Source organism: Solea senegalensis, linkage group LG15 (genome assembly GCF_019176455.1).
Source record: "Solea senegalensis isolate Sse05_10M linkage group LG15, IFAPA_SoseM_1, whole genome shotgun sequence".
In the NCBI taxonomy this organism is placed as follows: domain Eukaryota; kingdom Metazoa; phylum Chordata; class Actinopteri; order Pleuronectiformes; family Soleidae; genus Solea; species Solea senegalensis.
The window spans coordinates 21,446,014-21,590,192 of NC_058035.1; the positions used below are offsets into that span (position 1 = coordinate 21,446,014).

The window sequence follows — 144,179 nt, forward strand, 5'->3', positions numbered from 1 at the left end:
GATGAGGAAGCAGCATCTGGGGACTCAGGGGTGGGCCTTGGAGATTTTAATTTTAGGTCATTTTGCCCAAACCTACAGTATGTTGAATTCCTTATCACATAAATTAAGATATTGTTTTTACGAACAATATGTTAATTGTCTTGTAAAAAAACTTTGATTTGCATATATTACATAATTATACTATAAACATACAGTATACATACTCATACGCACTGTAATATATCTTTTTTATTCCGCACTTCATGCAGGTACTGTATATATGCAGCATCATTCTTTTCCAAGTTGTCACAATAAAAAGGAGAGAAAATTCAGCATCCTATAGAGCTTTTAGTGTGATCACACCCACAAAGGGGAATGTTAGCTTGAAGCAGATAATTTGTAATTTTCATAAAATGACTCCAAATAAACAATTACAGGTGAGAACTCATATATATATATATATGTATGTATATATGTATATATATATATATATATATATATATATATAGTTAGTTTTATTAAGTAACATTTTGTATTGGAATAGGAACTGTAATTGGTCCAGTCTGTCTTCCTCTGGTACCTGGGACGTCCCATCTTTCCTGTTACAGTTCAACAGTGTTGCTGTTGGAGTGATAATGTATATATTTTTAATATAGATAATATACATTTTCAGTAATTTTCTTTATTCCCATGTGCCAGTTTCTCTCTGCGTCTCACAATACATTCCCCAGCATTGGTTCCTACTCATTACAGTAACAATATACAATGTTATTTAATAAAACTAATATCAAATATATGCTTCAATATAAGTTCTCATCTGTGTAATTGTTTATTTGGAGTCAAAGCCATTTTATGAACATTACACGTTCATTGCTTCATTATAACATTCCTCTTGTCTTATAGTGATTGCTGTCAATCAAATACAAGAAGAGGGGAGTGCGCGTAAAGCAGAGGCAGTGTGTGTGTGTGGTGGCTGCCCCACACACACATAGCTAAGTCGTTTCCCACTCGTGCTGTATTTAAAAAAAAAAAAAGCAGAAACTTTGCACCTTTGAAGCAAGACGGCTGCAAACCGAATTTGACTGAAAACACAAAGAAGTGGCCACGAAAAGTATTAGAAGTGAATTATAATTACAAACCCAGCAGTTAAATAGGATAAATGCTTCTTGTCCCAACCCACCCCAGCTCTACTGCTGTGTACACACAAAGGCTCCCTCAGTCAGGTCTGGTAGTATTGCTTGACAGATCTTTCAGCAGAAATATCAGTATATAATTTCTGTTCATGAAAGCCAAACATAGGCTGAATAATATTTCACATGAAAACATCATAGTCTGAATGTAGCCTCTACTACATCAGAGCAATGTAACCTGTCATGTCAATCACATTATAGTTTTAGGGGTTCAGTTTTTGAATTGTTGCCCTTAAATGCTTTGATCTAATGAACACTGCAGCAACAAAGCAATTTAGCATTGTTCCTTCACACTAACACTGGTCTAATAGCAGCGCAGGGTTATAATAGCCCTTACAGCCTCGAAGGCTGCGTTAATGTTAATACCATGACTGGCTTTTGCTCAGCAGGTACTCTCAAGTAGCAGATGTGTTCGAGCTTCTAAAACAAGAGGCCCACAGGCTTTTTGTCAGCCCTGTCCCATGTGACAAACAGCTTGTCAGCAACTTTCTATGGTGCCACATCTGGAAATGTTATTCCCCATCTCCTCCGAGCTATCCCTCAACTCTGCCACTGAGCCGACTGAAGGTTTGGGCAGAGAGGATCATCTTACCGTCACCACAGTGACCAAAGAATAATGATGTGTGCAGTCACAGCAGGGATTTCTAGCACTTCAACGAGTTCTCAGTCGCAGAGAATCATCACTATCGTTAAATGTTAGAGGAGTGGTTCTCAAAATTTTTTTGCAAAGTACCACCTGAGAAAATATTGAGCTCTCTGAGTGACACCATTATCACCAATGTTAAACTACAGTTGTCTGAATAGGCTGATCAAAGTCAGCTATAGACTTTTCCTCAATAAGATAATTTGCTCTCTCGTCATCATCCTCTTCCTCACATTATACTTCAGACACTGGTATAGTGAAATTACATTAAGATGGATTGAGCGATTTTTTTGTTATTCATCATTTTCTACGCACTCCGGTCAAAAGTCCTCAGCTCCACTTTGTATATATAGTACAACAGTTTATCTTATTTTTTCAGAGGAAGCTTGCGTACCAATAGTGGTACATGAACCACAGTTTAAAAACCAAGGTGTTAGAAAATTGTAGCTGAGAACATGTGAAAAAATGACTTGTCTTTTCAAAAAAATGTTGGCGTGTCTAAAAATATGGCTTCATGACACACAGTAGCCACAGTTAGCTCAACTCCTCCACAAACACGATTACTACTGCCTGGTTTGCTAGCTAGCTAAGATGTCTTTGTCCTGCAAATGTGTCTAAAGCCCCGCCCCACACTAGAGGATAACTGATCTGGTCCTTTCGACAATCGTGGGTGCCTTCCGTTTTTAGACTAATTTAAACAGATTATCTGGCCAAATTATGAGGGATTAACATTTTATATCATTGGACGCATCTTCCAGTTTTTCAAATCATAAGTATTGAACATGTTTAATATTTACGACTGAACGGCGATTGGGCCGTGAGCAGAACCCAGCAATATCCAATGAGCGTGAGTTGATCTTGAAATGGATATTGCATATTTTTTTTAGAACTTTAACTTGTATAAGACAAGTTGATTCCATCTTCTCAGAACAAAACATTGCACACACAACAGCTATTAACTGACAACCTCCATTTCTGTTTATTTTCTGGTTATGTTAAATCAAAGAGTTAAGGTGAGTAAAAACACACAGAAAAGCTCTGATACTCTAAAATGAAGTAGAGAACAGATTTGAACACTCAAATTTGGTAAGGTGGTTACCAACATATTTTGCGTGACAGCACATTGTTTTAGTTTTGAAGTTGAACTCTTCAGTCCACAGTGACATCAGGGAACCACATTTATCAAACTGCACTGTAAAAATGACGCTCTCATACTTTATAGCAATGGTTAATTGACTTCAGCAATGGTAAAGAAAAGAAACAATATCATAGTACACGGTGTCCATTCTTGACTGCTGGTACCATAACCTAGCTTGGCTCAACCTGAAATCACCATGTTTTTTTTGGCCCTGGCACACGAGACATGCTGATGACAGAGAAGCAATGTTGAGTTTTTGTATATGTCTAACAATGGTGGCCACCAAAGAGCTGATGCCTTTCAATTTGGCTGTTGCTTCCATTTTAAGCGACTTTACTAGATAGCCATCGCTCTTAGAAAATTAGAAGACAGCACGTTTGTTGACAAGTTTTCTGATGCTCTGCATATATCATCTGTATCATTGGTCTGATTGGTTGTAGGTCATCCAATTGTGTATGGAGGCATTTTCATATATGTGCTTCCCAGAGAGTTTCAAATTAAAGTCAGATGCAGTCTGGCATTAGCTAGGCTAAGAATGTTTGCTTATTCTCCCAAATATCTGTATGTTACATTTAAATTTCTGCCAAATCTGTAATCTGGATCAGATCCAGATGAAATTGAGCCCATGTTTAGATTGCAGTCCTAATCGGATTTGTAAGCATATCCAACTGTTCGCATTATATATTGCAAGTGATCAGATCAGATCTGCGTGTCCATATTGACGTTGTCTACTCTAGTCTTCCACATGGATTTATATAGGTGTAGGCCACGCCCTGGAAAAACTAGTGATCTGAACAAAATGGACGACGGACATCTGTGCCAGTTTGTCCCATTATTGTCGATTATTTAACGGGCCCCCAATTAACTTCTGTCTGTCCCAATCTACATCATTGTCGTTGTTGTTGTTTTTTGAGTAACCTTGCGTGTGATGCAGAAGACATTTTGAAATCCTATGTGAGCAACCCAGACCCAGATTCAAATGGATCTGTAATGTTTGTAGGTCTATCCATTTGTGCCAGGCTAAGAATTACTGCTTACTCACCAATATCAAATCCACTTGAAGGTGTCTCGCTGCCTAAACCTTTTCAGCTCCTTGATTAGTTGTAGTTAATGGTCAAGATGGGCAGCAGTGTAGAAAATTACTTCTTCTTCGTCATCTAAGTCAATCCTGACATCAATCTCTCTCCTGCCACTCTTGTCCTCTGAGGCCTCTTTTATTGCTTGCCTGAAAGAAAGAAATAACCCCTATGACTGCACTCTCCAGCCTCTCTGCAGTCTCACCCTGAACATTTTGCTCCTTCAGGTTGATTGATGTCTGTGTTGTGTCTGCGATGCACTGACTCCCTTTCCATATGCTCGACACAACCAAGGACCTCTGCCAGCAACATGTGCACGGAGGCATAGAGGTGAATTCAGAGGAGGAGAGGGGGTGTTTAGAGGATTAAGAGAATGTTTAATCATTGCTCTTAATCACCAGGAGCCTCTCAGAGCTTTGACAAAAGTATAAATGGATTATTGTGTTTATTAAATGATTGTGTGGAACATTCAATATAGAGAAACAAACCCTTATACACATTTAACAATTTAACATTATAGGTTGCAACTTTTCTTTTACAACTATGTGCACAAGTCTAACTAACCATACATTTTTGGCCATTGAGCCAAACACATAAAATGCGCTTTGTTCTCTTTTACCAAATGAGACGCCTGGGGTTTAGTGCTGTGTTCCATTAGTAGTCAGAACTTGGAATTTCTGAGGTCACGGGGTTAAGTTCAGTGGGAGTGATCTCGTAACGTAGCTTTCTCCACCATCATCCCGCTCTAAATCTTCTCATCTTCATCCAGGTAACTTCCACCCTTTAGTTTATTAATTAAATAATTAAAAACATGTTTTGAATTAAAATATTGATATTTGCTCTGGCATATTGATTATTGTATTGAACAAGGAATGGCAACGATATATAACCAAATCGATATTTTGTCCCAACCCTATGAGCAACTTACTGATGTATTCAAGGAATCTTGTAAAATTTCATCCCGTTTTGCAGACACATGCACAGTCCACTAACTAAATGCCTGCTACTGCTACATTGGTGGTAATTTATGCATTTCTCAACCTTCATTTATTTATTGTATTAACTGTTTAGTTTCATACGCTACACAACAACCATCAGCTACTTCTAAACTTGTGACACTGATCGACCCTTCTCTGTCTCTCCAGTGCAAAGCAGAGCAACAGCACAGACACACACCCTGAACAACATGGTGTGTGTCTATATGTCCTTGCAATTCGGCCGTGTGGCTCGTCTGTGCTTCGGTCATTTTGAGAATTATTTCTATGTCTATGAAATGTGCGGTGACTGTCACATATGACTCCGTGGCAACTCTGTCACTGATGGCTAAGAGCCGTGTACCTTGGCTCAGGCTCTTGGAGGAAATCTTTGAGACCGAACCCCTGCGAGATGTTTCCTGTCTTTGCAAATAAATCGTAACAGTTTGTCCGTAATAGCATTCTGACGAGCATCTGTAAACCCCGCGATGTGGAGGGAGGCAAAGAAAGATGTAATTCTTGTCTGCTCGGGCTTAAAAAGTGGTGATCTCCGTGGGTGTTTTTTTGCCGTCAGCCATTTCTGACTGAACGTGAGATTGTTGTAATTCAGAAAACTTTATTGTTCTGCGAGGGTCGTACGTGAGCAAAGCATTTTGTTTTTTTACACATAAATAGGGCCAGGCCTCCATCTCCATGTTTAACATATATAAAAAAACACATTTTAACCCTTAGATGCAAAAATGACCCCATGGGTTGTTATTCTTCAAAATCTTTAAAATGAAAAGTTGTAATATATTCATATTCCAGGTATTCCTCACAAAACATGTTTGTGACATGAAGGCATTTGCATTTTTATTTATTTTTTCATTAATTTTAAGAAATTGCAGTTTTTGTATCACTACACCACTCTTCCACAAGTGGGGTCAAAAGTGACCCCAAGCAGTTTCTATGGAATCTTCTATGAACCTTTAATTCTTAGCAACTCTGACTGTCCCACTTACACATCTGATGTCAGCAGTCTCACAGACAGGGGAAAAGAGTGGAAAAATGTAACCAAACATGAGCTCATGGCCTTCATTGGATTGACCATTCTTGCACGAAGTGAAAAGAACTGGGATGTACCAGTCTGTGTGTTTTTTGGGAGTCCTCTGCATAACCCATTGTACAAGGCCAATGTGTCAATTCGAAGTTTTGAAGATATTCGCCATTTCTTGCGCTTTGATGACAAGAGGACCAGAGACTGAAAATAGACCATATGGCAGCTTTCTGCTACATATGGGACCTGTTCCTGGTCAACAGGCAGAAATTCATCCCCAGTGATTGTGTTACAGTGGATGAACACACTAATAACCTTTCAGAGGGATGACCCGGCTTCTGCAGTATATGCCGAGCAAGCCCGCCAAGTATGGCATGAAGATCTTCTGGGTTTGTGATGAACGCATCCCATATGCACCTAGGGAGACCACCAGGGGAAGACACTCAGAAGAATCTGGGGGAACACATTGTCCGTCAGTTGTGCAGTGGATTCAGACACTCAGGTCGCAACATCACCACTGACAACTTCTTCACCAGTGTGCCTCTTGCGGAGCATCTCCTGGAGAAGGGTCTGACTATTGTGGGAACTTTGCGACAGAACAAGCCAGACATTCCTCCAGTCATGAAGGCTTCCAGGTCCAGAGAGGTCCACAGCACTGAATTTGGGTTCAATGGCAGCATGACCATGATCAGCTATGTGAGAAAAAAAGGCTGCTTAGCACAATGCACCACAGCAAGATGGTGGATGAAAACAGCCCAATGATCCTCTTCTACAACCAGACCAAAGGAGGAGTAGATACTATGGACCAGATGGTTGGCAACTACCTGCAAACAACAGACGCAGAGGTTGGCCCATGGTGCTTTGGTACAACATGATTCATTTTTCAGGGCTCAGCACCCTGAATTTTCACCCTGAAATCACTTAAAATTAATGAAAAAATTAATAAAAATGCAAATGGCCTCATGTCACAAACATGTTTTATGAGGAATACCTGGAATATGAAAATATTACAACTCTTCGTTTTAAAGATTTTGAAGAATAACAACCCAGTTTATTGCAAAAACGTATTGATTTTAATTGGGGTCATTTTTGACCCCACTCGTGGAAGAGTGTAGGTATTGGTAGGTTGTGCATCCAAGGGTTAATAGTAATTACAGCATTCGATTATCATTGATTTTTTGCTTTAAAGTCTGATTTGGGCTGCCGTCTAAACAAGGCCTTAGTCTGATGGTAGTCCATCGTATCGCTGTCATCACAACAGACATGATATTTTTTATACTTTGGAACATACTTGGGTGATCACTTTCCCATCACAAAACATTCAGATTGATCTTTCATCAACTATAGGCAGGAAGTTGCTGACAGGACAACCTTACAGAATGAAAACATTACCACCTTGGTAGAGATAAAAAAGATTTAGAAGTAAAGGTGAAATATATCTGGCTGGAGATACAGAATGTATGTTAGATAACGTTCCAGGTACTGTGAGACAGGTGCTGTACTCTTCACCGGTCTCTCTTTCCTGTGAATTAGCACTGAGGGCTGGCTTTTATGAGGTGGGAATGACGCAGCACACAGGAAGATGATGAAGACGAAGTTATTGTCGTCCTTCTAAAGGCTTCTGACCCGATTTTGGTGTTGACTTAGAGAAACACACTTTTTTTTCTTTAATTAATGTGCTCACATTCCAGCGCACTTTGTAAAAAGTAAAGGACGAAGGAATGAGAGGAAAACTGAAAAGTGAGGAGCGCAGACAGAGCAGCTGAAGGTGGCATGCCCCGCTGTCTGTCTTGGAAGAAAGCTTGGTATGCTCGTATGCCAATATCCACCTTTCACAGACTTACAGTGTGATGAAGAATTGGAAGGCATCCCAGAGTTTTGTTTGCTGACTTCTGTCTCTCCCAGATTTTTTTTCTTTCTTTTTTTACACTCGTGTTTCACAGACGCCACTGGACTTAGGATCAGTGGAAGAGGAGGAGAAACAGATAGGTGGTAGAATACAAGAGCAGGGAGGAGACGCGTCAAGTTTTTTTAAATTGAGCATTATACGGTGGATTGTTTTCCCGTCGTTTTGGCTGGAGCATCAGCAGCTGATTGTAACAAGTTTGGTCCTGAGAGTGATATCATAACGTCTTGCAATGGATCAAAGAATAACCAGATTTCATCTGCTCTTCCTCCCCCTCCTCCTCCTCCTGCTCGTCACGGTCTGCACCATATTTACGGCAGCAGTGGGCAACCATACAGGAAGGATCAAGGTAGTCTTCACACCTACTATCTGCAAATTAACCTGCATTGGAGGCAGATGTCACAACAACTGTGAGCTGGGAAACACCACCACCATCATCAGTGAGAACGGCCATGCCACAGATACACTGACAGCACCCAACTTCAGAGTAGGTAAGAGATCTTTTCCTGTTATGTTGGTGAAGGACACGTGACATGATCTTGTTCTGATGGTGAGTTCCATTTGCAGTCGGACCTCACCACCATATAAACTTTGCTACTTTTACCGTTAATAGCACTTCTGTTGTATTTGTCTCACATTCTCACAGTCATACACATACTGGAGTACTGGGCGTGTAACGGTATGCGTATTTGTCCCGTACATTTTCAAATAAGTGAGGATCCAACGGTCTCGGTTATGATTCCCTTTCATATCCCTTCCCTATGTTATTATTATTTTTTTTTTAAATAGACCATCTATTAACATTGGCATGTATATAAGCAGAGCCAGGAGTTGAACCCACAACCTTTGAATTGAAAGACGACTTGTTTTTTGTGTTTCTCAGCACTATTAACAGCTATTAACTTGTTGGCATCCATGTCTGTTTATATTCTGAAGTCACATTCTTTCTGAGAGATCTCAAATCCCTGGAATCTTCACACCAAAATAGTTTGATTGAAACAAATATTTTTAATTAACTGATTTTAATGATGCTTTGCTCATCACTAGTTTTTCTGTCACCAAGGTAGTTTTGTGCAGCTGTGCTGTGATGGCCCTTTCCCGCACTGTAAAGTATATATATATATATATATATATATATATACACATACACATACACACAGTACATGTATACCTTTTTCATATACTAAGACAAGTTTTGCTCCTAACAGAAAACATTTGTCATTGTTTATTTTTAAAAATAAGGAGTGATAAAACATATATGTGGTATGTTTTATTCTATTAAGATCAGTTAAAACCCACACACTTTTAATTATTTGTTTTTTTGTGACCAGCTGTAGACTTTGTGATCCTAAGAGAACTTTGCAGAACCTGCAGAATGGATTCCTCATGTTGCACCTGGACCTGTGACTGAAGGTGTGGAAATAGATATTTGACTGCAGGGCCTGTGTGGGCTTGCTTTAATCCTCCTCTACCCTTGGTCCTTCTTTCCTTCATTCCTTCATTCCTTCCTTCCTTACTCCATCTTTCTCACCTCTGCAGTGGCTGGGTACTATCCTGGGAGGATGAAAGTTTACTTGCAGCATAGATTAAACTCAAAGAGACAAGACAGAACCAAACGTGCTTGTCTTGTTTGTCTCACTGAACTGATGTGAGACATGTTGAGTAAAGAGTTTAGATTTATGAATCAGTGGAAAGAAGGTGTGGGTCTGTTGAAACTTGCCCACAGACCATGACATAATAGATGAGGCTTGGATACATACAGTATACAGCTGACGTCACACAACCAAGGTAACGCTTTCTGGTGGGAAACAACACTGTTCAGCTCTATATATGCAAATACAAGCCAACACATGAATCACACAACTTGTATCTTTGTGCCAAAACACGACTGTAGAACATTTTACCGGATCCCCACAGATCCACAGAGACGGTGGAGGTGAATCACTGCTATGAAACGTGCTCACAGCGAACAGAAGAAGACGGAGGGATCGGAACATAGATTGAAATTTCATGGTTATGTTATGCTCGCGAGAGCAGAGCGGTTTAACTACGAGCAGGATCCGAAAATGCAGAGGAGACAGATATAGAGTTGAATAAGATTTATTGCAGCAATGTGTATTATAATTAATGATGACAAGGGGAACGAGAAAGGGAGGGGGGCTCAGAGAGACGACCAATGGAGTTGTGCCGGGAATATGGCGAGAGTCAGGGGTTTGGGAAGTCCAGAAGGGAACAAACTCACAGTGGAGAATGGAGACAGGGGAAGTTCCAACGTTGGAGAAGGATGGTGGTGAATCCGTTGCTCTCGGGGAAGCAGGAGACATGGCGACCTGAGGCAGAACAGCATGAGTGAGTAGTCCAGAAGTCAGAGTTTGAGATATCACAAATAAAGTCATAGACATTACCACTGGTAGAGCATAAACAATCTGACGCTGGTGACTGGGACGACGGCAAAGGCTTAAAAACCCTCCTGATTGCTCATCAGGAGCAGGTGAGGAGGAGCCGCCGCAGGTGTTGCTGATCACCAGCTTCATCAGTGGAAGTAGGTCAGCCACGCCTCCTGCAGAGAGGGGAGAGAGAGAGAGCAGCACGGAGGAAAACTACAACAATAACGGAGGAGGAGAGTGGGATCGTGACAGTACCTCCCCCTCAACAGGCGCCTCCTGGCGCCATGCCAGGTCTCCCAGGGTGGTCCCTGTGGAAGTTCCGTCTCGGCGGCAGTGGGAAGTTTGGTGAGGGGGATGAAGTGAACTGCTTTGGAGAACTGGTCTATAACGGTCAGGACTGTGGTGTTGTTCTGGGAGGGGGGAAGACAGGTGATGAAATCCACAGCAATGTGGGACCAGGGACGTCAGTGAATGGACAGGAGGTTCAGCAAGCCCGGGGGGGGCTTCACTTGACGTCACATCATCACGAAAGATGTGACGTCCTGAGACATGGTGGGCCACCAAATTGCTGTCTGAGGAATTGGAGGGTGCGTACGGTTCCTGGATGGCAGGCGAGTTTGGAGGAGTGTCCCCACTGCCTGCCGAGAGTTGAGGCGTTTGGCATTCCGGAGGTAGGCGAGGCTCTTGTGATCGGTCCAGACGACAAAGGGTTGGGAGGACCCCTCCAGCCAGTGCCTCAACTCGCGGTTCCCAACGTAATAGTTGGCCTCTGCAGGAGATAGGCGGCGGCTGAAGAAGGCACAGGGTTGGAGTTATCTGGTTGGTGGCACTCTGTTGGGAGAGGACCGCTCCTACCCTGATGTCGGAGGCGTCCACCTCAACTGTGAACTGGAGGTTGGGTCAGGGTGAGACAGGATAGGGGCAGTGGTGAAGAGTCTTTTGAGCCGGACAAACGCAGTCTCAGCCTCAGTACACTGAAACCCTTCACAAACAGCCGGTTCTCTAGAAGGCGTTGGAGTACCAAACAGACATGCTGGACATGTAACTTGTCCAGCATGTCATGCAGAACGTCGTTGACTAGACTCTGGAAAACGGCGGAGGTGTTGGTCAGGCCGAAGGGCATTACCAAGTATTCGAAGTGGCCAATTGGGGTGTTGAATGCAGTCTTCCATTTGTCCCCCTCACGGATCCGGACCAAGTGGTAGGCATTGCGCAGGTCCAGTTTTGAAAAGATGCACGCTTTATTGAGGGGACTGAAGGCTGCATCGAGCAGGGGCAGGGTGTACTTGTTCCTGACAGTGATCTCGTTCAGTCCCCTGTAGTCGATGCAGGGCCGTAGGGAACCATCCTTCTTCTGGACAAAGAAAAAACCTGCTCCAACTGGGGACGACAAAGGACGAATGAGACCAGCTACTAGGGACTCGTGGATGTACTAGCTCTTATTTGTACCCAAATGTTTAAATGCACTTATTGTAAGTTGCTTTGGATAAAAGCGTCTGCTAAATGACATGTAATGTAATGTAATGTACTTCTCCATGCTTTTGCGTTCAGGCGCAAGATATTATAGAGACGGCTGGAGGGGAGAGTGGCCCCGGGGAGCAGGTCGATGCTGCAGTCGTAGGGACGATGGGGAGGCAGAGAGAGTGCATGCTGTTTAGAGAACACTTCGCTCAAGTCATGAAACTCAGGAGGTGAGATCTGGTGGTGCTGGGAGTGGCTCTGGACACGAGGGGGAGGCCGGGAGAGCGGAGTGGAGGCACTGGGAATGACAAAGGACGCTCCAATTGGTGAGCTGGCCAGTAGACCAGTTGAACTAGGGGCTGTGACAAGCCAACCATGGGAGACCCAGCACGGCAGGGGCGGAAGAGGACGGGATCAGGAACAATTGAATCTGCTCGTGGTGGTTGCCAGAAAGGAGGAGTGTGACAGGCTGAGTTCAGTGGGTGACCTTGGCCAGGGGTCTACCGTCGAGATCCAGGATGTTTTTTGGTTGGGGGAGGGGGACAGTGGGGATCCTAGCTTGGTTGGCGACCTTCTGGTCGCTGAAGCAGTCTTCTGCTCCGGAGTCGATGAGGAAAGTGAGAGGGGGAGACCGTTGACACCACATCAGCTTGCTCCCCGGCAAGCTGGTGAGCTCATTCTTTTGGCCGGGAGGGGCAGGAGGCAATGAAATGGCCAGACTGACCACAGTAGATGCAGGCTCTGGCCATCAGCCTCCACTCTCAGCTGCGTGGCTACGAAAAACAATGGAGTAATCCGCGACCAAAGTCTTACCCTGACGAAGATTTAACAGTCGCTTAGAGGCATCACTCCCCTGGAGGGGTTGATCAAAAACCCTCCGAAGATCAGATGTTAAAGTGTTGTAATTAATGGGGGCAGAGGAAGGATTATTCAAGAAAACTGTAGCCCACTGTGAGTGAAGTGACAACTTCTGAGAGGACCTTATCGTGTCGCCTTGTGCGATAATGAGTGCGCCTTGTGCGGCTGGCGTTTTGGGACTTGCCGATGTTTTGTGATTTGCCGGTGTTTTGGGAATCCGCAGTGTTTGTGAATATGCAGCTTGTTTCTCCTCCTGCAGTGCGTTTGCCCCTGTCGGCCACCGTATTAATCCTTACCACTTTTATCCTCCACCAGAGGGTCGGGGGGTGCTGTGCCAATCTCAGCTACATAGGGCAAAAGGTGGGGTACACCCTGGACAGTTCGCCAGTCCATCGCAGGGCCACACACACATTGAAACAAACAACCATTCACTCTCACACCTATGGTCAATTTAGGGTTTCCAATTTACCTTATTCCCCATATTGCATGTTTTTGGACTGTGGGAGGAAGCCGGAGAACCCGGAGAAAACCCACGCACACACGGGGAGAACATGCAAAGTCCATGCAGAAAGGCCCTTGTTCCAACCGGAGCTCGAACCCGGGTCTTCTTGCTGCAAAGGCAAGAGTGCTAACCACTACACCAACCGTGCAGCCCCACCGTATTTATTGATGTTTTTATTTTAAATCCAAAATTATTAGCATTGGTTTTAAACTGCTGAGCTGATAAAATAGTTTTAGTGTGTGCGCTTTACTGAACATTTGCATTTGTTTCTGGATGACTCGCCTCCAAATGTCAGTTCAGGTTTGTTGTGTTTTTACCTTTGAGTTTGTCTCAGCATGGTTTACAAAGGGTTTTGTCTTCCCTAACACCGTCATTTCTGCCACTTTCTTTGTGTGTCCTCCTCCAGGTTGATCAACCTAACCTGATTAGTCTGATTGGATCTCTTTTTTTTCGTATGTTTTTCTTACATTTTTGTCTCGTTTTTATTTGTCAGTTTTTGTCAGGTCAACTTTATTGGTATTGATTTAACGTCTTGTTATCACTGGTGAACATTTTTCATCATAGTTTTGGTCAATGAAATGAACACGGGTCTTCAATGGTGTGGCCGTGTTGCTGGTGCTGGTGCTCTTACTGCAACAACCACACATTAATAAAACATTTTGTAATAAATGAAGTAAGAGAGTATATTCCTGCATCATATTTGACCAAGTTCCATTTCTTGTTTTTCCCGTATTGTTTCTTTTTCTGAAGACTCATTTTTCAGTCGTGAGATGGCGAGTTCAGCAGAGGCTGTAGAGAATCTAGATCCTGGCAAAGATGAAGTGAAAACGACTCGGTCAGTGGATGATAGTTTGGTGATAGCAGGAAATATTCATGGAATGACTTGATACAATGTACACAGATTACTTTTAAATTGGACATATTCGGGCTGTTGTATGTGTATCCCATTTGGCCTGGTTACGGCCCCTGGAGAGTGGATCTAAGTGCTGTTTTTCCAGCTCTTTTGGCATACTTTCTCCCAGGTGAATGCAACAATTTGCCAAGTTCTGAGAGTTTGCTGGCCTTCAGCCCCGGCTCACTTTCTCTCAGACATCTGTAGCTGCCAGTTCATTTGTGTCAGTTGCCGTCCAGATGGTTTCAAATCATTTATAGTCAGATTAAAATAAATAGACTCAGGTGGGAGGTATGGAGGTGGAGGTGGGCTGAATGTTGAAGGGAAAAATCAGACTGTACATGTGTCAGCTTATACACCGATCACAATGCAACAAGCCGGGTTTCTCAATTCCTCAACTTATTATTCTTAGTTTGTGTTGAGTGGAGAATTATCCAACTCTAGTGCAAATATTATACAGTGCTGGAATAGTGACTGAATCACAACATTACTTAAACATACTATACCTTTATTAATCCTCCACTTGACCTGAATTGTAAAGTTGAGAACATGCATCTCTTAACTAGTACGTTGTGTACAGAATAAGCACTACGTAACCATAATTAAGCATTTATTAACCATTATTACCCTGTATTAATATTCCTTGCGACTCTTATTTTAAAGAGTAAAACAAGGAGCATTAATAAAGGGTAAAATTCTAATGCTTATTTTGTGTCCTTATGAATTTGTGAGATCTTTGTTGAGCGATACATGGCCTATGTTACCAAAAGGCTCATGAGGAGCATTAATAAAGGTTATCAATAGTTAATGAAAGCTTACCTTTATCTTTACAGTCACCTGCTGTGACAGTTAACAGTTGTTGAACTGGTAACATCAGTGAACACAGTAATAACTGTTAACTGTCCTAAAAGTTTCATACTCTCGTCTCCATTCAATTGAATGATTTTCTCCATCACGTGAGGAGAATGCTGTAAAATTTGGAGCATTGATTCCCGAACCTCAAAATGACAAACATTTTATTTAGTCCACAAAGCAAAGATATTCAGGTTACTGACAGAGAGGAGCAAGGAAACCAGAATATGTTCAGAGTGAAGAATCTGAAATTACAGTATTGATTTTAATTTAAAAAACGCAAACACTAAATGTAATAATTGATATTAGAATTGTTGCTGATCAATTTATTGATTTATTAAGAATGACTAGTGCAGTACCCGTTCAATTCATGTCTGTTTTCATGAGTTGAATGATTCCTGCATTGGTTTCTGCATCTTTATTCATTGGTTACTGCACTGAGTCTCGATACTGAAAAAGAATAACAATGACAAATAATGACAGATTGAAATAATTCAGCACTGTGTAAGATGGGGCTCATTTTCCATTTTCTTTGGGATATTTTCCCAACAGTTAAGAGAGGGCTCTGCAGACACTTTAGCCACAGAGGTCAAACGTGTCTCATGTGACTCCCCAGTCAATTTGAAGCAGATGTTTCAAATATATCCCTGAGGAAAACCACAAATTATCAGAGAAGTATTTGCAAACTAAACAAGTTTTCTTTGGCAACTGCAACAAAACCTCAAAAATAAGAAAAGAAAATGGAGGGAGGACTTGAGGAATTTGAAAAGATTAGTGAGCTTGATGTTCACTATGACTTCTCACACAAACACACTTATGTTTCTTCGTGACGTCAGCTCTCTGGTTAAAAGTGTGTGTGCTGCAGCTTGTTCCGTGTAAATGTAAACGTGACACCTGCTGTGCTGTAATGTGTGGGAACTACAGGATTTACATGAGGGTCAACACACAACACAACATCAGCCTCTACCATCTATTATTAAAAACCTTGGAACCACTTGTTAGGGCCCTCGTAACAGAAATGTCTGTAGGGGACGGCACATAGTTTTTTTTTGTGTTTTTTTTCATTGTATTGGCATTTCATCCACACAGAAATGGCATTTTGGGAGCACCTAAAACTGTATTTTGGAAAATCTCAAAACGCCACCCTTGCATTTTCATGTAGACAGCAAATACACTACGATAGGAAAAGGATTATGTCATAGTCCTACTGTATCTCTCCCTTACACTGGCATTCACTGTCCCTGTCCCTGTCGTTGTTGTGGTCATAATACTGTTTTTTAATACATAATACTGTTTTTTGGAGATTGTGTGGCAGTGTTCCCAACTACTACTGGCAATTTCCTTCTTGGGAAGTAGTTAGGATGATGCCATAAAGTTGTGATTCACTGGATTTGTCAAAAAAAAATGCTGAGGGTCTTTAAAGTCAATTAATATAACAACAAAGTCACCAAGTTGTCAACAGTGATGTTTGGTCTGTTTGCTTTATGATAACTTTTTGACCGCGCTTTGCTGTGCTCGTACGCCGTGACGTCACTCTGGGGAATAAGGTTTTCCTGGGCTTTTTATGGCCTTTAGGAACATTTTACAAATGTGAAATTAAAAATATAGAATATAAAGATCTATACATGCCTATGTCCATGTGTCGATGTGTCCTGTGGACACTTTTACAGCTGTCTCTTTTACTATTGTGCTCAATGGGAAAATTGCTTTTTGGGCTGCATGAGTATTATTTGTTGCAGTACCACGAGTGGCCACCATGACAAAATTGTCTTCAAGGCAGAGGGGGGCGGAGCGCTATCCAGTTCTTATAATACATCCATGACTGGTGCACGTAAACAGATGAACTGAACGCTGTTATTCCCTGTTTCGCATAGCTTGAAGTGGCACATCGTAGCAGCGTAGCTCTCCCCCAAAGAGTAGATACTGAGCAAGATAGTTATCTGTAGTTTACCGTAGTATTCCGCGAGTACCTGACCCAGTGCAGGACTCTGTGGTGAATTTGCAACAAAAGAAAAGAAAAGAAATTTGAAGGAGCAGTGGCTAGGATTTAGGAATAGTGGCTCGCCACTCCTAAATGAATGTAGAGGAAACACTGATATTTATTCAGAATGGCTTTTAATACCCAGAAGTGTGGTTACAGTTTTTTTTTATTATTTTTCACTCTTTTTATTCTTTTAGTTCACTTTTTATTTGTGTGTGTTTTTATTTGGTATTTAAATGCTTTGATTTATGTTTCATGAATTTGCTTTTACTGTCTGCTTTTAATGCTGTGTGTCTCTAATGCTTTTATTTTGTAAAGCACTTTGGTCAACTGTGGGTTGTTGTAAAGGGCTGTACATTACATTACATTACATTACATTATGCGCACGTGCAGTAATGTTATTTGCTCGTGAACATGTTTCACTGCTCTCACAACTTTTGACATAAACGTGACACCATAAAAATATGGCCAATTTACTGATTCAGTCTCATTCATTTAGCTAGTTATCAATTTGGATTATGAATAATAATTAACTTGCTAACTGATACATCAATAATTAATTGAAATTGAAGGATATGAGTTATTTAAAAAAGACATTCAGTAAATTTGTGCAACAGAATGCATATTTTGAGAGGATATTACAATAGCTGGAAGAAAGTGACAATGTTATTGTTTGTTGTCTCCCTGCACAGTAACAGAGTTTATTTCCTAATAAAATGAAAAGCTCCTTCATTGATCTATGACAGACATCACTAATGTGTTGTCATTAAATTTGAATCAAGGTGGTTAGAGACACTCTACAATGCAGCAAACATGCAAATCATTCACTTATTGTGACAACTTTAAATGAAGTTAAGTCACCAGGTGGAATTGTGCGTGAGCATGAACGTGCAGACTGTCACAACACCAATTCTCACTTAAATATGGATCAAATAAAAGCTACTTTTTGTTCAAAGCTCTAACTTCCTTCCTGTCCTGTTTCAATGGATATTATATATAATTATAATTTACTACAATACAATAATGATGAATACAAATTGCATTGAGTTTGCATTTTTTGTGAGATACCACAAATTTTCTGTCGACACTGTAATATTGAGAAGACATATTAAACATTTGCACGACTGCGTGTGTGTCGACAGTTTCTTAGTGTGTAAGAATAACGCCACTGTTTTTCCCTGTTGTCTCCTTAGTGGTTTGTCATCTCCCGTGTATGAACGGCGGCAAGTGCAGCACCAGGGACAAGTGTCAGTGTCCACCCAACTTTACTGGAAAGTTCTGCCAGATGCCAGTTCAGAGTGGACACCACCAGCAGCAGCAGCAGCAGCAGACGTCCGGCAGCTACAGCCAAACTCAGGTCCACTCCACACACACGCTGCCACTGACCTACAGCAACGGCCAGAGCACTGGTGAGTGAAAACCACACAATGCAAGACTCCTGTTTCTTTTCAATTGTTTTTGATTGGGGAAAATCGATAGAGTGAAATGTTGCTTATTTTGGAAGGCAATATTATATATTACAGTAGTATATTTTTTTAACTGATACCACAGATAAACATTAAACATTTCGTGGATTAGCATAAAAAAATCGTGGTGTCTCACCGTTAGTTTTTGATACTAGGGCCAAAGATGTGGGTCGAACTTGCCTCAGCTTTGAACCTGAACCAGAACCATAGGGTTGTTAGGGAAATGTAGCGTTGATAATCCATTGCCTATTTCTCCTTCCAATTTTTGGCAGGCTGTACACGATGAGTGGTGTAATGCTGCCCCCCACTGTTTGAAGTTCTTAATCACAGTTCCAGTTCAAAGTTGCTCAACGCAGTTTAAAGCTCCCCATTGGAATTTGTTACATTCTGAAACATGCTAAATTACATTTTTCACATAATAATAACCAGTGCTACCTTCTCCTTGTTCTTCATCTCATAATTTCCAGCAGGCTGCACACTGAGAAGCATAATGCTGCCCTTCACAATTTAAAGTTCTTCTCATCTTCCCATCTCCTTTCACCCTCCTTTCCTTTGCCTTTATGTACACACATATATTTAACTTTTCTCTCCGGCATTAATGGATTTACTTAGATTTGCTTTTTTATGTGTTATTAGATGCTACTTGTGGACGACCCTGTTATTTTTTTTGCAGCGATGACCCCAAACCCTAGAATGGAGAACACATTAACTCTGTTGTTAAAAAAAAAGAACAAAAAGGCTGATAAAAGCTAGCCTGGCTAACACCAGACTGCATCTCAATGTCATTTGAGATTGAGGTTGATTGAGTAGATAACTGGACAACTAATCAGATCAGTAGCTATGTTTACTTGTGCAAACATTCCGAAAAGATTTGTTCCAAATTTACAGTTCCACTGGGCCGACTGCTTTTCCTCTTCTTCCACTGTGACATCAGTGTCTGTTCATTATGCCTTCTTTGCAATGGAAATACACCGTGTTCTTCAAACAGATCGTCAGTTCAATATGCCACGTTGACGTGGATCAGACTCGTGATGGCACCAAACCAGGAAGTCATGACTGTTTATATCAACAGCGAGCTGAATGATGATGAGCATATACCAGCCCTCTTGGTCCGATTAAATGTGTTTCAGGACGGGCTGTACGACATTGAGTTTTTGGATTGAAATGTTTACATGACATATTTTTATTATGATCGGGCTTTTGTTGCGATTACTTGTGTCCATGTAAACATAGCTAATGATCTGATTAGCAAGTGGAGAGCGATGGAAAACGTGTCAACAAACGTGCTTGTTGTATTTTCTCGGAGCGATGGCCTCGAGTAATGGAGTCTCATGACTTTTTCCCTGGAGGAGCATAAAATGGAAGCAACAGCCACTCTTCAGCCGCCATGTTGGATGTAAAGCTATAAGCTGCTAGCAGTGCTTCTCTGTTCTCATCGTCTCCAGAGGGGCAGTAAGGGGCAGTAAGGGGCAGTAAGTGGCAGTGGAGAAAAAACATATTTGTGATTGGTTCTCTTTTTTCTGAGATTTTGAAGTTGGCCAAAATGGCGTCCAGACGTGCCATCAAAATCACTGGCAGATTGGGATAGCTTCACCCAGGCTAGCAATAAGCAGAAAATCTTAAAAGATATGGAACAAATCCTTGTGAACCATACAGCACCATATTGATCTGGCAGTGTGTCGGAGTGAGTGAAGTCCAGACTTCTATGTGGAGGTAGGTGAGGAATTACAAGCACGTTTGCCTCTTCAGCTGCCCGAGGAGAAGCCAGCCATAACCCCCTACACACACACACACACACACACACACACACACACACACACACACACACTAGGTCTGTAAATTTTCCTCTATAATCCCACTCAATTCCATTCCTTATTATATTTTATATTCAAATTTTAACACAATTTACACACACACACACACACACACACTAACCCTCTCAGAACCACAGAATCAGAATCACTCCACTTCCTCTTCAGGAAGCATGTTTTAGCCCATTTACTTCCAGTTCCCGGGAAGAAATGAGTGGTAAATGGTTTAATACAGATGTAAACACTGTGTTTCCTGGTTTCTGCAATAGACCAGTTTACTGAGAGGATTAGAAAAAGCATCCATTGTGCTGTGCTGTATGTGCAGGACCTAATGTAATGTGTTGATGTCATGTTTGTGAATACCTGGGTTGAGGTTAGATGTCTCATAAAATGTAGAAATGAGTGCACCTAAAACATCGAGGTACTGATTTTGGATGGATAAGCAGGTAAATATGATTAATTCTCTCAAAATACACAGTGTCACTTGAAATACACATATTAATGCTGCTATAAGTGAACTATTAGTAGGAATTAGGGATGCACCGATATGGAAATTTTGGCCAATACCGATACCGATATTAATATTGATGTTATGGCCGATAACTGATATCTACCGATATCGATATATGTTTAAAAAAAAAAGTTTCTGAGATGATGAAATTTTGTACAGACTGAAAATCAGGCAAGCTGAATATTTGAATGTCTTTATTTTCAAAACATGTTTTACCTCCAAATAACAAGGTTACAGGGATACCATAAACCACAAGTAACCAGCTACAAGTAAAGGTTTTTAGAAACCTTTACCACTTAGCAAGTGTGTATCTAAATTAAAGTACAGTTTAACTCCCTCAACTCACTAAACTCTTGCGAGATTTTGGCAACTGTCCTTCTTTGGTCGATTACTTGCTGTATTGTGCTCCCAACTGCGACTGCTTTCTTTTTTGCCTGCTGGCTAACGTTAGCAGTGTTAGCTTCCTGCCATTGCTTTTGTACTTCTGAGTGGCGGTTTTTCAAATGACATAATCAAATTTGTGGTATTTATTACTGCTTTTCGCGTATCTTCTGTCGACACTGTGAACAAGCGCCCACACAGCAACTAGATGGGTATAAACATTGGTTGTTTTAAAATCGGCACAGTTTTACTCATCAGACCGATGCTGATATGTTAAAAAATGACGAACATTGACCAATACCGATATTAATGCCGATATAGTGTGCTCAGTGACATGAACCTCTCAGCCTCTGACAGTAAATCTTGGAGAAATGTTTCCAGTATCCCACAACACTTTATCCAATCAGGAACCAGAACTCTACAAAGAGGCGGTCCTTGTGGATCTTGAGCTCAGGCTGTTTATCGCTGAAGTAATCAGATCGTGGATTATCACAGTCTCGTTGCCACTGCTTTTCTGCGTATGAAGCAGAGATTAAAAGGTGTTCTGCTAACGGATTCATATCATAGTCACATATTGTGTTTTGTGCCTGTTTGTTTGTCACTTAAACTCACTGTCAGACAGCTTTTTCCAACAGGAAATTAAACTTTATGTGGCTTTGTAAACCGCTCAGTCCTTGCTTCAAATTCTATAGAGAAAATGTGTCATTGTTCATCATAACACTCAGGATATTTTGATCCACTGATGTCTCCATCAGTAAGTCACCAAATAAATGTGTTATTTGGTGACTTTGGTGTTTGAAATGCTTCTTTTGGATTTACCTAAGTAAACACAAATGAGACAGCATTAGACTAGCAGCTTGCGTTCATCTGAGCTAAAATCTTTTTTACGTAGACTGGTGTGGGGGGAGAAGGAGCAATTTACAGGCTTAAGTTGGAAAAAACTATGTCAGTGACAAACATACTCTCAAGATAGCAAATACTTAAGAAAGCATACATTGCATAAGATTAGCCTGTTGTTATGTGGCTGAAATATGTTTCTTCTTGCTTGCAGCCATGTTTTTTTGAAGTGTGACATCTTTCAGGCTGGTTCTGGTGCTGCTGCTTCTTCTTCTTATTTTTATTATTATTATCTTAGTGTTTCACCAAATAAGTTCAAATAAGTCCCAAATCTCTCAGTAAACTCCAATACATTTCAAAGAGAGCTGTAGTCAATGATTTATTTATCTCTGTTAACCTTTTTAGATATAAGCGAGCACCTAATTTAATGAATATCATGAATAATCAAAAAAAAGAAAATATATCAAACAGCAAATAACAAACCAAGCGGAATCTCTCTAAGCCTTTCTTAAAGTTCTGGAGTCCATCAGAAAGAATTCTCTTGGTGGAGAATGTCAACAGTTTTCGTTCACAGCAAGTCTGGTCCACTTTCGTCAGCCATTCGTCGCTGAAGTTTCTGACAGTTAAACTCGTTTTCTCCTCCTCCAGTTTCCAGAGTGCCACAATAGCCGTCTGGGATTTCAGCATTATGGGAGTTCTTTAGTGACTGTTTTCATTGGTAGTGGTCAGGATAATCCACTTTTTCACTCACTTAATTACGGTAATTTTCTGTGCCCCGGTTAAATTTAGCTTTTGTCAATGCAAACTTCTGGGGTTTTAATCTGCTCTGTGCCAACCAATGAAATACTCTGAATGGAGGGGGGCTGGCCCATGGCTCCTAGGCTTCTGTGGGCATGGGATCTCTTTGGACATGACACTGTCACAGTATATCTATGCACACACCGAGGCTTGTCATTATTGGAGGGTCTATGCCCCCCTACTTTAACATTGGAGAGGCATAAATGGTGCATGGGGCACAAGCATAGTCAAGTCTGATTCTGTCAGTGCCTCATACAACTACACTTAAAAACACAGAACTATCCTTTTAAAAGCAAAGTACACAATCTTTATTGGACTGTCCCATCAAAACTGTTCCCCTGAAATACCCACAATGCCTTTTTTTATAATGATAATGCACAATGACAGTTGTATCGCTCATGTCGTCCCGTGTCTCTCAAGTATTCAGCCCCAGCATCGTCAACATCCACATCAAACATCCTCCAGAAGCCTCTGTCCAGGTCCACCAGGTGTCTCAGCTGGACAACTACCACAACAATGGTCACCAGTTCAAAGGTTCCCAGTCCGGCTCCTCCTCATCCACCAGCTACACCTACCACCACACAGACAACAGCCAGAAGATCCAGCACCACGGGTACAACGTAGTCTACCCAAGCCAGCACGGCTACCAGGTCCCTCAGTTTCAGCCTGTCACCTCCAAGAATGCTCTGGGTCGCTGCTTTCAGGAGACCGCAGGCAGTCAGGTACACCTTCACACCTGTCTACTGTGTGCTATTTCAGGTGCACGTTGAATTACTCAAGCACTTTTCCTCAGAGCTGATATTTTGTGTCATTATAATTTTACACTGCGGTGTAGTGGTTTCTGGTTTGAGTCCCTGTTTGAACGACAATGGCGTTTGCATGTTCTCCCTATGTGCATATGGGTTTTCTCCAGGTACTTAAGTTTCCTCCCACAGTACAAAAACCTGTTAAGAATGTAACCTGCCAGCCCCCCACGACCCTCATGTGGAGGACAGTTAGAGGGAGAGAGAGTATAAAAAACATGGCAGATAGCAGGTGAATGCTACTCTCCTCATCATGGTGGATAAGGAATAATGTAATTCCTTTGTACAGTTAGTCAAGTGAAAACAACCTGTCCTCCAACTCAAACGTAACTATGGGAAAACTTAGACATAGATCGTGATTCCTGCATATGACCTATATGTACGGTGCAGTATTTTTCAACTCAAATATACACGTGTGTGTATGTGTTACTGAATTTAGGGTTAGGGCAAAAAAGACAGGGTTAGGCAGTAAAAATTAAATATAGGGAGTCAAACCCTTGTCGACCACACTCAGGTGTAGTGCTCTCGTCACTGAGCCGACTGCCGGTGGTGACTTCAGCGAAGCTACTAGATACCACTTCCAAGGAACTACCAGGTTGCTGTCATGAGTACAACCACTAGGGGCGCTGGTTTTGAAAATGTAGTCATAGGTTGTAATTCCTGCATGCGACCTATATGTACGTTTCATTGGAGTCAGTCTCAGTGAAAACCTTCTCCCAGTGGCCATTCGTACAGTGGATAACAATAGTTGTACCATGGCTGCTGTCACAATATCAAAATAAATATTGTACCTTGAATACTTTCACAATATCACAATGAATATCTTATCGATAATTCTATCACATAGTGCAGGGTAGTATATTCCAAACATGCAAACATACAGCCATTCACGCTCACGTTCCACCTGTCCAGGGTTTCCTCTGCTCCCTGTGACCCTCGCATGGTGTGTCAGAGAGGGAGCGGTGGAGCGTCGATGTCCTCCATGTGTCCATCTGATGAAAGAGTTGTGTGTAAAATAAGATAAAGTAATAATTGTACCTCTCTTCTCTCACTGTGTAATTATCCCTATAACAGTGTGGGAAGGCTCTGCCAGGTCTCACTAAACAGGAACAGTGCTGTGGAACCTTTGGGACATCCTGGGGTTTCCACAAATGTCAGAAGTGTCCAAAGAAACCATGTAAGTACAGCTGATGTTTTCTTTTCATGGCTGTATGTCTTGTCCTATGGAAATCTCTGCACGGCCCTGAACATTTGCTCTCTTTGACCATCTGTTGTCCTAATTACATCCCTGGGTGCATGTGCACTTCAAGCTGTTTCAATATGATAGGACAGTGCGGTTCACCGTCAGTCTAAATGTGCACATTTGCTCATCTTAAGAATAAACACCTTTATACTATTTTAGTCTTACACATAACACAACACATGAACCACAAATCATTGATTTTCTGTTTTGAATACACATTACTGTGATTGAACAACTACCATCCATCTCACATGGATGACGGTCGAGACCTTAATCTGTGTATGAGTTGCAAAGCATGAGTGTAAATGGATTGTGGATAAACAATATAAGATATTATGAATATTAAATTCTTCCTGACTTCAACTTTATAATATGGTAATTGCAGAGAAAAAGGTGTTTTTTTCTTCTCTTTATTCCACTCTATTACTATTGTTAGAACTACATTATACATTTCACTGAGTGCTACTGTAAACTTGTTGACATAGAGTTGAGACGGATGTTTGTCCTTGATTCTTCAGTCTTCCTCTTTGTTTCGGTGTGGCGGCGCTACAATGCCGCATACAGGTCTGGTACACTTAGAGTCGTTTTGGGCATTTTGTGTGGATAAAGATTTGTTTAAAGAAATCTTTTCAAAAGTGACAGAGGAAAAGCTTGTTTTAAAGTTCTATTTCTGTGTGGATAAGGCCCAAGACTGGGTCTGTTCACACTATGTAACTCATAACTAAACACCTGCTCCTGTAAAAAAAAAAAGAGGTGGTGTTTGTCATGTATATCATATATCATTCCTTCACCTTTTTTTCTCCTAACAACAAACCCTCTGATTGACTGTCCACAAGGCTACAAGAGAATCAACAGCTCTCATTGCCAAGGTAAGCGTTTTGTTTCTCTTTTGCACTATACCATATTCATGGCTTGGGTTTAGGGATGGTGACTATTGGGACACTGTAAATTTATTTTTTATTATTTACATTTAAAAAGTCAGATTTTAATTGGACTAAGACAATCGTTTGGTTTTCTTAATGTCATGTAAACATGTTAGTCTGATTTGAATTGAAATTGAATTGAATTGAATTGAATTGAATTGAATTGAATCATAAAAAGTAGCCTTTCATTTGTCCTTTTTTGTCATTTTTATTGACTCACAGATTTTGACGAGTGCCAGCTGCAGGGTGTATGTCCCAATGGAAACTGTGTGAACACAGTGGGCAGCTACAGGTGCATGTGTAAAGCCGGCTACATTCCCGACCCCACGCTCACCATGTGCATATGTAAGATCCGCTCTCTGACATGTTCCATCGCACTTTCTTTCTCGTGCACTGTGTTTCTCAAACGAAACAAAGTCCAACACTGCGATGTCCGTGTTAGCAGAAATATTATGTTGACGTAAATGAGTTGATCAGGTTTGCATGGCCATCTGTGCAGATTCCAGTACTTACTTACGTACACCTGCTGCAGTGTTTATGACTCAAAGGCTGATAGGAAAGCTGTGTTTGAATGCAATATGAATGCAGTGCATGGATAAAAGCATGGTGTTCATTTTACAGTCCTCAAGCATGGCACTGATGTGGAAAAACAACATATAAACCCAACATAGGAGAAGAAAACTGTGATTAGGGAGCGACAGCAGCATTGTGATGAGTCTTGAAAGTGATTGATTTTGTCTTGTTGGTGTTCGGTCACCATTACAGTATATAAGTGTGAATTACCGATGTTGACTCTAACGTGACATTTCTGGCAGCATTGTGCTTGACGATAGGTGTCTGTGAAGGCATCGCAGCTCTAACGTTACTGACAGTGTGCATGTGCATCTGCATGTGAGCTGCCTAATTATTATGGCTCCAACTTTCTTAGTCCAAATGCAGTCAATGCTCAAGACAGAGTAGACGTCATCGGTACTTTTGAAACTTTCATAATCATCAGTCCAAGCACTGGTACTGTATGTGCTCAGTGGGAGTGGGGCTGGTGTTTTTGCTAAATCGAAAATAAATTTCACTGAAATAGAAGCCAGCGCCTTGACTTCTGGTCAGCAATAAAACCTCCGTTGTTGATCTAAAATGTTAACTTTGCCTTTAAGCCAAAAATGAAAAATTCATTCAAATATCAGTGTTGTGAGGGGGCAACAGCGGAGCACTGCTGCGTCCCTTTGTGTGCAGCGAAACACAAGACACAAACAAACTGCTGCAGACGATGACTGGAGAACATCTCTACGTCTTTGGCTGACTGACTGAAAATAAGGAAGTGACTGTGCATAATAGTCATCCATCCATTATCTACTGCTTTCGGGTCACTGTGCCAATCTCAGCTGACATAGGGTGACTGGCAGTTCAACCATTCACTCACATTCACACCTACGGAGAACCCGGAGGTGGAAAACCCATGCACACATGGGGAGAACATGCAAACTCCATGCAGAAAGGCAGAATAAAGCCAACTTTACAGTAGGGTTCAGCAGAAGAGATGTATTATATTAAGTGTATCGTAAGATTACAAGAAATTGAAAAGTTGATGGGATGTGAAAGGATTATTGCGCACAGTTTTCATTAAAATATAGGAAAAAACGGAATGGAGGAACAGTGATTGTGTTATCAGTATAACTGGAGACTTATGAAAACTCTTCATCAATATTTACCAGGAATTCTGTGTCAGTGAGGTAAGATTTTAACCGATTAAAAACGGTACCAGATAAGCCAATGGTTGCAGGGTCTATCGGAGGACAGGGGAGACAGTCCTGAACACAAGGAGCCAAATATTAAAACTGAAACAAACACAACTGCATACAAATCTTATTAGTAAAGGTGGCCTGAATGCTTACTGTCAAGTTGACAAAGTGACAAAGAGCAGAGGGAATCCTGGAGTTTGTGGATGTACTGACACATATTCAGCTCTGACGTGCTGTTGTTTAAAGAATCAGATACGTGAGAAGCAACCATGTGCTTTTTTTTTTCTTTTAGTAACCTTATTATGATTTCATTTTTGTCATATACAGTTCCCCTCCCATCCAACACACCCACCCACCCTAACCCTGCATGCAGCCTGTAAGGGCGCAGTGGAGGAAAACACTTAAATCCAAAGTAAACAAAACAGAAAGCTGCATCCCCTAAATGTTTTGTAGACTAGTGGAGCCGGGAATCGAACCCACAACCTCCAAGTTGAAAGATGACTCGCTTTACCACTGAGGGAGAAAGGGAGAAGCCCTAAGGATCCTGAGATCAGACAGGAAACAAGAGAAAAAGATGGGGTCTGACACTTTATGGCAAAAAGGAAGTCTAAGCTTCACCCTTCTGCATGTTTTAATACCAGACTTTGATAGTGCATGAATATTGGCATGAAAACTGCAACATGTCTGTGTTTTGTGTTTGTGATTTGATCACAACATGTGGCTGATTGACTTCACCACATGTAAATGACGTAATGCACTCTGGTGTTGTAGAACAAAATGTGTACGGGTCAAAGGGGAAGGTTTCTTTTGGTGAAGGGGACCCTCTTTATTTCTCCACTTTCTGTCCTCTCTCTTTCTTCCATGTATGCGTCTCCTACACTATGGTGCACCACTTCCTCCACCTCTTCTCCTCCGCCTCTGCCTCCTTTTTCGTCCACCTCCCACGCTCCTCTTCAGCTGACACGCCTGCCGTCCAAGAGGAGAAGGGGGCTTGCTTCCGTTTGGTCAGCTCAGGGAGACAGTGTTTGCACCCAGTTTCTGCCCAACTGAGCAAACAGCTCTGCTGCTGCAGTGTGGGCAAAGCCTGGGGCCCTCACTGCGACAAATGCCCCCCTCCAGGCACAGGTAAGGTCTCCAGCCACATCAGACACTCACTCAGGCCCACAAGATATTTTGCCCTCATTTTTTGTGGAGGGAACTACACACCAAATACCATTCAGGTGTCTTGTTTGGCCTTTAGACATGGACTGTAAAGTAAGAGTCTGCCATCTGTGATTGTCTTGTTTCATTTGGTCTACACCAGGCTCTAACTGGCTTAATTACTGGCAAGAACTAAACACAGTATCTTCTCTCGTGCCCAACCTTGAAACTAGCTCAGTTTATACAAGATCGCTGTGGCAAGTGACAAGCAATACGTCTTGTGACTGGTAATCAGGCCAAACCTTAGCTACTTTTCCGAGTAAGAAAATCATTAGTTCTGGAATTGTGTAAGATGGTTCCATCATATGGAAATGCTCTATATTAGGATTATATTCCAATATAATCTAATAATACTCAACAATAACATAACACGCATGTAATGTCGAGGAAGTTTTGAAATTTGAGTAGTGCTGTGAGTCGAATCAAAAGCCGTCAGACTGCTCCAATTTTAACATTAACCAACTAAGAAAGAAACAAAAATGGATAAGCAATGACCCGTGGAGGAAAGTGGTGTTGTGAAAACATATTTTTGTGCAACTGGATATTCTAGGTTTGTTTATTATGTAATGACCTGTAGGGGGCGAACACTACTGACGCTTGGTCTGAACTCAGTGGTCAGTGAAACATAAATCCTGGGCCTTTCACACCACGTAGACCACTTTATACCACATCTATACAAAGTAGTAACACTATTAATGAAATAAATGTCAATGGAATGTGTGTTGAAAAGTAAGACAGGAAGAGCTTGAGAATCCAGGAGAATCCAGGAGAATCCAGATTTAAAAAGGTTTAAAAATGCACAAATACCACGTGTCTTATTTCTCTTATCTTGCTGCATACTTTCCATCTGCATGGTTTTTTATCAGCTTGGCCGAGTAGTTGCTCTTTTTTTAGCGTTGCTTGTAAAGTAGATGACATTAGCAAAACCTCGACACAAGCTGATTTCACACCTAATACTTATCTATAGTTGGATGCTGGTACATTTCAATGGATTTTTATAAGGTTTATTTTCTTTGTTTCATGTAATTCTGAGGAAGAACAACCAGCAGTTATTAGAAGGAGCTCAACAAATGTCTATATTCTGTCATTGTGATGGTCAATGGCTGAGGATGATTTATTAAAACAGTATTATTGCACCCCCACATTCACATAGGGGCAAGAGGTTGTAGCGCCACCACCAGGTGAGTGGGTCTTTAATGAGGTCTAGTGGCTGTTGGCTTGTAGGTAACGTGATATGGATACTGACTCAAGTTTTCTTGGGAAAGCCTGTGGAAATGGTTTTTTCACGACTTGAAGACTCTTCTCCTTTGTGGCACATGTGACACGCCCTCCCCTCCAACAGGTGGTGCTCTGGCATAGCGCCCTCTGTTTTCCATTTAAAAGTGTGTTACAGCAGTTGTTTACGTTTACAGTTGTGTTTGACTTCTGTGTGTGAGCAACCCAGGGATTTCTAACAGTATTATTCCTAATTGCATGGTAAATGATTAGTTGACACAGTACCTATTGCTAGGTTGGTATTACACACACACACACACACACACTCTCAACAGTGCCTTGCTGGAGCACACTTTCATGTGTATGTTTCCTCAGATCACAGACTCAGCTCCGCCCAGGTTAAGTGCATTAGGGCTAAAAACTGCCTTATTATTATTATGTTTCCTGAACACTAATACTGGACATCGGATCTTATTCCAAGTAGGTCAGGAGTCTTCCAGTCGTGCATGGAAGATTCTAAGATAATATAGTTATGCTCAGTGGTGTGTGGTTGGAGATGAAGTAGGTGCAATTTCAGTGACTCTGTAGAGCGCAGCAGGGATGAAAATGTGCCTCCTTTGAAGATGAGTCACGCAGTTACCGCTGCAGAGATCATGTTGGCTGACACTCGGCTGCTGCTGCTGGATTGATAATGATGAGGGATTCCAAGGTGGCTGCCACCATGCAAACACTACTTTTATTGTTTGTAGCACAGTCGTATTTGTTTCACTGTAAATCAGTAAGTGAGGTTGTTTTGGGCATGTGCTAAACTAACAGTAGAGTCAGTAAAAAATACTTCCTTTTCATAAACATTGCTGCTGTACTCTGTAGTGTCTGTTCCAACGACATGATGATTTTACACATGACTTTTTTTCCTTGGTATGTCGAGAGTGAAACGCTCCTATACCTCTGATATTTTGGGGCAAGAGAGTGTTAGATTGGCAGCAGTCATGTTGCTTTGACGTTTACCTGCCGTCTCCGGGCCTCGTCACCATTGACTTATTGTCTCTTCACATAGTCGTCAGTTGTATTCTTTAACTTATTTGATAGCCATGAGTTTGTTTGCAGTTCTTCTGACTTTAATGTCCATAAATAGATGGAAAAATAAAATTTGGATACAAAAATACACACTTTATATCGCAACATATTGTTGTTAGGGATTCGGCTCTGAACTGTCGAGCTGCTGATAACTTCAAAGAACCACTCGCACCATTGTTTTTAAGAGGTTGATTATTACCATTATTCTAGAAACAATGTCAATCAAAAAGACTAAAAAGAGTAAATTTTGCACTTAAAACTTGTTTTATATTTGTTTTTATGATGTAGCTAAGTTCAAAGAGATCTGTCCTGGTGGAATGGGCTACACTGTTCTACCAAACCCGCCGGTCCATAAGCCGGTCATCATTTACCAGCAGCCCATTGACCTACTCCCACCTCAGCCCCTGCCCACACCAGAGAGACCAGTGGAGGCTTTTGGGCAACCAGATGAGATCATTCCAGGTGAGCCTCCATCATGTCAACTATGGATATTGTTATTTAATAATGCATTATTGCCTAGCGTGAAGTAGACGATGTGATGATGAGTAAACGAGAAGACAACAACAATTTTTAATTTATGAAAAACCTCTTAGGATTGTGATGTCAGAAGGTTTAGTGAGGGAACGCGAGTTTAAAAAAAATGGAATGTCCTCACCGTCTTTCGGGTGTTCCAAAGAATTCATGGTGTGAGTGATGCATTTTTCATGTAATCTGTGCAGGCGAGGTGGAAGAAGCACACAGTGTTAGTAAAGGTTGACAGCTTCATACAGCAGCGCTGTGGCTGACAAGGCTTAGACATTTCAGAGTCAGAGGAGGCTTTAATTGTGCTGTGTAGAGGAGCTTGATGCTGCGACGGAGAACTTTGGGCTGTGTTTGGGAGCTTTGAGCTGCAGTAAAGGCGGTTGGGAGGAGAACAGGAGGGGCTGTGGTAAAGAACTTGGCAAGGTTCAAGGAACTTCGTACTGTGGAGCTGTAGAGGGCAGCATTGCATCTCAGTGGTGGACATTTTCAGAAGATCAGCAAGATTCTTGAAGAAAGCTTTGAGTGAGGAAGAGAATCCAGAAGGATTAAGGACCGATTATGAGGACCAAAGAATGATGGGTAATTTTGGTTTCAGCTGTGCATTCTAGCACTAAAAATAAACCTAGACACTAAGTAGTATTGTATTTAAATCACAATTACTATTTTGGCTTCTTGCAAACATGATTCTGACAACAGAAAGCAAAGAAAATCAAGTTTGTTTGTGTAATTACTAGTGCTGTCAGTTAAACGCATTATTAACGGCGTTAACACAAACCCATTTTATTGGCGTAAATGTTTTTATCCCGAGATTAATGTTCTTTTAGGCCTAGCAAACTTTGTATCCTCCACTTCAGCCTCTCAGCCATCGTCACGATGACTGAAAGTTTGCCAGGGAAAGTTTACCAAAAGCTGGAGCTCCTGACACCATCAGCTCTCTCCTCTCCTGTGCTGTCCAAACCACTTGAACTTCGGTCCAGGAACTGGATTAAACAAAACTGTCTGGTGTAGAGTTACTCCTGGTGGAAGTTTCATACAGTTGTTGCAGAGAAAGGGAGGGTTCCAACAAGGATACTTGAGTACTCTTGTCTAAAACTCTCTCACATCATCTGCTGTCAAAACACCACTTGACCTTGTCCATGCTAGCAAATGACTGAGCCAGTTTAACCAATCACAGCGTGTTAGCCAAGCTCAAGTCGGGGCACTGGGGACATTGTCGTCACTCTATTCAGTGAAATAAAACAGTAGTACATGTTGTTGAAACACGACTCTTCCCATGATGCTGAGCGGGTCATGGATGATCTAAGGAAGTGCTCCCTGCGCTCACTCTCACATACAGCAGGAACATGTTCGTGACAATAAAGTTCAGTTCATGAGGGCAAACTTCTACCTCCGCACCCTTCGTTATTTTTTCATGCTCCACTTGGACACAACAGTACAAACTCTCGTGTAAGCCTTGCTTTCACTATGTTGTTCTCTTGGCAACAAGGATGTTGTTCTCATGGAAAAATGACTTTTTTTGTGTACGACACAAAATAACTGTGTCCAAAACCATGAAGGAAATAGTGTTGAGCTGGTATGGATCATGTTTTTCCAAACAGGGACATTTATTGAGACAATAAGAACAATAAAACATAAATGTTTTTAATTATGAAGACATGATTACTCTTCAGCTGTGCATCATCCAGCATCCTTTTCATTGACTCAATTGCAAGTCGTGCCAAAACCAGTTATTTTGATGAATTGTATTCATTGAGGGAGACCTTCCTCATGCCTTTTGTGCTTTCCTATGATGAATGAAAGTATCGTTTGAAGTGTGGTCTAAATTCAACAGCCTCACTATGCCAGTGTTGTAAATTGCATCACTGTGAGATGAACAGCATTGTCACTTTTTCAAATTACAGCTCAGAGAGTAACACTACAGATCCTGAGTTATGATGTCTCCTGCATGTGATTAGGCACCCGGATCTGAAAAGAAACATCCCTCCTTTGACATTTGTTTGTCGAGGACAAGGATTAAAGTGCTTTGGCTCACTTCACATTCTGTTCAAACACAGCCCAGCCCACCGGCATTCAGAGGAGGGACATAGAGGCGGAGATAAACCTGGCTGAGGGAGGGAAAGGAGCCTCAGCCTCCTCTGTTATTATTCAGGACATGCTTGGCAGACATCAAGGGAAGGAGAAATGGTGCTAGATCCTAACCAAAGCCAGACAGAATGCAAATTGCTGCTAAGCTTCCCTGGCATAAAGAAGCAAAGAATGTTCTCGCCAGGTGCACAGGACAGGAAAGCAATCTGACTGAAATCCACCACCCAAAACCTGTGTAGATCAGACTCACATGGCACCCAGCAGCAACCTAAGTTGGCGTGTTGGCACAGCTCGACCTGATCTGGCTTGTAGGAAGAGACACGAGTGCATTTACATGCACGTTAAAAGTCTGATTCTAATCTTAATGTCAGGTTAGTCCGACTAAAATTGAGCTAGTCTTAGTCGGACTAACGTACCTGGATAATGCGATTCATAATCCGATTACTCCTGCATGTATATTTTAGTTTACAGAGTTTAAAGTTAACTTTAAATTACTTATGAGTTAAATTAGCAATTACTTACAGAGCTGTTTTCTTTAAGGCCCAAGATTATTAAATTACAACTGGATGCAACTGGGCTTTTGCATCTGCTTTTAGAAAGGAAGTTCCTGAACATCGATTCCAGGTATTCTTTTACTTACTATCACCACAACTTGGATGCTAAAAGACATCCCTAGGAGAAATGGATGGAAGGGTTGAATAAATAATCTGAAATAGTTTTCAGGTTTGATTTAATCACAGACACAAACTCGGACCAGAGTAAAACATGTGAGCTATGCTGTTCTTTTCTTTATTCAATGTGAGCCTCCACCTCCCAGAAAAAGATGATGATGATGATGACTGCTGCCATTCTCTACACAAGTTTCCCATAATGCAATCGTAAACACTCACCTGAATTACACCGGCTTTTGCAGTATTTTCACCACAAAACAGGTGGATTTTCACACGGGAAATATAATGAGTCACTCATTACTCTTTAAACATGGGAGGTCTATTACGATGCATTAAAGGTCCAGTGTGTAAAAAGGAGTGACATCTAATGGTGAGACTGTAGATTGGAACAAACAGAAGACTCCTCGATCCGCTCCTCCTTGTCCTCCAAGCGTGTCAGGGAACTACGGTAGCCCTCACATACCAGAAAGGATTTAAACGCTATTTCACAACTCAGTCTTCATTGGTTTTATGCATCAGGTTTAGCTGGGGGAGAAGGCATTCACCATTGTTTGCAAACGACGCAGGTTTTCACATATGCAACACTCACCTGAATGACAGCGTCGTTTGCACGCCACATTCAGTGTACTCCTTGTGCCTGTTCCAAGCCCAAATGGCAGGTTTGTGTCAGGAAAAACATCTCTGGCAAATGAAATATATGGATTATAAGCCATTGAAATTATTACACACTGGACCTTATATTAGACGTATTATTAACGTATTGTAAATGTCAATACTACATCATTTTTCCAAATACGCACTTATGTTTCTTTTCTCTCTTTGGGCAGTAGCTACAACTGCACCAGAGCAGGTAGGTTGGGTGTTTTAAAGAGCGACACTGCAGCAGCAGTATGCATGCACAGTCACATTCAGAAACACCGTTGCATGAAGTCAGCGTCATTGCTGCATGACTTTGGCTGTTCGGCACACAGCGGTGAGTCCCTGCGTGAACCTCTGATGTCTGTATGTGAACATAAGCAACAGATGGACTGAACTCCTAAAGACCACGTTCCAGGCGGAGGTCGGTGCAGAAGTGGTCGGTGCAGACAGTCTTTGCTTCCTGGCTTTGCTCGCTGAGCTGTTCATTCTTGCTCTGTTAATAAGCTGTTAAGATGCCATGCAAGCTAAATGCTAATCTGCTTCCGAGCACAGCATCTGTTTTGCATGTCAGACATTGTGCAACGTTTATGCTGACGTCTGGTCCACAACATGTGCATACAGTGCTTTGTCGACCTTGTCCCTTTGGTATAATTGTGTGTCTTGTTGTTGAAGGAGCTGATAGTTCCTGGGTTTAGCGATAGACCATTAGTTGAGCCAATCCTGCCCCAGCTATCACCGGGTGTGTCCACTGTCAAGATGGAGGCAGCGTTCCCAGGTGTCTGTTTCTCTACACTTCATACTTTGTGGTACATCTATAGCGTGTGAAGCTCAGAATACTTTGTCAGTGTCAGTTTTGTTCAAGTTCACTCAGGGTTTGCCAGATCCAAGTTAAGGCTAAGGTTAGCACTTTTTAGCTTCTGCCGAGGTCAGACCACACATTTTAAGCACAATTGACTATATGCAGTCATGAAAAGCTAATGATGGCAGTAGATGTCTTCAGAAGTTACCAAGAGTATTTCATGATGGATTATAGACTATGGATGGACACAGTAGTGCTCCACTGTTGTCCTCTCTCAATGCTCACAGCACAGATTTGTGGCTCTGTGATTGCTTAATGCAATTATTTTCCCCAAGGGGTCACATGAGAAACTTAAAATATCGTTGATATATATTTGTAAAAAAGAGATAAATTGTATATATACATATATATAAATATGTATATATAGATACATGTGTCCATACCTCAGGCTTTTCAAAATAAAAGCAACACAGTTGTTTATCCATGTTTATGACTGATATACCGCGGGCCAGACAGTGATGCCCAAAGGGCCATATGTGGCCCGCGGGCCGTAAAAAATAACGTCTGGCTTAATGTAACAGTGATTACAAGAGACCAAAACATTGTGTAGTCTGACCTTGGCATTAAAGTCATGTTACAGGGTTTTATTTTATATAAGTGTGGGTGTCTGATCTGACCTGTCAGGTTGCTGCAGATTGTTGTAGACATTCAACTCTTTTCTCTGAAGGTTCTACAGCAGAATCATTTTAGTGACTTGAAACTTTTAGTCAGACAGCAGAAAAAGGAGCTATCATCATCATGGGATCAACACGAGTATTCAATCATTTGCTTGATCTATTTTTAAGATATTGGAAATATGTAAAAAAAAATGATTGCATTTATAATAACAAATCTTTCTACTTTAATGACGACCTCATTTGTGGTGCAACTATTATCACAAGGTGGCAGCAGCAACAGCAAGCATTGAGTTAGTGGACTTCAGTTATGAAATTGAACAGACTTCTTGAATGCATCTTAAAGCTGCTCCTCAAATTTCAACATGCTGTAGATTTAGCAGATGTGATGATTTACTAGGGTCTGTGAATGCATCTCAACACACTGAACCCTGCATTACTTACAGAAGCTATCATTTGGTGGAGTTTGGAATATTTCATAAATACCATTGAATACTTGTTGCTTGAAATGCCCATCCCTATCTGTTAAAGCAAATTTACTTGCTCTCTGTGTCTTTAAGTCTCTCCAGACATACTGTCTGTTGAACTTGGCTGTCGTCCCTTTTTATGAATATAAAGGGTTTTCTCTAGAAAAAGAGTATGAGGGCTACAATGATGTTGAGGAAGTGGAGCGACTGAGCTTCTGTATCACTAATGATAAAAGGTTACAGGCCTCGTCATGTTCTATGTCACATTATCCTGTATATAAGGACATGAAATCCTGCGATACTCTTATATTGGGACCAGGAATGGGATCTTTCTGGCTAAATAAAGGATAAAGTAAAATGATATTATTTTGTGTACAGTAAAATAATAACAATAATAATAATAATTCAATAGTAAAATGGATGGCAACAAGACATAATGTGAATTCAAAGCTGTTTAAGCTGTCTGACTGTCTATTTACCATGATTTGAGTATTTTTTGGAATCATTTTAGTATTTTGGGAATATTGTTTACTGGTATCATTTTGATATTTTTACAGTATCCTGCTTTTTTTTAAGCAAGACTGCATGTAGTGTAAAGTAGCTTAATGAATAGCATCCAACACTAAACTTCATGTTGTGCACATGAACAAACTAAGAGAGCATTGGCAGCTGAAGGAGGTTATAGTATAGTGTATATTAGGGTTGTGATAGATTGTTCGTGTGCACCACAACATGAATGTGGAGGAAGTGAGACTCGGCCTGTACATCAGTTACTGCTGAAATGATCTATGAAAGTGTCATACGTTTCAAAGAGGATCCTCTTTGTATGGGCAGCACACCTGTTCTCCTTTGTACCTTCATCCATGAGCCTCTGGGCTGTACACAGGGATGGGCTGTATCCAACACGTTTGTTTTCCTGGAGTAATTAAAATGACATCATCAGAATTGTTACTCAGGTCCAGCAGAAATAAATATACAATAAATACCAAAACCAAAAGTAATAATTAAGAGCATTATAGTAAATAATAAATAAAACCTATTGAACATAGATGAATAACCGACAGAGTATACATTGAATGAATGATCAAATATAGATTTGCTAAAATGTGTTATTTTTATTTGTTTTGCTTTTGTAGAGGTTGTAGAGAAAACCTCTCCACCTGCACCAGTGGAGATCCTCCCATCAAATGCAGGCCAGGACATCGCCCCCTCACAGTCATCTGGTAACAATGAAATATTCTATAATCTTGATTTCTTACTTTTCATTTAAAAAAAAAACAAAAAAACATAATTTCCTATGCTCTTACTTTGACACAAATGTACATGCATACAGAATTTCCATTTATGAATATACATGTATGAGGCATAAACACATTTGACATACGTTATTAATGTACTGTATGTAAATGTATGCGTTTTACGAGGGGTATTTCATGTAGTGTATATGAGAAGAATGTAGCACTATATTGGTGACATAAATGGCAGTACCACTCTATATTGGATGTCATATATTTGCTAGTTTCCAACTTCTGATTGAATAAATAAGTTTGTACCCTGACATTTTAACTCTGTAAGTGTATTACTCTATTTATAATATTACTATAATAATTTAATGGAGGATCTATGGGGCACCACTTTCAATTTTACAATCTGGCACCCCAATAGTTGACATTTGAGGAAGTTGAAGAGGTCAGGATGCTGCAGGACTGACAGGGCAGCTCATAGAATCCATGTGAGTCATGTGATGTCTGGAGTTCTATAGATATTAATTGGGTATACAGTAATTTATGAGTTTAAAAAGCCTGAACTGTCCCTTTAAAGAATAATGGGAAATGACTGGCTTTGTTAAAATGTAAATTTAAAACCAATAAACAAGAGGTTACAAACAAAACTAAGGATCGGCCTCATTGTCACTTGCATTAGGCGATTTTGCGGACATTGTGGACTTGTGGTACTTTTATATGAAACGTTTAACTTGTGGTACTCTCATTTTATGTTTCGCTTCCTTGGTATTTTACAACATCTAGTAAGACTCATTATACCGAGTGTAAAACTGCTGCCACGTTTCACTCTCTCTCTCTCTCTCTCTGTCTATTTCTTTTTCTCTCTCTCTTTCTCTTCGGGCCCAGAGGTGGATGAGTGTCAGATCCACCGTTACATCTGTGGTCAGGGGATTTGTTACAACACCATTGATGGCTACACCTGCCACTGCAATGAGGGATACCGTCTGGATGATGCCCACAACACCTGTGTAGGTGAGGAGTCCACTGGTCAAAGTCCTTCTGCAGCACTGACCGCACTCATGTAATAGCTTTTATGCAGAGAGGATGAAGACGTTTCCTGAAAACAAATAAAGAAAAATTCATTTCCATTTGTGGCCTTTATTGAACGTGTTATGACATTTGTCAGCATTTGCTTAGAAAAACACTGTAAAATGTAAAAAAAGGAAAATGATGACACTATTACCAGATGAGACACATCCTCTCTCCCTCTCATTTAAAATGCTCCCATATGATAGACACTGTGCCCGTTTAATGGACATCTAAATAAAGTATCTATGTCTAGAATATACAGTATGTACATTCCTAGCAGCACATGAAACTGGAGAATCTGTCCAGGTTTTATCGATAACTTTTATTGGGATATTAAATGAACACTCATTACAGCTCATTACCTAACTATCTATTTGTCCACTGGGATCTTATCTCATTTAATTGATTGATTTAAATAATGTTGTCCTATGTTGTGTGCCCTGCTTTGTGTGTGCAGATGTTGACGAGTGTTCGGACAGCCCGTCTCTGTGTGTTGGTGGTCACTGCAGGAACACAGAGGGCAGTTTCCTGTGCGTGTGTCCGAGGGGATTTCTTGTTGACGAAGAGGGAACCAGTTGTGTTGGTAAAACTCATGATATTTCATTTTCACACGCGCACACACACACACACACACAGCAACTGCAACAAGAACTGTTATAAGGAGTCAGTTTATGTCAAGTCTGTCAATAATGTTGCATTGAAAATAGAGCTGCAACTAACGATTATTTTCATAATCGATTGATCTGTCGATTATTTTCTCGATTAATCGTTTGGTCCATAAAACTTCAGGAAACCATGAAAAATGTGGATCAGTGTTTGTCAAACCTGGAAATGATGATGTTCTCAAATGTCTTGTTTTGTCCACAAACCAAAATGATTCACTTAATGATTTCTTTGTTACCCAGAGCAAAGAAATTAAGAAAATATTCAAACCGATGAATCGATTATCAAAATAGTTGTCGATTAATTTAGTAATCGATTAATAATCAATTAATCGTTTCAGCTCTAATTGAAAACCTTAAACGCACATTAATTCACTAGACCTTCCCTTGAATTATAATTAAACAAGTCTCTCCACTCACAACAGTGCTCAAGCTTGATGATAACTACCTTCACTCTTAGACTTGACACATGTCTCCTGAAAATGTCTCCTGACATAAATTATTCTCTAATTTCCATCACTCAACATTACCTGAATTATGAGACAGGAAGTGCAGCCTTATATGGAAAAGTAAAAGCAAGTTAGTAATATCATTTTTTATGCACTGAGAGTCTCTGTTATCATGAAGCTTTGAATTCAGAAACATCACCAGTGCAGGTGGCTCAGGGACAAAATTAGGATTCCTCCTTTGACCATGAGTGAGGGGATCATTTCAGGGGAATCGTTGCCCAAGATAACCCAAAGTTTCTATTTTAAATCCCTCCCATTTAGTCCCTGACTCCTGTTGTGGAATGGCACATAGTTCAGTGTTCAGTCCCTAGTTCCTGGTACTAGATGTGGTGGAAACACACCTCACATGCTGCACAGTGCTGTCTAATGGTCAACTGACATGTGCATTATTTTTCTCTGGGACCTCTCCATAGAACCCTTGGGGTCCCTAGACCTGTTATTGATAACCATTGTTCAAACTGCTACGATAGTTTCTGTCCTGTTGATATCAGATCCTAACAGATGTCACAGCTGGACCAGGAGGGGGTTGGACTATGTAAATGTGATGATTCTGTCTCTTGGCTCCCAGAAGGTGTAAATCTTTGAGGCTAAAATTCTCCATAAACCAGTCTGAAGAGTGCCTACATTCAAATGTCAAATAATCTTCTTCAAATAAGTTCAGATTTGCATGTGTTAGACATTGATGGGAAGTTTATCACACTTTCGGAATCTGTCAATTACCACTCGTTCCTGGTTTTTCCATGGCTGGGCACATTTATGCATTGAGATCAAAGATACCCGTGTTTTTTATGTTGGACTCCGTCTTGTTACGTAGTCACCCATGACAGACACCGCTCTGCTAACGTCTGATAGCTGACTCCAGTGCCAAGTGTTAAGCATGCCAACTAGGAAGTGTTAAAGGTACAGTGTGTAATCTGCACGTTAATGGTCCTGACACAGATTATCACCCAAAAATCAGACTCAAGTGACAGAAATAATAAAAACAGTATTGATAGTCAACACTCACTTTTGTATCGGGTTAGAAAGAACTTATAGTCTACTAGCAGTTAGTTCATTATCTGTAGACATGATTTTGACATTGTTGGGATGAGAAGATTGAAATCTTAAAAAACAAGTATTTAACTGGACCTTTAAAGTGACACATACTTATGAGTGCACCCTTTAGACAGATTAATGCGATCATAAACACATACTAGCACACTAGTGCACAGTGCAGAGTAAATGGTGCACTTGGGACAATATGTATGCTAGGCACATCAGCCACAGCCTCTGATGCTGGTCAGCACTCGGTCAAATACTTAAACAAACCTGAACCCGGCAAACTAAGTGTGCACTAATGGAATTAGAAGTCTGGAATTTTGGACGACACCAGCGACCACATTGTTACCAGCTTCTGCGCCGCTCTCCTCCCTGCTCCTGCCCCGTTATTGGGATATAAATATAAGGCACTCTGTCATTACGTGGTTTCCTGACATTTCAGCACAGTTTTTTTCCCCCACCCACTGAAATGATAGTGAATTAAGGCTGCAGGGGCAAACAGGCCTGATGGTTATTTCCCCACTACTGCAATAAAACTCTCCACCGCTCAACTGTCGACGATGAGGGATCAGATTATGACTTTTTATATGCACACAAATATACAGCCATTGCACCTACTAATAACATTAATAATAAAAAGGAGAGGAGGAATTTTAGACATATTTTAAAAGAAGAGTCATTACACTGGGGCAAAGTCAGCTAAGTTAATGTACAGACTCTTTTGAGTCATGTGAACATACCCCCAAATAAAGCCGAGACATACTGCAACGTATTGTGTGTCAAGAGGAGTAGAACATTTTTCCTGTGAAGGCCTATTTAAAATTTTTACAACATCCTTCACAGGTCATAAATTACTGAACACATATTATAGTTGTCCTCATTTCTTCGTTGCTTTGGAGCTCGTTGATTTGCATGTAAAATGGAGCTTTTCTAGGCTCTTTTACAAAGTGCTTTACAGTGTTTTGTAAAGCACAGCTCAGCGTGCACTGCAGACTATAGGGGCTATTGAATTGCATCAATTAAATCAACTTTTTTATTAGTATACATTACAATGTATAGAATCATAGAAACAGAGAGAGAATGAAGAAATCCCCACATATATTTTATGCATTTATTAAAGGTATTTTCTTGTTTATTTATCAACAATCTGTAGGTGGCAGTAATGAGGCTTGGCGTCACCCCACATTCAATAATAAGAACACTGTTCCACTTGCAATGACCGTACTTGTCGAGTATGTACTTGAGTCGTATTTCCCAACTATGCAAGTACATGTTTGCATACTTGTATATTGAGAAACAGCCAGAGACTGAATACGCTAGGGAGGCAGAGGTAAAAGTAATAAGACACAGGTGAAAAACATGATGGCAGGGCAGGAAATCAAGACGGAACATAGTAATTAACATACAAACTACAAAATAAAACAGGAAACAAGGAAAACATTAATCCAGGGGTCATGACAAAGAACTGGACCAAACAATGTCATTCATTGTCTACAAGAGATGTCCCAACTTTTTCACTCCGATACGATACCGATATTGCAGCCTTGAGTATCGATCCAATACGATATCGGCACGATTCATACATACTTTAATTACTTTTTTGTGTTATGTTAGAATAGGCTTGATCAAGTGATGTTACTTCATCAGAGAACAATAATCAGCAACAGTATATTTGAGAAAAACTGACCCATATATTATTATTAGCCAATGGTTACATCAATTTTAACCTTCAACATAAGAATATTGGATTTCTGGATTGCCATGTTAATTTCATACAGTCTATGGTTCATTTCATCAGGAGGAAAGTAGCAAGTGCTAATAGGGGTGTTTTTAGAGCACCCGTGTTTCACAGGTCACAGCGTGTCTTCAGAGAAAACCCCCCTTGTTTTCACTATTTTGGATTAGCCCAACCCACACAGGGTGAGTGACTCGTCCCGCAGGTAAACATAAAGCCCGAGGACCAGCCCCGCAGACATACTTAGCTCCGTGTGTTGAGCTTCAGGACACATTTAAAACACTCAAAGCTCTTGGCATGGCTGGTTTTTGGGGTACAACTAACAAACGGAGGTTGTTGAAAGTCGACAGGTGGCGCTAATGTTGTTTTAGCAGCTCGCCTCAGGATGAGCTAGTATGGTGCTAACAGCTAGCTCACGCTCACCGTGCGGCTTCGTAGCCTTTGATTTCAGAGGTTAAAGAAACATGTTTAACCTGTGAAATAGCAGTAGCACACACACGCTGTTGTTGTGATCGTGTGGGCTCTATGTTTCCAAAACTCGTTTTTTTGGCTGATATCGGACTGATATCCAATATCAATATCGGATCAGGACATCCCTATCATCTACCGCGTTATCCTCTACACAAGGATCGCAGGGTTGCTGGGTCCATACCCAGCTGACATAGGGTGTAAGGAGGGGATCACCCTGGACAGGTCGCCAGTCCATCGCAGGGCAAATATAACCATTCACTCTCACATTCAGTCAATTTGTGTCCAAGACAACAATGCTAGGTTAAGGACTCTACTATGTGTGAGAGGGTCTTATGAATTCAACGTATGATAGTATTGTTTTTAACAGCCTTTTCATAAATGTTTTTCAGATATTGATGAATGTGTGAACAGAACTGTGTGCCCGTCTGGCATCTGCATCAACGTGCCAGGGAGTTTCAACTGTGGCTCCTGTCCTCATGGCTTCCTCGCACATGGAGGCCAGTGTGTAGGTGGGTCACAACAGAGTACATGTGTGCCGTGAGTTTATCGGATTTATTAAACCGAGTAGAATTGATTTTTTTTTCTTTACCCATGTCATTTTAAAACAAAATGACATGTTGAGAAACAAAGGAGAATTTCACATTTACAGAGGTGTTCAGACCATTTCCTGTGAAAACCTGAACAGTGTCATCCTTAAAGTAAACTAAACTGTCTGGACATAATTTAGAAAATCAACACACAACACATGACCAAGACCAACATAGACCTTATTGCCCACATGAGCTTGCATATTGGCCAAATGAGAAAAAAGATAGAGATAGTCCTGTTTACTAAATCAAAAGTACTTGTACTTCCAATGTCTCCAATGTACTTGTAGTCGCCAATGTTAGTTACTCGTACTTGAAGGTGATACGATTCTTAGTTATAATAGTTAGATCACATCCAAACTCTATGGTGTGCAATGTTTTGCCATCAACACATACAGAATTTGGGTCAGAAAACATGGACAGAATAAAAAAATTGCCAATAAAGCAGTAAAATCCAGTGAAGCGTTCCAAAGAACACACAGTGTGGGCCGACTTTTTCCTGGAAATGCTGTTATTTCTAACAGAAACCCAAAGGTGTTCCCATCTCTCTCCCTTTTCACTAGTTTACTGCTCCTTTCATCCCATGTGACACAGCTGTAGCTGTGAGGTTTTGACTGCTCCCACAGCAGCCAAGACGAGCCAAGCCACAGTGGGGTGGCAGTGGACGCTGATGGCAGTCAGAGGAAATAATTAGGCCGTGCAAGAGAGTCCTTTATAAAAGTTAATAACCCGGCACACAGATGTTTGTGACACTGCCAAACTCAGGGAAATGTGTCATCTCTTAGAGACGCGTGTGCGTGCGTGCGTCTGTGTGTGTGTGTTCTTGTATTTCTCACCTCTTAAGGACATTTTCTAGCAGAAACACTCACCTTGGCAGGACCAGTAGTCCACATGGAGACTAAAACCTGGTCCTAATGAGGCAGAACCTCGTCTGTCCAAATGAATGGAAGTGGGTACTTAAACCTTAGTTTGTGTGTGTGTGTATGGGGTTCCCACTGGTCAATCTTGGTGTGCTATGAATGGACGTCTTGTTGCCCAGAGCTCCTGTCATGAGTTCATTCTAAAATGCTGGTATTTGCACCTTGTTAGTTTATTATTGACCATGGTGCTGAGGCCTCTTTTACCTCTTTTAATTGAGGTTTAAACATAAATAAACATACATTTATGTGTAATTCTTTGAGAGTTTTGCCAGGACAGTCGGCTTTTCAACTATTTTTCTTACAAACCCCATTTCCAGAAAGGTTGGGATCATTTCTAAAAATGCAATAATAAAAGGTCCAATCTGTAATTTGATGAATCACTGAAAAAAACTACCTGACAAATCTCTTTTCTTTATCTACAATGAAAAGGTTTCACTAGGGATGGCCGATATTGGCTTTTTCTGACCGATATTCGATATTGCCGATATTGCCCAACACTTAATTTCCTATTCTGGTATCATCCAATACTGATATATACAGGCTTTTTTCCCACAAAACTATGACTTATTCTGTTATCATTTCTTGTCCTTAGGATTAGGGTTTCTTTCCTGTTTTGAAACAGTTTGCAGTGCAGTTGCAGTAAATACAGTTTCATCATTGCATAGTCCATTTTAGTCAGGAGGCTACTTTTGAATTGAATTGAATTGACTTTATTCCTCCCCCAGGGGGGAAACACACATTCACCACAGCTCAGTTGTGAAAAAGAGAATAGAATAAAAATAAGAATAAGAATATAAAATAAGATTAAAAAAAGAACAATACTATGCAATAGTGAGAACATTTCAAAAAATAAAAAGTTACAAAGATAAGAAATTACACTCTAATATAGAGTAGTTATCAGTTATCAGAGTAGTTATCAATTAAATTGTAATATTTAATTTTTAGATTTTATATCCTGGCCATGCATATATTAATTGTTAAATTTGTCTGTTTCAAAGATATCAGCCCCCGTCCTGAAAACCTCAAAATCTGCCACCAACGCCTACAACACACAATCATAACTCAACAACATGATTTTGAATACCTTATTGATTGGGTTGAATAAAATTACATTACTAAAAAAATAGAGTAAAATACAATTATCATCGACTAAAACTAGAGGAAAATAGTCGCGGGTTATTCTGACTAAAATAAGACTAAAATGCTCAGACGTTTAGTCGACTAAAACTTGACTAGACAAATGAATGTGACTAGAACTAATAAAAACTAAAATGACTACTGCCAAACTATAAATATGTCATATCTTAATACACAAATCACAATTTAAATTCCAATTGACTAATTTCTCGCCTCAAGTGATCTTAAAACTGCGTTATTTTAGGTTTATATTTATTTTCCCTGATTAGCTCATTACGGCAACAACACATTTAACCACGGGACTCCCAGCACTGCACGGTGATACACAGCCTCTCTTATTATTGTGCGGCTCTCACAATAAGAGGAATAACTCCAAATATGCAGGGTGACAGAGATATTGTCTCAATAAAAAAAAAACATTTGCACAAAGCAAGCTGATCCACTTTTCTATGTTGATAAGAGCATTAAAATGCAAAAAATAATACAAATTATATGACAAATGAATGAAATATAATGGGACAAAAGGAAATTCAGGCACGTTTATGACATTAATGCGATTCATCGTGATTAAATATTTTAATCGTTTGACAGCACTACTTTTTATAAGACAAGCACATTTGAATACTCATTTTTCTGTTCACAATGTAACAACCTTGTGCTTTAAAAGCTCTAAGTCCTGTAAGTTCTATATGGAATGTATATGTCATGGTTGCGAGTTTGTGAGTTTCCACTCGAACCTCGGGCCTCAAGCCTTTAACACTGATTTGTCTACAGTTTAATGCTTTTGTCTAATATGATGTGTTATATTATTGAACTGTGTGTTGTTATAGATATCGATGAGTGTCAGGATCAGCGTGTGTGCACCAGAGGTCACTGCCGGAACACGGACGGCTCCTTCATCTGTGAGTGTGGGCCGGGCTTCAGAGTATCAGCAGCTGGAGACCAGTGTGATGGTATGATATCGCTCAATATAAGAACTGTTTACTGTGGCTGTCTGTTGGTTTTAGTAAAAACTATTGAAACAATTTTCATTGAAGAAGCAGGAAAAAAAACACACATGGATTCAGATATCGTCAGAACAGTTTCAGCCTTCATTCAATCGTGGAAGTAAATCAGATATTCCCCTGTCAAAGCTAGCTAGGAGATGCTAGACCAGGGGTGGGCCATTATTTTCCCCATGAGAAACAAAAGATATTGTTGAGGGCCAGGCCAAATTTGAATTAATTTAATTAACTTTTATCTCTTTTATCTAAAAAAACAGTAAATTTGTATTTTGTATTCTGGTTATATAATAAGATAATAAACATGGAGGGAGATAATGATAACTCCTGAACTTAACTTATAGAAGAAACTTACCACATCTTTCTTAACACTGTCTTCAATATCGGCTGCGTATTTTTATAGTTTTTAACTTTGTAATTTAAAAAAAAAAACAAAAAAAACTGCTGCTATAACATTCGTTAACTTTGTACACTGGAGCGCTGTGACAAAAGAATTTCCCGCAAGGGATTAATAAAGTATATTCTATTCTATTGTATTCTATTCTTCTAATAGATGACAAGCACTTAAAATGCTCATCCTGGCATTATAATACAGAGTAGATAAGTCCCATGTGTTAATGCACCATCACATTTAAAAATATCTTACAGTAAACTGCACTAAACCTTGCATTAGATAAACTATATTAATATAATAATCCCCTGAATTCTTAGACTTGTTTAAAAGTTGCTGCAAATCTTAAGCAGTTTCAATTAAAATCTGATTTCACATGAAATCATCAGAAACATGATACAGATGTTTGTTTAATTTAGGGGTTTTTCCACCTAAGAAACAAAAAAACATTTTAGAAATGTCCTGCAGGATGTTGACTGTGACTGTGGACGTGGATGTGGCTGTGGCTGTCTGTGACTGTGACTGTGACTGTTACTGTGACTGTGACTGTGACTGTCTGTGGCTATGGCTGTCTGTGACTGTGACTGTGACTGTTACTGTGACTGTGTGACTGTTACTGTGACTGTGACTGTGTGACTGTTACTGTGACTGTGACTGTGACTGTGACTGTGACTGTCTGTGGCTGTGGCTGTGACTGTGACTGTGGATGTGGATGTGTGGATGTGATGTGGATGTGGATGACTGTGACTGTGGATGTGGATGTGATGTGGATGTGGATGTGACTGACTGTGACTGTCTGGCTGTGACTGTGGATGTGGATGTGACTGTGACTGTGACGACAGTGACAGTGACAGTGGCTGAGGCTGAGGCTGAGGCTGTGGATGTGGATGTGGATGTGGATGTGGATGTGGTGGCTGTGACTGTGACTGTGATAGTGACTGTGACTGTGGATGTGACAGTGGCTGAGGCTGTGGATGTGGATGTGGATGTGGATGTGGCTGTTTGTGGCTGTGACAGTGACTTTGACTGTGACTCCACTTCTATCTTTGCATTAAATTAAAATGTATTATTTTTATTGTTATTTTTTAGGTTTTTGAAATCCTGAAAGCTCCTGTGTTCCTGTGAGCTAAAAACACTGATTGACTTTGGTCTTTGGCATGGGAGAGTGAACGGTTTAAAACATGACAGAAACTTCAGTTTTCAGTGGCAAAAGTCATTTCCAACTTAGATACTTTTCCAACTACTCTCCATAAAATTTTTGTCCTTCACAACAGTTTTGTTGTAATAACCTCATCTATATTTCATATTTCAAAACTAACTCACAGTTCCATTCTCACTCAACTTGCAACTCAGCAGAGCTCCATCTGCCAAAGTTCCTCACTTGCAGAGGTCAATTTTAAATCAAATTCCAGGGGAATCAAATTATGGAACGACTTTTCCATTTGACAAAAAACTGTTTAATGTTACAAGAGATAATTTTCATTTTTTTACTGCTATTCTTGTCTGTGTTTTTTTTACTCATCGTGATGTACTTTACTGTTATGAATGTTTGCTTTAGTTTTCTTGCCTCTCCCTGCACTGTTACTATCTGGTGTTGACTCGTTTGTAATTTTGATGTGTGCATGTTTCAGATGTGGACGAGTGTGTGGAGGAAGCGACGCCCTGTGACGATGTAGGAGAGTGTGTGAACAGCCTGGGCTCCTACACGTGTACCTGCCCGCAGGGATACCAGCAGGTCAACAGCACCACCTGCAGAGGTGAGTGCGCGCGCACACACACACACGCACACACAAACACAAAGGTTTGCACAGCTAGTCTTAGGCCTCTGCATTGACTTCCATTCATTTGGACAGCATAAACTAAGCTTGTGTTTCTGTCCTAAAGAGGAAACACGCACACACACCTCAGCATATCTCTGTCTGTGTCGTTCCAGATGTTAATGAGTGTATGGACGAGCCAGAGCTCTGTTCCCCCAATGGAGAATGTCTCAACACAGAAGGATCCTTCCTGTGTGTGTGTGATAGTGGCTTCACTGTCAGCCTGGTCACACCCTCCTGTGATGGTAGGAAACAACAACACAACACACTCACACACACACACACACAACAATCATTATGTAGAGAATAATATCCATTTCATTTTATTTAAATTCTAAATAGTAAATGCTCTGTATTTACGTATATAACGCCTGTTTAGTCCTGATGACCACTCGATGTCATATGTCCCTAAGTCTGTCCTTTTTCCCCCTGGATAAGACGTTATTTTACAGTAGCTTATATTTTAAGAAATTCATGAATATATCAAAACCAACAATTGTTTCAGCTCCGTTTATAGTGTAATGCATAACAGATTTACCAAGTTCACTAAGACGAGCAGCAGGGGGCACCACATACAGATGAAGGTGCACCTTGATGATGTAAATAAAGACCAGTAGCTGACGATACATGGCGCCGTTGCTAATATTGTAGTCATTTGCTCTTTGCACTACCTTCAGGAATGTTCAGGAATTTTGTTTCCTGAAATGTGGATATGGTAGAGTGACATTTTAGTCACGTGGTTTCTAAATTTCATCCTTTATTCACTGTATTTGTTTCCACTGCATATGTTTGCAGTTACTTTTTATCGACACACCAACTTTTTAACCTCCCTTAAGTGTAAAAACGTTTATATGATATCTCATGTAGCCCTGGGTTGAAAACTGTCCACGTTTTCAACCCAGTTTACACTAAACGTTACACATTTAGTGTAAACTGAATATATATATTTGAAAAAGACACAAGAACAGTATCTATACAGGTTATATTGTGGATGGACTTCTCATTTAGCAGAATCTGACTTTTACATTTACATTAATTTGAGTTCTGATTTACTCACTGCATGAAGTGTAATTATATTTTTGCATACATATGCAGGCCATAGTTACAGTTTTTTTCAGTAGCTAATGCAGCAGTTTTAAAGTGGTTGCAGGTTCAAGAATACACCTTACACAGAGGTCAGGGTTGGTTTTAGTATTAATATTTCTATAAAAGTAAGAGCATGACCTGCAATTGAGGGAAACTCCTTGACAGCTTTTAGCAAGAGTAAGACTTTCTTTCCTCAGTGAAACACCTGACCGACACCCACAAACATGTCAACAATCGTCACAATCACACGTCCACTCAGTCTACTGCAGGATAATTCACATTTCCAATACATTCCCCAGTCAGAGAACAAAGAGCATCACACATGTCTTACCAGCTAAGCAGCTTCCCAAGTTTTGCCTGGAGTCAGCGCCTACATCACTCGACTGTATGTCTCCACCAATAATTAGAACCTCCAGGAACCTTTGACAAAAATATTCATACAATTAATTACACAGGTGTAGAGAAGGCCACAAGGAGTTGCACGGTGTCTTTGTGGATCTGGATGAAAGCACATGATCGCGTGCCAAGAAAGGAATTGTGGTATTGTATGAGGAAGTACAGAGTGGCAGAGAAATATGTGAGGGTGATGCAGGACATGTTTGAGGACAGTGAGACAGTGGTGAGCTGTGCAGTTGGAGTGATAAATTGATTTAAGCGGAAGGTGGGATTACATCGGGGATCAGTTCTGAGCCCCTCCTTGTTGGCACTGGTGATGAACAGGTTGACATATGAGGTCAGACAGGAGTCACCATGGACTATGTTGTTAGCAGATGATGTTGTAATCTGTAGTGAGACTAGGGGACAGGTGGAGCCTGGAGAGGTGAAGGTATGCATTGGAGAGAATTCAATTTAATTCAATTCATTTTTATTTTCAGATACATTATCTCAAGGCAGTATAAGCAGTGGTGGGCTGTCAAAAAAGATTTTTTTTTATCATTATTATTATTACCATTTAATTTTTTTTAATAATCAAATGAATGTGTGTCTGAACGTGTCTGAATTCAATTACTTTTGCAGTATGTTGTGATAATATTTCCAGAAAGAATATGGTTATTTTTTGTGAAGCTTAGCTGGATTTTCCTGGATGTCATTAAACGCATCGTAGCTCCGTGGACCTGCTCTAGTAGTATTGCTGGCCTTTCGTTGAAGCTGCCATTTCCTATTTGGTTATAACTTTGACTGACGTGTGTCGTCAGCCAATCAAAATGTGATATCATAGTGACAGAACGCCCCAGGCCCAGCGATGTGTCTGGCGCTAGCCCCCGCTGTTGAACCTTTGGTGGGTTTTGAAGTAAACTATGATCAGTGCATTAACACCACCGATCCATCGTGTTTCTGATCGTTTGGAGATCGTTTGGAGAAAAGGAAATCTAACAAGCACCATAAACCCCAGCCTCATGGAACCAAACTCTAAGATAGCACAATCTTTGTTCAGGTCTAAATATGTAACTATTGAATACAGAAACTACTGTAGATACATCACTTTATGTCCATAATCTTTTCCTTCATCATCATCTCTATTCCTACCCTCTCAACAACTTTGTCACAGCCAGTCAGAGGTATCAGAAAAAACGTGTTTTCTTTCTTTCACATGCTGATCCTGTTTTCGAAAGCTGGCTGGAGTTTTGGCTTCTGTGGCAAAGATGTTTTTAATGCCCCCTCCTGCCCCAGAACAAAAAAAAAATAGAGAGAAGGAAAGAAACAGATGGAAGCCTTTGAGCTGGCTGTCTAGACAAGGAGGGATATTTGTTGCTCTCTGCCTCATGATTTATTCACAGGACTCAGACTGAGCGGTTGGTGTGAGTGTGCGCTTTTATGAAACTGCTTCAGTAAGATGAGTTCAGTCAGCAGAGTATGACAATATTTATTGAAGTACAACGTTTTGGTTGCTGTAAACAAAGGAGTGAGTGAAGAGGAGACATCTAGAACATACGCACACAACATATAGAAGATCATTGGGAGTCTGGATACTGATGGTGGTGCAGAGCCACAAGGAGGTGCATCAGGGTCTGGATCTGCACCACTGTAAAATATAACCTCTTCCATGATAGGGCAATAAAAACATGTAGTAACATTTGGAAATTATCTAGATGCTAAATCTAGTACTGTGTCAAGCGGAGTCTGTGCTCCGGTCTTGCAGAGAGTACTGAGCGATTCCGTGAACAAATCTTTTTAATGAACTGATTCAAATGATTCAGTTCACCCTAAAAGAACTGCTGATGATGAGGAGTTACTATGAAGTAATGGAAAATGACGTGACTGATACCAAACTGAGTAGACTCCAGGGGAGCAGAGTAGTGCTAGATCCGCAGAATGGAAAAACCCCTCATAACTACTACTAAAAGACAATGTTAACATTTTTGTTTCTAGATCTGAATTTTTAATCACTAACATTACCTTAACAAGGCCACTTTCCCCCTGAATTACAACTAACCAGAGGTTAAGAAGCTAGTTTACTTTAGTGGAAGTTGTAAGTGACGCTCTGTGCACTTCCATTTGTACTTGGACTGTGTGAACACTCAGGACGTGGCTTAATGATTGGACCAGGTGAGCACATGAATTGTTAGCTTTGGCTTAACTGAAAACTAAAGAAGCTGAGAATTAGGTGAGTTTTCATATAAAGAGAACTTTTATTTTTTTATGTTAAAATGATCTGACAGGGAAAAGTTCATCTGGTGAAGGCCAAAGAGCTGTTGGAGGCAAGAGATTTAACAAAAATGGGACATAAAGAGCCAGGACAATACAAGATTAATGCAATTTTGAAAATATTACATTTACATTACATGTCATTTAGCAGACGCTTTTATCCAAAGCGACTTACAAAAGTGCATTTAAACATTTGGCTACAAATAAGAGCTAGAAGTAAGTAAGAGCTTCAAGTAAGCCAAACTATGAAGTGCTAGTCATAAGTGCAATGTATAAGTTAGTAAGTAAGTTTTAGTCGGTTTAGTAGGTTTTGATCATGTCCTGGATGTAGGCTGGACCGGATCCGTTTGTAGCATGGAACGCAAGCACTAGAGTCTTGAAGCAGATGCGAGCAGCTACAGGAAGCCAGTGAAGGGAGCGGAGGAGCGGAGGAGGGGTGTAGTGTGGGAGAATTTTGGTAAGTTGAAGACCAGTCGAGCTGCTGCATTCTGGATGAGTTGCAGAGGTCGTATGTCACACGCAGGAAGACCAGCCAGGAGGGAGGTGCAGTAATCCAAGCGTGAGATGACAAGAGCCTGGACCAGAACCTGTGCCGCCTTCTGGGTTAGAAGAGGCCGTATCCTTCTGATGTTGTGCAACATGTAGCTGCAAGATCGAGCTGTTGCAGCAATGTTGGCAGTGAGGGAGAGATGGTCGTCAAGTGTCACACCCAGGTTCCTTGCGGTATGAGAAGGAGTTACCACAGAGTTGTCGAAGGTGATGGTCAGGTCTGTGGTGGGAGAGAAAAGGAAACTCAGACTTGTCGAGATTGAGTTTCAGGTGAAGGTCAGACACCCACTGAGAGATGTCGGTCAGACAAGCGGTGATCCGTTCTGCTACGTGTGTGTCGGAGCTGGGAAAAGAGAGAAGGAGTTGGGTGTCATCGGCGTATCTGTGATAGGAAAAACCATGAGAGAGAATAACAGAACCAAGAGAGTTGGTGTATACAGAGAAGAGGAGAGGGCCCAAGACAGAGCCCTGATACCGTCAAATATGTCATCAATGAGCAACCTCCTCCAGTTATATTTATACCCTTAGGCTCTGAATGGCAAAGGAGTTTCAGGAGACAGAGTGTAGGTGAAAGTGTGTGGAACATGCTGAACATGAAGAATGAAGATGTAAGAGACTGATATACTGAAGATGATTGAGTGTCTGGTTGTTGTGAGTGCCAGAGATGACTGAAATACAGTGTAAAACCCTCTGATTTTGGATGGATTTGTTTTCTCTGCAGACATTGACGAGTGCGACCTCAATGAGACCATCTGTGGCCCTCATGGCTTCTGTGAGAACAGACTGGGCTCGTTCCAATGCCTCTGTGACCAGGGCTACCAGGAGACACCGGATGGCAAAGGCTGTGTGGGTAAGTGTTACAGGTTTGTTTTTGTTATACTATATTACTTGCTGAAGGTATCGGTTTTATGCAGAGTGAGTTGTTGGTGAATGGTGGGTCATTAGAGGTCAGTACAAACAAATGAATAAAACAGGTTTAGGAGTGATTTGTTTTGTACATGTGATGCTTTACAGTTGTTTTCTTTTTTAGAGTTGTTTTCTGACTGTTGATGAAATATGATTTATGAGTAAAGGTTCTGTTGTGCCAAAGAAGATTTTCTGAATTTTAATTGGTCCACCACATTGTTAAATTGTAACTAGACCACCTCATGTGAGGCTCCCACTAATGGCGGATTTTGAAAAAGGCCAAGATTTGGGCTGAGATCAGGGACCAGTGAGTGGTAGATCAATATTCAATACTTTATCCTAAACTATGAAGATGTATACCTGGATCAGCAAATAACATTACCATATACACTGATTTACACCTGGAAATAGTGATTTAGGGATTGAGTTTCACTTATACTTACTTTACTTACAGATATAATATATGGCTGTACACAGACACTAAGTCTAGACCAGCCAGCATGGCCAAATCCGGCCTGAACCTGAGCACAATTTCAGAATAGTTGTCCAAACTCAGCCCACTGTGTTTTGTGATGTTGTAAGATGCAGCTGACGCTCCTAAGACCATGTTTCCATGATGCCATGATGACATCGGATGTCAATATGCTCGATTTTATAGCTATAGAAGAAAGAGAGAAAGTCATTATTAAGTTTCTTTGTTTATTAATGACATTTCACGAGTGTTGTGTTGGTTTGAAATGGAAGTAAATATACCTGGGAGTAAAACAGGCGAACAATGATGAGCGATACAATACATAGCACACTCCTGTTAATCATTTAATCAATCATGCTGTCAAGCTCCTACCTGGATGACTATATACTGCAGTCAATATTCTTTATACTGCAAAAATATTGGTCCCTTCATGAGAGAGATTAGTGCTCCAGTTGTGACGAGAACCTCCTACACTGCAAAGAAAGAGGATGAAAGAATCTAAAAGATTTAGACACAACAAAACAAGTGTCTTCTCGTATCTGTGCTCATATGATGAGAGGTTCCTTACAGAGAGAGTATCCTTAACACGGATAGCCAACTCTGAACCCTGGAGCAATCTCACCAACCCTGACAATTTTAAATTTATAACTGTAGACATGTTGCTATGCAGTTTGTGTGCCTGAAATACCATGTTTTGGGGTTTTTTACTTCTCAGCTGAAACACTGTGAACTTGGGGGTGCTATCACTCCACCAGTTGCAACTACAGAGTTCCAATGTAAATGGAACACAGAAAAATAACCTGTGGATGAAACTCAACGATCAACTATTCTAGTGATCCTGCCTACTGCAGCTTTAAAATCATTAAAGAGTCAACCTGTAAACAGATTTCTGCAAACATTATAATTATATGCATTATGTTTCCAACACAGGCGTGTTTTTCTCTTTAAGACATCAACCACTGCAGTTATTACCCTCCTGTTACCGCTGGCCTCAGTCGCTTCTCACATAATCTTTAAAAACAACATTGCCAAGTATTGTGGACACAGCCTGATTTGGACGACTCAGAAGCTCATTGAAAAGCTGTGGTTTTCCTCAGGTTTGGTTTGGAGTGAGTCTGAGCTGATGGCTGCTGCTGGTGGTTTTGTGGGGCGAACTGAGCCCCTGCTGCACCTCTCATCGAGTCGTATTTCCTCCAACAGGAAGGACTGTCTGAGCAAACTTCCTCCCGCTGCTCCCTGATGAAGGGACACTCCCCCCATGCACACAACACCACATACAACCAAATCAAGTATATTAGCCATTTACGTACCCCAATACAGTATTACACACAAACAGCAAACAAGATTGTTAAGAACAAATGAACAAATGTTCAAATAAGTTTATTATTTTTAACCATAACTCACATTTTTACACTGCCTTACCAGAGTCGTAGGAATGAGATTCTGCTTTATTATGAGGACTATTCTGAAAACAAGTCAGGGCTTATGTGAGGAAAGGTTCATGAGAACATGCACTCACACATGTATACACAGATTTTTAGCAGCAATCTCATTGACAGTTAATGTCTAACCTTAACTTAACCACAATTCAAATCTTAGCCCTTAATAGTTCCTCAGAATTTAGGCTCTGCCTCATCAGGACCAGGTTTTGGTCTCCATGAGTCCTGACAAAGTCAGTGTTGACATTAAAGGGAACAAATACAAGAACACTCACACACAGGTGGAGGTGGGGGTGGAGTGGCTCAGTGGTTAAGACCCTACCCTGTGTGCGAAAGACATCATGGTCGCAAGTTCAATCCCACCCCTGGCTGATTGTACTTAATTCCATTGTAAGTCGCTTTGGATAAAAGCGTCTGCTAAATGACATGTAATGTAATGTAACACACACACACAGGACACTCCATGACTAATGGTTATTTCCTATCCATAACTCACGTAAATGTCACTTCAATGCTTGAAGGTGGGCAGGCCCCTAGCCTGGTGGCTATCAGAGGTTAGCAGAGTCATGATCTGTCATGGTTGACCAATGTATCAGGAGGTGAGCATGTCCAGCATATCCAGCAAATATTATATTAGTAGTAGGAAGAACCTTGTAGGAGAGTTTGAGCTGTTTAATGTTTGATCTAAATCTAAATGTGCCTGCATTGGTGCCTGCACACAAAATACAAAAAATATACAAAATGCTATTCACAAAAATATATACATACTGTATATCAGCAAACCAGTAATCTTGGTTGTCACCGGGATGCAGAGCTAGAGTTCAGTAGGCTGACAGCTGCAGCAAAGAAGCTTCCTCTGAGCCTGCTGGTTGGGGTGCGGAGAGACCTGTAACGCCCCCTGGAGGGGAGTGGGATGAACAGTCTGTGGTTGAGGGCACTGTGTTCTTTGTCTGCCTCTGCTTCACAGCACAGTGCTTTGTGAGTGAGAGGGGGCGTGGCTGCAGTAGAGCGGCGAAAGCCAATGCTGGATTATTTTACCGATATATCTTTTGCATTACTTATCCAAACAACGTCACTTGGCACTGAACATACTCGGGCCCGTCAAGTTTGAAATCAACCGGTCCATCAGTTTTAGAGATATGCAAATAACACACACACACATACAGACACACAGACAGACAGACGTTCCTGGAGTTTATGGATAGATGGAAATGGGATGTTATGTAGGAGTGGCAAGTCCTATAATTATTATCAAACTGGAAAGTGACAAAACAAGGAAACAGCAGGTGAGTATGTGTATGTGTGGTGACTGCGGCAGCGTCTGTGTGTGTGTGTGTGTCTATCTATCGGATTAGTTTCTGTTTGGTCTCAGAAACAATAGTAATGCAAAAAAATAGAAATGCATTATTTGGACAAAGTCATTCAAAGTGGAAATTAAAATTCCATTATTATCATTTTACATGGCAATTACTTGAAAAACAAAAACAACCGTTGTCGGATGTTAAAGTGGTGTTGATTATGTGTACAGGATCTAAATAAAACGTGAAAGATTTCACATTATCAAGCCTATAAAATAGGACTGCTGTGGTTAGGTTGTCAAAGTCAGTGGTCATTTGAGTGCTGTCCATGGTTCTGATCCCGCCCCCCTTTGTGCTGACTCCTCTCCTAATACAATAGCTAAAGTAAAATCCGTGTTGTTGTTTAATATATACTGTATGTAGTGTGTGTGTGTGTGTGTGTTCATTATGAGTATCTTTGGTGTACAAGGGCTATCATCAAAGCTTACACTCGGGCCTGTCATTAGGCTCTTGTCAGCCTCAACCTTTTTTGCTTTTCTTCCCTTTCTCCATCCTCCAGTCTCCACTACACCAACCATGTGACCTCTCAATTCAATTCAATTTAATTTGTATAGAGCTGATTCACAACATACCAAAATAAATAGATTAAAAAAGACATGAATACCATGATTCCTTTAAGTGCTCAGCATGTTAAGTGTAAGTGTTTTACCATTTGTTGTGATGAATTGCTTGGTCCTCACAGAGAGAAAAATCTTTTATGAGACTGGTTTCCGCTATAGAAATGTGTAAAATCTCTGCCATGATGTACTGAAGCTGCTCAAAACTGTCTGAGCAGTATGACTGAACACGTCACGTTCCTCCTCCACAGATGTGAACGAGTGTGAACTGCTGAGCAGTGTGTGTGGAGAAGCTCAGTGCGTGAACATGGACGGCTCCTTCCTCTGCATGTGTCCCAGTGGCCAGGACTACAACGTCATGATCGCCAAGTGTGAGCCTGTTCCCACAGGTGAGCCACCTTATAAGAACCTGATGACGTCAGCGCTCCACACACTTTACACAGTAAAGAGATACCAAATGTGATTTATTTTCTTGTTCTAGCCGAAGAAGAAAAAGAAACCACAGGATTTCCTTTAACCATTATGTAACTCTACACTCATAAAACTCCATAATTACATTCAGTCTGGTTTACATAAACCAAACAATCATTATTATCTTATCCCTACTTACTTTATGCTAGTTTGTAATATTAGTTTGGAAATCCTGGCTAATGTCTTGATGTCAGGCTAAATCAGACGTATTATAAATAGTAATAATACAGAGAAATGTGTTCCTCAAATAAATGATAGAAAACAAGTCTGATACTTAGAAATATCCACAGAAAAGATTGCCTGCAGACATTAAGGGTGCATCATTCACACTGCTGTATATGCTGTTATAAGCATTTAGCATTTTAACAAACCATTTATTAATGTTACTCAGGTTAATAAAGTTATTCATTGATATATTATTCAAGGGTCTATGTTAATGTCAGTAATGTTACTGTTAACTTGCTGTTAAAATTTACATTCAAAGCATTTTGGCAGCTTTTTTCCTTTGCTATGTTTAAATGTACATTATATACAGAGGCGATAAGAATGTGTAATGTAGAATGTCTTATCAACCTGACAATCTGATTAAAAAATACATATATTTTCACCAACTCTACAAACACACCTGAGCAAAAAGTACTCAAAAAGGTTTAAAATCCGATACGTCAACACGTCACAATTGCAAGTTCACTTGGCTCGTTTTTAAGTAAAAAAACAGTCTGCACAATTCTTACTACTTTATATCACTACTAAAAAAGGTATGTAAAAAGAATAATTCCTTTGACAAGAACACATAAGAAGATGAATAAAAGGATGTTTTCAAATCTCACAGATCTGTGCCGTGTGAGCTCTCAGGGTTAAGTTCTTAGGTTAACATTTATTAATAGAGGTTTCTATGTCTATAAAATTGAAAATTACAAGGAGCATTACTAATGCTCCTTGTAAATTGTCTGTATTCAAACAGTGTTTTTCTACTCTTGATGACCACTCAAAGCTCCATGACACCGTGTAGGAGTGTTTTAAAATGCGTTTAATGCTTATATTCAACCATTTTAAAAACTTTGTTGAGAAGAGATGTGAAGTATTACAGCCTCGAGGGAGGCAAAGTTCTATTTGACGTTACAAGTTTCAAAGAAACAGATCATCAGCCTCTCTCTCCCTTTAGCTCTCAACATTCCATTGATTCGCTCAGTCAAACCTTGACTTTCTACACAAATGCTGACCCACTGACTTAATCTTTTTCTATAATATTCATATATATATATATATATATATATATATATATATATATAAAATATAAATTTTTTTTACTCATGTTTCTGCTCTAAGGTTCACAATAGTATCGTGTCCAAGTACTAAAACTTGGAATATGTCTTACAATAAAGTTTTCACCACCGGCTCAGCAGTTTCCCCAGGAGAACAACTAATTGCATACATGAACCATATAATGCAGCTGAAAATGACCATGTTATTACATGAAAGATATTTTAATATTTTAAATGAGTGCCTCTGAGAACTGCTTCATGGTTATGTGTCGCCAATATTGTTTTTTCTTAATATCAGTCCTGATTTTAAGGAGCAAATGTATCGATTTAATGAGGATAAATAAAGTATTTGGCCTCTGATGACGAGGGTGAAGTGGTACAACATTGCTGGTAAAGTACTTTTAATGTGCACGTCAACTGAGATGAGATATTATAAGAGTGTAGAGGGTTCACAAATCTATATATAAATGATAACTCTAAATTTTAATTTTCACATTATGCACAATACTGTCCTGACTTACAACTCAAGTTTACCTGCTCCTCAGCTAATCTGGACACTTTGTTGTCTAAGATAAGCAAGAGAAAATCCTACTGTATGTTTGATTTAACATGTACAGTAGATACAGTAGATATTCTGTGGGTCTGACATTCTGGATTGACCTCTCTGACTTTGGCCTTGTTTAGTCTGCACATCTGATCAGATCTGATCTGTGAGTGTCCATATTGACATGGTCTAACCTTGTCCTCCACATGGACAAGTAAACAAAAGAAACAAAATGGACACAGTCATCTTCACCTGTTTCCGTCCCAAATGGTTATGTTTTTTTCTCAAACGTAATCTCCCTGCTGTGTGTGTGTGTGTGTGTGTGTGTGTGTGTGTGTGTTGTTCTTGCTTCAGTGTCGTCAGTGGAGCGTAAGGAATGTTATTTTCACCTGAACGACGAGAACCTCTGTGACAGCGTGCTGACCAGCCACGTCACTCTGCAGGAGTGCTGCTGCACGCTGGGAGCCGGCTGGGGTGATAACTGTGAGGTACATCCTTGTCCTGTTAACGGCACAGGTGAGTTATCGGAGGAGGAGGAGGAGACACAACCACAACAGTCACCGTCTTCTCTACACACAGCTGTCACATAACCATGTTCATGCGACGATAACGCGAGTCTGGAACGTAAACGCCCTCTTCTGAGGCTGACACCGCCGATGCCCGAGTTTGAAAAATGCCAAGAAATGGGCTGAGAGTTGAAGGAGGGCGGGAGAGCGGCGAGAAGTGTCAGACCTCGTTTAGACTGCAGCCCAAATTGGATTTTTTTAAGCCTATCCAGATTGTTTCTAGCTTGATTTGTTGGCAGTCCGGACAGATGTAAAACACAAGAGATCCCAAAACTGATTCAAACCACATACGGAGGTGGTTTTGAGTGGTTTTGAGATACCCTAAAACTGACCCCAGCCATGGGGGACACATCCAATGTACTCCTAGTGCTGGTCCCAAGCCTGCATAGAGGACAGGGTTGTGTCAGGGAGGGCATCATGCGTAAAATGTCTGCCAACTTAAATATGCAGCTCACTGAGAGAGTGTTCCACTGTGACGACCCCTAGAGAAGATTGTTAGTTGTATTAGTCGTTCCTTTTACTGGGTTTTACTCTCTTTCTTTATTCTGTCTTTGTACATAGATTTGTACAACTATATTAGTAAGTTAATGATATTATTATATCCTCCCTCAGACCAGTTTAATCAGATGTGTCCATCTGGAAGAGGTTTTATCCCCGGTGGAGACGAACCCACTGCCGGCAACTACAAAGGTACAACTAAGCTCACATGATCTACAGGTTTGAATCATTTTGTCCACACGTGCAGAGGTACAGCTTCTATGCATGTGTGACTCGAGGTTAACAGGTGTCTGCTGCTGTCACATAAGGACATAGTAACTTATGTAATGATCATTTTCATCAACAACATTTCCTCCTCCCAAAGTCTGGGAAATATTTCTAGTGTTTTCATTTGGCATTTTTTATATTCAAATCAAAAATGTGCACCGACACATGTTGATGGAAATCTAACACATGGAAATATAATTTTTAGCAAAGTGCACCAAAATGATTTCAGATCATTTGAACAATGATTGCAATAATATATATATTACTGTTTGTTAAGATGTCACATGTGCTGCTTCTCTCCTCCTGTCTGCAGATGCAGATGAATGCACTCTGTTTGGTCAGGAGGTTTGTAAAGGAGGCTTCTGCCTCGACACTGTGGGCAGTTACGAGTGTTACTGCAAGACCGGGCAGGACTACGACCCCGCCAAACTGGAGTGCAGAGGTCAGCACGGCTGTGTGTGTGTGTGTGTGTCTCAACAGATCATAGACGGCACTACTACAATCAAAGTGGAACGTCATTTCTTAGTAGAACCCTTGAAGAACACACATCACAAAGTGCTGCTCAAAGGAAATCATTGAGTTATTTGAGTTTCAAATCAGACCTCGTGTATTATTCCCAGAGAGCTGCTGCTCACTGGATATGTTCTTTTTGGACATTCATTTGCTGCCATGTGATTGGCTGAGTAAATGTGTGCCATAACATCACACCATACCGTGTATGCAGTTAAAAGAGGACAAAAAAAATCAGTTGCAATAAATCCAAAATGGGATTTGTGACTGAAAGCTTTTTAAATAAATTGAAAATCCAGTGGGTCACATCACAACACTCACTTAGTTCCAACAAACCTAACATAATCGTTAGTGTGTGTGTGGATGTCATTTGTAATATTGTAATACAGGATGAATAAATGAGAGCTGTTCAAGAAAAAATCTGTTTTCTTTTCTTCAGACATCAACGAGTGTCTGGATGAGTCCGTGTGTGTCGGCGGTCAGTGTCTGAACACAGACGGCTCATACATGTGTTTCTGTACACATCCCATGGTGTTGGACCCCAACAGTAACCACTGTGTCTTCATTCCTGATGTAGCCGGTAAGAAAACTGCACGTTCCTCTTCTCCAAACAGCAGAAACAAAACTTCTATATACCGCAAACCTCAACGCTCCCTTTAAAGGCAATATATATAAGATAATATGACAAAATGAAACTTAAAAGTTTAAAGATAATTGATAAAGTGATGCCACTTTATATTTAAATGGTCTTCAGTTCTATAAGTATATACAATATATAAATCATATATTATAAGATAAATGGAAACTGCATCTTAGCTGAAGTCATAATCTAACTCAAACTTTCTATACGGGAGCCACTTTTTATTCATTATATTTGGGACACCTAATATCATTTTGAATTAATAAACAAATATTTTCCAACATATATATCTATATATATATATATATATATATACATACAATTACAAAATATACAAAAAAACAGAACAAAAAAAAACACGGATTAAAAAAAGTCATTTCATTTTTAAACCCTAGCCAGTTAAAAACACTGTATACTGTGTGTGTGTGTGTGTGTGTGTGTAGTAATGATGTACTATGTTGACAGAGCAACATGAGACGGAGCAGGTGGACTATCAGGGCATCTGCTGGAAGACAGTCACAGAAGCCATGACGTGCACACTGCCGCTGGGCCTCAACAGGAAGACCACGTACACAGAGTGCTGCTGTCTTTTCGGAGAGGCCTGGGGCATGGACTGTGCTCTGTGTCCACCGAAAAACACAGGTACACCACACACACACACACACACACACACACACACACAAGAAAACAAACTCCCAAAGCATATATCCAGACTAAACTTTTCTTTCCTCTTTTGGGGAAACATGTGAAAATAATCATTTATAATTATAATAATATAATAACTAATGAATTGCATAATTTTCTGTAATTCATCGTGATTAATCACGAAAATAAACCTGAAGAAGCTTACAGATAATTATTTACTTATATCAAACAGAGAAATACAACACAAGTCAGGGAGGGCAAGAGAGAAAACACAAACAGGCATATATGTATATGTACACTGTATATATATACATATATATATATATATATATATATATATATATATATATATATATATATATGTATATATATACATATATATATGTATATATGTATATATATATATATATATATATATACATATATACTCATATACTGTATATACTCATACCAAAACTTAAAGTGTTTAGAATGTTATACTACTTAACTTTGAAAGTTAAATACATAGTCTTTAACAAGAAGTAGTAAATAAAATAAGTGATTAAAAACCAACATAGCCACACTAAACATGAATGAAAAATGTGTTAAATCTAAATAAGAAGAGAGAAGACCTGCTCAAACCTGTGTGTGTGTGTGAGAGAGAGAGATAGCATTATTATTATTGTTATTATAATTATATTCTATGACTTTGAAACACAGAAATCATGACATGGTGTGAGGCAGTTACTACAGAAGCCCTAAAGGGTCATACATACATACACACATTTTATTTCCTCGATAATTCATTTGAGATCTGGAGAAAACAAAACGATCGTCTAGTCTATTTAATCATTCAATGTCACAGTGTCAGAGGAGTAGGTTGACTGTCGATCACCGCATCTATTCAAGGCTGAAATAGCTTTATGTACACAGTTAGACAGTTAGACTGATGTCGTCATTAACTACTGTCTCCATGGATACCGGTCAACATGACATATCACGCGTGATGGAAATCTCAGGCCTGTCACGTTTCATTTCATTCATTATCAATAAAGTTACTATGTCCTTATGTGACAAGACTTCTGTGACTGTTGATCAGGCGCCGTCATCTCTACAGAGGTGGCCATTTTGTGCCACTATGTTTTCACAGTAGCCTACAAGCTAACAAGCTAAACGCCTTTTCAGTTGTGATGCTAACTGAAGACGACATAGTGGGAGGTGAAGGACATTCAGCTGCAACATGCGACGTCACTAATAAATGTTGAGGAGATAACGTTGTAGCTTATATTCTACTGTCACCGGACACGTTTAAGACAAAACAAGTGTAAACTTCCACTTTTAATGAAAGTGGTGTTCACATGTTAATCATTTTCCAGGTTTATTTTTATTAAATCTGTCCTTGTCATTCATCAGAGGATAAATTATAACAGCTGAATGGACTTTGATGATATATTACATGTATGTCGTTTTTTTAGCTTTATTACACCACACACACACACACACACACACCAGTGTCACATCATTGCAGGCAGTTAAGGATCCAATATCTTGACCCAGGACAAAGGAGGCAGTGATCAAACCACCGTCAGCTGGAGTTGCTTAGGCTTTGTTTTTAGTGTGTTTGGATGAATCAATAAATTTGTGAATTTAAAGAAGAGGCCCTTGTAAGTTTTTGAAAATCGTCCTAAATAGGCATGGGTCTTGAAGTTCAGTTGATATTTAGGTAAATGTATTTAAATGGATTTTAGGTAAATGACGCCACCTACTGTTCCATGCACTGCATTGCTTGATGTATGTAGACGAGGCCTACGCAGGACATACAGTACGTGGAGTCATAATTACTTAGTGGTGTTGTGGACACTGTCTCTCGCCGCCACTGAGCGAGTGAAGCTAAGACAAGAGAGAGCAAACGACGTGATCGCTGTCTCGCCGAAGAAAATTGCAAAGACTGACCAAGATCCAGTCTGTCCTCCAAGTGAAGCGCTTCGGCCTGAACACGAGGAGTTTTTTAGTGTTAGTGAGTTCAGGGCTCGGGAGTAACTTACAGACAATGACATGTGATGATGTCACAATGAAAAGTGTGTAGAAGTCTAATGTGTCGATCACATGTTTTGATCACTAACAAACTGCCGGTGGAAACCTCACTGAAGCTTCTTGATGACGACACACCCAAGGTACCAGATTGTTGTTATTTCTTCTCCCACTTCCCTGTCCACATGCAGAGTGTGCTGCTAATCAAGTTTCAAGTTTTTTTCAGCATGAAGTTTATTATGTAATATTTACGGTACCCTCTCTCTCTCTCTCTCTCTCTCTCTCTCTCTCAGAGGATTATGCATCCATGTGTAACCTCCCTCTGGGTGGCGGACGGCGACCATATGGCCGTGATGCCCTCATTGCAGGCCCTGACCATGAATATGAAGTGAGCCCAGACTACTCTCAATCCTCTGAACAGCAGGAAGCTCTGCCCTTCTATGACGCCCAGGAGCGTAAGTATTTATATGCACAGAGGAACAGGGTTGTTTATTACAGTGACATATTTACCTGCTTCTTTAAAACAACATGTAGTTTTGGGAAGTGGTTAAAAAGTGTGGCCGCGCTGATATTACACACAAAACTCCGCCCAATTCAATATTTTGCAACAACGTCCCTGTCGTGTATTTTATTATGAGTATTGACGAGTATTCTTTGAGACCCTGGGACAACACGAGCAGACCAGAAGCTACTGCTAGCATGCCTGACTCTCCCCCAGTGGAGGAAGAGCAACAACCGCTACAAGCTAACGCTGAGGATGTCGTTGAAGCGGCTTTTTGCCAAACTATTCTGGAAATAACGGCGAACATAAGCAGGGTGATTGATGAAAAGCTGGGGCCATTATCCCAAACGATACTGAAAAAGATGGAGGAGAGAATCAGCGAGGCAGGTAATGGGATTGCTGTGACTGAACACACCTGTGACACGGTGGACACGCGGGTTTGGGTGCTTTTTAAAAGCAAACACAAATGTTGAAGAGTAGAGGGAATTCAACAATGTGCATCAAAGAAAAGTGGGAACGGGAACTTGGGATTGAGTTGACTGAGGAAGAATGGTATCATGTTTTCAGGGTACAGCGTTCAACTACTGGATCAAGGGTCTGGAGGGAGTTCGGGTGGAAAAATATTATTAGATACTTCATGACCCCAAAGACCAAAGGAAGGTTCGCCCCGGAACAGAATATGTGTTGGAGGCAATGCGGTCAGATGGATGCAGATCACGCACACATATTTACAGGGTATTTACTGAGTACTGGGAAGACGTAGGGGAAACTTGAAGGGTGATACTGGATTATGGGAATTGAAATGTATTGAAATGTACGGGATGGGGACGGTTATCTGATCAAGGCACTACTGGCAGCCAGCAAGATAACCATAACTAGGGCTTGGTACAAAGCAGAACCGCCTACAAAAGAAATATGGCTGGGGGTAGTAGAAGAAATATTTGAAATGGAAAGACTCACACACATGTTGAGACTTCAGGAGGGGAAATTTGAGTCAAGATGGGAAAAGTGGGTTGAGTATAAGGGAAAGCTGAGCGACACAACAAATTGGGAAGGTTAAAATCAGACCAAGATGTTGCACTTCAATTAAAGAAGGAAACTAAAATCAAAAAATTGATTCTTACAATTGTTTGATTTGTATTTGTATTTGTATTTTTATTTTTTATTTATTTATTTATTTATATTTTTTATTTATTTATTTATTTATTTATTTATTTTATTATTGCATAAGCGTTCTTTTATTTAACGTGGTTATAAATGCCCTAATTTGTATGCAAAATTTTCAATAAAAATTTGAGTGAAAAAAAAAAAAATAAAGCAAACACAAAGCATTGCTGAGCATATGGACGACCGCGAGAACAGAGGCGAGAACCAGAAGACGCAGAAGGCAGTAACGCAGTAACGCGGAGAGCTGGATACCCGACCTGCTCAGGATGGAAACCATCCTAGCTCCAAAGCCGGGACCGAACCAGCAACCACGACCCATCCTGACCAGATTTCACAACTTCGCTGACAAACAGACGGTGGTGAAGATCGTGAAGGACCAGGAGTCCACCATCATGTTTTTCCAGGATTTGTCAGTCGCGGTTCTGCGCAAACTTAAAGGATTCGAGGATGTGAAGAAATGTCTGCACTGGACACTGGGGCTGAATACATGATGCTGTAAATAATCCATGGTGGGGAGGCTTCCACTGTAGATCAGTTAAAAAGACTTAACAATCCTGAAAATGTGGGTTCATCTCCAACAATTACCAGGCAATTCTCATAAATCTCATAATTGAACAGACTATATTGTAATGGAAAACCAACCAAACTGTAGAGCCGAGGCGAGCTGGGACCATGTAGTGGAAACACGGCAGTGAACTCTGGTTATAAACTGTTGTGTCTCTTTGCTACAGATCAGTACAAGCCGTTTGAGGGTCTGCGGGCGGAGGAGTGCGGGATTCTCAACGGCTGTGAGAACGGTCGCTGTGTCCGCGTTCAGGAGGGTTACACCTGCGACTGCTTCGACGGATACACCCTGGACTTGTCCCGCATGGCCTGCATCGGTGAGAGAGCGACAGGGAGGGAGCAAGAACACGCGACGATCAAATCAAAAACATGCTGTTAAATAACGCGTCTCTCCTCCTTCCTCCACAGACGTGAACGAGTGTTCGGAACTGAACAAGCAGATGTCGCTGTGTAAAAACGCAAAGTGCATCAACACAGTGGGGTCGTACCGGTGTGTCTGTCTGCCGGGCTTCAGCGCCTCCGACAAACCCAACTACTGTGTGGAGGCTGCAACACGCCGCACATCAACACACACTCAGTGAACATGGACAAGACCACACGCACAGAGCTCGTATTACTATACTTGTGAGGACGTCCACTCACTACATTCAGCCAAAGATTAGCTCCAGTGTCCATTAGCACTTCCTGTTTCATCATCATCATCATCAGCAGCAGCAGCAGCAGTGACCTGAAGGTGTCACAAAATAAGGGGATTGTACCCAAGTACAGCACACATCATCATGTTTAAATCATTATTAAAAGATAGAGGAACATTAAAGGTCCAGAGTGTAAAAATGTCACTGTCACTCCTCTGTGTGTGAGGGAACTGTAACGTACACCACCTCTGCCATTTCCTCGTCCTCCTACGTCAGTCTACACGTCAGGTTTGAGTAGCTGGAGCCGCTCGTCTTCATTTACATCATAAGCTTCCGTTTCAACACATGAAAACACAGACTACTGTAGAAACACGGAGGAAGGACCTTGCCTAAATTACAAATAATTGAATTGAATTGAACTAAAAGACTTATTCTAAGGCTACAAAAACAAACCGTTTTTATTTTAAAGCTATCAAACATTTACACAAACACACTTAATGTTACACACCTGCTAAATGTTACACACTGGACCTTTAATTTGAATCAAATCCAAAGTAAGTTGGACAATAAAATGGAGTGGATAATAATCCTCACATCTGCTTTTAACTCCTGTTCTGCTGCCTGTGTAATGAACACACTGCTTCTATTTGATGATGAGCCATTTTAATATTACGCTCATCATGATCACATATTTGAAACTATTCTAAAAGCTCAGGCGTAGCTTTAAAGAAGTGCCCCAAGAACCAAGAAGAGACAGTTTGACTTTCATTGAAACAGATTAAAGCCTAAAGCTGAATTCAATCTGATATTTTAAGGAAATGTTTGCCACATTCATTGTTAAGTTTTTATAAACCACTCACTTCCCACACCAAAGTCCACAGAGAAAATCCTCATTTCAAATCCTGACACACATGAGTTTTTGATCCACTGCTGTTTCCACCCGGTGACACAGATGTACGACACGATGCAGCAGTCGAGTGGCAGCTCTCATTTCCCAGAAAGCCAAAAATAGAGATTATCTTGCGTGGACTTTGGTGCAGGAATACATGTCAAACATTTTCTTAATATATAGTGGACATAAGCCAACACACGTGGGGTTTTCACTGAGAGCATGACAGTCTCGTGAAGACGCGTCAGTGTCCTGATCTGTCCCTAAATGAAACATCCCTAAAAGTATAGAAATGCAACACACACACACACACACACACACACTTACTTAACCAACGCCCATATACTCTGCACTGTATAAAACACACACGAAATGAAACAAAAGTCATTTACTTGAGATAAAGATTCAACTTAATCTACTATTTGGTGTCGACCATATGTTGGGGAAAGAAACACAGAATTGTATAAAATTGTATGTTTGTTTGTTCCTTATTTTTGTTTTTAAATGAGAGATTTACATGTTACACAAGGCCGTTCTTTTGTTTGTTTTTTGCTCATTTATTAAATTGACAAACCCTATGGACTCGTGCTGGGGGATCTCGTTTTAGTTTGTACCCAGTCAAAGTGATTGTGGATATTTAATTCTGTGAAGAGGCCAGCTGTTGGCTCCTCCTCTTTCTCCTTCGCCATCCCTCTGTCTGTCGTCAGGAAAACCTGATGACACTACATTTGTAAAATGCAATCCTGAATCCATTCTCATGTTTCTTACCATGACTCCTTTTTGTCCCGTTCTCCTCTGTGTCTTTGTTTCTGAGATGACTGAAATGAGTTTTTCATACTTCTCTTAAATACGTTTCACTGCTAAGTCTTGCCAGGTGGCAAAGCTGCTATGGGACAGCGATGGGAGAGAAGGAACTTGTGTACATTTAAAACAAAAGAGTGGAGAACAAAGCTGATGTATTTGTAATTTGTACATGGATAAATAGCTTTTTTTTCTATGAATTCATAAACAATGTACATTAAACCCCTTGGTATTAAACCACAAATTGTGATATTTAACCTGGTTTGCCTCTCATTCTTTAATTAACAATGGAGAAGTCAAGTCAATTTTATTTGTTTAGCCCAACATCATTAACACAGTTTGCCTCGAAGGGCTTTACAGTCTGTACAGCAAGTGGCACTCCCTGTCCTTAGACTCTCTGTCCTTAGACCCTCTGTCCTTAAAACCCTCTGTCTGTAGACCCTCTGTCCTTAGACCCTCTGTCCTTAAACTCTCTGTCCTTAAACCCTCTGTCCATGAACCCCTGTCCATAGAGACCCTCTGTCCACTCTGTCCTTAGACCCCCTGTCCTTAAACTGTCCTCTGTCCATAGACCCCTGTTAAACCCTCTGTCCCTCTGTCCTTAGACCCTCTGTCCTTAGACCCCTCTGTCCATAGACCCTCTGTCCTTAAACCACTCTGTCCAAACCTCTGTCCTTAGACCCTCTGTCCTTGAACCCACCCTCTGTCCATAGACCCTCTGTCCTTCAAACCCTCTGTCCTTAGACCCTCTGTCCTACATCGCCCAAACCCTCTGACCCTCTGTCCTTAGACCCTCTGTCCTTAAACCCTCTGTCCATAAACCCTCTGTCCTCTGTCCTTAGACCCTCTGTCATTCATTAAACCCCCTGTCCTTAAACCCTCTGTCCTTAAGGCCCCTGTCCTTAAACCCTCTGTCCTTAGACCCCCTGTCCTTAAATCCTCTATCCTTAGACCCCCTGTCCTTAAACCCTCTGTCCTTAGACCCTCTGTCCTTAAACCCTCTGTCCTTAGACCTCTGTCCTTAAGCCCTCTATCCTTAGACCCTCATCTCTGTCCTTAAACCCTCTGTCTTTTAGACCCTCTGTCCTTAAAACCCTCTATCCTTAAACCCTCTGTCCTTGGGGCCCCTGATATTAAACCCTCTATCCTTAAACCCTCTGTCTTTAGACCCTCATCAAGTGAGGAAAAACAACACAAAAAAAAAACCCTTTTACAGGGAAAAAATCGCAGAAACCTCAGGAAGGGCCACAGAGGAGGGATCCCTCTCTCCCAGGATGGACAGATGGACAGAAACAAGCCCAGCAGATTACAAACAAAATATCACATTTACAAAGAGAGAGGAAAGAAGAAGAGACAATCATCATCACTATCATCTTCATCATCTTTGTGGTTATTGATAAATAATTCCATGATAATCTTTCTGCTTTGTTTTCCCAACAACTTCACCTCTAAATCTGTGGCGTCACAGCAGGATTGACCAATCACAGACAAAACCTGCCTATGCAATAACAAGAAAGACAAAATAATTATCTGAACCCTTGTATCTTAATTTAAGGTCAAGGTAAAATCTATATTAACCTTACCAATAAGAAGCAATCATTTTCACAAAGAGAAAGTCACCCTCTGTCCTAGACCCTCTGTCCTTAAACCCTCTGTCCTTGGAGCCACTCTGTCCCTCTGTCCTTAAACCCTCTGTCCTTGGGCCTCTCTGTCCTTAGACCCTCTGTCATTAAACCCCTGTCCTTAAACCACTCTGTCCTTAGACCCCTGTCCTAAACTTCCCTCTGTCCTTAGACCCCTCTGTCCTTAAATCCTCTATCCTTAGACCCCTGTCCTTAAACCCTCTGTCCTTGTCCTTAAACCCTCTGTCCCTTAAACCCCTGTCCTTAAACCCTCTGTCATAAACCCTCTGTCCTTAGACCCTCTGTCCTTAGACCCTCTGTCATTAAACCCCTGTCCTTAAAATCGCCAAACCCTCTGTCCTTAGACCCCTGTCCCTTAAATCCTCTATCCTTAGACCCCCTGTCCTTAAACCCTGTCCTTAGACCCTCTGTCCTTAAACCCTCTGTCCCTTAAACCTCCTCTTGTCTTTTGGAGCCACCTGTAAACCCCTGTCTTTGGGCCCTCTGTCCTTAAACCCTCTATCCTTAAACCCTCTGTCCTTAGACCCTCTGTCCTTAGACCCCCTGTCCTTAAACCCTCTATCCTTAGACCCTCTGTCCTTAGACCCTCACATCAAGTGAGGAAAAACAACACAAAAAAAACCCTTTTACAGGGAAAAAATTGCAGAAACCTCAGGAAGGGCCACAGAGGAGGGATCCCTCTCCCAGGATGGACAGATGGACAGAAACAAGCCCAGCAGATTACAAACAAAACATCACATTTACAAAGAGAGGAAAGAAGAAGACAGAGACAATCATCATCACTATCATCTTCATCATCTTTGTGGTTATTGATAAATAATTCCATGATAATCTTTCTGCTTGTTTTTCTCCCAACAACTTCACCTCTAAATCTGTAGCGTCACAGCAGGATTCGACCAATCACAGACAAAACCTGCCTATGCTGCAAAGAAAGACAAAAGAATTATCTGAACCCTTTTATCTTAATTTAAGGTCAAGGTAAAAATTTATATTAACCTGTCTTAACAAGAAGCAATCATTTACAAAAAGGAAAGTCACCAAATAAATGGAAGGAACGATAATAATAATAAATATAAATAAATAAAAGACAAGCTTCACTGGTATTAAAAGCAGGGTTCCCAACGCAAACCTTTATTTTAAAGATTATTCACAAATGTGGAGTAGGGCAGGACCTACCAAATGAAATGAACAAACCAAAAGCAGCAAAATCTCTCAGGCTGTCACATTAAAACCAACACTAACACAACAAACACTAGTTTCTCTACAAAAACGGTACAAGATACCTGGAAGTGATCAGCACCCAAATCCAGCGTCTTCATTCCTCAGAAGACGTTTGATTTATTATTTACCTTTAGATTCCTTTGTCAGTAATAAATATTGTTCAACTTTTCAGTCGTTTCCTCTTGTGACCTGCACATACATAGATGTTGCATCCATGAAACCTTACACTTAAACCAGGTTGTAGCCGTGAGTGTGAGTGTGAGTGCGCCACAGAAAGGAAGAATTCATGCTGCAGCATTTTGAATGAACTGAAGGGTTTTAACACACATGTTGGAACATGCTGAAAATAAGGATTTACAGTAATCTAATCTAGACGTAACAAACGCATGAACTACTTTTTCAGGAAGCCAACGTTTCTAATTTTCATGAAGTTCTGCAGGTGGAAGAAAGTGTTTTATTTGTGAATCAAATGACATTTCCTGCTCAAAAGTAACTCCAAGGTTCATCACAGTGGAACTGGAAGGTGATGGTGATGTCATCTAAAGTGACAATGTGGTCACAAAGTTTGTCTCTGAGGTGTTTAGGGCTGAGGTCAGTTTTTTCTGGCCCTTCACAGTCAGACAAATGTTCATCTATTGATGTCAAACCCAAATGTTTTCAGTCTATGGCAAAAATAAGCTAAGCACTGAAATAGCTGAGCACTGAACTCACACAGATGTCTGACACAACTGCTCTAATTTATCAGTGTGAAAGGAACACAAGGACACAAGGACAAATATCATTTCCTGGTATGTTCATTCTTGGTAAGTGTGGAGTTAAGGGGGGGGAGGGGTTGTGTGTTTACACACACACACACACACACACGCAGGCACTATTCACAAGGTCACATGGCAGTGTTATCATCACTGTTCATATGAACAGGGCATCTCCCAGTGTGTTAGTGAAATAATGACAAAAACGACACATACTGTATGTCTTACAGACCTGCGTATGAAAAGCATATTAACCCGTGTAGAGCTGCAACTAACGATTCTTTTCATAATCAATTAATCTGTCAATTATTTTCTCGATTAATCGTTTGGTCCATAAAATATCAGAGTACCTTAAAAAAACCTGGAAATGATGATGTTTGTCCACAAACCAAAATGATTCAGGAATTATCGAACCGATTAATCGATTATCAAAATAGTTGTGATACACAACTCCTTATATATGACAAGCAAAGTGAACTTTTTTTGAGTACCTTTTGCTCAGGTGTGTTTATATAGTTTGTCAAACTACTTTCTTTTTGTAAATCAGATTGTGGAAAAGAGTTAAATTGAACTTCCAACGTCTTCAAGCTGTACATTTTATTTAATTACATTTTTTTATTTTATTACATTTTATTCAATTTTATTTCTTATTCTCATTTCTATTTTATTCTCAAACTTTATTTATTTAATTCATGCACTGAGCAAGATAAACCAGTCAAATTCCTTGTTGCATAATGTATACTTGGTCAATAAAGTTGATTCAGGAAAGTTAAAGGTGCAGTGTGTCACACTAGGAAGATTAAAGCTGCAGCGTGTAACAGTTAGGAAAATAAAGGTGCAGCGTGTAACATTTAGTATGGGTTATTGGCAGACTATACCACTCATCAGTATGCTTGTGTATAATCACAAATTGTTTATTTATGGTTTATTGGTTTGTGTTTTTGTTTTTTTTTAGCTGGAGGGCTGAGGTATAAAGTTTAAAGGCATAACAACATCATATTAGGAAGTTTGTCTTTAGCTTCACAACAACACAGGTTAAAAATAAATCACAATCAATGTGCTTAAATGCAGATACTAGAAATGGTTTTCTTGTGTTGTGTCTAAAACCACTGTTGTGTTGTCAATAGTGTCACATGTTCTCACTCAGCAGACAGAGGGGCTGAGCTGGACAACGACCAGAGTTAGAGAGAGAAATATTAGTGACCTCTCTCGATGTCATACAAAAATGTCATAGTTTAGTATGTCGTCCAAAAAGTCACCAAAATGTCATAGTTTAGTATGTCGTCCAAAAAGTCACCAAAATGTCATAGTTTAGTATGTCGTCCAAAAAGTCACCAAAATGTCATAGTTTAGTATGTCGTCCAAAAAGTCAACAAAATGTCATAGTTTAGTATGTCGTCCAAAAAGTCACCAAAATGTCATAGTTTGGTATTGCGTCCAAAAACTCACTAAAATACATAGTTAGACGACATATGACATTTTGTCTCATTTTGGATGACATACTAAAGGAGTTGAAGGAGGAGTTACGCGCCAAAAACAGGAAGAATAATCAACGCATAGTATTACAATAGATGCTTGCGCTGCAATGCATTCTACTCTGAACTCTAGGGAGTTCTAATCCGTGTATCATTCGTTTTTCAAAATAAAAAAAATAAAAAACGACTTGTTTTGTCAATATGCGTTTACAAAATCAAAATGAAAAAACAACTTGTTTTTCCAATTTCCGATTTTGTGTAGAAATGAAAAATGGAAAAAAACGGATAGCGGGCGTTTCCCTTTAAATCTAATTTTGATAAATGCAAGTTACGTGACCCGGAAGTGACCTGTGACGGATAAGACAAAAAGAAGAAGACTGACTACCTGTGATATGGGAAGGGAAGCATAGGCTAGTGTACAAACCAAATTTCTCAAAAATGATACAGTAAAAATGAGTCAGGGAGTAGTCAGGATGCCTCTGAGGTCAACTGTACCAACCATTGTCATAACTTATGGGCCAATGTGTTGTTATTATACAGTAAAAATCAATGTCTTAAAATCAGCCCGATTGATTGCACTTTTATTAGTAACGTCTTATTTTGAAAACCGGAAGTGATCTCGCTTGGTATCAAAGTAGCACTGACATTCTCAGTCGACTTATGGCATTCACCATAAGTTTGAGTACACAGGCGCACTTTAAAACTTGCGGATGGCTCGACCACGCCAAGATCTTACTCCCATTAAAAAAGAACATAAATGTCCATTTTTTTTTACGTTTTTTTTTTTAATTGTCCCAACACTAGCTTATGCGTCCCTTCCCGATCACAGGTCGTCTTCTTCTTCTTCTGTCTTGTCCGGTCACAGGTCACATTTATCAAAATTGGATTAAACAGGAAAAGCTCGATCTGTTTTTTCCATTTTTCATTTCAGAATTTGGAAAAACAAGTCGTTATCCGTTTTTTCATTTTGATTCTGTAAATTTTTTTTTTCATTTCTGGTTTTATTTTGAAAAACGAATGAACAAAAAATACACGGACTGAGTTCTGACTAGAATGCCTTGCAGCAGCAGGCACTAATAAAATGAACCTTTCTTTTTAATGATCTCGCCTACTAAAGCTTTAATGGCATTGCTCTACAATTAAACTGCAACAGCAAAAATCAGATAGAGGCAAAATGTATGGGAGCATGGTGAACTTCAGATTATCATGTCATACAGAAGAGAGTGTTGAGGTTGGAGTGTCCACACAGAGGCTGGAAAAGTGGTCTGGTCAGGTCTTTTTGTTGAGGCCATGCAGCAGGATGTGGCGTCAGTGTTTTTGTTTGGCCAGACATTTTTAGAAACCCAGAGACAAAACAATATGATCAACGTCATTCGAGGGCAACACGGGATGGGTTCCGCCTCTCACAAGTACACAACAACAGTGCTTGAACACACACGCACACACACACACACACACACACTGTAGTAACACTGCGACAACCAATACGAAAACTAGTGCTAATTCAGAGATGATGTCATTTGAATTGTGTCACTTTAAAGTGCACACGTGTCACAGGACAAATTAGAGACAGGAAGACACACAGAAACAAATCTGAATGTGTGCACAAGTGTATTGTGATACATTTCCTGCTCTGCTCTTTTCCACTTTACCTTGTGTGGTCTCTATATTTAGCTCAGCCCAGGGAAACTATCCGACGCAGGCAGGAAAACTAAGTTTGGAAAGAATTGGAGGAAGTCTAGTGGCCATTTGGACAAACAGCTCACACACTGCAGGGATCACTTGTGGCCGAGACAAGCAAAGAGCTTCACGACTGGGAAATACTCCAGCACCGACAAGTGGACAGCCATGCTGCGGTTAGACAGTGGATCCAGCTGGACTTGGATGTTTTGACGTAAATTGGAAGAGACAAAAGGAGGATCTATACACGTATGAACAGCTGGACTCAGCACGGTCCAGGTCTCAGACAAGGTAAGGTGTCTCAGATAAGGTAAGGTGTCCTGCATGTGTGGTTAAATGTTAAATGTTGACAAACGTGTTGGATTCAAGACCAGATTTCAGGTGAGACACAGACCAAGGGAATGTGAGATTAATTCAAGACTAATATGAAGAGAGGGCAAGACCAGTTCCACACCAAGGCAGGATAAGACCACTTTGTGAGCAGGACCTATGGATGATGAGATCAATTTAAGACAATGAAGTTCATGACTAAGATCAAAAAATGGCACCACCAGGTCTCGATCTCTGGAGACCAAGAACCAATGGGGGTACAAGACCAAGGACTCTATATAACTCTATAATAACTTTGACTCATAAGCAGCACTGGTCTGTCACAGACAGTAAATCAAGTTTGGAGAAGCTCGTTTGAAGAATTTAGTTACAAATGTGTGAAATTTGGGTGAGTGCAAACTGGTGTCACCACAGACACATTTGCATACAAACCCACGTCAGATGTCAACAAACACCAAGATCTCTGATTTTATGGATTTAGATTTGTGTCAATATTTTCAAACAACACTTTTCACAGAGCAAATAATCACTTTATGAATTGAGCAAACAAAAATGAACCACAAAATTAAAATACACAAATTGCAAATAAAATAAAGACTTAATCATTCAAAATGTGTTTATTTGTTTGAAAATACACTTTTTGTTTGCAATGATTGGAATAGTCACATTTGTGGAGTCGCTCTCCGTCTGGAACTCAAATTTTCCCCGTCGACATCGTTAACGCTAACAAACGTTAGATCCTTACAATTGTTTTGTCGTAATTCCAGATGGACAGCGACTCCAAGCCCGTGACTACTTCCGGTCCATTGAGTTGTCGCTCCAAAACTCAGTAGCCAATCAGCAGGCAGCTTGCTCCGCCACGCCCATGGTCAGAATCACAACCAAAAAACAAATGAGGGAGCACAAACGATCATTGCAATAATGTGCAATGTGTATAAAGATTGACCAATATTGGCAATAGTACACTATTGCCAATATTTACACATTACACATTTCTCAAAATTCTAAGATTAAATTAATGTTATAAAATTAAATTACATTAAAACTTTTCACAAATACATTTAGTAAGTTTAATAATCATGTTATGAAGTAAATTGCTGATATCAATATTGTTCAGAATGACCTTCTACTTACACTTTCACAGCATTTGTACAGTAAACTTATAAATTTGACGTGAAGGCAGTGGGAGAGTTCAGGAACGAGCCCTCATCTGAAGTCAAGTGGGAAATAACAGAGATTAGTATTGAGCAAATACACTTACCGTACACTGAAATAACAAGAAGAAGAAGAAGAAGAAGAAGAAGGAGGAGGACAACAGCGAGGAGGCCTGGAGCAAGAATCTATTCATATTTGTCTATAATTCACATTTTACATTTCATTCAAATTTGAATATTAATCATGAAGCAAACATTTCTCCATATTTCACTACTGCTGGTGCTACATTCAAGATTAAATATAAAATGGGAAAAAGAAATGCATTTAAAAGTAGTCTTTTCATTGTCAGAGGGATAAAGGGTCTATGCTCATGGATCCACTGATTATGGCCAGTATTAGATCGGTTCATCCGTGAATTAGAACCTGAAAGATCTGATCTTGTCTGATCCGATCTGGTCATGGTTAGGTTTGGACAGAGCACTGCATTGTGGCTAGTTATTATCATGGCTACAACACCACAGGGGCACGAAGAGTGAGCGACACACACACAACCTTAAAGCACACACGGAGTTGATCCATACTTTCTGATAATATGTAGTTTATGACTATGGATGATTTGTCAATGTCAGGAAAATAAGACACTATGAATGTTTACCCACTGGCTAACACAGTGTCCAAGTTTGTATCTGAAAACCACAAATAAATGTGAGATCACGTTTCTGAACCAGGACGACATCACTTCCACTTCTACAGACATGTATATCAAAGTGATTTTTTTGGCTTCAATCAATTCATTACAAAGAGAGAGAGAGCGCCCCCCTGTGTCCATGTTAATGGTGATGAATTGTTCCTGGCGTAAAGTCAATTATATATTAATATAGCCCAATCACAAACTTTGTCAAAGCTTTACAGTCTGTACAGCAAGTGACACCTTGTGTCCTTAGACCCTCACACTGAGTGAGGAAAACACCACAAAAGCCCTTGTACAGGTGAAAAGTGGGAGAAATCCCTCTCCTTATTGTAAGTTTTTAACACACGTGTTCCCTTTAATTAGCATGATTTGTTGTTTATTAACTTCATTTTTATTTCACTTTAAGAAGATCTAGTACCTAAACGTTAGAGTAATAACATTTTTCTCGCTAGTTCAGACAGTGTTTGAGAGTCTCCTTGCCACCTGTTGATAACGTGACAACACGTTGCATCCTAGTTATGTAGTACTATTACTACTATAGTTATTACCAAGCTGTTTCCTGGACATTACACTAGAAATGATAGTAACTATCAATGGTGTTGGCCCCACCAGAGGGCGCTGCTGTGCAGGGGAGGATTATAAGCTGTAATACTGTAAGTTTTACAAGTGTCAAAAATGTCATCAAGCACAAGTTAATAATACATTCAACTTTGTCCACATTGAAATGTCCACAGTTGTCCTTTGACTACTCGACACTTGACGTCGTGTCGTTGTGTGTGAATAGCTGGTTGTGTCTGATTCTGCACCAGCGCCTGTTTCCGCTGGGCGGGGCACAGCCGTGCTCGCCCTGCACCTGCAGTGATGTGGACAGGTGAACTGCTGTGCGTTTACAGTGGGGCCTGAGGTTCAGGGCCCCAGAGCGCTTCTCATTGGCTGATTTGAAGCAAGGGCGGCCACTGCACAGGTCCTGCTTCATTCATTCATTGCATGATGAATGGAGTTGATTACCTAGTTAGTTTGGTATTATTGGATAGAATTATAAGATGGCCCCACCAGTGTTTCCAGACCAAAATTGCCACTGGTAACTAGTGTTACCATAATAGTACCTCCTATGAGAGTAAAATGATTACATACTAATTGACCATGTTATTACTGTAATGTCAAGTATGACGACAGATAACACAGTTTTTTTTGTAGCTACTCAAAACCACCTACTGTATATACTCACTGTACATACACATGTTAGATACACATGAATGTTAGATCACATGTTCATCACATGTGTGACACTGCTGCATCTCTCACTGTGACAGGTGGACACGTGGATGCCATACATGTATTCATTCAGAATGAACAGCAGCAGCAAACGATTCAATGATTCAATCACTGGTTGTCACCTGAGAGACGGTAACTTGACTCCGCCTGTGTGAATTAATACAGACACTCCATTTATTCACATGTCCACAGTGCAGCTAACTCCGGCTTTAACAAACAACCTCCAACAGCTCTGCAGCTTTTACCTTGAGCTGTTTGCTAGAGATGTATTATATTAGATAAAGATAAAGAACAACAATGGAATAGCCTTTTTATCCTATTATTATTATTGTTGTTATTATTAGTATTAATAATAATAGTAATAATAAACAGGATTCATATTTAATAACAATACTTGGTGACACTTAAGATGAGGGAACACATATTCACCATTAATTAGTTGCCTATTAGTATGCAAATTAGTTACATATTGGCTCTTAATTAGTCATTATTAAGTACTTATTAATGCCTTATTCCGCATGGCCTTCTTATACAATCAGTAAGCCATTAACTAAGAGTTTTCCCTCAATAACCTCAGAATTATTGCTTATTAGTAGTAAGTAAGGAAGTTGTTGTATATGAATTACAATCTCGATATGCTTTGATAGTATGGACTTTATATATACTTTCGATTAGGGAACATGTGTTGGATAATAAGTGTTCAGCTACAGTTGAATGAGTAGTGATGAAGACGTCACTTGAGTATGAGGAACATATTCTAAGTAACAAAGACTTCTGTGTGAGTTATTTGGACACTATTAACACTTAAGATGTAAGACCAGACCATATTCATTAGGTGTTATTAAGGGAGGATAACTATTCTTGTGATAAAACCACCCTATAAAGCATGTTGAGATCATAATTCATACACAACAACAACTTCCTACATATTGTTTCCTTATTTATTCCATTTTTTACGTACTTACCAATATCAGTTCTGTGCAGCCAGGAGGAAGGAGGACTTCCTCTCTGACGAACCCTGTCACTCTACAGCAGGGGTGTTTCTAGGAAGGTGGGGAGGGAGCGAGCGGAGAGTTCCCCCAAGTCAGGATGAGGTTAGGGTTAGGGTTAGGATTAGGATTATTAGTTATGGTTAAGGTTAGAGTAAATCACCAGGAAATGAATGTAAGTCAATGTAATGTCTTCTGAAGTCATGGAAACCAGACTGTGTGTGTGTGCGTGTGTGTGTGTGTGTGTGTGTGTGTGTGTGTGTGAGTGAGAGAGAGAGAGAGAGAGTCACATGGTAGCACTGGCAGGCCTGCTGCTGCTGCCTCAGGCTGTTGTGTTTACCAACAAGAAGAAGAAGAAGAGGAGGAGGAGGAGGAGGAGGAGGAGGAGGAGGTCATAGTATAGTATAGTTAAAAAGTTGAAGTTAAAACTGCACCAATAGCAGCCTTTAGCACTAACAGCATTTATGTCATTCAAAGACTCGTCTTTTCCTTGGATGCTTGCTGACATGTTGCTGTAGAGGCGGTAAGATTTGTTTACTGTTTGAATGGTTTGTGTTGTAATTCTTTGACACAATGATATTTAACGTTTGGGTGTTGTTTTTATGAGAAATTAACAACAGTTGTTTTGTTTTTTAGTTAATTGTATTAATAACTAAAATTGGGCAAAAGCAAGTTGTAAGATGCCATCGACATATTGCAGTTGTGTCACTGAATGTCTCCAGGTAATGATATCTCTGCTGAAATGATCCCATGTAACCATAACTCGGATCATCTTAAAAATCTAAACTCTTCTATCACAGCCTGACGTAGAAATAGTAGTCCACGCCCTCCTATTCTCCCGTTGAGATTACTGTAACTCCCTCACAGATCCCTCTCCTGCCTCCAGCTGGTTCAGAACTCTCACTCTCAGGCTTCTCACTGGTTTTAACAGACGACATCACATTACTCCAATCCTGGCTTCACTCCACTGGCTCCCTGTACGCTTTAGAATTGAGTTTAAGGCTCGTCAAGGTCTCGCCTCACTGACATGCTGACCCCATGCGAGCCTTAGATCCACGGCTTTGTCTCTCTTAACTGTTCCGAGGCTGAGGCTCAAAACCAGGGGTGACTGTATCGAGAGCGCCTGCCCGCGGAGATAAGGCTTACTAAATCAATGTCATCTTTGAAATCACATCTTAAAACTCATTTTTATAGACTTGCCTTTATGTGATGCCATCTTTTTATCCTTTTATCTCATTGCTCTTCTTTCTTCTTTCATTTCCTTTGTCCTCTGAAGCTGCTCCATCGCCCCCTTTTTCCATACTATGATGTGTAAAGATCTTACGACTAGTCTTATTATATGTGTGTTTTACTTACTTACTTAGATAACCCTAACCCAATGTGCAATGTATGAGTGATTCAGCTTTATTTAATATTTAATAAATGAATTATTTGAGATACTGCATGGTGGTTTATAACACCGTGTCTAAATCGGTTCATGTTCCTTAACTGTTCTGCGACTGTCAGACTGTAAGGTTTAGTACGTATCTATAAAGAACTGAAGATAGAAACATCAACACAAGTAATTCTATCTATCTATCTATCTATCTATCTATCTATCTATCTATCTAAGATATAAGATAATACAAGATAAGATCATGTAAAATAAGGTAAGATAATCCTTTATTAGCCCCCACAATGGGGATTTTCAGAGTTTCACAGCAGCAAAGATAGTAAAGGTAATAAATATTAAACGTGCATTTGCATTTGTGAATGTACAAGATGGTGGATATTGATTATTAAGATTATAAAAATAGTATAGACTCTCTCTCTCTCCCTGTGTGTGTGTATGAGAGAGAGAGAGAGAGACTATGCATAAGCACACAAAAACAAAGACGAGCGGCAGAGACAGTAATCCATTGTGGAGGCAGAAAAGCACAAGTTGTGCTAAAGGGCACGGCTAACTGTAACATACTGTTAGGAATGTGTTGTGTGTGTGTGTGTGTGTGTACGTGTGTGTCCTGCAACAACTAACGTATAATGTGTGTGTGTGTGTCGTTTGACACAGGACGCAGCAGGATGACTGACACAGTTTCAAAGTTGCCTGTTTGTTGTTCATGGTGCAGCTTCATCATTTCATTTTACACAGTGAATCAAATTCACCTCAGAGGCCTCTGATGTCATCGTCAGGACAAGTCCATGTGTGTGTTATATGGAGTGATGACAAACACACTGAGACACGAATGTTCATGCTTCAGCCAATTAACAACAGGCTCATTTAAGAAACTGGAGTTTGTGTCACTTTGTAAAAACGTTTAATCACAGCACACAGGAGTGCACTGACTGCTACCTCCATAAGTAAGCTTGAATATATATATATATATGTATATATATATATATATATATATATATATATATATATGTATATATATATATATATAAACATATATTATGACTAAGATTTTAAAGCTTGTCAGATTTAGAGTAAGTAGAGTAAGCTATTTACAAAGCAACAGACTGAAAAGACTGTCTAATAAATAGGGCCGCACATCTCTCTGATAAACGTTTCGATACGCATCTAGATACACAGGTTACAATACCATTCAAAAACACTATTATTACAGACCGATACGATTTGATTTCATTCTATAGGGTTAATATTTGTTGTAGATATTTTATAAAATCAAGAAGCCAAGTCTATGAAAGTGACTATCTTACAATACAGTACAATATTTTCTTTTCAAACGTAAAATGTAAAAGACAACATATCCCCAAGCATTGTTGCTTTATGGCAAAAATAAAATAAAATAAACAAAATAAAGTCCCTTATCCCCGCCCTGAAGGCCCCGCCTACAACACACGATCATAACCCCCGCCACCGACACTTCTCATCTACCCCTGCCTTTCCCAATGAAATCGTATCGATTAAACCGAATATCCGGTCGCATCGGTATATTGTTCACAACCCTACTAATAAAACAGTGGTTCTCAAAGTCTGGGTCTGGACCCACAGATAGGTTGTTGCTCAGATTTCTGTGTATATTATTTAAATGATGACTAAATGAAATGATTAAAATGTCTAAATCAATTTACCAAAGCAGGTGTTAAAAATATGTCTGTAAATGAGTGGCTACATTACGGCGTGTAAGTCTTAAATGCTCATCCTCAGAGTGTGCACAGAGTCATTCATGTTTTCACAAAGAGTGACTTTAATGCTGATTCTAAGCGCGCCAAAGTCTCGTATAAAAACAGAACTATCCCTTTAACTGTGTAGTGCTGTTTTTCATACATTACACAATAGCCTGGCTGTGTGTGTCATTTCTATGAATAGTGTGTGAGTTCTACACACATAACATGACTTCCAGGGTCCAGAGACTGTAAATCGCCCTCAGGCACTGATGTGAGTGTGAATATGTTTGTGTTGGTCTTGTGATCAACTGTTGACCTGGTTAGTTTGTGTCCGAAGGAAAGACAGGAGTGTTAAAGTGAAATGTGCTAAAACTGTTGCTGTACACATCTTTAGATCGTGCGGCACATGGATACAAGCGTTACTTTACTACGGCGGCTTTGCGTCGTTACGTAATGTCCTTGTGATGTTCACAGCTCGTCTCCTTTTGCGTGGCGGAGTCGCATGTGTGTACGGATGTGGACTGTTTGTGTTGTGTGTTATTCAGCAGATGGTTTTGACATGTTTACTTGACAGTTTCTCAGCAGCTTCTGTCACTGTGCCACTTCACTCTCAGCCCCCGAGACTCTGTCTGAACAACATGCAGATGTGGAACATGCGTGGACGGACAATTGTCGCATGTAACATTTGAATACACACATATGTATGTTGTTGTGGCACAGCAGCTGCTGTATACACACACATGCTCCCTCAGTCTGGTCTGACAGTTTTGCTTGATGCAGCTCAGAAATAACCTTTCATCGTCTCTGTTCATACAGACCAAAGAGAAGATAGTCCTTTATTTGTCCTGCAGTGGGGACATTTACATTGTTACAGCAGCAAAGACAGTAAAGATAAAGATAATAAATAATAAAAGAAAATGACAATATAAAAAGATATTAACACTTAGACTATAAAAAAATAGCATTAGACACACGACCTCTGGGCAGTAATTCTGGTTTAATTCTATCACATTTAAACCAGACTAACCATTGTTTGTTATGGTTTGTGGAAATGTCTTTTTAGCTTGACTTCACTCTTCGCCGAGTGTATAACAAATGATCTGCAGAGCTGATATGCAAATCATTTGGTAACCATGATTTGCATATCATGGTTATGCAAATAACCGTTGATTATGTTCATTATTAGTGGCCTCTCTCCACACCACAACATGCATGAGGGGGTGCGACGCCCTGGTCGGTGCTGCTTGCAGTAGTTCCTTTGTGAACTCTCTGTGCCCCCAGATACAGTCCCTTGACCAGTGTGGGCCCTTATGATGTGCTGATGATGCAGACGTCAACAAAACTGTCCACTCACTCACTCACTGTCTGGGATAAGAGGCAACAATGTTTTATTTGTGTGTAAACTCCTCCCTATACTCATTCTCTCATAACCTGTGCTGGTAATTGTTGTACAATACCAACGTGCCACCATTTCAGTCATTGCCCCTTGACCTTTGCATTTACCCCTGTAGCTTTGTCTTACTACGTCTCCATCACTTCCATCGCACCATATAATATCAGCGTATACAGATGAAACTTGTTCACGCTCCCTGACTTTTATGAATGACCTCTTTCTGTCTTTGTCCACACTCTAATGAAAGACATCCCTCTGTTCTTAGAGCAACACTGCAATGTCCTGTCTGTGCTGTTACTCTACAATTAGTGTCTTAGTATTAACATCTAAACGTAACCTCACACATTTGACTAAAGCTAACGCTAACAAACAAAATAGCTCTCTCGAGGGAAAAAACTACTCTACATAAACCTGACAAGACAGTGGCATGGAGCAAATACTGATCGTCCCTGACAAGACAAAGGCACAGGAGTGACAAAGAGAGACCCAGACCATAATATACACACGGTAATGGGGAACAGGTGGAAACAATCAGGGCGGGGCAGACTATCAGACTGGCATGACGGGGAAGGGGCAAGTTACCTGAAACGAGAGGAGAGAGAAATTTCAAAATAAAACACCGGCTTTCTTGGCCATGACAGTAAAAGCCAACACTAAACAGAAAAAAGGCAGTTATTCATGTGCTGTTCGTGTCCCTCGTAGCTAGTTTGTGTTCCCATTTTCGTTACTTATCTGTGTCCATTCTTTTGTTCTTAGTTCCTCTAATATACAGGGACTGGTTAGGCCCACATTGGTAATTTGATGTTTGATGTGTCATTCACATGCAGAGTGTAGGCTGCAGACAAAGTCAGAATACAACTTGATAACTTGATTGTGACTGAGCCTGAGTCTTCATTATATTTGGGCTGCAGGTAAAAATGTTGCCATGTTCTATTGTCTTTGTATAGTGGACAAATATTCCTTACAGATTATTGTTGTTCTGTTGTTTTTTTAATATATAAAATGTTGTTCTGACTGAGGATTGTCTTTACTGCTCCTAAGAAACCCCTAAGTGGTCCAGAACGTTGGATTAAAAGTGCTGATCTTCTGTCCATCGTCAAACTTGTCATTATGGGATCCTCCACATTGGGAAAGGCAGCATCTCTTGATGCTATCTTAAATGAATGCGTTCAGGTATTCGGTGAGTACCATGTACCACATGATTTGGTAACATTTTTATTTAGGTACTGACTTCACTGTGTGCTTCACCTAGAACCCTAGAAGTTCACTCTCAGTGATAACATGGTTGCAAGCAGGGAGTCTGGGAAAAACAGGCAAAGGGTCTCCTAATAAAATCTACATTCATTTAAGTCTGATATCTTAAAAATACATCCTTAGCTCACTTTAAGATTCCCTTTTCCAACAGAACACTGCAGTTTGTGTCAATTTGTGCATCACAAAATGACAAAAACTCCCAGCACCAACATCCATAGTAAAAATCAGTGATTTTGCATCACAGCACAGAGGATATTCTGATCCACTGCTGCAACACACTGCCATTGTCAAAAAGTCTTAATCTACTCTAATCTAAGCATAGATCTTATTACATTAGCCTTTTTTAAGTGGCAAAATTCCGTTATTTTCCCCCCATGTCCACAATGGCAGCCATTTTTTCCACTGAGACCGTGCCTGCCTGCTCTGGGCTCCATCTTAGAGAAAGAGTTTTAAGACCAGTTCATTAATTGTTTGGTCCTTTTTGTGATTTATTAATGACAAACCATCACCACATGTTAATGAACATTGTCCCTGTGTTGACAGATGACAGTGGGGAGCTGCAGGACAGCCTGCTTCCTCGCAGCCTGCTGCTGATGCACCGCTGGTATGTTACATCCTCAGAACTGGCAGGAAAACTACTCATGATATATCCTTTGTCTGAATGTTGCAAGACTTATAATGTATAACAGAAACCCCGTTTTTCAAAAATGAATGCTGTTGAACTGAATGAAGTGCATTCTCACTTCCATCTCAGAAAAAACATTTCTCTCACATTTAATCTGGTCGCTTTTTGGCCTTTTTCTCTCTCTTTTTCGTACATAATTTTACGATACTACTCCATCCATCGCACACGGCTTTATCCTCACTTTTGTGCAGTGGTGGAAAGAGTACTGAAAATCTGAACTGAAGTCCAAGTATTGTTACTCTCAACTACCTGTGAAAAAATCCACTCAAGTAAACATAAAAAGTATTCTTCAAGAGAATAAATTCCTTTTCAAAGGGAAGTTTAATGCATTCTCAACACAAATCAAATGGCCAGCAAACTCATACGACTACAGTCTCCAACAAGAGTTCATTGTAGAACTCATAAAGGGGTTTGTATCCTCTCTGGAAACCCTTCAGAACCTTTTCTAGAACAATTCTCTTACCTCATAGTGTTTTTTTTCAGATTAGATGCTGAAGATTTAGAAGCCGATATCACTGTGTGCACTGACAAGCATATTTCACACAGCATTTGGAAGTTGTTTCCTTTTTCAAAATCTCTCTCTACTGCGAGTCAGATGTGGCGCATCTTTTTCTGTATCGCGGTAATGTAAGGTATTAGCCTACTTTTTAAAAGAAAAAAGGTAAAATTTTACTTGGTACATTTTAAACCCAAAAATAAGTGGTGTGCTGTTTTTATACAAATTCGCCAACACCGCAAGATTAGCAGAGGAGAATGTTTAGTCCCTGTTAGTGCTAGAGAACTATTGATGGAGGAGAAGATGACTGAACTCTACATTTGCACTACAAGTAATTTAACGAAACATCTAGCGTGGTTGCACGCTAACATTAAGCTAGTAACTGAGGATAAAAGTGGGGAAAAAACTAAGCAGCAAAAGCTAACATTCTCTCTATATGCTGCCACTTTCAACAGTGGATTTTCCCTCTTTTAAAAACACTGTGAGCTCGATCCCCGTCCAGGCTAGCAACGACAAGGTAAGCAATCATTGATAGCTTACCTTAGCCTGTCATTGCCTCAGTAGGTTAGTGCTACTGGGCCATTGACTATCATTTAAATAGCCACCAGAACAGCGACATAACGTCAATCTGAATCAGATAAAACATAGAAAAACAATATACAGTTGAGATGTTTGTGAATGGAGTGAAAATCACTTTGTTCATTAATATAAATGTCAAGGCTTGTTCAAAAAAGGCCTTAACTGAATCCACGTACCGTAACTGCAAAGGGGACAACTGCCAGAGAACTAGACTGAAGATCTGTTATTTAATGAGGTAAGCTCTCTCTCTCTCTCTCTCTCTCTCTCCCATCACACACACACACACACACATTTCATCCAATCCACCACATCAACATCCCTCCTGAGTAATCTGATCACATGCAGATGCACTAACTGAATGCAATCCAATCCAAATGTGTCCTTAGATACAATCATAAAGAACACATTGAGAGGGATGGTTTAAGGACACATGTGCCCACATTCCTGAGCATGCACGAATGCAATTTGTCCTCACGATTGATTAAAGACAGCTGGTGTCTTCTGACCTACCGTCTCACCCTCGAGCTTAGGGCCTGTCCACTCGAAATGAATATGGTTGAATTGCATGGGTTTTTTTTTTTTTATCCACAGGAAAACAGCGTTTTGGGAAACCGGTTCCAATGTGGGAAAATCTCAAATTGCATGTTTGTGGAGACAAAGACATGATGTCATTCAATACAATTACATTTTATTTGTATAGACAACATACATTATACCAAGGCACTATATAGTATGTCATCGTCCCACCTCTCTCTTGTTCGCCAATTCCTTCTTGGAAAATAGATGGTTATGGATATTGTTTCACCTGTCTCACCACTATAGAGTGCTGTCAGAAGCCTGCCAAGTCAACATTTTAGCATTGATCAGAAAAGAGAGAGACAGGTGGTCAGGCAGGAGTATCTGTGGACTATGTTGTTTACAGGTGACCTATAATGAGCATAGGGGACAGGTGGAAGAGAGAAGAAGAATGAAGGTTAGTAGGAGCAAGACAGAATACCTGTATGTGAATGACAGTGAGACAGGTTGGGAAGTTTAAATACCTGAGGTGAACTATCCAAAGCAATGGACAGAGCACAAGACAGGTGAAGAAGAGAGTGCAGGCAGGGTGGAGTGGGGAGAGTGTCAGGGCTGATGTGTGACAGAAGGATCACAGCAAAAGTGAAAAGAAGGTCTAAAAGACGGTAGTGAGACCTGCTTTGATGGAAACAGTAGCAGAGCTGAAGATGCTGAGATGTCCTCACACTGCCCTGACTTACATGAACTGTCAAGAGCCATTGATCAGCAACACATGGGTTTTTCCTGCTCAGCAATATCAAAATGGCTGCCGTGGCAAGGGCCTATTGTAAATCTGAACATGTGTGTTAAGGTACTGGATAGTGACGTTCCCTGCAGAGTTCAACCTGGACCTGGTTCTGATCAGGATAACACAAGAGTTCAGAGACGTGGCGGGTCAGCTTGGCTACGAGGAGCATTTCAAACTCATAGACATCTCCACCATGTAAGATACCACATGCATGCACTTGCACTCGCACCATGAATTTCTCCCACACAGGAAATCTCAGAACTCATCTGTAAATCCAAGCCCTCCACATGTCAGCCGTCTGCCTCAACCGGTTGGGGTGAAAGGAAAGATGGGGACAGAGAAGAGGTGGGGGACAGAAAGGACAAGAGGGAGATGATTCATAGGTTTTTGATGAGCCATGCATGTGTTTCAAATTGCTAAATGCCCATTCTAGCTGGTTTTAGCTCTTTTGGCGGCCAAACCAAACAATTTGAATGCCATTATGCACTAAAACAAACATACCTCTGGGTAGATTATTCAATTTCTGTCAGTCAACCATCCTAAATGTTGCTCACTGGACCTTCAATGTAACATACTCACTGTACTGTCCTACTAGTTTCTGGAAATGTTGCTGTGGTATTTTAATGTACAAAATACTACTAATAATAATAATACAATACTGAATATTAGCTGTGGAAGGCACTCTGGTTGATAATGCTGCATCTGGCCAAAAGTTGCGTATTATGTTTCTAAACTGTTCTCATTTTAGTCCGTCTTATGATTGGATGCGTAAGCTGACTCAGCGGAAGAAGCAGGCTAAGAAAGGCAAGGCCTCGCTGCTGTTTGACCACCTGGAGCCAATGGAATTGGCTGAACATCTCACCTTCCTAGAGTTCAAGTCCATCCGGAGAATATCGGTATGTCCTCTGACTTTGTCACCCTTGCATTGGGACCCGGGTGTTAGTTAGTTCTTGGTTGGCCTGTCCATCTCTTTGTTCTATAACTTTTTTCACCTAGCTATATGTTACACCCACTGCCCCCACCTGCCTTGTAGCTTCCTCTCATTTGACCTCACAGGACGGGGGCTAAGGTCCATATGCTAACAGGTACTGACCACAATGTGAATTAACATTCCAAAGTGTATTTTCACGGCAAGATCCCACCACCCACCTTTAGCCTTTAGCCTGACCTGACTGCTTGAATGAGATTCAACAATCAGTCAGTAAAGAATATGGGGAGTGAGTAAAAAAGATTAGCTTCAGCTCTGAAAGTTATAGATGTGCCCTTATTTTCGTCTATTACTACTTCGTAATTAATTCAATTATTTGAATCACTCAGAATGTATGAGGTCTGTCACGTGACTCGGTTTCTATGAACCGCCTTGTTATAAAGAATTGTGAATAATTGCTAAATCAATGTTGCTGTGCAGACTAGCTCTTGCTAAATCAAGTCTGAATTTAACCAAAAGTTAACCTTGAAATCCATAGTTTGTGGGTTCCCATCACTCCGTCTTCTTCTGCTCACTGTGAGCACATTTCATAGCACTGATTCAGCTCCCTGCCTCTCTGGATCTGGGATCCAGTAGAAATGTTCTCCCTGACATACGCCTGATTTATGTGTTGTGTGATAGTACGTCTTCAGACATGAACTGGGTTGTTTCCTGCGTTAAGTTGGGTGTGTGACATCAGCCACCGGAGCTCTACAGTTATCATTTACAGTCAGATTTCAGACTATTTTACTGTTGTTATCCAGTCTTTGACCCACAGACAGGACCCTGTAGTCCACTCTGAGTTGAATTGAAAAAGATGTGGTTATATCTGTGTAATTGTCCTTTTTCCCCAGTTCACTGACTACCAGAGCTACGTGATCCACAGCTGCCTGGTGGACAACCCCACTCTGGAGCGCTCCATTGCACTGTTCAATGGAGTCTCGCAGTGGGTTCAGCTCATGGTGCTCAGCAAGCTAACACCTCAGACCCGTGCAGAAGTCATCACCAAATACATCCATGTGGCTCAGGTAAGACAAAGGAGGAAGTGGTTGTTCAACATTTCACCTTCAATGTTCCATAGAAGTGAGTTTGTCATCATGGCTGCCGGCGGGGACATGAGGACAAGCCAATTCTAGCCACTGAAAGCCCATGTATGAAGTCTATGTATGATAAAAACATCTGTTTTGAATGATTAAAAAAGTCATTGAGTTCTTTTTCACCCGGTCAAAAGCCGACATTTTCCCAAATGTGTGATGGGACATTTAGTTTAGACATCAGTGCTTTGTGAAGCAGTCTGAAGCCACTTGCTGTCATATAAGGTTATGACAGTTGCTTGCCATCATTCGTAGCTGGCTTGTCATTAGTGCAGTCTTTCATTGCGACAGCTCTTCAAGACACAGAATCAGTTTGATCTGATCAGCAGTAATTTTCATATCTCTCTCTCTCTCTCATACAAGAAACTTCTGCAGCTGCAGAACTTCAACACCCTGATGGCAGTGGTGGGGGGACTGAGTCATAGCTCCATATCTCGCCTGAAGGAGACACACTCTTATCTGGCTCCAGAGGTTGTGAAGGTAAGGCCCCACCACACACCACATGCATTCTCACAGCATAAGAACAAAAACACATCATGTTGTTATCGGAAGTTAAGCAGTAATGTGTTTATAGACCAGTGTTTCTCAAACGTTCTATATGGGGACCCACTTTTTAAAAATGTGAACAATTGTGACTTAATCACAGTATCGATCATGACAGGAGCAAATATCTGCATTATGTAGCTAGAGCCATATCATTTTGAATTGGTAAATAATTATTGTTTGGCAAATTTAAAGAAAAAATAACTGTATCCATGTTATTTAAAACATACTCATTTCAAGGTAAGGAAAAAAAGAATCTCCCGTGACCCATTTGTGGGTCCTGAGCCAGGAATCACTGACATAGACGGTAAAAAAGGTGAAGCTTGGGAAGTTGGACAGAAATAGCCACTAGTGGATGACTCAGCTGGTTGCAAAACAAACACAGTTTGAATGGAAGACAATAGGAAAATGAGTCAAATTCCCACTTGATTTATATCATCCGTGAGCATTTTCCTGGGGAATGTTCACAATAGTGTCTGTTTTTGTAAAACATGTTCCCATTAAGAAGAAATTGACGACAAATAATAGCTCATATAAGTGGACGCTGTGACTGGAAACATTGGTGCATTTTTAGTTTCAACTTCTGACATGACACAAGTCAGATCACAACAGGAGTTCCATCTAACATGCTTGTTGTAGTTTTCTAGGAGCAATGCTATCGAGTAATGGTGTCCACATTTGCGCCATTTGTTCATCCTTATCAAAAACCTCAGCATGTTCAGCTCTGCCACACCATCTTTTGGACACTGTCTCCAAGCCTTACATCATAGTGGGTCTCATAACAATGTATTTGAAGAAAGGGATAGAGGTAGTGGCAGGAAAATGTTCTCACTAAAGTACAGCAATTGATAATCTGTGTAAAGGCCATCATTTGTTTCTTAAACACTTTTGATCATATTGTTTTAAATCCTCTTCACGAGCCATCAGTTAAACATCCAGTGTCTATAGCCCCACAGTAGTCCAATAAACACGACCAATAATTACATATGGACTGAAATGGAGTAACTCACTGATGTGGGCTGCTACCCCCTGGTGGGCCCTTAAGGTCATTAAAAAGAAATAAAAAGTCTTGAGCATTCAGTTTTGAAAACAAGCTTTTTAAATAAATATGATACGGCTTGATTTGGCTGTTAAGCACTTTCCAACATTATTAAAAAAGTGCTTAATAAATACATTGCATTGTATTTTGAGAGGGCTCCCCGTGCTCCCTGCAGCCTCTGCCTTTTTGAGATCACAGTTATCTTTCACAAATCCATTTTTCCACTTAGGTCTGTAGTTCACATGTGTTTGTTCTCCTGAGTAGTGTTCTCTTGATCCAAGCTTATTGCCAGTTTACCTGTACATCTCGTTGCATCTCCGTTGCTATGATACACAGGACGCACAGGGAATCGGATGACATGATTACATGTGTGCATTTTCTGTGAATAGTAATGAATGACAGATGGAGAGGGCCTGACAGCAGGAGACATTTATTTTCTCTCATAAAAATCGTGCAATCTTCATTAGTGGACTAATCTGTATTTTTTCTGTCATGGTTTTGCACTGACTTCATTATCAAAATAAATTCAGAACAAATCCGTATTTCACAGAATGGTTGGCAACCCTAATCCCACAGATCCAGAAAGATGGTGGAGGTGAATCACTGGAGCGATGGGAACCAGCAACAGCTTTTGTGGTTAACTCACATTAGATTTACCAAGTGTCCAGTGTCAACAACTTGAGCTGTTCAATGTTTGTCACAAAGCCAGATTGCGTCCTTTTGTTTCCCTCCTGTCTCTCTGGAATAAGATGAAGGTCTTTAATAGTATTTATCATTAATTATGTGCTTTTGACCATCATACTTATTCAAATATTCTCCCTTGCTTTAGATCTGGCGGGAGATGACAGAGTTGGTTTCTTCCAGCAACAACTACTGCTGCTACAGGAAGGCCTTCACAGAGTGCCAGGGCTTTAAAATCCCCATCCTTGGTGTGCACCTCAAGGACCTAATTGCAGTTCATGTGATCTTCCCTGACTGGGTGGAAGACAGTAATAAGGTGAATCTGGTGAAGATGAATCAGCTCTACATGACCTTCAATGAGCTGGTGTCATTGCAGAGTGCAGCAGCCCAAGTGGAGCCCAACATGGACCTCATTTACCTGCTAACTGTGAGAGACTTACTACAATGGTTACAATGTTCTCTAACACAGTGAGGAGAGGGACACTCCTGATTTAAGAGTCCTTTAAGTAAAACAAACTACTATACAGCCATCAACTCTATTACATTTGAACTCATTCTCTCCATAATGTTTGCATTTTCCAGCTTTCTTTAGACCTTTACTACACAGAAGATGAGATTTATGAGCTGTCATTGCTCAGGGAACCTCGGAACCCAAAATCACTGGTAAGTGTCTGGTGAATTGTGAGCTTTTTTGCCTCTGTTCTGTGTATCTTGTTTATAGTAAGCGGAGGTGATTGCTCTATGACAGCGGTGGAAGCTGAGTGTCCTCTAAAATGTCTTGCATACTCCCGTACTTGTGAAACGTCATCAGCCTCAGTCCAAGCACTGTTCCACTTTACAAGTGTGCAAGCAGCAAGTGTGATTCTCATACCCGGAAGTGTTCTCGCTCCGCCCATCTTACCAAGTATGCATCGGGAGGTGACTTGAGCGTACTTGGGAAAGCCATGTATCCCAAAATGTATTTCGTCGGCAGAGAAAACACAAAAAAACCCTGAAATACATGTGTCCCAGAATGCATTTTTACGCTCATTTGAGACAAGAAATTAGTCATTTAGAATTAAGAAATGTGGTTTGTGATATGACATATTCATAGTTTGGCAGAGACGTTGTTGGAGAAGACTGTGCTCACAGTGCCGGCACAGAACAGCGTTACCTCGGCCTGTCCTGTTGATCCTTTGGCTCAGAGGTTTCTCTAGCTTTGTCTCCACTTCACAGGAGACAAAGCTAGAGGTGAAGAGAGGTGATCAGAGCTGAAGATACTGACATTTTTGTTAAAGTAGTAAATAAAGTAAAGATGGCTTGCTCAGGTGCAGCGGGATAGTGATTATATGGGGCAAAGGACGATGAAGATGGACCTGAAAAGGAAGACCAGAGAGGGTTCATGGATGTTGTGAAAGAGGACATGAGGACAGTTGGTGGAACAGAAGAGGACACAGGGGAGAGGACAAGATGGAGGCAGATGATCTGCTGTGGCGACCCCTAAAGGGAGACCTGAAAGAAGATGAAACCACTTCTACCAAAAGGCTCGCCAAATGAAATATTTACACTCCCTGTATCACTACAGCAAGTACATGTCTGAAGTACTTGGCCTTTCTCTCTAGAGAAACCACCTGGTGTAAAATACCCCTGACTTCAGCTGATTGTCTGTGTGGCAGGTCTGATTGTGCTGTTTCTCAGGATATTGGTGCAATTGTCTTTATAGAAACACAGCAGTGCCAGCATATGGTGGGTGTGCAAGGTGTGCAAGGTTCCCTCACAGATTGCAATATTTATCCTGTATATTTGATATGTTCAGTGTAACTGCCATGTGGAGGATAACGCGGTAGAAGATTCTGTGATGAAATCCTCATCAATTTCCCCAACACTTGGTGTCAGACTGTGACTCCTGTTGGAAATCTAAGGCAGGCCTGTAAAGATAGTCATTTCCAAAGTAAAAAGTCCAAAGCTGTTGGTGTTTGAATAATCAAAGAAAGAAAAAGGAAAAAAGATTGAAGTGATTTGTCTTCAGCTCAAATGCTCAGAAAAGCATGGTGGCAGAAAATATGTGAATCCGTCTGAATCCTCCTTCTGTAATTGGACGTACTCTTTTTTTACTCAGATTTCTTCTCCAACAACTCCCAGTAAACCGATGGCCCCACTGGACTGGGCCTCTGGTGTCACCACCAAACCAGACCCCTCAGTGGTCAATAAACACATCAGGAAGGTGGTGGATGTAAGTCGACAAAATCCCTTTTCTAAACCCATAGACCCTTTCATTGTATACAAACATTCCAAGCCTAGCGAGAATGCACGCGCAGTTTGGGGTCAGAAAACGTCACAACGGGTAAGTTAATAGCATGTACGTCCACGGTCCTCCACCAAATCATTCTGAATATGTTCTTTTGTTGTGGATAAAGGACCGTCAACAATACCTAAATAAATGAGTACTAGCTGACAGCAATAGTCTGCTTGACCCAGCTTCCATAAAAGATTGGGTAGATGATATTAGCAAGTGGTCAGATATTCACTCTTACCTTATAGATAAAGCTAGCCCGTACACGCGGGAAAGAGGAACGTTTTTAGCACATACTGGTTAACGTGCTAGCCGGCCGCCAGCTAACTACAAGCTAGCTATGTCCAAGACCACAACCTAACTTTAGGCAGCATAGGTTTCATATACATATGTGCACTGAAATCCAGGCTTTTCATGGTGATCTAACAGAAAGAGATGATAAATGATAAATTACATGAAATGAAGTGAGCGCTACAAACACGGTAGCATCACCACAGTCTTCTCTTTTTAACGCTTGGAGCCACAGACCAGGTTTATTTTTCTGAAAGGGATGAGATCCTGTAGGGATTCTGAAGAACTTGCTGGTTCTACTTTCACAGCCAACTACACTACAGGAGGCATCTTATGTGTTGGACTGTTGTACAAGTTAATGGTACGAGTCTGTTTTCTGACCCCTAACATTTCTGTGACGTAGCTCTCAAAAGGGTCTACAGTATACAGAATACAACTACTATTATGAGAAATATTAATGAATTCACGTTTTTCATGTCTGGCTTTGAAAGTCTGTCTTCAGGAATTATGACCATGACCGTGATGGTTATATCTCTCAAGAGGACTTTGAGAACATCGCTGCTAACTTCCCCTTCCTGGACTCCTTCTGTGTTTTGGACAAAGATCAGTGAGTGTTGACATCTTATGTATACATAAGGAGTTTTATCCCACTCATTTAAACCCGGTTTGCTTGAATAGTGGTTCTCAATCTGCTCTTGATGAAAATATGGCTGCCAGTGGAGAGGCAAGAAAAAACAGATTTTAGCCCATCTAATAACAAAAGTGATAATGTTTACCACAGCCTTTTCCAACTGGAAACTGGAAATCCACTCTCCTGCACCAAAGTCCATTAAGACAATCTGCACTTTTTGCTCACAGGGCACAGGAGCTGAATGTCTTGGATCGCTGTGGTTGAATGTGGTTTATACGAAACCCAGGAGGTGGAAAAGCATTGATAACACATGGGAACAAGATACATAACTCGTAGCCACCTCATTACTTCGGGTGCACTATTTTCCAAAATAGATGTTGTTGAATAATCTACAGGAGAAAATGAAGTCTGTAGTGATTTTATAAAGCCTTTGTTTTAATATTCTGAATAGAAAATGACAGAAAATTATGAAATAGTATGGGTTTCAAATCAATGTCGAGGCATAATCTGCACACCAGTGAATTATATAATGACTTTATAAACAGTACACTGGTGATGATATAAACTAATATTCTGAATATTTTCCAAATAGGTGTTCTAGTTTAATCTATAGGAGACCAATAATGTGTGACGCCATATTAGAGACACTACACTGTATTGTGGGGAAGAATTGAACTTTTGCTTTGAAGACAGTCCTCGCTCAAGTGTGCGCTAGTATTACAGCCAGCTGTTCATACAGGGCGGCTTGTTTACCATAGATATCATCTCCTGGGCTCTGTATGGAACATCCCATGCACAACTGCTCTATGTGCCTTACATTGCCCCCTGGGGGATTAATGAATTGTAAATAGAAATTGTAAGTTTACAAAATGACACAACTTCATAAAACAAGCCTAAACTTTCCCTTCAAGTAGTGCACTGTATGATTAATTGTATGTATTAAATGTGAGAATCATATTATCATATTCTCTCTCGCTCTCTCTCAGAGATGGACTGATAAGTAAGGATGAGATGATGGCGTATTTTCTGCGGGCTAACCCACTGCTCCAATGTGAGATGGGACCCGGATTCATCCACAACTTCCAGGAGATGACGTACCTGAAACCCACCTTCTGTGAACACTGTGCTGGATTTGTGTGTATCTCCCTATTTCCCACCCCTGCACTTTTCACACACACACACACACAGTGTCATTTAACACAGACAGAGTCCATGTGCATTCATAGGACGTGTTCTTAATGTGCCTGTTTTTAAAATAAACGACTCATTTCATCTAAATTCTTGTTTCCTGTGCTGCGTTCCTGACGTGACTGGACCTGCAGCTGTGGGGAATCATCAAGCAGGGCTACAAATGCAAAGGTACGCTTTCACCCTCTGAAAGACTCTTTCCCATGTGACTTAAAATAAGACCCATATATTTAATAGTGCAGTCGGCGATGAATTTATCTTTACGCTGTTTACCTGCGCTGGTCACATGTGCAGACAAACCGAGCCGTCCTGGTTACAGGACAGTCTACGGCACGATGATGGAGAAGGACGGACTTTTAGGCGGAAAGTTTTCTTTTAAAAAGCTATAACTAAACTTCTCTCTCGCCCCCCTCTGACTCTCTTTCAGTGTCCACCAGTGTTTTCTGTGTGTGTTGTATATATTTTTCTCTCTTTATTTTATATATGAATAACTGTGCCTGAAATGAGCTTCGCCTGTTTCAAAGACCACCAGTGGTGTAATAGTCATAAATTGTTCAGTATATGTGGATGCTTCAGGTTTCAAACTCCTGCCTGTGTGAGCAGGATTGCAAAATTCTTCACGTTAACCTGAGATTTAAAGGTCCAGTCTTTAATGTGTCGGCTGTCCACTGTACTACGACCACTACAGCCAATGATGTAGCAGGACATCGAGCAGCAAGATAATTCATTCAATGTGAAGCTGATATGTTGTTTCTTCACGTTGCAGACTGTGGCGTTAACTGTCATAAACAGTGCCGGGAGCTGCTGGTTCTGGCCTGTAGGAAGTTGCTGCGCTCTGGCTCTGTGGGCAGTGTTTCTCCTGACAGACTGACCCACAGCTCACTGCCGAGTAGCCCTGCACTGCCCACCTGCAAAGGTCAGTCACAGCTCTGATGTTTATTTCTTGGATGAAAAGAGTAATTCCTGACTTCATTAGGTCTTGTGTTTATTCCTTCAGATGATGAGGTGTTTGACTTCTCTGGTGTCACATCAGCAGCTGCAGCTCTGGACACTCAGTCCATCACACTGATGACCGGTTCAGCCCAGAGAATCTCTGTGCGTCTACAGAGAGCCACCATCAGCCAGGCCACGCAGACAGACCCACTGTGGCCCGAACACAGCTGGGGCGCCACCGACAGCATCTCCCACACCTTCCCCAAAATGAAGTATAGATCTCACAGGAAGACTTCCAAAAATAAAGGTTTCGCGTTCTGGGAAAACCAGAATTGCCGAGAGCACAAGGTGGTGTCATCGCGGTGCAGCTTGGCGTCGCAGCAGAAGTTTGATGTCTCAGGAGAACTTGTACAGAACGGGATCACACGCAGAGAGGTACTGTAGATCCATTTGAAGTTTTTACTCCATCATAAACAACATCAATAAAGGCAGCTCATGGCCAAGTGAATTGTTAATCATTGTTAATCAGTGCACTCTTAGTGTCGGTCCTAAACCTGGATTAATGAAAGGGTAGCGTCAGGAAGGGCATCCAGCAGAAAACATCATCTGCTGTGGTGACCCATAGAAATGGAGAAACCAAAAGAAATAAATAATTCTCCACTCACTCACTTGGGTCTTGTGTCTCCTCTAAACTCGAGTTCTCTGGGAGCCTGAGGGTTCCTGGAGTCTGTTGGAGCCACTCTCCAAGTTTGGGAGTTACAGCATCTATTGTCCCGAGACCACAGTTGCCTTTACTCCCCCCTCAAGCTCCTCTCTCAGCCCTTGGTCATTCGTCAAGCTTCTCATGTTCCTTCTACTTGATGTTGCTACCTGACTCACTACTGCCCTCTTCTGCTGCTTATCCGGTTGTTTAGCCCTCCAGTCCATACTCGGCACAGATGTTCACTTCTGGTTCTGGTGTTCCATGTTCTCCTTTCCAGCCAGCATCTTACACACCGCACTGTCTCAGGGGCCTCGTTACGCAGTCTACACCAGGGCTAATCAGGAAAATAGCTGGTGTTTTGAGGGCTATACAAAAAAGACACAAACATGCCCAAATAATAAAAAATAATTGGGCTGAAAATAAAGGTATCAAGTGGGACAGAGGTGGACATTCAAGAGACGTGCAGAAGTTAAATCCCACATCTACAGACACGACCATGAGGCATTTCAAAACAGTGTAGTACAGTGGTTGACATGACGTCACTTGACTGTGTTGAAATTATACTAATAGTATCTGGACGTTATAAAAAAAATAAAATGACAGAAAATGAGCCATGATTTGACAAGTAGTGCCTCTTTAAGTGAACGCACAGAAATGCAGTCATTACACATTAAACACACCAGTTTCTCTGTCCATTCGCTCAGGAACTGATGATGTTTTAACTTTGCGTCTCTTTAGCTTGGCAAACGACATTGTGATGCACTTTCAGTCAGTTCCGTTCCACTAACGTGAGCGTCTCTGACGTGTCCCGCTCATGAAGAGCAGCCAATCACAGCCCAGACCATGACGCATGCATCACATGACGTACAGACGTACCCAAATGAGATGAGCGCCACTCAGACTCAGTTGCTCTTCTTAAAATAGCTCATATGTGAGTTTTATCATAAAGTCAGCTCATTAGGCACAGTAGCAGTGACCGTAAGCCCACGCCTCTAAACTTTAAACATTCATCTGACAGAATTCCCGATAGGAAAAAATGAATGTGTGAATGTGAATTGTTCTCTCATTCAATCCAGGACAGCTGACTTGGTGAGGGCCAATCCCGAGGCTCCAGGAAATCCCTGCCATCAGGCAGCAGGAAGTTGTTCTACCTGGGGGAGGTGCTGAGCTGCCTGAGGTGCCCCCTCAGTGACCCGGGGACATCACGTCCTCTCTAGCCTTCAACTCAGACACGGCTGCACGAGGACACTGTGTATCAGGGGGAGCAGCTCAGTGGATAACGGTCTAATACCCACTTTGAATCATGTGGAATATCATGTCCCGTCTGGGAATCAGTTATGGTGGAGCTTACTGGTCCGGGATGTACAAAAAAACAGTCAGAGGCATTTTTAAACTTAACGGTTCAGTTAAGTTAAACAATTTATATCCACTGGCTTTAAGTCAAAATCCCGCTGGATGTGAGGAAAGCAAGTTCCAAGTGACCAATCAGTGCACGGCAGTCTGACGACATCATGGTGGATAGTATCAGCTCAGCTCGCTCGGAACCTCGCCAGAGCAGGTACTGAAACAGTACCAGGTACTATCCCCAATGGAAAAGCAAAAAAATAAACGTGCCGAGTCGAGCCATGCCGGATACGTGTAGTGGAAAAGCACCATGGATGCACTTCCAATCAAAGAAGGCGCCATTATGAAGTTCCCTATTACTCCTACATGACTGTGTCATATTAGACAGTTCATTGGGATGGAATCTCTGGTTAAGTTGATGAGTTAAGTTGGAAGACTTTATTGAAGACATCTCAGATTCAGCCAGGGCAGAAACAGAAGTTACAGCAAGCCTTCAGACAGATGCCCGGTGCCCCCTTCATCCCTCTGAGAAACACTAGGATTAACGTTGCGTGAATACCTTGTTGTTATTTGTTTATCTGCGTCTATGGAGACAACCTTGAAGGTGCATAGCTCTTGTATTAAGAATTTGGTCTTAGAATTTATGACCAACAGGACTGATGAGTGAACGAAATCAAATGTCTGTGCATGCCACTGGATGAGAGGAAGCTGGGTGCATGTCATGTCAGAGAGTGTGTATATACTGTATGTTTGTAAATAAAGAGATACCTCACACACGTTCTATTGTTTGAACTAAACTGCTGCCAAAGAGAAAAAGGTGCGCGCAAGCAAAAACAACTGGGGCATTTATTTATAAATAAACAAGCATAAATAGGGTTTTAAGCTACAATCAGATCAGATTATATTGATGACTGGTTCACCTGAATTGATGCATTTGGCCTACTTGTGCTCAAATACCTAGAAACATTAGGCTACATCTTGATAGCAAAAGTTAATTCTCTCAGTTGATGTTATCGATATATTTGAAATAAATTATGAGGACCCAATTCACTCACAATAAAAACTTCATGGGCCCTCTTCTTACTCGGGCCCTGGGTAGTCAGGGCCCCTTTACCATGCTGTCATGTAACAAACATTTGAAATTGTCAGAATTGATGTTAGAAATGGACTTAAATTAATGTTCTGTCACTTGATTAAGCTGAATTTAAAAATGTCTACCTTAGATTTTCTTATATTTCACAAATATCTATTTGTGAAAGTGAATATTATCTTGTTACAGGTTATTAAATGATAAATGGTAGGTGCAGCACGTTTTCTATCACACATCTTTCATACACATTCTAGACTAGTGGAATTGGCAATAGTGCTGTCAAGATTAAAACAATTAAGAGATTAATTATGATTTGAAATTAATTAATCTCTTTTTTTAATCTCACCTACAGATTGCTGAGAAAAGCCCTTAACTTGAAGTATTTTGTTTAGTAAAAACATATAAAGAGATAGAAATGTACTGAATGACTTATTTAATAACTGTGCACCAGTACAGTAATCTTAAATAAACCAATAGCTTCACAAGCTTGATAGCAAAAAAAAATCATTATTTTTAGGCTTACCATGTCGTGCCGTGGCTCCAGGTGGCTAATTAGCAGCCGACAGCAGTTGTCCATCCATGACGATAACCGCGGAACATTTACTGCGCAGGTTTCGCAAACAGGCCCGGAGTTTATTGTCCGAGGTCGTGTGAAAAAGTTCCAGATCTTTCCTTTCGCTCGCTTCATTTTGAAAACAACGTGGGCTTCCGGCGTATTGCTTGCGTACGACGTCACTCACAGCGTACAGCGTAGAATTAGACTGAATAGATCGGCCGCTATGGATATGCCCATGGGACAGAGTTATATCACCAGACACGAACTAAAGAAAATAACATAGTAGAAAACACAGCAAACTACTCGTGTTTAATGGTATTAATCATTAAAGCTAGAGGAAAGAACAACAACATACAAACATGATTCTGCTCAGCACAGCAGGCTGCTGTCCCACCAGTGGAGCAATAGCTCCCTCTAGTGGACTCGTGTGCACATGATTGTTCTGTAACATTCTAAATGTTCTTTTTTCCATGTTTTTATTAACATTTGTGGCTTTTCTTGGGCATTTTTAAATTAACATGAAATAGGACAAACCGCTTTGACCACATCAATTAATCCTGGTAAATTTATTTTTAATGCACAAGTGTAAAAGTCTCTTAACTCTTCTTTAATTACAAGCCTAATGATTTGTTATAGTAAAACTTGACCATATTTATTGGCAATTTCATTGTTTCTAATAGACACAGATATTCTATTTACATAAATACCTTAACATTAATGATTTAACAATACAGCAGTGTTTTTATTATGTAATACAGATCATAACACTAGATCATTTATATGTATCGTTTATTTGAGAAGCACAAACATCTCAAGAAACAGAACTATTCCTTTAAGACATTTTGGCAGCATTGTCTCTACAGTCACCTGCACCACAGTAAGTATTGCAGCGAAAGACAGATTTCTGTCAAAATAAAAGACCATTCACAATTGTATTGTTGTATTAATGTTTTATAAAAATCCAAAATCAGTGTAATAAAGTACATTTGGAGTAACTACAAAATATGTTTTGACACTGCAATGCAATTCAGAGGTGTACTGACCATGTACCAAGCAATCATTTTTAAAAAAGCATTTTTTTGGGGTAAGTGATTGAGCAAGCCCTCAGACTGATGTCATGTTGGTTGGCTTCCTCCAGCTCACTTTGATGATTTGTCTGTTCACTAAACAATGACATGGAACTGGAGCTGTAGTGCAAAATAGAAAAAGAAAGTACCATACATTGCCAAACCTACACATGTCCTCAGTGCAACTGCAAGCATGTGTGTCCAGTGTCCCCCAGCATAACAGCAGGCTAAAATCCATATATCCATAAATGTAGACTCAACATGAACACAGAATAAACAAAGCAGATTTTCATCTTTAGCCTCAAAAACAAACACGGATGAAAAACACAGACAGAACTTGGCCATTCAAAATGGGAGCTCCTGTACAAAATAATAGCAACATCCTGTGGTTTTTGAGCAGTGGCTGTTAACTGCTAATGGGACTGCACTGACGGGTTAAACCACAATCCACACATTAAGAAAAAATAACTGTGTTAAAGGCCACTGACGTCTTGCTGGGAGACTCCTCCCGCTGGGATGATTCCATTTGAGACTTCATGCTTACAACAATCTAACATTCACGCATTCACATGTGGCTCCACCTCTACCTATCTTTTGTTCTTTGGTTACATTTACAGCATGTCGTCCTCTCCTCCACCATACATATCGGCCAGTTTCTTAAAGCGCGGCCCCCACTCGCCGAGGCAATCGTAGTCCTGGTCCCCGCTGCTCGACGAGTTCAGAGAGGAGAGGCTCCCTGCATCGGAGCCGCCACCCTCATAGTCAAACACCAGCAGGGAATCGTAGGGGGGCGCTGTCGGGTCATTGTCAGCTGCCTTCAGGTTCTGTGAAAAAAACAAAAAACAGGGGCTGCTATTAGCTACGTCTACATTTACATCTACAAGTACTACAGAAAACTGGAACATTGCATATGTAAATACAGCTACAGACCACACCATACTGCACATGGCTGACACGTATGAATGTTTGACTCACGTCATCAATGAAGTTGCCGATTTCCTCTGGGTTGGCAGGGCGAGGCCGGTACTGCGGAGCGGGCGCAAAGTTTGGCATCACATCGTTCCTGAACACATCGGGGCGGTTGTCCAGACCACGGTGGAGAACACCCAGGTCATAGTCCTGATGGACAACACAGAAGGGGCTTTTATCAAAGATGTACAGTGAATGTTGCTGGTGTAAAGGGAACACTTCTTAATGCTTTATGGCAATGATAATCATTTGATCATTCGACACATTTGGTCCTTTGAAATACAATGAAGTGCAACATTGACGTTTTTTTCCCTTGTGAAGTAAATAAAAATAATATTAGACAGTTCATTTCTTTTTCGTAGGAAAAAACAAGCACTCCTACAAGTAACAAGCCATTTTGTCTAGTTTACTACTTTACATCCCCTCTGATCATAAAAAGTGATCTGTTTTTTTCTCTCTTTTAGCAGACAAGTGTCCACTATTTTTAGACTTGTCTAGTTTAGTCTTGGATCACTGGTTTTCAGTCATGATAATTACCATTTCAATCGTCTACTCTGTGTCATGACTGAAATATTGTCTGTTTGTTTGCAGTGCACCACACTAAGGCCTTATTGTCAAATTTAAATCATTTATTAACAATATGAAGGTAACGATAACCAGTAAATGCTTAAATCAAGGGTTTTCCACCACCTTGTTCTTCTGATCATGACCATTGGTGAGGGCAGGAAACCAAGATCGACCGGTAGATGGAGAGCTTTGGATTTGGGGCAGAGCGAACCTGATACCGTTTCCACGGCTACAATTCTCTGGCCAATCTCACACTCTCCTGTTCCCTCATGAACAACCTACTGTACTTTAACTACTTAATTTGGGGGTAAAGACTCATTCCCCGCCCGCAGTAGGCGATCCATCGGTTTCCTCCTGAGAATCACGGCCTCTGATTTATAGGTGCTGATTCTGATCCCTACCACCTCACACTAAGCTGCAAACGGATCCAGTGAACACTGTAGATCACAGACTAATAATGGCCACCATATACTGTAAAGTCCATATAAAGTCTGTAATAATTGAATCCCTTTTGATATAGGATTTGTTCACGGATGCATCATTCAGTGCTTGTCAGTCGTTATTCATAAAGTTAATGTATTCATTAACAAAGTCCTGTAATAAGAGATTGAATCCTGGCGCCGCTACTGGTCACAACATGAAAACCTGCTGCTTATATTCAAGTGTGGCCTATATATGTACAAAGCGTATTTTCTTTTAACATGTAGCTGGTGCGGCTTGTATTCAGGTGCGCTCAATAAGCCGACATTTACGGTATGTACATTTATGATTTCTTCTAGGATTGCAATTTATTTCCAAACTCACAATTTGCACACACCACAGCAATTTTCAAATCTCAGGAGGTGCAGTGTTTCTTAAATGTGCGTCAAATTACCATTTAGATCAAATCATCCTGACCTACAGTAATCATTAATATTCAATGAATCACTGCAGCCCTATTTAAAATTCAGGTGGGTTATGGGTTTAGTGATCTATACATAAACCTAACTATTTGCAGAGAAAGATAAAAACACTTGTATCTTAAATGACACCTGCTGTAACTTTACAGCACACCAGTTGGCTGCGTCACACACTTTCATAGCCACTGATTTAATTCAAGTCCGACTCAGATTCAGTCATCGCCTCCATCTTTATTTACCTGATCGTCCTCTCCACCTCCTTCCTCGTCGTAGTAGTAGATGTTGTCTCGGATGTCGTCGTCCTGCAGTAGAGGCTCCTTCTTTTCTCCTCCTCTCCGTCTGGCAAACAGCAGCAGCAGCAGCACCAGCACTAAACGCAGAAAATGTTTAAAAATTTATGCAAAACTCTTTTAAAGAGGGGTAACGAGCATTTGAGATGAAACGGATGGAAAACACTGCACGAATCCTACAAAAAGTTTACTTCATGTTCAATAAAGTCAAGCAGCAGCGGTTCCATACCAAGGTTGACGTGTAGTTATTTATTTAGTTCTTATTTCAGCTGTGTTTGTCACACATAAAATATGTCTATACAGCCCTGAAGTCCAGATCCTGCTGTTTCATTTGATGTCACTGAAATTTGTCTGAAATCCACTGCTGATGTTCTACGCACAGGAGGCACCTTAAGGACATTGTGTCAGGGGAAGAAAACGAGCTAAGAGGCTATTGAATTCAATTCAACTGTTGAGTTTTGAAAATGATGTTGAAATTGTGAGAGTTCATTATTGCACACATCATCCATCATCAACTCTGAAGGCATTTGCACCTGATGTATTATGGAGTGACTCGTTCTTTAAAGCATGTTAATGTATTTCCAACGTGACAATATCTAAATCGAAAAAGAAAAATACATGGGTACAGCCCACACTGAAAAAAATAAAATTAATAACTTCCCCTACTTGGCTGTAGTCGATTTCTACATCCATCTCTATTCAATTGTGGAGAAGTCCGTAAATTATGGACAAGAAAACAAAACCGTGTGGAAATGAGGCGTAATTCAAATGAACAGTTACACCACCCGTATCCATGAGTGAGCTGTCAGGCAGTTTATCACATAATTTAACCGGACGAAGTCAGAGTGAAACTTCCCGATGACAGACTCACTCAGAGATTCCGCTGCCTGTGTTCTAGACACCAAGTTGAATGCACTATAATAACATAACAAATCAAAAAACATCAGACTCACTGAGCAACAGCAGGATGCCTCCCAGTATTCCCAGAATCATTGGCAGGCTTTGGGTGCCTGCAATTCTCTCGTTGCAGACCACGTCTTCTCCGGTGCAGTCACAGACTTTGACCTGAATGGTGTTGTCCTGCTCCAGCCCCTGGTTGTCTGCAACCCTCAGGATCACATTATAATCTCCACTTTCCAGCTCCATGGCTAGTCGTAAGATGATACCAGTTTCTGCAACAAAAAGGAAAATGGAAGAATATGCCATTTTGATCCTCTACTTTTGCCACTGTATAAATTTGTCAGCATTATTTTCACAGAAACACTCAAAGTCACTGAAAGAGTTCAACTTAATTCCACAAATGCTTTCAAGTGCACACTGGCCTAAACATCGTTTTCCTAGGCAATATCCTCTCAGGGATTTATTCATTATTTCTAACAATATATGGCAACTATCATACTCTGATTTTTGGAGTTATGAGTTCAGACAAATTATGTTTACCATCAACACTTTGCAGTCCATATGCTGCAATTTTAAATGAAAGAAAAAAACTTAACAGACTTTGCCCAATGCCAACAATACAGCTACGACCAGTTCAAACATTAGGAAAAGCTCTTTCTTGACCCATATTGCAGGTGTTTCTGCTGACCCCCAGGACTGGATATATGACTAGAGGACATTTGACTGTGTAGTAGTGTACATACTGGACTCATTCATCCGAGCGGTCCAGTTAGTCTTCGATGTGCCATGTAAAGAGACACTGTAAGGAGCAGCAAAACCTGGTCCGTCTTTATCCGTCACAGAAAGAAGATGAGAAGCTGGGTCTTTGTTGCAAACCTGAGAAAAATAGAATGTCACAGTCAAACATTTGAACATGCTGATCAAATTACTGTGGACCAGTACATTTCATGTGGCAGAAGTCACAGAACAGAAATTTAGCTACACTTTTTCGTTTATTTTTTTGATTTAAATGGAGATGAAAATTGAAGTGAATCAAACACATCATAAATGAGACCCACCGTGATTGTACGTTCGTTAATGATGGGTGCGTTGTCGTTGACATCTTCAAGCTTAATGATCAGAGTGCCAGTTCCTGTGGCTGGGACTTCATCTGGCGAGATGACACACACACACACACACGTATATTAGAAAAGCAAAGTACACAAAGCATTTCTCAGCCTCTATGCACACCCAGCTGAGTTATTAACTGTGTGTGTACATGTAGAGCATTACAGTTCAGACTGTAACATCCCTTTGAAGTTTTCCCATATTGTAAAATCCAATAAAAAATAAATGGAATCAACACAATTATATTTAAAACAAGTCAATGGCAGAATTTGACCATATTTATAGGCAATTTCATTGTGTTTCTAACGCATGTAAATATCCTTTAACATTAGAAAGCCTAATAAATAAAACGGGTATTATCTGAATCGAAAGATCATACAATAGATTTTATTTTAGAGTGTATTTACAGTGTATTGTCGCTCTCCTTCGAGAGGCACAAGCATTTCAAAGATGTACAAGCCCAGAGAAACAACCTGTGCAGCTTTATATCCCCTACACCATATTGAGCTTAAAAATATGACATAACTTACAAGCCACATCGCCCCGCCACAGAAAAACTGATTTGATTTAAATAGGGAAGTATCGATATCGAAGGACATAAAAAAGTATATCATGGTGAGATTATTTTCCCCCCATACCGCCCAGCCCCACGTCAAATTATTAGCATACGAAGAAGTTCCACTGTTCAGTTGAACAAGTTCCAACACAATGCAGATCTAAACTGTTCAGCACAAACACAGCCATGTCCTTGTTCCCCTTCTCATCCAAAGAGACAATATTAACGTACACGTCTGGCCTCACACTTACCGTTGTCATATGCACCAATTAGTGCTATGTATCTGTTGTCTTTGACAAAGTGGGACTCTCTGTCCATGGTGTTTTTCACTTTAATCAGGCCCGTGTCTTTGGCCACATTCAGCCAGCCAGCAAGGTCCCTTACGATTTTGTACCTGGACAAAAAAAAAAAAATCACACAAATAAATTAGATACGGGCCTATCACAAAAAGTTCAAATTATGTGTAATCTAAACACTGGAAGGCAGAACTTGGGAGCAAATGCATGGAACACTTTCACTATAACAAAGCTTTCAAGACGACGTAAAATCCATTTCTGTCTTGCTCAATCCCTTCTAACTACTATGTCAAGTGTTTCTTATTCAAATCTTGAGTAAACTTTCCATTACCCTGTGTACTAACTGATAATACTGCAATTACACAGTTTTTGAGACCTTTTTTGTCTTTTACATCTGCTTGTTGATTGTTTATTTATGTTTATTTAACTGCCCGTTTTGCACCGTGGGTCTGAGAGGACTGCAATTTCATCTGTGCTGTATGTCGTGTATATAGTACTATTACTAATACTATAGTAGTATTTGACAAATAAAACTGACTTGACAGTGCCCTGTGGCGTCAAACGGCAGCAAGTATCTGGGGTATTTTGTATATTTGTTTCATCTGGTTATGAGAAACTCAAAGCATGACAATATTCCCTTACTGTTTAATATTCAGTGTTACAATGTCTTGTGTTTTGCTTGGACATGGAGCTAATTTAATCTGTTAATAATTTCATTTATTATTTATTGAGTCGTCATACTTAAATTACTAAGGTATTATAGTATCTAAGATTTTTTTTTAACTGTAATGTTTCTAATAAGGGGCTGCGTGGCCCAAAATGTTTAGGAACCCCTATTTTAGACAAATCTGCTCCTGGACGTCTTTGATCATGTTTTAGCACAGACATGGAACAACATCTCTGTACAAACACACCGCAGTGAGTTTTGTTTGTCTAATACACGGCTACAATCTTGAGTTAAACATGAAGTATCAGAGTTGCATCTTACTTGACCGTCTGCTTGCGTGCAGTGTCTGGGTCAGACGCTGTGAATTGCACGATGTCAGCGTCAACAGCAAGATCCTCCGGTTTTGATATCAACTTCTCAACTGGATTAAAGATGGGTGGTTCGTTGACATCCCGCACGTTTACCACCACTGTGGCTGTGGAAGTGGGCAGCGGAGTGGCAAATGGAACGTCGTTCTCCACTGCAACCAGCAGAGTGTGCTTTGACACCTTTTCAAAGTCAAGACCCTGGTTGGATCAAAGAAAACGCATTCATTCATTCATTCATTCCACAAATGTCTTGCAACTTGTGCTGTACAGCTAAATCCAAAAATGTTCTCTCTCCCTGCTTTACTTCCTACCTTGGCAGTTTTAAGGATTCCATCCTGTTTGCTACTTCCTGTCGACACGGTGAAGAGACCTCCAGGATCACCATCGACAATCGTAAACTTGGCATTCCAGGCTGCAGAATGAGGCTCATCACCATCAGTTACTGAAAGTGTAATGACCATAGCGTCCGCTTGATTCTCCGCTACAGTTGCCTCGAACTGAGAAAATAAAAATGTGGTTCAGAAGTGTGAGGGCAAAACAGAATCAGGTCACCAGCCAGCAACCCAGGCATCAACCATCAGTACGTGAATCAGTGGAGCTGGCGTTTCATATATGACGACCTTTTTTTATTATTGTAGTACTTACAGAGGGCTTTGTAAAGACCGGAGCGTTGTCGTTGCTGTCTGTTACAGTGAGGATTACTTTTGCCGTTGCAATCAAACCGTTTCCCTCCGAGTCTGCGGCTTCAACCTCCAGAGTGTACTTTGGGTATTTCTGTTGGAGACAACGAGTGCATCTCATCAACTGGAAAGCTATCATTTTCTCCGAGCATAAAACGTTCTAGAATATATCCTCGGCCTGATATTAGCGCTCTGTACCGTTAATGGTATCGACTGAATAGCATCAGAAGAACAGAGAAAGGATTCATGTTTGATCAATCTGTCAGACTTTTATACCCGAAGGCACGTCTAATGACCTGCTCAACTAGAGCACAGCACAGACATGATAGACGACAAACCCACCCCGACAATACCACACACACACACTGAGTAATAATGAGAGTAATGGTGAGTCTAAATAAATGTCAATGTGGAAATTATTAGTAAATACATACATACAAGGGCTTCGCTAAAGAAGTAACTGTGGTAGTAACTGCAGCAATGAGCACTTTTCTCCACCAACTTAGAAAACGTGTATCAAGAGTACCAGTAATGTATACAGATACACTCTAAACCACTTCCTCTCACTCGCTTGTCCACAAGCAGGTTTGTGAACACTCTCGTGAAAGTGCAGCTAACGCTCGTTGGAGCACTCGCTCATCTAAAAATACCATTATATACCATTGAAATTCTTGAAAAATACCATGATGTTCATTTTGGGTCATACCGCCCAGCATTTATTACAGAAGAAAAGGTACCACAACTTACCAGAACTGTATCAATTCAAATGTGAACTGGACCCAACCCTAACCTGATGCACACTAAATATGATAATGAACTATGTCTTTGTTCAAACTCCTGCACACAAGCATGCTGGAAACACACTCCAGTGTATCTGCATTTTCTGACATGGATCAGTTAATTATTTTAGCGCCGTCTGTCAAGCAGGTCAAAAATTGTGGGCTGGAACGATTCAGGGGAGAGAAAAAAAATGACCATAGTGGTTTGCTAGTTATAATCCAGGACCATTTTTAATCGTGGCAAGTGGACAGGATGATCTAAAGTTATGAGTAAATGAAGTAAAAGGCAGAAAACATACTGGCACTACGACGCAACATCCTCACCTCTCTGTCCAGTCCACCGGCACTGACTCGAATGGCTCCTGTGACTGGGTTGATGGCAAACAGTGGGGAACTGGGCAACTCTGGATCCTGGCTCAGAAGACGGTATCTGATATCCGAGTTGGCATTACCTGGCTCATCAATGTCTGTGGCAGTAGCTTTAATAATCTCAAAATCTGCAGAGAGAGGGGATTTCAACTGTGTAAATTTAAGCCAAAAATAAAACATAAATACTGAACTTTACAGAAGTCTTTGTCAGAAATGAGTTCACCACTTTTCAGGTTTAAACAAATGTCTCTGGCACTACCTTTGGGTGAGGCCTCGGGAACTTGTCCCAGGAATGTAGCTTCAGTGAAAATGGGTTTGTTGTCATTCATATCAATTACATTAACTATAATATCCATGGGCGCTTCAGCATTTCCTGAACCATCTGCCACAGCATGTGCTTGGAACTGTGAACAAAGAAATAATAATAACAAAATATTAAGTGCAGTTTAACACCAAGTTAAAATTACAGACTTAAGCAGACACACAATATACAGAGTAATAATAGAATAGAATAAATATAGACAAATAGAACAAAATTGTATGTGCAGGAAGGACGAGGAACGTAATGAATAATAAATGTGTCGTAAACTGTGAACTGTAAAACTCCAAGCTTTAAAGTGCATAGATTAAACGATAGGGAGAGACACGGCATGTAACAGCCTGTGGTGGAAGGGATGCTCTGGATTGTCCAAAACATGCGTTTAACATTTAAGATGCAAACAATGGTTGTTAAGAAGCTGAGGGGTAACAAGTGGTGACACCAATCACAAAACTCAGATTGTATCATGATATGAGACATGGATTGGATCTTTTTTGGATTAGCAAAAAATATTGAGCTTATAATCAGAATTCCTTTCCTTTACAGTTAAGCATAATGATGAAATAAAATCATTAAAACATTGTAAAAAGTAAATTACATGTTTAAAGAAATATACAAAAATATGAATTACCACACTTATGTTCAATTTCTACTTTTGGACAGTCTTGAACCTTGAAAAGGTTTTTGTTATATCAGTGCTCTATTCCATGTCCTGCTCCTCCAAGTATAGTGGAAACAATATTGACTTTGTCTCAACAAATGTTACTTCTGGACTTTCTATGCATGTTCAATTACTTCAGTGGGTCGCAGGTGGACTTGAGTCAAGGTTACACATACTGTAAATGTTGAGGAAAATTAAAGCAAACAAATACGTGACGGTGCTTACCCCATACTTGGCCTGCTTCTCTCTGTCCAGTGGCTGCGTCACATACAAAGTACCAGTGAGCCTGTCCATAGTGAAAAGGCCGACAGGAGGCTGGTCAGCTCCTGGACCCGTGATACTGTAGTAAATCTTCTTAACTTTATCTTCATTTGAACGGATCTGGAAGAATAAAAAGTGTGTTTGTTTGTATATACATACAGACAGACAGACAGGCACAGACAGATAGATAGATAGATATTACACATATATAGACATTTTCAAGTCAAATGGTTAGAAAATGCAGTTTAGCTCAAATCCTGAGTCAAAATGGTGGCATGTTCCTCTTACCTGTGACACTTTATGGGGATAAGGTCCTTTGTGATTCTCTGGAACATTGAGATCAGGAATGACCCAGTCCCTCTTCCTCCTCCTTATCCCAGAACTTGACTTTGGGAAAAGCAGGAGAGGCACTTCCTCTGACATGGTTGAACTCTAGGAAAACAAGCACACACGTCCCTCAGTAAACAAGTGAACAGTAGAAACAGACATGCTGCAAAGGAACCATACAATAGGTATTAACACAAGTTTGACTCTTTCAGATGAGATCACCCTGTGCTGGAGTTGGGATAGGCTCCTTCCTCAAGTAACCCTTGGAGCTACGGCAGGGCGATATATCGATATGTTATCCATTTTGTGACAAGAGACAAGATATGGTCTTAGATTTTGGGTATCGTCATAAGGCATCTGTGATGACATCTTGTTTTAAAGGCTGCTGCATTGATAATCATCATTATTATACTGAATACATGTGTGAAATACATCAAATATTAGAATAGAAAGCCTTTGTCACTGTGCAGGAACAGTAAAAAAGGTACAAAACTGCAGAAGCATCATTTAAGGAACAAAAATATAAATATCAGTTAATTATATATTAATAAAAAATACACCTAATTATTTGTGTTATAGCAGAATTTGGCTGTTTTTATGGGCAATTAAATTTTTCCTAACACATAAATATCTTTCATTTAATACTAAAAAGCCAAAGACATAAACCAGGTGTTATCTGAAATGAAAGGTAATAACTGTATTTTAAGCATGTAATACAGATTATAAACAATTAAGAGTATAAAGTAGATTTATTGTGTATTTACAGTGTATTGTATATCTCGTACTGGGGTCGCATTTACCGAGAATTCTTCAGCATTGATTGATTTTTTTTCTACCATGATGGAAAAATCTGAAGGCAGTCACAGAGGGCGATCGACCGCAACTTCACACACACACACACACACACACACACACACACACACACACACACACACACACACACACACACACACACACACACACACACACACACACACACACACACACACACACACACACACACACACACACACACACACACACACACACACCGAGTTCAGTTTAATTTCTTGTAAACAGTGCGCTCACATTTGAATTGTGATTGTCTAATTCTACATTTTTGCATCGTTCATATTTGCCGAAACATTGCTCTGCTGTGTTATAGTGGCCTCCCTCTGCTGTCACTGCAAATTAAAGCATTGAATACAAAGCTGTGGCTGAAAACTTAAAAGGACCTAAAAAACATCTAAAAAGCATAATCTCGTTACATTTTGTATTGTATTGTTGAAGTCTCACATTGTTCCAACAGTGTTTCTAATCATACCGGAGTGTTGTTGGCAGAAACCACTTGAGTCAGAAGGAGCTGATGGTCATGGTGTTTCTGTTCTCCAGAGTGATGCGCAACAATTTGATGGTGACTGCCATTGTGGGACTTGTGGTGGTTGCCATGCATTCTCCCATGGTGACCATCATGGGGTCTTTCGTGGTTACGCCCACGGTGATTCCCAAGGTGATGCCCACGGTGATGCCCATGGTTTTCCTCGTGGTGCCCTTTGTGGTGATGTCCACGATGATGCCCATTGTGTACTAACTTGACTATTGTCATTTTGTGACCACTGGAAGAATGCATAGCAAACTCATGGTGTCCTCCATGAAGATTAACCAGCTTATTTACCTGGAGAGAAAAAGCTCATCAATAAAGGCTGAAAACTTTGTACATGAGACAAATGTGACTCAATAATACACTCCAGCATGTCCTGGGTAGATTTACAGTCATGACAGCTACTGATTTTTATTGGGTCAAAATGCAGACTAGGTCAAGGAAAAAAAAACATAAAAGACAAGTTGCTGGAATTCACATTTATATTAAATGTGACATGTTATTGCCTAAAATCTATGTTGAGGTTTCATGATGCAGAACTGGCCAGAAACTGGTTGTTTTACCCCAAACTATAGAACTTTAACAAGAAAGTAAATACATCTAATAATTAGCTAAGGAAAAAGAAACACCCCTTCTTATCATCACATTTATTGTCCTACCACATTTAGCCAAATATAATTACAATTATTTTAACTTTTACAAATGTGAAACTATACGCAAGGAAGCGTGCTAAAGTTTACTCACAGACAATACTCCATCTTTGTGCAGAGTGAAACGATCGTCAGTGGTAAAGTAAACAAAGTCCAAGACGCTTGTGCAGTCAGTGAAGCTCACTGTAATGGGACGGAAGAAGAAATTAGTCCATTAGTGCTATCTATAAATCCACAGCATATGACAAAGTACAATACACTTGATTAAAAAATAACAGAATGTTATATGCAACAAGATTAATAAAAAAAAACAATTTTTATCATCAAATTTAAAACTGCTTTATTGTGATAACTAAGAGCAAATAATAAGAGAAGTTCACCTGACACATTTGCATTAACATTTCCAGCTCAGAGTGTTTGTACAATTCTCCAAGGTATCAATATATGACTAACTGTGCTGCTACTGAAGAGTGCATCACTATAATTATTATTTTACTAGCTGTGCAGTTACACCACAAGAAGCTGGCGTGTCTTTGTCTCTCTTCTGCTCTGCCTTGTGGGTTTTAGGGACACTGCTCCTAAATTAAAACATTTAGGAGCTCAATTAAAATGTATCTAATAATGTGTTTGGTTTTTTTATACATACAAGGAAATGGAACATTTGAAAAATGCTGTCATTAATTCAGTTTTTAATGATTAGTTTCATAACTTGATATGTAAACGTAACATAGAGCTTGGTTTGGATGGAAAGGAAGTCTGTGCCTAAAAAGCCTGCTCAGTCTGCTCAACACACTGCTGCTCAAACATGAAGGATATCAGTCTTCCAGCAGCAATTGTAATCACTACAGAACACTGAACACATGCCCTAAAATGTATTTTGTAACATACTCCGAGTAATCTATTCTCAATACTTTGTTTTCATTGTATTGCCTGGGTCTGTTCATCAGCATTGAAGTGCGTCTATAGCGCGAGCATCACATGCGTCATATGTCGTAATTTGCATCGCATGTGCGCGCGCCGTGTGACGCCCTCCTGCGAGTTTAACTCCAGCGAGTCAAACAGATCATTACTACATCCAACAACTCCCAACGTTATTTCTTCCAACAAGATAAAAGGTGCAGGTATTAAAGTTCTCCATCGCCATAATAAGTTTGACAACAACAACACTCTTACGAGACGGAGACGAGACAAACACGTCCTGTGTTGATTAAGTTAGTGAATGAAAACTGAAGCTCCAACTTCAGCTGTTTTCACTGGTGGAACTGGGTAGGGCTGGTCGATACGGACTAAAAGTCACATCTCGACATCTTTTCTGTGACGTAATTGGGGTTTCCCCCAAAGCATTATATCACATTAGATAACATTTTTTCCAGAGGCAAACCCTGAAAAATTAAACAAACAGTCCATTATAAGTTTAAGCCACATGCCAAATGTCAGGTCACTGAAATGAAAATGCTCCTCGAATTAAAAAAAAACAAATCTCTTTCCTGCATGACAATAATATACAGTAATTAATTCAAAAATACAATATTGTTACAATTTTAACAGCAACAATAAACACTTTTCCACCGACGCATTAACTGCAACTGCACTGCAAACTGTTATTTCAAAAAGAAAGGAACAACAAAAACAGATGATGGAGATATGACTACACTAGTGTAGTCATATCTCCATGTAGTTTAAGTTATTTAATTTTAAATGTTCAGAGGTTAATGTCCTGTTCTGTGTAGCTCACAAAATAGTATCTGTGCTCCAGTTTCTGTGATGAGAAGTAGCACATACAGAGAGGTGTGGTTTCTCTTTTTTGCCACAAGATGGAGTATCTGCTAAAGTGAGCACTGCTCAGGGGGTAAAAGCACATGTGTAAGCTTTTTCAGCGTGAGAAATACAGTGTGTGGCAAAAGACTGAAAAGTGTGATTGTCACGATCTAAGTGAGACGAGAGCCCTGCAACAGGTTGCAGTACATTTATAGAATAGATTAGATATCTCAACATTTTAAACCCTGCTGCAAACTTCACTGAACCATGATGAACAAGTGACATGATATTACCATGATTGTGGCTTTCCATATCGCTAAAGACATGGCCCCCATATCAACAGCGGAGCAGAGCGGCTTTGTACAGCTGCTAAAAACACTGAATCCAAGAAACCAATTGCCCAGTCGCAATTACTTTGCAAGAGAGGCACTCTTTCTATTTACATATTTTATTTGAAATGTGCACAAAGGAGGAATGTTTACATGTTTGTTGAACTTTGCACAAAGAGATGCACTTAAGGTTCTGTTGACATGTATTATTTACAGAACTGTCAACTTCAGTGGAAAAGTGTTTATTGTTACTGTTAAAATTGTAACAGTATGCACCTCTTCTCTCACAAATGTCAGAATGATTATCCAAAATGTTCCACCAAGCCTAGAAAAATGAGTGGAAGCCATGGCTGAATATGAAAACAGAAAGGTGGAGTTGGTCCCCAAAAAGAACTCGGTATAGTTTGGCTTTTCGGCACCAACAGGTATCTGGATGAGCTGAGGCAACTAGGTGAATGACTCCGCTTGAACCCTTAATCTGCGGTCAGTGCTCCACTCAGTATCGAGCGCTTTTGCTGACACAGTCAATACATTTACTGTACATTGACAACATGGAGAAAAATGATGCACATAAACATCACAATACATTATAACCATCATAAAGTAGCTGGGACAAGAACTTTCCTATATGAGACGCGTTCGTTGATATCCATTGAAAGTCATTACCCTGACGCATTGATTACAGTAGAGTTTCACAGAAACTTTAGTCACGCACCACTTAAAAGCAAACGATGGGTGTGAAAGAACACATCAAGAAAATGTATGTTACTGCAAAACCAGTCTAATCTGTTATGGTTGAAAGAATTTCTATGGCAGTAAGTCACACACGCACGCAATCAACTAACGGACATTTGAAGTGAGTCAGTTGAAGTGGTAAAAGAAAATAATACTATGCTTCAATCAGAGACAGAGGCTCGCTCTCAGTGAAAACATGCAAGAAGGTAAAACTGGTTTTAGCCACTTACAAAAGGTCTGTCATCTGATCACTCAGCATCAGCATCTTAGATCAGTACAGATCAGACATATTCTTAGATCAGTACACTTGTGCTGGAGCGGATTATAATCTGTTCCTGCTCGCAGCCATGTTCGTTCTGAGCGAGTTTAGTGACAAACCTTTCAGTTTAATTACTAATTGAGAGATAATGAGGCAAACCTATTCATTAGATAGTTTGCACCTTTGCTACTATGTTCTTTCAGGTCAGTCTTTGTTAAATGACTGAAATCTGTTTTTCCTTTTCACCCCGCTGGCAGCCATGTTTTCACTGAGAATGAAAATATGTCAGTGCCTCAGAGAACCACACTTCAAAATCCTGAACTATGCCTTTCTCTCAATAGAGCTGGTGTTCACATGAAGGTGAGGCTCAATCATGCTCATTCATGTATTCAATCAAATACCACTGGCATATAGTGCACACTGGACAGGCTCCACTGCCTCAGTGATATTGTCCAGGAAAATCATAAGAGCCAAGCAGCATTTTGTCCAAAGACCAAGTGCTTGTGTTTACCTTTACACCAAAATATTAAGCACACTGAACTCTGCTGTTTTTTTTTGGTTTCAGTCTGTCTGACAAAATTCACATCAATATTCCTCCAGTACAAGCTAGAATCTCTAATCGGCACTAGTGCTGCAACAATGAATGAATTAATCACCCTTTTTGATTAACTAGTTGTTTTTGTTTGTCTTTCTGATTTTGCAGCATTTTAAATGTAAATATTTTCTGGTTTCTTTGCTCTATATAACAAAGAAATCATTAAACCTAAATCATTTTGGTCTGTGGAAAAACTAAGAAATTTGGGAAACATTATTCACAGGTTTTGAAAACACCGATTCACATTTTAACAATTTATGGACCAAATGATTAATCTAAATAAAGAAGATTATGAAAATAATGTAGGAAAGTAAAGTTGGAGCTTAAAAGCTTAAAAGCCAAATAAAGCAAACTGGAAAACTGGTTAAACTGGAAAAGCACTTTACCTAGTTAACTAGGCAAGCACAGACATGACATAAGACAAGCACCACAAAATGTGTCATCTTTTAATCAAGTAGAAAGTAAATGTTCGGTTTAGAGAGGTTGAGAACAGTGACAAACATAATGATCTGACAATCAAACAGTAACGGAAGCCATAGAAAAAGAGGCATAAATGTGGACGAAAAGCTTCAAGTGCTCCTCGTCTCCGAATACATGACGCCAGTTTAAGAGCAAAGGCTGCAGAACAGGCTCAGGGACATTGTTTTGGCTGCAGATAAGAGCATTACAGAGAAATGCAGTCTGAGGCAAGCTGAGAAGGGAGGTTGTTTGCACTACAGGAGAAAACAATGAAACTGGCCTAAGCCAGAGGAGCGCCCTCACAAAACTACCAAAGCCTAATTCAGGTCAGAACGCTTCCTTTGCTAAATTGTTCATCCCAGGTGGGAGTGATAAAAAATGTAAAGTGTAAGGATACTGGAAAAACCACCTCTCAGTTTCAATCTGCATCAAAGTGCATTATTAAGCAATAAGTGACAGGACTGGACTGTTCTGTTCTTACCTCTGCCCAGTTTTGTGCCCGGCCTCAGGTGATTACTGGTCACAGTGAAAATCAATTCATCGGACTTGAATCCAGGTTCACATTCTGGCTTCTTAGTGGTAACTAAAGCTGAGACCTGGAGGAGAAAACAAACAAACCTATTTTAGTCAATCATAATCCAGATGTAATCAGTCGAAACACCAAAATAATAAAAAAAATAGACATTGAATGACACCACACGGGGAGTTCCAGCATCCACACAACTTCACAAATCAGATATTCAGTGGTTATTGTTGGTGTCAGTGCTAGTTTGGTAAGATAATCACATTAGCCAGATTATCAAACATTAAAAACACCATAGCAACATGTACACTGGCACTAGTAATGCAGTGGTGTATATATATGACTTATAATGGTGGAAACAAAAAAGACAGAAGTGCCAAGTGCTACTAAACTAAGAGGAGCAGGGTGAATTCGAGAACACAAGTTTGCTTGTAAACAGTTATACATCACTCTGTGACACCACAGACATGTAAACAAAACATTGCTCTATTGACGACAACAGAATTATGTGAATCTGTAATTTGTTATATTGAAGTTACACACTACAGCTTTACAGTTGCTACTCAAGAAAGAGAAGTTGATGACTAGGAATTTAAATTAAAGGGGACTCGTAACAGGAAATGTACAATCTCAAAGTAAAACTGGATTGCTGCCTATTCACACAGCTTCCTATGTGTGAATACGTTCTGGTTCTCTTGCTCCTCTACAACACTAAAGGGAATATCTTAGACTTGCGTGGACAAAATAAAACGCGGGACTACAATTAACGATTATTCTCATAATCGACGAGTCTGATTTTTATTTTCTCGACTAACTGTTTGGTCCATAAAATGTCAGAAAACTTTGATAAATGTCTTTAATGTTTCCTAAACCTCCAAATCAGGATATTAGTTTTAGTTAGTTTTTAGTCACTTGCTGAAAAAATAACTCGTTTTAATGACTAAAGAAAACACTCAAATCATAATAAATATGCCTATGTGCAGATATTGGGTGAATACTATTCTCTACAATGTTTTGGATATGGAATTCCATAAATTCACAATTTTTACTGCAAAAACCCAGTGGCCAAGTGAAAATCCTGGGTGGGGTGATGAACGCAAATGGATACCGTGTCGTTTTGGTGTCGCTATAAACAATTGTCACCATAATGACTGTTTTAAACAAATTCTGTCGTTAATAATCTACAAATTTAACATGAAACGAATATTAAACACTGGCACCTAGAGAAACAGAAAGTATGCTGTACACTGACACATTTAAACCATGACAATTTCCCTCAAACAAGTTTGGATAAGGGATTATAAGGGATTTCTACATTAAGTTCCACACTGAAAGTCACGTGATTAAGGAAACAATACCAGGGAAAAAAAGACCTGTGTGTGTGTGTGTGTGTGTACGGAGAGGAGATCAAGTGTTTAAGTGGAGTTTAACCTGTGAGATGACGACACACGCGGAACAAGGGCGAGGCCCACGCAGATTGACACATTAATACCCACTTTACTTAAAACTTATCGTCGTTTGGGGACCTATCTTTAAAATAGTCTGTACATGTACACACACACACACACTGTAGTTGTTGAATAACGTTATCGCCGGATACCTACCTCAATTTAATTTAATTTAATTTAATTTAAGTTTGAATTAACTTAAAAGTAGTGTTACACAAATAAAACGCTGATTCCATCGTGTCAGAATGTGTAAATACGTGAAACGTTAGGACAATAAACGGTTGTTGTTTTTTAAATTGAACACGACAGAAACGGGTGTAATTTAACGACAGCTGGAAACCTCACCTGAAAAACGACGAAGAAAATGGCGACAGCGGCGAGCCGAGTCGTCCCCATCTGTTTTTAAATCCTCGTTTGAATATTCCACCAAAAATAAAGTTTAAAAAAAACAAAGGTAGGGTGTAAAGAGTGTGAAACGGTTTCCTCAGCGAACAGTCGTCGTCGCCGCCGCCGCGGTGTCTCCTTTGTCCTGTGTCCTGGAAGTAGTTTGACTAACTGAAGAACTCCAGCCGAACGTGTCCCTGCAGGTACTTTCAACGTGTGACGTCAGCTCACAGGTGCAGCTCCGTGTTCCTGATATGGTCATGGAGGCAGAACACGCCCACTGAGACAGATACCAGCAGTTTCTGTTCACTTCAAGCCTCAGCACACGAATTTACGGCAGGTAGTTGTGGTCAACACTGTGCTGTTATTAACTTAGCTGCGACTTTCATTTCCTCCCTGCTGACAGTCATCACACAGCTGTCTGTCTGTCTCTCGCTCTCTGTCTCTGTCTCTCGCTCTCTCTCTCCGCCACCACACACTCACACTCACACGCATGCGCGCGAAACTGACCGCACTGTTAGTCTTTATTCACACACTGCCAGAAAAACAAACCAGACTTTCGCATTTTCACATTTTAATCAGATTAGTTTGGAAAGTCTGTACAGCAAAAAGAAAGGGGAACAGATTTGATTTTCCCTAAACCTCTGCATTATGTATTGCCCTGGTTTTAAAGGCGTTTAGATTAATATGATGATATTCATGATATTGGAATTAAATATTGATTTAAAAATACATGGACGATTTTTACTACAACTAGATTTGACCATATTTATTGTCAATGTCATACATGTCAATATCTTTCATTAAACATAATAAAACCAAACAAATACACCAGATATCATCTAGAACTTATGTCATACTGCTCATATAAATATGCACACACACATTGCAGGGGGTTTCAAATGCAGTTCAGGTTTTTCATTCTGAATACTGTGTCCAATTAAAATCTGCAAAAAAAATAAAAATAAAATATGGCTGTTAGCTCAGATGGTTAGAGTGTGGTGTCAATAATGGCAATGTTATGGATTCAATCTCCATACTGACCAAATAACTGTTTTGTGGGCATCCCATGGCAAAGTGAAAGGGAATCGAGCTTGTAACCAGACAGGTCAAGGGTTGTGGTGCTCCTGAGCAAGGTACCCATCACCCATCGCTCCCTTGGTGTGCTGCCCACTGCACCCGTGCTCCAGTTTGTGTGTGGATAGGTTAAATTTACTATCACTAATTGGTGTGTCTTACTGAAACCAATTCTGAATGTGTGCACATGCAGGGTGATTTTTCATGGTCATCATCAGACAGAGGAGGCTTGGACTTCACCCCTGATTGGCTCTAATCCAGATATCTCTGTACGCTGACAACAGCGGCAAATCAGATGCACGAGACGGTAGTTTAGACTAAAGAGAAGTAGTAGTAGTGGTGTGGTATACATAATATGCAGGTATACACCATGTACCCGTATAACCACATACAAATGCACGTTAATACGTCTTTGACAGAACATACACTCACAAATAAAAGGTGAGGACAGTTAATTTTATTGGAAAAATAATTGAATATAATATATAGTTTTGCAGGTTATTGTGTTGGTTGCCTGAAAGTCCATGTCGTGTTTTTTAATTTGAACCCACCACACTGTGGAATCAATAAAACCTTTATTTTATTTGACAAAGTTAGGGGCTCAAGTGTTGTAACTTAAGTTTCCTTGACGTTTCCTCCCGTATCTGCCGACCGATGTTTATTTTATATTATTAATTTCTTGTGATGTGTGAGTAGAATGAGAATGTAGATTTTTTATCAGAAAGTTGAAGAAAGTCTGGAATAATGTCTATACTTGTGAAAAAAGCACCCAGGGCTGTAGAATGGATCAGATACACTCAGTTTGTGTTCTGTGATTTTTTTTTTTTGTTGTTTCTTGATATCTGCAGATTTGAAGTCAACAGTGAACTTTTAATGCTTGAAACCAGCACTGATACAGTTAATTCACGCAACGTCCGTGGCAAATCTGAATTGCTATGACTGTGGGGAGAAGACTTTGAGACAAAGAACAGATAATGAAAAATATATCTTGTCTAAGATTACCGTTGCACTACTTAATAAATCATTAATCTGTGAAACCAGCATTATTCTCAAAAAGTAAGTGGGAGTTTCAGGTTCCACACTTCCATACATCTAAACGAGATCCATATCTGTTACTGGAACTCTCGGTGTGGTGCCTTTCATAAGGCAAAATAGATGTTAGAATGTAATTTGCACACATCAGTTGCACAGCACGAGCAGGAAACTGATACAGAGTCACTATAGTGTCTGATGTCAGGGTGCGTCGCTGCCACTCTCGTTTTTATTCATTTGTCATTATACCCTTTGGGCACGCAACATCATTACTTCTTAAAGTGCATTGAAGTCTTTATGATGATACGTATCAATAATTAATCACAAAGTACAAAGCACTTCGTCATCCATACATATTTTTCGTCCCCTCATTGTATGGACATCAGCTGACTGGAAGAAGAGTGGTTTAATAGCCTGGACTATGGCCTAAGTGAATAAAGCCGCATTTCTACCAAGTTGGCCCAGAACAGTACGTATTTTTTGCGTTACCTTTAGCAATAGCATAGTAGTATTAATAGTATTACATTTTTTGGCACCCTTCCCTTGTGGTAGCAGTGTAAAATGGTATGGCAGTCAGAGATGAGTCGGTGACAGAAAACCGTCACTACCTTGCAATCAGTGTAAATATCTCATGGAAGTCGATGCAAACAGTCTATTCTCACACAAAGCCTGACAAACAGCCACAAACCGAGCAGGAACAAAAGAGCTGCTGGATGTCCTCTATTGTTGTCTGTTGTGTTGCGTTCCATGTTGTCGTTTGTTGCCGTTGCACCAGTATGACTTCACGTTATGTATGCAACTGCTCATTGTCTCTTCATGATCTCTTCCTATTTTTTCTCACTTTTGTACATTTTACATTTTATGTTTAAAATATTTTTTTGTATTGTTTTGCTGCTATGTTAAAATAAAGTATTTCTATTCTATTCTATTCTATTCTATCGAGCACAGCCGACACCCTGCCCACAAAATAAAGGTATTGTTCTTAGTCAAAACGCAAGCCTGAAGCCGTAACGTACTGTACCAAACCGAACCATACCATGATGAAAACACAGTATAAGGGACTGCTGACTGCCCCACCCCATCATGCAAAGTCATTGGCTGGTTCATAACAAGGCTTTTGTTTTATTTATTAGCAGATTACATTCCTAAGCACAAACTTAAAAACAACAACTCAGGACTCTCTAATCACAAAGGCCTCGGTGTAGCACTGGCACCAGTCATTTTTGCTGTGTCTCGCGTGAGTGGGACAGAGGACTGATAACTCCGCCTCCAAAAGCCTCTTACAGATCGTGCTGTGGTTTCACACCTGCTGCACATGTCACTCGTGATACAAATGAGAGGGAGCATGGCTCTTGTGGTTGCTGTGTTGTGTGAAGGAAGACAATGATTTCCGGCAACAGTACACTGCAGTTTATATTCCATCTCCTCTTCTTCTTCTTCTACTACTTCTGTGTCAGAGACTGGCCAGGACATGTTGGTGCATGTGCAGAACACCAAGTACGATTCCAGTCTGACTAAGCGTAGTTAGTCAGACTAACCCATGAATGGCCTTATCCAGGTACGTTAGTCCAGACAGTGTTTACATGACATTAAGAAAACGGAATTATTGGCTAGGAAAGTTCTGCAGTTATTGTGAAAAATTAAAAAATAAAATAACTAAACTGAGAAATGTAGCTCTTAGCAGGGCTAAGTGTGTCCCTTTAATCTGGGGTGTTCTAAAAGTCTTACGGTCTCACAGATTGGAGACAAGCACTAAGAGCAATAGAGAGAGATATTATCTTCTGTGCTGCCTCTCCATCACTCATCTGTCCATCCATCCCACAGAATGACAGCGGGTCGGATGTGGGGGCAGAGGAAAGAGCGGTCAGTTACTACAAGCATGCATGTGGGATAAAGAATTACAGGCGGAAGGAGGGAGAAAAGAAAAGAGAAGGAAGGGACAGAGGAGGCGGTGAGCAGTGTCAGATTACATGTGCAGTAAGTGAGTGATTGACTTCCTCATATGTGGCTATAGGTGTAATCCCTCCTCTATATGTTCTCACACTTTTGTTTGAAGTTATTTTCACACTAATGTGATGTCATGAGCACTGGACATTTGTTTACATGAAGAGACAATTGTCCACATGTATGTCAATCTCAGTAAGCTGTCATGTCATCATCAGTGTCTTCACCAGTGTAGAACTAATCTGGATTAATATATTGTGAAAGTTCTGGATTCATGTTCATGATTCATGTCGATTCACAGCAATGTTTGAGTCTCGACCTCCCGTGTTCTCAGTGTCTAGTGCAGGGGTGTCAAACATACGGCACGGGGGCCAGAACCGGCCCGCCAGAGGGTCCAATCGGCCCACAGGATGATTTTGTTAAAATTTCACACTAATCTAAATGTAATGTCAAATGCTCCAGATACCCGTGACTAAATGTTTGTGCCTTTATAGATCCAGTGTGCTTTTAGGCATGATATTGTTGAAATTGCACTTATATTTCTCAAGAAATTTCATGTTTTGTAAAATTATCTTTCAGTAAATGTAAAACAAAGGAGAAAAACAAAGGGGTTCTTGTTGTTCATGGGTTATTATGCTGTTATTTTACTATTTTTACTGGTCAAATTGTGCTGTATGTGGCCCCTGAACAAAAATGAGTTTGACACCCCTGGTCTAGTGCAACATAATAGTCTAAGACCTGTATTATGACGATTCCTTTAGTGTTCCAATGTTACCTAAACTTCCTGTTTGGAGACCCACTTTCTGAGAATGGCCAAATACCATGACCCACATCACAATATAGAGCAGCAAATCTGTGCATTATGATAGCGAATCATTTCTAGCCACATCGGTAATATCTAATATCATTTTAATTTTGTAAATCAATTATTTCCAATTTTCATGTTATGTATGTTGTTTGGAACATATACACATGATTTTTAACTAGAGGTTTGGGAAAATTCTGCTTATTTCTTTGGGGACCCCAAAAACAATCACCCACGAATCACAGTCACTTTGAGTCAGACTGAAATATCTCCACAGCTGAATGTTGTTGGCGATCCCTAGATTTTATCCTGTAACACTATTATATATACACTATTATTATTTACTGATAAATAAATAATAAAAAAATGGAAATTGTCACAGCTAAAATATTACAGTTAATAAACCTAACCTTGTGACATCATCAAGAGCAACAGGAAAATCTCATTTTGTCAGATACATGGGTTGTGAATCCCAGACCAAACAACTCCTTGCCTCAGGGGACAGCAACCTGTCTTTTAATGAAACAAGTCCTGTCTTTCAGGACAAAAAAACCCCATCATCCATTTGCTATTAAGGAGAAAAGGCTCAGGCTCAGCACTCCCCCACACAGAAACTGAATGTTTCACATTCCAGGGGCAATTTTACATTATCAAGGTCCCATTGGATGAGAGGCTTTAGCTTGGGTTGGTCTGCTTCAGCCATGGCAATAATGCACTATATTACAGATAGCCAATGTCATAAGAGGGATAATTCTACACACACGTCATCTTAAGAATATATCCACTGATTTATTTCAGTATGGCTGGAAGCACTTTTCATCCATCCAGAGCGCACAAATGAAATGGTGAGACCACACGTGACAGAGGTTTGTTCTCTGTCTGATGTTAGCCACGGTTAACTGTGAAAACAAATGTACTTTGTTGTCTTCTCTTATGAGCGGTGGGATGATGACATCATTGTTTTACCCAAAGTAGCAGAATTGTTGCAGGCACTTTATAAACTGCTTATTCTCTCACACCAAAGTCCACTGAGAAAATCACACTGTGGAATTTCTAAAATATTCCCTCACACACACACACACACACACAGAGTGCTGTGACCTCCCACTATCACACAGGAATGTATAACAAGCTCTCACACTCCAGATGAACTTGAACCAGGTTAATTAGTACAGTTAGCAAAGAGGAGGGAGGGATGGTTCCGTAGCAGCCAAGCTAATGTTGTCGCACACATTAGGTCAAACTTCAATCTAAATACCATGAAGTTTGTTATAGATGTAGTAATTAAATAGAAACGCTACATTCAGATTAAGTAAACATTATTAATATCATACGAAACATCTGCTTGTTAGCATTGTCAATCACAAGAGCTATTCTCATAGCATCTGCTTTTATTTCACTTTTGGTGGCATTGAATAATTGGCCCATTTGATATGTAAACCCCAAAGATACAAAGATACAGACCTTTTACAACCTTGTTCATTTGTCAGAAGTCAACACTAGGCTCCTTAGTTTTACTGCCTAGTATCTCCTCCGTCAAGGCCAATATTGTTGGCCACTAAAGGGACAATGGGGTTAATTATTAACTATCAGGTCAATGTTTAGACAATCTAGTATCTGTTGGTAGTTGGGGACACAGACAGAAACCAACAACAATTACAATGTTCAATGGTGTACGTGTGTAACTTTAAATGCGCATTAAAGATGAGTTTTTTGAAGTCTTTACTTCAAAAAACTCATCTTTTACTGACACATCAGCACTAACTTCTCTGTACACACTTCCATGGTGTGGAACCAGCGGACACACAAGGAAAAACAGAGTTTGCTTAATATAACACTGAAAAAAGTACAACTTAAAGGCACAGAGTGTAACATTTAGCTGCACGGTGTAGCCTTCGTTTAGCATCAAATCTCAAACACTGTTGGTTATGTCCATTGTGGGCTATTGTAAAAACATGGTGGACCTGGCTGATAGAAATATAAAATGCTCGTTCTGTGCTAATTGAAAAACAACTATTCATTCAATCAAGTGATTGTACACTATAATCGATTTACCTTCAATGTCTGACAGATGAAAGCTATTTCATCTCAATTTTACACACTGGACTTTTAAGTTTATGATATTGTAACAAGGAACCACTTAAAGCAGCCATTAGACAGAAAACCCCACGTCTGTAACCCACCTACTCTCACACACACACACAGTCCACAGAGCACTGAAAATGTAACCATGGCGACATTTTATATCTGTCACTTGAGTCCCTCTTTCAAGTTTAGCTCATTGTTTGAACGGCACACATCGTAATGTCGCGCTGGAAAAGGTGCAGGGCTCAGGGACCCATGTGGTTCATGTAAGTCAGGACCGTGCAACAAAATGAAGGCGTTCAATGTACAAATACTGTCTCCAAGATTATTTTGATGGTACATGAACTTACAGCACGATGAATGGCCCCACCTGCAATGGCACAAAGAGAACTTGACTTCTTTACAAAGACAAGAAAGCCAGCGAGTGATAGAATAAGACCTGGTGCTGTTACTGTTGGACAAGTAAGTGCAAATAGTTTGCGTTACGTTAAGCACCATTGTTCTTTTGTTGTATAAAATGCTGTAACATAGGCTGCGGTACTGGGTCTGAAGACATGGTTGTTTGTACATCACTGGTAGATGAATGGATGGGAAAATAAAGAGGGAAATGAACTGATTAGATTTATAGTGACACAGAGGACTCTCTAAGTACAAATGCACGTTACTGCAACATGCAGCATAGTTCACGTCAGTCGTGACAGACGGTACTGTGACAAGTGTAAAAGGGGCTTTACACAGTCGGAGCAGTTCAAAGACAGACTCAGTCACACAGGGCGGCTCATCACTGCAAGTTTCTCTTAAGAGCACATTAGACGAACAACCATTAACCACAAAGACACCAATCACCAAGTCTCTGGAGGGCAGAAAAAAAAAAGAAAAGAAAAAAAATCAATGTCGTGCTGGAATAGTTTAAGAGTTCTGAATCTCTGATCGGACATTAAGTCTGATGTGTTGAGACGGAAACATGAGCCGCGAAGCAAAAAGTAAAGCCAGAGTTGATCCAAAGCAGCACAACACACACTGTGAGAAGTTTGTTGTGGTTTCTTGGTCTTGTCTTTCATATGACGTTTTATAAGCAGTGCAGAGATGAAGTGATGTCCAAAGTGAAATCACTTGCTGTATGAATCATTAAAGATGGCAAACTACAGTATGTTGACCCAGATCACCATATAAATCGCAACAAGAGCAAACGTGCCAAGTGCCAAGTGTTGTATTATGTTCATTTTGTTAAATGTCGCAGATTTGAGCACATTCACATAAACCTGGACTTAAAGGTTTCAAATCTTCCGTCATCCATCTGTGGGTCAAGAGCAAATGGAAATAAATTGTTAAATTGGGAAATAGTTGGATCGTCTCCAGATTACCTCCAGATTATTGTCTCTCCTTGTTCAATGCGGACAATTAAGTTGAACCTATCGTAACCATTTGAGAAGATCCATTCATAGCATCTGGGAACAGTGATCGTGTCAGCCGATCTCCTCAGCTATCAGTTCCTGCTCAGTGATTATTAAGACAGAGAGATTACAGGAACAACTGTGTATATAATGAGTGTGTGTGTGTGTGTGTGTGTGTGTGTGTGTGTGTGTGTGTTGTTTATCAGTGCATCTGCAGCTGAGAACAGCACAAAAGCACTTCCATCATCCCGTAACACTGGACTTCCTGCTAAAAGCCCATCATCAGGCCATACAGAAGCTTTTAGTTCCCCTCACATCTTTATGGCAGCAAAGCCTTTTTACATTCCAATGAGAGCTTCTCAGCACATGTTCACACAATCTGATACAAACAAGTTCAGTGTTTTGAAATAAAGCACCAAAGACAAGATTCATGTGTGTGTTTGTTTGTGCTCGTATTTCTTATTTCGGACCTTCTGACCAGTCGTCAGAACCTTCCTTTCTGAGGAACTGGATTAGTTTAGGGCTAAAATTACAGATTACAGATTACTACATCTAATACATAGATATATAAGGTATACAAATCAGTGATAGTAAGTAGAAACTGATGTAGAAGGGATTAGTGTTTCTGTCATTGAACTCAACACAAAGACTATGAGCTCCAGTAACTGACGTCTGACAGGAAACAGCGCTGTTCACCTTGATGGACATGAATACATGAATCAGGCAATAATGTCAGACAACTCGTCTCTTCGCTAATAAAAGCCAGAGGTATGCTAACAGGAGAGCATGTTACCGGAGCCCCAGCTCTCCAGAGAGGCGGTGGAGGTGAGATTCACCTCAGGAACGTGAAGCCATGAGGATGCTGCAGGTCTGGAATAACCAATAATAATCCAAACTCACGTTTGATCTACGTGGATTTAAAGTGTGCAGTGAACTCTGACAGGTTGAATCCAACACCGCGGTTCATAGAAACTCTATTGAGGTTTTCCACGATGGACGCTATCCTTTTCCTTTTCCTTTTCCTTCACAACAGCTCACAATAAACCCTGATGGTCAGTGCTCATAACTTTTGTCCTTAACCATAAATGAAAGCTACAACCACTGCACTTGGTTAGGTTTGGACAAAAATCTCTTCTATTATCAGGATGTTCCAACAAGTCTGTTAAAACCCTCCAGTTCATTCAAAATGCTGCAGCACGAGTTCTGACAGGAAGTAGAAAGAGAGACCATATCAATCCAGTGTTAGCTTCTCTACACTGGCTTCCTGTACAGTTAAGAATTCAACTTAAAATCCTCCTCCTCACGTACAAAGCACTTAATGTTGTAATAAATACAATAAAATAATACTACTGTAAATAATGGATTCAATCCTGATACCTTCCAAACACAAGTCCGCTTCCTTAACCACCAGACCACCACTGCCGAAATAATAGAGAGAGCATAAAAGACACAAAAGAAGAAGTGTGCTGTAATGATGCCAGTTGGTGGTTGGAACACAGTGGAAACGTCCGTGTGGTGCGTGTCACTACCCGACCCGCAAACACCGTCGTGTTCCGGGTAAAGAGTTTGGAAATCAGCCAATCAGAGGTAATTGGTGCTTGACTGAATTCCTAAAAATGATGTGTTATTGGCAGTAAATATTGCCCTGTTATGTTTCAGATATTACATGAGTTCAACAGAGTAGTGGGGAAAAAATCGTAATAATAATAATAATACATCACATTTATATAGCGCTTTTCTTGACACTCAAAGACGCTGTACAAACACAAAAAAAAAACAAAGGACAGGACTGAAATAAAACAATGGGAAATAGACAGTTAAGTGTAAGCAGTTCTGAACAGGTGGGTTTAAAGTTAGTTTTTATTAATCCCCTTAGGGAAAAGTATTTCTCTGCATTTTGACCCATCCTAGAATTAGGAGCAGTGGGCTGCCACACTGGGTGGCGCCCGGGGAGCATTGGGGGTTGGGTACCTTGCTCAGGGGTACCCCAGCGCTTTTTTGGCCGGGTGGGGATTTAAACCGGCGACCTTCTGGTTACAAGTCAAGTGGAGGGACTTGTAAGTGATGAGGAGAACCTTGTATTGTATGCGGTAAGGAACATGGAGCCAGTGGAGTTTTTTGAGGATGGGGGTGATGTGACTGGAGCGGGTGTGGGTGAGCAGACGGGCAGCAGAGTTCTGGATATATTGTAGTTTTTGAAGGTGAGCGGATTGGAGACCGTAGAGGAGGCTATGGCAGTAGTCGAGTCTGGAGGTTATGAAGGCGTGGATGAGGATTTCTGCAGTGGATTGTGAAAGGCAGGGACGGAGACGGGCAATAATGCGGAGGTGGAAAAATGATGTGGGGAGGGGGAGGGAGTGAGTGAGTGGCCGTCGATGGTGAGGGAGATGTTCTGGGCCAATGGGAGGAGAGAGCTGGGTCTGGTGAGGATGAGTTCTGTTTTGTTGCTGTCGAGTTTGAGGAAATTGTCGTCCAGCCAGGTTTTAATGTCGGCGAGACAGTGTGTGATGGTGGAGAGAATGACTTGGGTGATGGATTTGGTGGATATGTGAAAATGAAGTCCATGATGACGGATGCTATGACCAAGGGGAAGCATGGAGATGATGAAGAGGAGAAACCTTCTTTGATGCACTTGATGGTTTCTCTCCAGGCCTCATGGACATAGTAGTAAAAGAATATTTAAAAGAGTGTCTGGCTATAAAACCAGGTTTAGGGCTCTCTTTTAGATCATCGTACATCATCGAACTGTAGAACTATAGTTTTTTAAGTGTCTTCTATTCGGGGCAGTGTACTTTTATCTAACTGGCATGGTGTTCTTCTCTGCCAATCTTTCTTTCTGTGTTAGGATGTTAATGACAAGGACACATACAGTGAAACCTGGGTGGGAATCTTCTGCATCAATGAAGAAAATCTTCAGATCAACCCATCCAGAGTAGGGATCATCTTGGAATGTGGTAATGGATGAACTGCGATCCGTGTCCTGTTTGGACTCAGTTGTGCTCTGCACCCGGACGACCTCGAGTCCATGAAAAACACTGGCTTATGTATTCAGCATGTTCAACCTTGGTAAAAGTACTTTGGCATCCAAAATTCAAGAAAAACCAGCTTGCAGCGTAAAGTTGTTTATGGTATTGGTTCCTGATTTAGATGTTTCACTTTGAAAGTGATTGCACACTAATTTCAATTTGTTTCCCTTTACATTTATTTTACTATTATTATTATTATTGTTCATTTTATATTCATTCATTTGACCAACCGTCGCAGGCTTTTAGAGCATGTTTGTCATTTTTAGTCACTGTATCATTGCAACATTTAAAAAAATCCACTGTTTAGTCAGACATGCTGTGGAATTTGATTTTCATCCAGGGCAAGAATTAACAAAAATAAAGTTACTTCACCTCTTGAATGTTTCCTGATTTGTAATCTGAAATACAAATGGAAAAATTCAACGTTTTTTGTTTGGTTTTCTTAAATTTGATATTTCTGTGTACGGTATGTTTTGCACATCGACTTGATTTGATTCTCAATAATATTAAGAAATTGTAGCAGTTGTAATATATTTAAAGTTTAATCTGCTTTGATTAAATATATTGAACTTAATATACTTAGTGTAATAACAGAGCAAACATTTGGTATTATTATTATTATTATTATTATTATTATTATTATTATTATTATTATTATTATTATTATTAATAAGATCTGAAGCCACTTTGATGTTAGAATATTCAATTGAATAAACATTGGTACTGAATTGAATTTGGTTAAGGTTAGGGATAACACTTTGGTTAAGATGTCCAAATGAATGTCAAAGGTCAAGTGTGTGTGTGTGTGTGTGTTGGACAGGCCCAGTCATGTTCTTGGAATGTGCTGTGGTTTCACCTGAAATACTACACTCATGCAGTGGTTGGATGGATGAGTTGTTGGGGGTGAAGGAGTGAGGGAGTGAGGGGTGGAAGCCTCTTCCTGCTCCTGAGCAATTGCTTTAACATTCTTGTTTGCTTTCTATCAACTAAACTAACTCTACACAACGCTGTTGACAGAGCACAGTAGATTGAATGTGGATGAGCTCGTTGATTCATGGTTGAAAACAAATACCTGTGGAAACTACACCTCCACCAGTTAGCTGCTCAGTTCCATGACCCTGTTAGTTTAGTTTAGTTTAGTTTTTTTATTAATCCAGGGCAATGTGGACACCCGTCCTCCAACATATAACATATATAAATAATACATGTATATGTGCCATTGATCCCTAAAACACTGTGAAAACAAAACAAAGTAACCACAGAGAGATTTGAGATCACAGGATAAAGACATAATCAAGGAAAACACAATCATCTCAGACGACATACGGCTGCAATCATGCATTGAAACATTATTGTGGATGTGAAGAAGTGAGGAAATTAAGAAGTAAAGAAGTGAGAAAGGGAAGTGAAGTGAGGAAGCTATCAATAGATGTGAGGGAAAACACTGAAGACTAAAATACTAAAAACACAAGGTAAAAACAGGCAAAACAAAAGTAAAAATGGAACAAAGACAACGGTAAACGGAGATCTGAGTTCTGCAAATCTCTAATTCTGTAGATTAGAGATTTATTTGTGGCACGGTGACTAAATGTGCTGGAGAATCCGGTAATCCCACATGGTTTTGGTGAAGTCAGTGTCTCTTTGTTTGGCGTCTCCTCGTGTAACGGCGGACCCACGACCAACTGGGAGGTTTGTTCAGGGGACACAGACAGGCAGGAACACAGACAGGCAGGAACACAGACACCTGTGCCGGAACAGCACAGGTGAGCAGAGGCAGGCGGGAAAATGAGAGATCTTCTAGAACACTGTCCAACACCACCACGATGTAGAGAGGGGAAGATCTGGTGATGAGTGGCTTTATGGAGCAGGTCTGATTGTGGAAATGGGTCTCACCTGCAAGAGCGAGTTAGCCACGCCCACACAGACAGACCACAGACAGACAGAGGAGAAAGAGGGGCTGCCATGACGATATAGCATCATAAAATAATAGGTGCAGTAAAATAGAATTATAAACTCAGAGAAAGGAGACTTAAGGGTAGAATAAAATAATAATATTTGATTTGATTGATTTATTTGTGCTGGATACTAAAATGATGGAATCTTACATTCTAAAGTGAAGTAAAAAGAATTCAAATAAATATGAAGAGCCAGGATAAAAAGGTAGGTTTTAAGTTTGCTTGAAAAAATGTGAACATTCTCTGCCCTGTGATGGACTGGTGTACCCCACCTTTGGTACCAGTGATGAATGAATGAATGAATGAATGAATGAATGGACAAACATTCACTGCTGCTGTAACATAGAGCGTTTTAGTTGTTATTTGGAGTATTTAAACGTCTGGTCGACCCTGAAGTCCTGAGGAACCATGAGATTATAGTCAGAAACGAGATTATGTGGGTGATTAAAAGTATCCTTTCAAATCTAGTAAAACACAAATGCTGTGACCTAGTGTGCGTCAGTGTGAAATCAGCATGGACTCATTATGTCTGTTTCAAGGATGAATTCCAGAGAAAGCGACTGTGTTCATTCTTTGTCAGTAAGGAGCCAATCAGAGCCTGGTGAAAACAAAACATGAGATTATGATGGAACTGGGAGCAGATTATTCCCTGATTCTAATGAAACATGTTGAAGGTCAGTGGACAGATGATCTTCAGGGTCATTCAAAGACATTTCTTGTACTCCAGTATGTATCCTCTGCTGTAGGGGAAGCTCAAAATGAAGTGTGTGACCATGTACCGGAGTTGACGGGTCCACAGCTATTTAGCATCCTCACATATTCACATGAAGTACTGTCTACATGTGTCAACATAAACTGTTACTTTCATTGTGGTCATTTAACTTTAGTTGTTTCTACTTCAACAGCCTCAAAAATTCACTCATTCATTCTTGGAAACCCCACTTCCTTATTCATGGTAACCTTTATCATCAGTTCCTGTAAAATACCCCCTTACTGTACACCAGTGACATGCGGTCAGGGGAGGCAGAGGAGTCTTGACCGTTCTTTAAATGAGTTTTCTGTATGATTTCAACATTTCTGTGGTCAGAATCGCTGAATTGACACAATTAAAAGCTTTTAAAACGACTAAATGGTTGAATTAAGGTCGACGTTAAAATAATATTTGAGGAGTGGCTCCCCGGTCATGAACCTCACCGCATGTGCAGGCACAGGTGATGAAACAATGACGTACAATCACACCCAGACAGTCTGATGCATCCAGAGTTGCAGTGTACATGACAACAATCATTACTAAATCACTTATGTTCATGTAGTTTGTCCTTCTGTTAGCGACTTCTTGTGTCGGTGACTTCCCAAATATGTCCCCATTACATTTTTGGTAAGAATCCGCCCACTGATGACATCAGAAAAACATTTCATCTCTTAAATGTGTCTGCAGGATCACACACTCTAGCATCAGACCTGATCAGAGTTCGGTTGCACGTTCACACCTCCTGGTGAGAACAGATCAGTAGATATAAGCAAGTGAAGTTCTGGAAGATTTTAGGTGATTTAAGAAAATGTCCTTTCTTTTCCCTTTAACTCAGACTGAGAGATGTTCTGTGCTCATCTCTATCAAAAACAAGTTATAATCCAAATTTACTCTTAACACCTTGACATGGAACCAGAGCCAGTGTGCTGACCTCACATAGATTAGGATTTGGTGTCTGGCATCGCTCTCCCATTTCTCACGCAGGCCGCCTCATCAACACCCACTCTTCACAGCAGGACAGAGGATTCATTGTTTCCACTGATATCACTGATAGTCCACTGAAGTTTCACAACAGTGACTTGCATGGAAAGTAACTAAGTATATATACTCAAGTATTAAACAGACAAATGTGTTGTACTTGTAATTAGATGTACGTGTATATATATATATATGTGTGTGTGTACATTTGAGAAAATTCTCCTTTTTATGTTAAAACAAAGACATCAACACAAAAGTGTTTTTCTAAACTTACGACACGACTTCTTAGAGATATGTGGTTTGTTGAGGCGCAGCAGGTTATTTTCAGTCCAGTAATGAAAGCATCCAGATGAGTCTCTCTAATTCCTCTTGATTAGGCCTAATTCTTATTACTTTGCAGTCCCCCAGCCTGTTATAAACCCTCCATTTAAAGTAATGCAACGTTACAGGCCTGTGACATCTGCTGCAAAGTCGAATTTTAGAGTTTTCTGTTAGTGGCACAGACCTGAAAGTTCTATAGTGGCAATAACTGCGATGCAGACACAGAGTCAGGCATTGACGACACGTGCATCCTTTCTCCTCTGGTGAACATCTACAAGTTCTAGAATGTGTTAACTGCTGTTAATCCACGGACTTTAAAGTCTGCATTATTTGGATGTGCGAATCCGACACATCACTTTAAACCTCTTTCACACAACAATCACAAAATCACCACAAAACAAAACAATGTGAGGGGAAAAGACAATAACAACATCATGCTTTTGCTCATTTTAACAGAATAATACAATTTACTGCATGTTAAAGTATTATATCAACAATTTAAAATGAAGAAAACGGCACAAGCGAAATTACCGTAATAACCAGACGTTGGCTTTCACTTTCACGTTGGAATTCTTCCCATAGCACAAACTGCTGCATACTTACGGGAATGCAAAGTGTGCTTGTGCAAACGTGTCGTCGGCAGTCTTGTGTAAAGTACCTGAAAGTGATACTTGAGCAAAAGTACAAGTATCTTACCAGAAAATGACTTTGGTAGAAGTTAAAGTCACCTTTTAGAATATTACTAAATATTACTTGAGTACTTAAAGTACCTGACGTTGACTGTACTTAAGTATCAAAAGTCATTTTCTGATATAAAATGTACTTAAAGTAATAGAAGTAAAAGTATTTCAACAAAGTGAGTAATTACGACACAACTAAAGGTTCAGGAGAAAAGAGCAAACAAAGGATTTGTAATCATACTGTCATGATGAGTTACTAACACCGCGACATTCATATGATGGCTGACCGTGATACTGTCCCTCTGTGCAACTTCCTGTTTGTGTGTGCGTGGTTGTGTGTGTGTGTGTCATGCCCTTGAGGCTTTGTGAGTCACGCTGTGATGAGTCTGTCAGTCATGCTGTGACAGAGACAAACTGAAACGCTCATCAAATTGCACAACCGTATCATATCTTCTCTTATTTCAGTACAGATTGTACTCCACTCTGTCTTGGACTTGTTTTTATTACGTTAGTATTGCTGCAACATTATGAGTTCAGCATCAAATTTGATTCCTTTAATCAATCAATCAATCAATCAATCAATGTTTATTTATATAGCCCTTTACAACTCCCCAAAATCCTTCACATCAAATAATAAAACATACAATAGAAATAGGAGTAATACAATGTACATGTACTTATCATACAAATAAAATAATAAAATGCTTGTTCTGATGGGAGGAAGCTGTAAAACACACACACACACACAAACATTCAGTCACACTAGCAGCTACAATGCTAACCGGCTGAATTCCACGTGACTGGACATAATAGGAAGTGACGTCAGCTGATGAGCACAGACTTGTTTGTTGCAGAGACGCCAAACATGAGCAACATTAGTGCCCTTTCCCACCCCCCCATGAGGAGCGTGGGGTCATTTCCTGTCATGCACCATGAGAGGGAACACATGCGTCTCTTTCATTTCATCCTTCATCTCAGTGAGAGCAGCAGCGATCACTGTATATGCAGAAGGTGCACACACAGAAATGTGTTTGTGTTACGAGACATTTTCATCTGGTCTTGAGCACCTCTGTGAACTGGGAAGTCAAAATAAATGGTTGGAATCGTTTTCCCATGAACCTCAGGGGACGCACAACGAGAAACACAGACTATAAATAAAAATGCGTTCAGTTGAAACCAGTGTGAAAGTGTCTGAGACGCACCGTGTTCTCTTCAATAAAAGTCTCTGGTCTCCAGTTTCAGCATGCTGTCGATTTTGTCGCTTGTGATTGACAGCTAGTACAACACAAGCTCAGGACATCACATGACTCCATTTCTATGAAATACTTCTCGACTCGCGGGAAACTGAGCGAGGGAAGCACGATTATTCAAAAATACTACCTGTTCTAGTAAAACAAAGCTAAATGCAAAGCTGCATGGAACCTGTTCCACAAATACATTGCAAAACTTGACACACAGACTTTTTCTCATCCTTATGATGAACAGCCAGAGAACAGCCAGGATTCTAGACCTGCTGGATCCTGCCACAGGGTTCCCACACCTTGGTTGACATCAAATTCAAGGATTTTTCAAGCATTTTCCAGGACCAATTACCTCAAATTCTAGAATTAAATTCCCATCACTCTTCATCTTCTTCTTCTTCTTCTGCTCACTTTGAGCACATTCTCAAATGACCAGGGGGTCTAGTTTAGTCAGTGAGGACTTTAAAAAGTAAATAATGATAATAATAATAATAATAATTATTATTATGATAATAATAATGACAATAATAAATCATAATAAATAATACTAATAATGATAAAAATAATGACAATAATAATAACAATGATAATAATAATGACAATGATAATAATAATCATAATAAATAATAATAATAATGACAATAATAATAATAAATCATAATAAATAATAATAATAATGATAATAATAATGACAATAATAATGATAATAATAATAATAATGATAATAATGATGACAATAATAATAATGACAATAATAAATCATAATAAATAATACTAATAATGATAATATAATGACAATGATAATAATAATCATAATAAATCTTGTCTCCTGGGTTGTGTGACATCAGCTACTGGAACGAGGTGATGGTGGATGTACAGCTGACAAGTTCTCAGTCAGGCTCCACCCCTGCACTTCCATGTATGGTCACTTCTGGTTATAAAAACACAGCATTGGGACGGATGAAGCAGTAAACTGGAGGCTTCAAAACAAAAGTGATACAGACAAAATTCATCATGGATGAGGATAAAAAAATGAGTATTGATTGAACATGTCTGATTGGATGAGTGGAAGTGATGTATTTAGTTGCATCTCATACGTCTTTTACGCAGAAATAACAATAAATAAAGGTATTGTACCTGCATTTTTATATAAAATAGCAAAAGAATTACAATCGTCTTATTTCCCGTTGCCAGTAGCAGAGTTTATCTTTCTGTTTCTTTCCTCCAGAGTCGTGTTTGGCATCACAAACACCCAGCGTGCAACACACAACAAAAGAAAGCACCATGGTGAGCACTGACAGTGTCACGGTAGTTACACGTTTACTAAACTCAGCAGAAACTAAATGATCGTAGATCATTACTTGAATAGAGAAGGTGCAGATTCTGTGACTGGACTGTGGTGTGGTGTATAGTGTTTTTAAAAATGCAAAAAGTCTGCTCCGGATATGTCTGCGGTCCAATTGTAATGCCGAGCATGAAGCCTGTTTAGTCATTTTTCATGTACAGTCTTTCTCTTTGTCATTTTTAAAGTGTTCCATTAAAAATGACTTCTTTCAGAATGACTCTGCCGCTACAGAAATACACTAACACTGGATAAGTGTGAATCACATTTGAATAATAACAATGTAAACAATCATAGAAACTAATCTTCCGTCTGGCGTCTGCCAGAGCTGAGGTTGGAGGATGGAGCGTGTCCTGGGTGGGCGGGGTCGATGACCCGCCGCAGCTGGCATACCACACCGTACATGCGTAGTTTTTCAGCAGAGGTGGAGGGAGTTTGTTCCTCTGCAGCGTTGTCAGGGAAAAGAGACGCTGCTGGGCCTTTTTTAATTAATGGTGTGGGTGGTGTTCACAGTCCAGTCCAGGTCCTCTGAGGTCCCACTTCTTCCCCATTGATGCTCAGGCCTGTGTCACATGGTCCTTGTCCTCTGGAAGTCGATGAGAGAATTGAAATGATCTTCTTTTTGGTCAGTTTTGAACATGACTCTAGTTTTTTATTTTACTGTAATTCTTCTGGATATTTGTTGCCAGTAAGTTATTGTTGATTTAACAGTCAACGTTTTGCACAATCATTTGACTGTGGAGCGAATCCTGCGATTGTGTCTAATCCCACTGTCGACAAAAAAGCGTGTGAGTGGGTATTAGTGGGTTTTATTTTACACACCAAATGTTCATCTCGTCCTGCATGTTGGTTCTGTTGATGTTCTCACCAAATCACCAGGTGAGAACATGCCTCATGGTGCCTGCACTGTCATGTTTACTTCATCTTCAACCCTGCATGTGGCAAAGACAACAATCCCACCACTACAATCAGTGGTGGGATTGAAAATCAAATCAAAGGGTATTTTCTGGCTGCAGGTAAATGGCCAGACTTGCACAAACATGAAGGATTCCTCTGCCGCCCTCTAATCCCTGCAAAGACGAGCGCCGCCTGAGGACGAGGCCTGTCTGTCTGTTGTTTACCTGTGACAGAGCTCCTGATCACACCCTTCACCTCAGCCCCTCTTTATCCCTGCTGCATGCCTGTCTATTGTCATGGTGTAGGTGTGGTTCCTCTTCACAATTGCAGTCATTCACATGTCAATAGAAGCAGCAAATCCACTTTAAAGACAGAGAAAACAAAGCAGGGACGCAGTGACCTTCAAATGATAATGAGGGGAAGTCTGCAGTGTTGTAGTGCGCTGAGCTACCAGTTACTCTACATTAAATGAAGCTTCACTACATCAAAGCTACAACCAGAGAAGTGGAGCAAGCTAAGCTACAGCAACATGGCAAAGGTAGTTTAACTACATTGAAGCTATTTTCATTTTTATATATATATATATGTGTACACACACATATACATATATGTATGTATGTATATATATGTACACACACATACACATATATATGTATGTATATATATATATGTACACACACATATACATATATATGTATGTATATATATGTACACACACATATACATATATGTACACACATATACACATATATGTATGTATATATGTACACATATGTATACATACATATGTACACACACATATACATATATAGATATATATGTATATACATATATAGATATATATGTATATATATATATATATATATATACACAGATAAGCAGGCACAAATGTTTCATTCATTTGTTTATTAAACAATAAGCAAAAAACACATTTAAAAAGTCAAAAACTTAAGTCAAACCACAGGGTGAAAAGAATAAAGACCTGCTTCAAACGGCTCAATGATGTTTATTTTGAACTATGCCATTAAAGACAATGTGCAACTAACTCTGTCCAGGTCACCAGGTCAACTCTCATCAACTTAATTAAAGACATGACATTTACACTTACAGTATCTGTAAGGCTTTCAAAGTTTATATCTGATGTTTATGTTTATTTTAAACGCTGTTGCTTTCACAGGAAATCATAAGTAATGTTTCCATGTCCACTGTCATAGTGACACATCAGGGAGAGTTTGTGTTGGATCTGTCGTCGATCACTGACGTCATTCAAGCGCAGATCTGTCTCGATTTAGGTCGCATCAACACTACAAAAAAAAGTACCTACTTAAGGTGGGCGGAGTCATCACTGCACAGCGTAAAAACATGCAGACACAGGTGTGTGTGAGTGAATCCTTACTCGTCTCTACAT

The 144,179-nt window shown here is 40.3% G+C and overlaps 3 protein-coding genes across 3 annotated transcripts; 2 read left to right on the forward strand and 1 right to left on the reverse strand.

The window, feature by feature from the left end:
• Positions 1–6,447: 6,447 nt before the first annotated feature.
• LOC122782121 (latent-transforming growth factor beta-binding protein 1-like) lies at positions 6,448–70,557 on the forward strand. The gene is made up of 29 exons (XM_044046335.1): positions 6,448–6,732; positions 7,980–8,056; positions 8,186–8,433; positions 18,069–18,284; positions 23,100–23,401; positions 24,557–24,659; positions 25,562–25,594; positions 25,871–25,993; positions 28,342–28,509; positions 31,165–31,338; positions 34,982–35,004; positions 35,466–35,568; positions 37,870–37,956; positions 38,863–38,988; positions 39,503–39,628; positions 43,850–43,969; positions 46,935–47,057; positions 49,128–49,253; positions 49,430–49,558; positions 54,316–54,444; positions 58,578–58,715; positions 60,961–61,122; positions 61,785–61,862; positions 62,251–62,379; positions 62,887–63,027; positions 63,553–63,729; positions 66,036–66,197; positions 68,143–68,292; positions 68,384–70,557. The coding sequence occupies exons 1-29, from the start codon at positions 6,448–6,450 to the stop codon at positions 68,554–68,556; spliced, it is 4,131 nt and encodes a 1,376-aa protein (XP_043902270.1). The 3' UTR covers positions 68,557–70,557.
• A 6,578-nt stretch (positions 70,558–77,135) lies between these two features.
• Positions 77,136–102,201, forward strand: rasgrp3 (RAS guanyl releasing protein 3 (calcium and DAG-regulated)). The gene is made up of 17 exons (XM_044046508.1): positions 77,136–77,362; positions 87,054–87,192; positions 87,810–87,912; positions 89,199–89,261; positions 90,393–90,524; positions 91,078–91,225; positions 92,151–92,324; positions 92,754–92,870; positions 94,802–95,080; positions 95,236–95,316; positions 96,752–96,865; positions 97,708–97,823; positions 98,834–98,981; positions 99,170–99,206; positions 99,802–99,951; positions 100,033–100,403; positions 101,748–102,201. Exons 2-17 carry the CDS (start codon positions 87,123–87,125, stop codon positions 101,754–101,756), a joined length of 2,112 nt encoding a protein of 703 aa, XP_043902443.1. The 5' UTR covers positions 77,136–77,362; positions 87,054–87,122; the 3' UTR covers positions 101,757–102,201.
• Positions 102,202–104,433: 2,232 nt separating this feature from the next.
• LOC122781913 (B-cadherin-like) lies at positions 104,434–123,605 on the reverse strand. Its single transcript, XM_044046013.1, has 18 exons — positions 123,205–123,605; positions 121,370–121,484; positions 116,848–116,936; positions 116,047–116,397; positions 114,705–114,848; positions 114,381–114,536; positions 113,435–113,579; positions 113,131–113,303; positions 111,993–112,121; positions 111,659–111,844; positions 111,301–111,545; positions 110,268–110,410; positions 109,412–109,503; positions 109,097–109,229; positions 108,407–108,625; positions 107,403–107,533; positions 105,704–105,847; positions 104,434–105,552 (listed from the first exon to the last, which is right to left on the reverse strand). The coding sequence occupies exons 1-18, from the start codon at positions 123,253–123,255 to the stop codon at positions 105,340–105,342; spliced, it is 2,859 nt and encodes a 952-aa protein (XP_043901948.1). The 5' UTR covers positions 123,256–123,605; the 3' UTR covers positions 104,434–105,339.
• Positions 123,606–144,179: the final 20,574 nt, after the last annotated feature.

Bases quoted from the DNA above. Each gene is read 5' to 3' on its own strand.
- LOC122782121 (XM_044046335.1), top strand. From the start codon at position 6,448: ATGCACCTAGGGAGACCACCAGGGGAAGACACTCAGAAGAATCTGGGG. The intron at 8,434-18,068 runs GTAAGAGATCTT...TTGTCTCCTTAG, and splicing joins AGCACCCAACTTCAGAGTAG to TGGTTTGTCATCTCCCGTGT. The intron at 58,716-60,960 runs GTGAGCCACCTT...TTCTTGCTTCAG, and splicing joins GTGTGAGCCTGTTCCCACAG to TGTCGTCAGTGGAGCGTAAG.
- rasgrp3 (XM_044046508.1), top strand. From the start codon at position 87,123: ATGGGATCCTCCACATTGGGAAAGGCAGCATCTCTTGATGCTATCTTA. The intron at 87,193-87,809 runs GTGAGTACCATG...CTGTGTTGACAG, and splicing joins TGAATGCGTTCAGGTATTCG to ATGACAGTGGGGAGCTGCAG. The intron at 92,871-94,801 runs GTAAGGCCCCAC...CCCTTGCTTTAG, and splicing joins TGGCTCCAGAGGTTGTGAAG to ATCTGGCGGGAGATGACAGA.
- LOC122781913 (XM_044046013.1), bottom strand. From the start codon at position 123,255: ATGGGGACGACTCGGCTCGCCGCTGTCGCCATTTTCTTCGTCGTTTTT. The intron at 114,849-116,046 runs GTATGATTAGAA...TTGTTTTCCTAG, and splicing joins TTTCTGCCAACAACACTCCG to AGTTCAACCATGTCAGAGGA. The intron at 109,230-109,411 runs GTGGGTCTCATT...TATTTTTCTCAG, and splicing joins TTAACGAACGTACAATCACG to GTTTGCAACAAAGACCCAGC.